This window comes from Miscanthus floridulus, chromosome 11, assembly GCF_019320115.1.
Source record: "Miscanthus floridulus cultivar M001 chromosome 11, ASM1932011v1, whole genome shotgun sequence".
Lineage (NCBI taxonomy): Eukaryota > Viridiplantae > Streptophyta > Magnoliopsida > Poales > Poaceae > Miscanthus > Miscanthus floridulus.
This window is the reverse complement of record NC_089590.1, coordinates 61,749,179-61,871,507: the sequence shown is the minus strand read 5'-3', so window position 1 is coordinate 61,871,507 and position 122,329 is coordinate 61,749,179. Positions and strand designations below refer to the sequence as shown.

The 122,329-nt window shown below is 44.6% G+C and overlaps 7 protein-coding genes and 2 pseudogenes across 8 annotated transcripts; 7 read left to right on the top strand and 2 right to left on the bottom strand.

Annotated features, from left to right (window-relative positions):
* The first annotated feature begins 17,816 nt into the window (after window positions 1-17,816).
* On the top strand, window positions 17,817-20,314 carry LOC136493777 (uncharacterized). Its single transcript, XM_066489926.1, has 6 exons — window positions 17,817-18,075; window positions 18,819-18,951; window positions 19,195-19,320; window positions 19,399-19,463; window positions 19,827-19,914; window positions 19,987-20,314. The coding sequence occupies exons 1-6, from the start codon at window positions 17,884-17,886 to the stop codon at window positions 20,058-20,060; spliced, it is 678 nt and encodes a 225-aa protein (XP_066346023.1). The 5' UTR covers window positions 17,817-17,883; the 3' UTR covers window positions 20,061-20,314.
* A 1,072-nt stretch (window positions 20,315-21,386) lies between these two features.
* Window positions 21,387-23,903, top strand: LOC136492056 (uncharacterized). The gene is made up of 5 exons (XM_066488206.1): window positions 21,387-21,530; window positions 21,622-21,952; window positions 22,069-23,295; window positions 23,404-23,522; window positions 23,622-23,903. Exons 1-5 carry the CDS (start codon window positions 21,387-21,389, stop codon window positions 23,901-23,903), a joined length of 2,103 nt encoding a protein of 700 aa, XP_066344303.1.
* A 9,564-nt stretch (window positions 23,904-33,467) lies between these two features.
* LOC136493583 (uncharacterized) lies at window positions 33,468-35,965 on the top strand. The gene is made up of 6 exons (XM_066489683.1): window positions 33,468-33,726; window positions 34,470-34,602; window positions 34,846-34,971; window positions 35,050-35,114; window positions 35,478-35,565; window positions 35,638-35,965. The coding sequence occupies exons 1-6, from the start codon at window positions 33,535-33,537 to the stop codon at window positions 35,709-35,711; spliced, it is 678 nt and encodes a 225-aa protein (XP_066345780.1). The 5' UTR covers window positions 33,468-33,534; the 3' UTR covers window positions 35,712-35,965.
* Window positions 35,966-37,037: 1,072 nt separating this feature from the next.
* Window positions 37,038-39,554, top strand: LOC136492054 (uncharacterized). Its single transcript, XM_066488205.1, has 5 exons — window positions 37,038-37,181; window positions 37,273-37,603; window positions 37,720-38,946; window positions 39,055-39,173; window positions 39,273-39,554. Exons 1-5 carry the CDS (start codon window positions 37,038-37,040, stop codon window positions 39,552-39,554), a joined length of 2,103 nt encoding a protein of 700 aa, XP_066344302.1.
* A 19,999-nt stretch (window positions 39,555-59,553) lies between these two features.
* Window positions 59,554-69,367, bottom strand: LOC136490928 (uncharacterized; annotated as a pseudogene).
* A 116-nt stretch (window positions 69,368-69,483) lies between these two features.
* LOC136490929 (receptor-like serine/threonine-protein kinase ALE2) lies at window positions 69,484-74,428 on the bottom strand (annotated as a pseudogene).
* A 9,642-nt stretch (window positions 74,429-84,070) lies between these two features.
* Window positions 84,071-85,911, top strand: LOC136494503 (pentatricopeptide repeat-containing protein At5g66500, mitochondrial-like). Its single transcript, XM_066490663.1, has one exon. The coding sequence runs from the start codon at window positions 84,295-84,297 to the stop codon at window positions 85,669-85,671; it is 1,377 nt and encodes a 458-aa protein (XP_066346760.1). The 5' UTR covers window positions 84,071-84,294; the 3' UTR covers window positions 85,672-85,911.
* Window positions 85,912-96,192: 10,281 nt separating this feature from the next.
* LOC136493226 (general transcription factor IIH subunit 2-like) lies at window positions 96,193-100,855 on the top strand. The gene is made up of 4 exons (XM_066489291.1): window positions 96,193-96,631; window positions 98,900-99,361; window positions 99,442-99,814; window positions 100,417-100,855. Exons 1-4 carry the CDS (start codon window positions 96,302-96,304, stop codon window positions 100,545-100,547), a joined length of 1,296 nt encoding a protein of 431 aa, XP_066345388.1. The 5' UTR covers window positions 96,193-96,301; the 3' UTR covers window positions 100,548-100,855.
* An 8,959-nt stretch (window positions 100,856-109,814) lies between these two features.
* Window positions 109,815-114,329, top strand: LOC136493500 (E3 ubiquitin-protein ligase WAV3-like). 2 transcript variants are annotated; one of them, XM_066489593.1, is made up of 2 exons: window positions 109,815-110,256; window positions 112,257-114,329. In XM_066489593.1, the coding sequence occupies exons 1-2, from the start codon at window positions 110,017-110,019 to the stop codon at window positions 114,102-114,104; spliced, it is 2,088 nt and encodes a 695-aa protein (XP_066345690.1). In that variant the 5' UTR covers window positions 109,815-110,016; the 3' UTR covers window positions 114,105-114,329. The 2 variants fall into 2 exon arrangements, with proteins under 2 accessions (XP_066345690.1, XP_066345689.1); XM_066489592.1 differs by having other exon boundaries at window positions 112,254-114,329.
* The last annotated feature ends 8,000 nt before the right edge of the window (window positions 114,330-122,329 follow it).

Here is a 122,329-nt window from a genome sequence, read left to right as displayed (position 1 = left end):
ATGTAGAGGCCACACGTAGAGGCCACATGTAGAGGCCACACGTAGAGGCCACACGTAGAGGCCACATGTAGAGGCCACATGTAGAGGCCACACGTAGAGGCCACATGTAGAGGCCACTGAGACTCCGTCTCGCTCGCCGAGACCACATGCAGAGGCCACTGAGACTCCGTCTCGCTCGCCTAGACCACATGTAGAGGCCACTGAGACAACGTCTCGCTCGCCGAGACCACATGTAGAGGCCACTGAGACTCCGTCTCGCTCGCCGAGACCACATGACGAGACCACCGAGACTCCGTCTCGCTTGCCGAGACCACCGTGGACTAGTCACAGTGTGACACGTGTCAGCCCAGGATTAATTTAGCCTTTTTCCATTTTCGGAAATAGATTTAAACTTCGGAAATTCATAACTAATTCATACGACCTCGGAAAAATACGAAACCAGGACCTATTACACTGAAGGTGCCACATCCCACCCAACTTCGTAGCACCTATTACGCATGGCTAATATAGAACTGCTAGTGCTTTACTATGTTGTTATATTCACACTGTGATAGGACTTGCATGGTAGTATGCCTTCTTGATGGCCTTTACCTTGACGCAACCTTGCCCCTGCTCACCCAGCTGTTAGGCTAGTCACACGCTTGCTACTATATTTCATTGCTTATTACTTCTACTACGCTTGCACTACATTGATGCGTGGTGGAAACTAGTATTATCTGGACTATGGGGAGAGTGCTGCGTATGTGACTTGGGTGCGTGGAGGGTGAGGGTTGTGTCGACCAAGTTAGAGTATACGATGAGCCTGGGGCAAGTCTTGCCGTGGGGTGCTACCTGGGCACTTGGATATGGAATACCTGTGGCGGGTAAATGGTAATTGGAGGTGGCCTTGGGTGTGAACCTCGGAGAGGTGGAGCCCAGGGTAGAGGTGCTATGGTGGCACGTAAAAGGAAACCCTGATGAAGACATTCTGGCTTGGTCATCCCTAAGGACTTACTAGTACTCAGATTCATCGGGAATCCTTTACATCCCACTCGCCCTATATGGTGCGGGACGGTCGGACTACTTGGTAGAGCGATGCCACTACTGCTAGGCGAAAGTGTGCAAGGAGGTACGGGGTGCGCGGTTTTCCCCCCCCACCCTTCCGAGACTTCAGGAGGCCTCGTGGATCTGGCTCTTGACATCCGGTGGGCCCCGGCTCTGTCTACGACTCACAGTATCAGCCATCCCAGACTAGACTTGGGATGTTCCAGGGCTGAGAGGTAGGGTGGCATCGTTCTAGGCTAGCAAGCGGCCGGAATCTGCCTAGACGGGGCACCGTCGAGGATGGCTATCTTGTGGGTATGTGAAACCTCTACAGAGTGTATGGTTGATCGATCGATACATTTGCCGACTTGTCGGCTATGGACCTTTCCTGGGTTTCGCTTAAACTAGATATGAGATGAGTCCTTCTCTTCTTCCCCCAGGGAGTGAGTGTCGGTCGTAGCCAGGGGCTACGGGCCTTGAGACAGTGCCGAGAGGGAGTTGGCCTGTCGACTGATTGATGGTATGGGTGTGGTATGGTGAAGGTGTGGAGATGGTGGTACATCAGTCCTAGGATCGAAATCTGGCTTTGGAATGGGAATGGGGTGGAATGGGTGTGGTAATGGTGTTAAAACCTGACTATGCTGTTATATACTTGACATGCTAATACATAGGAAACCCCAGCCTTATAGGTTCCTTTTGAATATATCCGACTTGCATCCAATTACCATAAAGCAATGCTCATAGGGTTGGGAGTGGCCAGTACAAATCGTACTGATAAATTTTGGCATACAGGTTCTGCTGAGGAGTATAGCTCCGAAGAGTTTGACGGTTGAGGGATTCGTTCCTACGCTCGAGTTTGGTGATCTTATCTTCAAGCTGTTCTGAATGAATGCTACTTTTGATTCCGCCAATGCGGCGATGTAATAATTTATGTAATTCCGCACTATTTGTACTATGATATTATCGATGTATGGATGTGATCATCGACTGGAAATTAGGTAATATGATCTACCACGGTCTTATTACACTTCGACTCTGTGGATTTCCCATCGCGGAAATCGGGGTTGTTTCAGTTGGTATCAGAGACATACTTGACCTTAGGACGAAACCCTTAGAAATGGACGATAGAATAGGACATGAACAGCCCCTCTTTCGGTTATATACCGACCCTGCATTTACTTTTATGCAAGGCTTATCTATTATTGACCTGCTAACACATGTTCCTTAAAACATGCAGATGGCAACGAGCATTGACTGGCCACCTCTAGGACCGCTACCTCTAGACCACGCCAAGCTTACCTTCGACCTACGTGAGCTCAGGGGTTTTGCACAAACCCTCTGCAGAGTTCTCGTCACGTTAGGAGTTCCCGACGAGCTTATCAAGGTCACCTGCACCGGGAAGCCAGCTTAGGATGGAGGAATCGAAGGACTGGTTGTCACCTCAGTCGAGTTTCCAGCTAGCACTACCTTACCTTCTGTCCTAGCTTTCACCGAGTTGACTATAGAGGACACAGTCGAGGAGGGACTACAGGCTATCTCACACAAGGCACTTCATAGAGTGATGAGGGACCACTACGAGCACCTGATGATGACAGAGTTTCGTCTACTTCCCCAGGCCCTCGACCTCAGCCGTACCCCCAGTGAGCAGAGTTTCGCAGCCGGCAGGGTTATCTTTGCAGAGGAGGACAGATGTCTTCGCGTCTCAGCTATCCACCTTCTAGAGCAGGACAGGTACGTGACCCAGCTGGAGCAGAAGAGACGTCAGAACTAGGCCCTTCTGTGGGAGTACCAGGAGCGAGACTCGCAGGGAGCACAGGAGCGAGCTAGTCTACTCGAGGCAGTTGCTAAGCTACAGGATGAGCTCAACCATCATGAAGAAGTTCATAGGGCCGAGGTCGCTGACCTACAGGACAAAGCCGTCGACCTAGGCAACAGGAACTGCTACCTCGACAGCAAGGTCTTGGAGTTGCAGAGGGAGTTGGATGACAAGAAGGCCGAGTTCAGCCGTAGAGGAGACCGAGAGAGGTCCAAGGGGATTGATATGCTGAAGATCCAATCCCAGAACAAGACCCTGACTCAGGAGCAAGAGGAGTTCAGGAAGAAGGCCATTCGCAACTAGGGTCACCTGATCGAGGCACTCAGGCAGACCGAGTACCTATAGGACAAGTGTGAGAGGACATGGCAGGCATGGCAGAAGTCTGATAGGAAGCGCCTCAGGGAGATGAAGGGTATGTGGGATCAGCTACCCAAGGAGATTCGCAGCAAGACGAAGCCTAGGATAGAGGAGTTTGAGTTAGCCCCGACTCGCCTCAACCTAGACGCCTGCCCTACCCTACCTGGAGCCAAGCCTACTGAGGAGCTCGCTGAGGCTTTGAAGTACGTGTCCCGACTTCACAAGTCTGACGAGGAGATCGAGATTGAGAATAGTCGTATCCCAGCTGCAGTGTACAAGTTAGAGTAGATGACCCTGCGTGGTCATGAGTCATGTCAGTAGCTTCCATAGGTGTACCCCATAGATGTATCCCTTATGAGATGTATTATGAGACTCTATGCGTAGTACGATTCTCGCACGTCTTCAAGTGTAGCCACTGGAGATGATGCTATGTAATAAAACCCATGTAATGAATGTTTTGGATCTTATTGCATCTTATGGATCTTAATGCTTCTTTGTAATGAGTGTTGGATAGTATAAATGTTTTTCTTTAAATCGTCAAAGTTATATAATCATATTGAATTATAAGCACTTATGGCACAAGTACTAAAATTCCTATGATCCGTATTACAGATGCCGAACCGCTGATCTAATCGCCTAATGAACCGTGGACGTGCACCCATCCCCGAACCAGCCGAACCCAATGGGGGATGTGGTGGCAACAACCGTGGCCGTGGCCGCGGACGTGGACGTGGAGGAATACCCTTCAACTTGGAGAATACCCCGCCGCCTGTTGAGGAGAACATTCCACCACCACCACCGAACCTGGCAGAAGTGATGGCACAACAGACCCAGCTTCTTGCAGCTCTTGTTGAAGGAGCAAACCGTCGCCAGGGAGGACAGCAGAATGACTTCCAAAGGAAGCTAGAAGGATTCCTGAAGCTAAGGCCACCTTCCTATGATGGCACCGATCCTGACCCACTGGTAGCCGATGACTGGCTCAAGGAAATGGAGAAGAAGCTTGACCTCACTACTTTCACCGATGATGAGTGTGTTGGAGCTGCCACACATCAGCTCACGGGTGCAGCACGTGCCTGGTGGGACAGTTTCAGTGACTCCCATGAGGACCCTGCCCACATCTCGTGGGATGAGTTCGCTGAAGCATTCACTAAGTATCACATTCCCAAGGGTATCATGGAGGCCAAGGCTGAGGAGTTCCGCAACATCAAGATGGGAAAGGACAAGGTGACTGAGTACACTACTCGTTTCACCAACCTTCTGCGCTATGCACCATCCTATGTTGTGAACTCTGAGAAGGAGAAGCTGTACTATTACCGCAAGGGACTTAACCCGCACATCAAGCTAAAGTTTGGCGGTATTGAGAGTAACACGTTACGTGCTCTGGTGGATCGCTGCATCCAGATTGAGAAGTACCGTGCTGAAGCTGGAGAGGAGTACAAGGAAAGGAAGCGTAAGCCTGAGGAGTCCTTCCGTGGTCGTGACCGCAAGAGGTTCCGCAGAGATGCACCAACCAGGGAACGCTATCGCCACAACAGGGAGGACAATCCTGGATCGAGTAGAGGTAGTGGATGCTACACCACCAAATACTCCCGCCCTGCTCAGGATCGTTATACCCGGTACCGTTATGCTCAAGACCGCAACACTCAGGATTGTTCCAACCGTCCCTGCTCAGCAAATGAACGCCTAGCACAGAACTGCTTCACACCAAACACTGGAAACTAGAAGGCACCCGCGCCAACCCCTACAGGCGGTACGCCTTTCACCTGCTTTGCATGTGGACAACCAGGTCACAAAGCCACTGAGTGCCCTCAGAACTCAGCTGCACAGAAGTCTCAGTTCAAGGGATCTGCTACTCGTGGATGTCTCAACCATCTAGACGCCGAGGAAGCACAAGCTACCCCTGACGTGGTGTACGGTATGTTTTTAGTTAATGGCAATACTGCATCAGTTCTATTTGATTCTGGAGCAACTTGTTCATACATATCATCCAAGTTTGCACAAGATCATGACCTACCTGTAACCCCACGTAGAAATCCTATCATCACCAGCTCACCCTTAGGAGATCTAAAGTGCACCCACATATGTAAGGGAGTGAGTCTTACCATAGAGGGTCTTACCTTCGAAGCCGACCTAACCCTATTACCTTCCACTAACCTAGATGTCATCTTAGGCATGGATTGGTTAACTATTCACCGAGGTATCATATCATGTTCACCTAGATACATCCAAGTGACCCATCCATCAGGCCAAGTTGTTAGATGTGAACCCCAGTCTGGAAAATCCACCTCTATCCTATGTGCCCTGAAAGCAAGTTCAGAATCTCAAAAAGAGGAGAAGACAGTTCATGATGTGCCTGTGGTCAGAGACTACCCCGATGTATTCCCTGAAGAATTACCGGGTATGCCACCAGACCATGATGTAGAGTTTATTATTGATCTTTTGCCGGGAACAGGACCCATTGCCAAAAGACCTTATCGCATGTCAGTTGATGAACTGGCCGAGCTCAAGAAACAACTTGATGAGCTCATCTCAAAGGGATATATTAGACCCAGTGCTTCACCCTAGGGATCCCTTGTTCTATTTGTCAAGAAGAAATTCTGTCAGAAGCTCGTGATTCTAAGTACTGTATTCACCCTGGAGGTTCAAAGATGTATCAAGACTTGAAGAAACATTTTTGGTGGAAAGGTATGAAGACAGACATTGCAGGGCATGTGGCACGATGTGACACCTGTAATAGAGCCAAGGCTGAACATCAAAGGCCTGTAGGATTATTAAAGCCTCTCGATGTTCCCAAGTGGAAATGGGAGAGCATATCCATGGATTTTATAGTTGGATTGCCCTATTCACAAAGAGGCAATGATTCTATTTGGGTGATTGTAGATCGTTTGACCAAAGTGGCTCACTTTGTACCCGTTAAGACCAAGACTAATGCCGAGAAGTTAGCAGATCTATATGTTGAGCATATCCTCAGACTGCACGGAGCTCCCGCTAGCATTGTATCTGATCGTGGATCTCAGTTTGTGTCCCGATTCTGGGAAGCTCTGCACAAGTCCATTGGAACCAAACTTGATTTCAGTACCGCTTATCACCCACAAATAGATAGACAGATAGAACGAGTAAATCAGATCGTAGAAGACATGTTTCGCGCTAGTGTACTAAATTATGGCTCTGACTGGGAGAAATGCTTACCCTATGCAGAGTTCTCTTACAACAACAGCTACCAAGCCAGCATCTAGATGTCACCGTTTGAAGCTCTGTATGGCAGACCTTGTAAGACCCCTTTGATGTGGTCTCAACTGGGAGAAAGATCGTTCTTTGACTCCGCTAAGATTCAAGATGCCGAAGAAGGAGTTGCTCAAGTGAAGGAGAATTTGAGAATTGCACAAAGTCGATACAAGAGCTATGCTGACAAAAGAAGAAGAGAACTAGAGTATAGTGTGGGAGATTTCGTCTATCTCAAGGTATCCCCACTACGTGGAACTGTCAGATTCCATGTGAAAGGAAAGCTTGCCCCTAGATTTGTTGGCCCATACAAGATTTGCAAGAGGATTGGAAAACTCGCTTACAAACTCAAGCTACCCGAGGAATTGGCGGGTGTGCATCCCGTATTCCATGTGTCACAGCTACGCAAGTGTTTGAGAGTACCCGATGAAGCAGTTCCAACTGATGCACTTGACATTTAAGATACACTTGAGTATAAAGAACATCCTATCAGAATTCTGGACAGAGATATCAAAGAGACCCGAACCAAAACTATTCCTATGTGCAAGATCCAATGGAGCAACCACACTGAGAGAGAAGCAACATGGGAGAAAGAGTCTGACCTCCGGCTACAATATCCTTACCTCTTTGAAGAGTACGTTATGCTTTAATCTCGAGGACGAGATTCGGTTAAGGGGGTAGGACTGTAACAACCCAAAAATCCACACACCAAAAATTCCAACTACAAAATTTTTCTTTCTTTAAAACCCTTGAGTGATGATGTGGCATGTAGGAAACCCCTAACCTTGCACTAACTAAACCTATATGACTGGCACGAGTATCTCACCTCATCACCTAGAATTTATTTTACCACATAGCATACATCAAGTTGCATTATATTCAACATGGTGATTTGGATTTTATTTGATTTATGTGTTGATTAAATAAAAGCTAACAAATATGTGTTTATAAATAAATGAACTAATATGGAATTAATATCCCAATAAATACTTTGACCAATGTTTATCACCATGGAACATTTTATCAAAGGAGAAATAGGCCACTTTGATTTATATACATGAAAGAAGTGTAACATTTTACGAAGGGAAAGAAGAGGGAGGCAGCAACTCGACCCAGCCTGCCTCGACCGACCCAGCCTGCCAGCCCAGCATCACCGCCCGTACGTGCACGCCGCTGATGAGCCGGACCCTCCCGTCAGCCCTCACGCACCACACGCCGCCGCATCAGGACAAGTTGACAGATGGGCCCCCTCTGTCAGCCACCCAGCTACAGGATCATCTTCTTCCCCATGCCAGCCTCATCTCTCGACCGAGCCCCGACCAAAGCAGCAGACGCGGGCCCATGTTCACGCACATCGCATGACCCGGTCCCCCACCTTAGCGCCGCGCCCACGCAACCGCCCCCGCGCACGAGAGCCGTCCGATGCGCTCGGCACATCACCAGCCGTTCCGTCATCCGCCATGGGAGCTTAGAGCTCCGGCTATAAAAGCCACGACCCTCTGTTGCCCTAGCGTTCACCCCATCGCCTCACCGCCACTTGGTGGCCAACCACTTCACCGAGCCAGAGAAAGGAGAAAAAGAAGGAAGAGAGAGGGAGAGGCGCGGAGAAGGACACCGCTGCCGGAGCAAGAAAGGAGAAGCGGAACCACGCCTCGCCGGAACCAGGAGCGTCGCCCCGATCAGCTACATCGACGTAGCTACTCAGCACGGCACTGCATCGCCTCTACACAGCCACGACTCTCCACTGCACCGCCATCCTATCTCCCATGACACCTACGGTGAGCGCCCGATTTTTCCCTGCTCACCGCCGGACTCTGCTATTCCGGCCATGGCGCTCCACACCGTGAGCGCGTAGGCCGAGGCCATCTCCGGCCTCTGGATACACAAGCACAGCATCCACGACCACACCGTAGACCCCTCCTAGCCCCATGGACGCTGTAGCCGAGCACCCTCATGCCGCGCTCACGACGCCACCGCCATGGCGTAGCCACCACCGGCTCACTCGACCACCTCGCTAGACTGGAACGTAGCCGTAAAGCATCATCGTGATGACTGGAGGATAGCTGCGTAGACCGAGACTCCGTTAGTAGGCCACAGCGCCCTGGCCAAGAGCACCGGACCTCGGCCGGAGCTCCGCCGTGCACCACCACCGCTCGTGGACTCCACCACGCCTTTTGGTCACCGTCGTTACTTCACCATGTCGTCTGCTAGCCGTCTGAACAAGGAACGAGGCACCAGGACCACTAGAACAGACCACCGAGACTCCGCTTCGCTTGCTGAGGCCACACACAGAGGCCACACGTAGAGACCGCATGTAGAGGCCACATGAAGAGGCCACATGTAGAGGCCACACGTAGAGGCCACATGTAGATGCCACATGTAGAGGCCACACGCAGAGGCCACACGTAGAGGCCACATGTAGAGGCCACATGTAGAGGCCACACGCAGAGACCACACGTAGAGGCCACACGTAGAGGCCACATGTAGAGGCCACACGTAGAGGCCACATGTAGAGGCCACATGTAGAGGCCACACGTAGAGGCCACATATAGAGGCCACATGTAGAGGCCACACGTAGAGGTCACATGTAGAGGCCACATGTAGGGGCCACATGTAGAGGCCACACGCAGAGACCACACGTAGAGGCCACACGTAGAGGCCACATGTAGAGGCCACACGTAGAGGCCACATGTAGAGGCCACACGTAGAGGCCACACGTAGAGGCCACATGTAGAGGCCACATGTAGAGGCCACATGTAGAGGCCACACGTAGAGGCCACATGTAGAGGCCACATGTAGAGGCCACATGTAGAGGTCACATGTAGAGGCCACACGTAGAGGCCACATGTAGAGGCCACACGTAGAGGCCACACGTAGAGGCCACACATAGAGGCCACATGTAGAGGCCACACATAGAGGCCACATGTAGAGGCCACTGAGACTCCGTCTCGCTCGCCGAGACCACATGCAGAGGCCACTGAGACTCCGTCTCGCTCGTCGAGACCACATGTAGAGGCCACTGAGACTCCGTCTCGCTCGCCGAGACCACATGTAGAGGCCACTGAGACTCCGTCTCGCTCGCCGAGACCACATGACGAGACCACCGAGACTCCGTCTCGCTTGCCGAGACCACCGTGGACTAGTCACAGTGTGACACGTGTCAGCCCAGGATTAATTTAGCCTTTTTCCATTTTCGGAAATAGATTTAAACTTCGGAAATTCATAACTAATTCATACGACCTCGGAAAAATACGAAACTAGGACCAAAATTCATCTAAAATCAAGCTCTATGCAATGAACCCATGTTTGAGTGCATTTGGCTCTTTTGAATTTTCATTGCTTCTTTTTGCTATTCTATAGACGTCGCTAACGCGACTATAATGCGATCGTTTGCAGACTCAGAGGAAAACCGGACGGACGAGGATCGTGAGTACCGAGAGGAGTACGGAGACGACTACACTAAAGGTGCCACATCCCACCCAACTTCGTAGCACCTATTACGCATGGCTAATATAGAACTGCTAGTGCTTTACTATGTTGTTATATTCACACTGTGATAGGACTTGCATGGTAGTATGCCTTCTTGATGGCCTTTACCTTGACGCAACCTTGCCCCTACTCACCCAGCTGTTAGGCTAGTCACACGCTTGCTACTATATTTCATTACTTATTACTTCTACTACGCTTGCACTACATTGATGCGTGGTGGAAACTAGTATTATCTGGACTATGGGGAGAGTGCTGCGTGTGTGACTTGGGTGCGTGGAGGGTGAGGGTTGTGTCGACCAAGTTAGAGTATACGATGAGCCTGGGGCAAGTCTTGCCGTGGGGTGCTACCTGGGCACTTGGATATGGAATACCTGTGGCGGGTAAATGGTAATTGGAGGTGGCCTTGGGTGTGAACCTCGGAGAGGTGGAGCCCAGGGTAGAGGTGCTATGGTGGCACGTAAAAAGGAAACCCTGATGAAGACATTCTAGCTTGGTCATCCCTAAGGACTTACTAGTACTCAGATTCACCGGGAATCCTTTACATCCCACTCGCCCTATATGGTGCGGGACGGTCGGACTACTTGGTAGAGCGATGCCACTACTGCTAGGCAAAAGTGTGCAAGGAGGTACGGGGTGCGCGGTTTTCCCCCCACACCCTTCCGAGACTTCAGGAGGCCTCGTGGATCTAGCTCTTGACATCCGGTGGGCCCCGGCTCTGTCTACGACTCACAGTATCAGCCATCCCAGACTAGACTTGGGATGTTCCAGGGCTGAGAGGTAGGGTGGCATCGTTCTAGGCTAGCAAGCAGCCGGAATCTGCCTAGACGGGGCACCGTCGAGGATGGCTATCTTGTGGGTATGTGAAACCTCTGCAGAGTGTATGGTTGATCGATCGATACATTTGCCGACTTGTCGGCTATGGACCTTTCCTGGGTTTCGCTTAAACTAGATATGAGATGAGTCCTTCTCTTCTTCCTCCAGGGAGTGAGTGTCGGTCGTAGCCAGGGGCTACAGGCCTTGAGACAGTGCCGAGAGGGAGTTGGCCTGTCGACTGAGCGATGGTATGGGTGTGGTATGGTGAAGGTGTGGAGATGGTGGTACATCAGTCCCAGGATCGAAATCTGGCTTTGGAATGGGAATGGGGTGGAATGGGTGTGGTAATGGTGTTAAAACATGACTATGCTGTTATATACTTGACATGCTAATACATAGGAAACCCCAGCCTTATAGGTTCCTTTTGAATATATCCGACTTGCATCCAATTACCATAAAGCAATGCTCATAGGGTTGGGAGTGGCCAGTACAAATCGTACTGATAAATTTTGGCGTACAGGTTCTGCTGAGGAGTATAGCTCCGAAGAGTTTGACGGTTGAGGGATTCGTTCCTACGCTCGAGTTTGGTGATCTTATCTTCAAGCTGTTCTGAATGAATGCTACTTTTGATTCCGCCAATGCGGCGATGTAATAATTTATGTAATTCCGCACTATTTGTACTCTGATATTATCGATGTATGGATGTGATCATCGACTGGAAATTGGGTAATATGATCTACCACGGTCTTATTACACTTCGACTCTGTGGATTTCCCATCGCGGAAATCGGGGTTGTTTCAGATAGAGTTTCCCCTTTAAATGACCCATAAATGCAATAGAGGAATCCTCCCTTCTATAGACTTCCACACCCTTATCCGTAAAGAGACAATTGTAACCCATCTCACAAAGTTGTGAAACCGACAACAAATTGTATCTCAACGAATTCACAAGTAAGACATTGGAAATGGAATTATCATTTGATATTGCAATTTTACCCAAACCGAGTACCTCACCTTTTCCATTGTCACCAAACACAATATTTCCACTTTGATCATGACTTGGTTGGAATGATGTGAACATGTCCTTCTCTCCGGTCATATGATTGGTGCATCCACTATCCAACACCCAACTTGTTCCACCGGAGGAATATTCCTACAAAAACAAATTAAGCTTTTGTTTTAGGTACCCAAAAAGATTTGGGTCCTAGAGGGTTAGTCACATAAAACTTGGGCACCCAAACACTCCTCATAATTTCCTTTCTCTTTTGGGCACCAACATACTTAACCACAATCTTGCCATCCTTGCCCCAACAACACATGTAGTCACTAGCATAGCACCGTGGAAGTGGTGCTTGTGGCTTGAGGACATCGGATTGCTTTATCTTGATATTTGTAGGTTGGGTCTTTGGAATGTATACCTTGTTGTTTGCCTTGCATATAAGCTCATCAAGAGCAACGCCCTTGTTGAACTTCACACAAGGCACACCATTTATTATACTCCTTCCATTTGCCCTTCCATCATACCTATTGTAGCCAATGCCTTCCTTGATTGATGGGTGCCTTGATGACTTGTATATAGTCTTGTTAGATTGCTCTTGACACTTACACCCATTCTTCAATATCATCTCCAACCTATGAATCTCCTTGTTTTTCTTCTCTAACTCAACAAGGTTAGTTGCATATGCGTTTACATCAATTTTATAGCATCTTTTACAACCATCACTAGTGGAGACATTAGAGACTTCGGTTGCCTTAGGAGAAGTTGAAGTGCTAGCCCAAAGAGTACTATAGTTTAGCTCAAGATTTTGATATTTTTCTTTCAAGCTTGTGAGGCTTTCTTGAGCTATACTCTTTTCATTCTTAAGGCTAGCTATTTGATCATTAACCGAGGAATGTTCCTTAGTCAATTTCCCAATTGAGTCATTGGCTAAAGACAATTCAATGGTTAATTTCTCAACCTTCATCTTTTCCTCGGCGATAGATGCTTCAAGTGTAAGGTTTTTCTCTCTCTCTTGAGTAATTATATCTCCTTGCAACTCTAAGCATCTATCCCTCTTCTCTAGTTTCTTCATTAGCATTTTTATTTTAGTGAAGGCCTTTTTACCAAATTTCTTTATCATGGTTGCTTCAATTTCTTCTATGTTATCATCACAACTATCATACTCATCACTAGAGGAAACGGGTGTAGTATGTACCTTCTCCCCTTTTGCCATGAGACAAGTTGGGGTGTAGTAGTCATTGTCGATGAGGTTGGAGAAGAACCTCGGTGATGAAGATAGGTTGGAGAAGAGCTTTGGTGGTGAAGTTGAGTCGGAGAAGATCATGGTCGGTGAAGAAGAGTGGTGGATGGCGATGTTTGCGGCTCCCTTCTTCTTCTTCTCATCATCACTTGAGTTACTATCACTTGACTCCCATTCTTCCCCAAGATGAGCTTCACCTCTCTTCTTGCCTTTGTTCTTCTTATCTTCATCCTTGTCATGCTTGTGCTTCTTTTTCTCATTAGGACAATCGGCTATGAAGTGACCAACTTGACCACATCCATAGCAAAATCTCTTTTTGAACCTTCTCTTACCATCACCATAGGTCTTGCGGCTGCTTTTCTTCTTCATAAACTTTCTAAGATTTCTAATCACAAATGCAACCTTCGTATCGGAATCTTCTTCTCCACTTGAGGAATCATCCTTCACTTTCTTCTTCTTTTCTTGACTTAAAACTTGACCTTCATGTTGTTGAGTTGCTTTAAGGGCGGCACTCTTGTTGAATCCCATTGCATTAGGATTTTGATTGTGAGCATTGATTGCATCTTTATCTAGACACTCATGATGCTTGAGCTTTGAAAGAACTTCTTGAGGTGTCATCTCATCATAACCGGGCCTTTCCATGATCACGGACGCTAGCATGTTGTTCTTGGCTCTATAGGTTCTCAACATCTTTCTAGCAACTTTGTTGTCATCCCATTCGTTGCTACCAAGAGCTCTTATGCGGTTGACCAATGCCATGAGCCTATCAAATATGGATTGTGTTGTTTCATTTTGCAAGAATACAAATCTTTCCAATTCACCATGAAGTAACTCTATGTTGTCTTTTCTCACACTTTTATCTCCTTCAAATGATACTTTCAAAGTATCCCAAATTTGCTTTGCACTTTCCATTCCATTCACTTTTCTAAACTCATCCAGAGCTAGGCTTGACACAAGCAATGCTACGGCTTGTGCATTTTGATGGAGGTTGTGCACTTCTTCCGGAGTTATCTCTCTATCTTCATCGGTAGGAATCATCACACCAACATCCACAACTTCTCAAAGTCTTGCGGCTATTAGATGCATCTTCATCTTGTAAGACCAATCGGTGTATCTTGTTCCATCAAAGTGAGGTGGCTTGCCAATATTGACGGACGGAGTATGTAGTGTTGAACCTTTCATGATTTGTCCATAGTCAAAACTCATGTGTGAATATATTCCTTTTCCATGAGCATGCTCACCGGCTCCAATATCACTAGCGGCATCTTTGTTTACTTCATTCTTGTCACTAATATCATTCTTGCCACTTATTGCATCATCAACCTTCTTGCTCAATTCTTCCTTCAACTTGCTCATCTCATCTTGCATCTTTTTCATTTCATCTTGAAAAAGCTTGACTTGAGTACTCATCAACTCTTCAGCTATTTTCTTGGCCATTTCGACGGCAACGGCTTGTATCTTGTCGGTCTCCGACATTGTTTCTTCTCACGTGGTGAAACGCAAAGAGAAGACCTTGCTCTGATACCAATTGAAAGGATCTAACAATGCCTAGAGGGGGGGTGAATAGGCATATCTAAAGATTTACTGCAAATGCTAAGTTCAGATCTGTCAGCCACTGTCGGAAGTCTCGATGTTTGGGTCGGAACTCCTGACGTTGTCAGAAGTTCCGACGCAAACGTCAGCAGTTCCGACGCCTATGTGAACTATAAAAGCAGTGCCAAATTTAACTTTGCAGATAAATAAACTTACAACCTCACTTCCTAGTGGTTTGGTGAAGATGTTGGGTCACTCCCTTGACGCCGTAATGCCTCCAAACCGTAGATCGAGTCCAAACCCTAAAATGGAGATTTTGGAGACAAAGAGACAAACACATACAAGTAATCTCAAGCAATCACACCAACAACAAGCACGCGGGACACAAGGATTTATCCTGAGGTTTGGTAACCCCACAAAGGAGCTCCTACGTCATCGTTGTTGAGGTGACCACTAAGGTCGGAGTCTTTTCCACCTCCTTGCCTCTCTCAAAGCGACCACAAAGGTCACTTGAGCTTTCCACTAAGAAATCGAAGGGTGATACAAACTTCCCAAGGCTCTTCCACAAGATGGAAGCTCTTGGGCAATGCCTAGCCGGCTAGGGGCAAAGCCCCAAGAGTAAAAGACGCAAACACAACCGGCTTGACGAAGAAATCAAGTGCTCAAGCTTTCCAAAGTGATGCTCTCACTTAATCCACTCTCCTTTTACTCAAAAACTAAGGGAATCGAATATTGGAGCAAAGGGGAAGGAGAGGGGTGCTTTAGTTGCTTGGGAGCTGTTCAGCACGAAGTGAGTCAACTGTGAAATGAGTCCATAACGGTTAGAAGAGAAGAGAGGAGTATTTATACACCAAGTGAAAATCCAACCGTTCAGATCTACGTCGGAAGTCCCGACACAGATCCCGGGACTTCCGACGAAAGCAGAAAATATTGTTCCCAAAGGGTCAGAAGTCCACGGGTGAAAGTCAGTGTCGGAACTCCCGGCAAACGTCGGGACTTCCGACGGTCGGAACTCCCGACGATCGTCGGGACTTCCGACGAGCACAGTTAATCAAACAGCCAGCACTGCTGAGGCCGGGACTCCCGGCTTGGGTGAGGTCAGTGTCGGAACTCCCGGCGAACGTCGGGACTTCTGACGGTCGGAACTCCCGACGATCGTCAGGACTTCCGACGTGCACAGACAGCGAGCAGTCAGAAGCACAGGTGCCAGGACTCCTGGCTTAGGTCGGGACTTCCGACTATCGGGAGTTCTGACTTACGTCGGGACTTCCGACACCGAAAGTCACAGAAAATTATTCTATGTGCTCGTGAAGTGCTAGAGTGATACTCTTTTGATTTTATTTAAATGCTTGAGCACTCTATCTTCCTCAGACCAACTAAACTTGCATCCCTCTTTATAGTGCGGCGGATCCTAAACTCAAAAATAAAATTAAAACCTTTGGAGGTCGTTTTGAAGTCGTCCGCCTTTACAACTTCAAGAATTGAGGGATACCATTTCATCTTTATCAACTCTTTGAATCTTTCATGGGACTAATAGCTGCAACATATCTCATTAAGATCACATTAGTCCCTAATTTGGATGTCATCAATACACCAAAACCCACATAGGGGGCAAATGCACTTTCAATGATCCACATAACTACTATCCATCGGAGTTCCTTAACAGTTTGACCCCCAACGGGCTGCCTCCCCATGTCTTGAAGCTCAAGCTCGGGTGTCCTATCATATCTTAGGAATATTGACCCTACCAATGGGCTATGCAACGGTACAAGGCTGGTGGTGCGGGGGTTCCGAAGAAATACAATCGACGCTGAAATCGTGGTGGGGCAGCATGCTGGAAAGCGGGTATTCCTTCCTCGAATACCGCTATGGCCGTCTGATGACGAGATGTCCCCGTTCCAGTTTAAGAGGAAGCAGTTTCCTATCAGGCTGAGCTTTGCCATGATGGTCAACAAGTCACAGGGCCAAACTATCCCGAACGTGGGTGTGTACCTACCCGCACCGGTGTTCTCTCACGGTCAGTTGTACGTTGTGATGTCTAGAGCCACGTCAAGAACCAATATTAAGATCCTTGCCCTTCCGCCTGATGCGGAGGCACAAGAGGAGGAGGCCAAAAAGATAGAGAAGAAAAATGCTAAAAAGAATGCCGAGGGAAAAAAATAAGAATGCGTCAAATAAAAAAGATAAGGATAAGAAAACCCCAATAGCGAATAGAACTTTCACGAAGAATATTGTATTTAAGGAGGTTCTAATGCCATAGGCGAGGTAACAGAACATTACTAACGCATACAATGTATTTTTCCATTCAATTTATATTGTACAAATAATATCTCACTAATGTCATATTTGTTGCTGTTCCTAGATATTTTTAAATGGTTTATTAGACTCTACACGGAGATGTTGTATATACACTTGTGTGATGGCATAATGAAATTGAACATGTGATATTATTGTTAGAAAAATGACACTTTAAGTGTTTTGTTCATAATATTTCGTTTTGTAACCATTCATAACTATTACACGTGTATGTTCTCAAAACCATGAGTTTTGTCGACTGTCCCCGCTTTTCTCATGTGTCAATGTGGGATCAACCGAATTAGCACCTGCATAATTACAAACATAAATTACTTAAATAAAACTAACGAAGCAAGTTAGCGATAATAGTGAACAATAGTGCTAAACAACACCATACCGGTGGTCGTGGGATGGCACGATCGTAGTGGCGTTGGTTCCGCGCATTCACGAGGATAGCTCATTTGTATTTTTTATTGTTGCACCAGGGTCATTAGTTTGTGAGCACGAAAAAAATAGATATCGGAGATTTCTTTCTGTCAATATAAAACATTATCTTAGCCGCATCACGGAAAGGTCTATAAAGTTAAATTCATAAACTTTGCTTTTTGGATTAAATGTCACTTTAACGTTGATATTTAATTTTTACAGCATCGTTATCTTATCGTACGATCCGTATGTTTTTAGTATAAAATATTAATTATTCCGTAGCAACGTACGGACAAGCTACCTAGTCAGCCTTAAAGGTGAGAACAGAGAATCTATAGGAAAAAATCAGGACTGCCAAATGCTCAGATTCTTTCGGCCGCAGATTCTGACTTATCAGAAAATCTTATTAGATTAGAATTGATTATCAGAGAAGGGTATGCAAATAGGGCCAAAGAAACCAAACAAGTAACCAGGACTTGCTTTTGCTCGGCAAAGGGTGGCAGGCTACGTCAGCGAGACAAGGGACCGCAGATTCTTCCAAAGCGTGCCCGGAGACACCACTCCCTTCCCTTCCCTTCCACACCACCTGACACAGCAACCGTTCTGACACGGCGGGGCGGGGCGGGGCGGGGCGGGGCGGAGCGGAGCGGCCGGGCGGGGCAGGATCCAGATGGCGGCGGCGACGGAGGAATTGCAGTTCCTGGGATCCATCCCTGGGCCGGAAGGCGCGGGGGAGGTCGACGGCGCTGTGGCGGAGGAAGGGCGACCGCGAGGCGGCGGCGACGAGGAGATCCTGCGATTCATGGACTCGGTGGACGGCTACCTCCTCCTCATGAACTCGCTATCCTCTGCTCTTCGTCAGGTATATGCGACCTGCCAGTATTGGTATCTATTCCAACATGCCATGGTCTGTGGTCTCTTCACTCTTGATTCAGCGGAACACATGCAGTGAAGTACTAGTCAGTCGTTTTAACAAGAAATACTGTCCTTCGCTTTAGTAATTTGCACAATGTTACAAACCCTTTGAGCAGAACCGTGTTTCTGACCCAGTTCCTGTTGTAACATAACCTAAGGAGTGAGGAGGAGAATGCACTCCTCGAGGTTTGGGAGAGATGTACCATCATAAATCTTGTACATGGATCTTGCCAAATCCTTGGATAGAACATGTCTCTGACCCTACCATGGAACGATAGGTTCATTGATGTTTTGTTAAGACCTTTATAGCTGCACCTGTGGGAACTCGAGGACATAGGATTCAGAGTTAGGGAGAGATGCTCTATCAAAGCATTGTGAATGGTGTGAATTTATAGTGCTCTATCCTTCTTTTCCCACATTTACCTCACACTGTATGTTATGTTGCACCACCCACTGCATTTTCTAGTCTGTACTTAATTGCAGTGCTCTGGAACTAATTCTGATCCAGACTCTTGCATCAATTTTCACAAAAGTCTGTCCCTTCTCTGCTATGTTCAAATTGTAGTGACCATGTGATGCTTGGACATGATGCTCCAACATAATGTTGGCTTTTGATTTTTAGATTGAGATGCAGTGAATGTCATATTTTCCTGTTTCCGCACTGTATCATACAAGTAAACATGAATACAGGGCTGGCTTGATCTGGCAAGTGCTCGCCATTCTATGGGCCCATCACGTGTTTCGAGTACACTGTTTGATCACAAAGAGCAGTCTGCTGCCACTAAGCTTCAAGTTGTTGATCATGATGGCCTGAAACCATCAGGTAAATTACTTCTCTACTATTTGAGTCAACGGATGCTATCTATCTATCTATCAGCATTGCAGAACTACTTCTAGATTTTAGGAATGCCTTTGTTTTCTCTTGAATCTGGTTCCTTGGTTCAAGGTTTGTTTTATTGAAGCACATTTTAAAATAAAACTAGAAAGGCAATTCTATACACAAATCACGAGCTATTTGCAGCAATTGTTCAGTTCATAATTATAAATATTATCCATTATATTTCAGAGCCAAAACCACACTTTGCTCTATCAAAGTGGTCTTTGCAAGAAGAATGTCACTCCACCTATGATGTCAGTGAGAGAGCTTTTACTGAGCCAAAGATGAGGCATCGAGGATCAGTTACTACCCCAGGTATTAAAATGTGGCCTTTTTCTACTCCCTGTTAAGTAACAAACGTGCGCTGATCTGATCTCTTTCCTTGACTTGAAGAAAATGGAAACCATGAAAGTGCAAACACCACAGCATCGTCTACTGGTGCTGATGCTAGCAATCATGTAAGTTTGGTACAGAAGTTTCTTTCTTCAAAGGCATTGGAATGCCAGATAGTGAAATACTGCTTAGAGGGAGCAAAGATATATCGCTAGCTATACACAATGCCAAAAACATAGGTTTTATGTGCTAGAGTTACCAGTGTGGCTGAAATTTGCCCCTTGATATGCTTGATCCAAGATATGCCAATGTTTAACCTAAATGCCACAAGAATAATATATTGCAGTATACTAAGCCAATTTCAGTTAGGTTTCTATCCACAGCTGGGGTATCAAAGAGCTGTATTTTGGTACAGTGAATAAGAAAGCTGCTATACTTCTGGGATGCCCAGATTTATTGATTCACCTTTTGGCAATTTTGCACACTAGGTTCAAAGAGCGAGATCAAAAGCATTATCAGTCTTTGGAGGATTGGTGTCTCCAAAACTAAGAACCGCCCAACTTTCATTTGAAACAGGTTTTGATTCTTCATGACAAGTTTTTCCAGTTTAAACTATTTTTTATCTAACTGTACATGTATTTGTTGCAGCACTTGACTTGATTGTGGAGCTAGCAAATTCAAGGTCAAATATGTTAGCTAGTTTCTCCCAGTTAAAAGAGTGAAGCTTGACATTCAATTTTGAGGTTTTGTACCCTGGGCACCATCTATTCAGCACTCATGGAATCGCAGAAACTGTAAATAAGTCTTGAAATCCAGTATATTTAAAGGAACGACTAAATAGCATATAATGCTTGCTATGCTGATTGGGAAGGCGGAGCTCACATGCCTGTGAATGCAAGAACACATGCTGGAAGCAGTCAGAAATTTCTTGAGGCAACCAGAAATAAACCAACCATCAAAATGAGCCCTTTCGATATGCGATTCAAGTCAGGTATGAATATGGTACTAATATCCTCGCCTAAATGGCCATTTAGTCTGATTAAACAGTGTTTAAATGGTAAACGGAGGCCACCATGTCGTTTAGGCCCAAAAAAGTGAATTAAACGTTGGACCGTTTAAAACCGTCTAAACAGAATTAAGTTAAACGTGTTTAAATGAACTAAATGACCATTTAATTCATAATTTAGTCAATAGGAGGATTATAATAACTACCACAGTAAACACTGAACTAATTAGCATCGTAAGCAAGGTTCAAAAAAACGTTATTAATCGCCGTTTAATCGAGTTTAGTCGCTGAACGGTGGCCCAACGTCTCGTTTAGGGGGTAGGCGTTCAATTAGACGCTGGGCGGTCCTAGGCGCTCGTCTACACGCGTTGCAGCGAGTAAACGTCGCGGAATCGGAGAAAGTCGCGGAATCGGAGAAAAAATGTCGCTGGGCGGTGGAAATCGCGCGCAGAAGCGCGCGCGGGGGGCGGGAAGTCGCGCGCGCAAGGAAAGGAACGGGGGTGGGAAATCGCGCCTTGCGCGCGGAAAAGAAGAGCGGCGGGCGCGAAATCACCTGGCTAGCGGGCGCGGAAAGGAACAGAGAGAGGCATCGGGGCTTCTGTCGTCGTCGCCCGCATCTCGGCTCTCGCGTGCCTCCTCCCGCAGCCCCGCCTCCTGCTGGCGAGCTGCTGCCTCATCGCCAGTCCCGAGATTCGACGCAGAGGCCGACGGACGCCCAGTCGCCAGTCCCGACACAGAGGCCATAGTTGCTGCATTCCGCTTCTCCACTGCAGGAGCAGCCACGCAGGGGTCTCCACCGCCGGCACAGCCCCTGCTCCTTCTCTTCAGGGCTCCATCGGTCTCTCCCATCTTCCCTTGCTATGTAGTCTACAATTTTGATTTGTGCATGTCAATCACTCAATTGATGAATTGGATTGGGGATTTAGGGTTAAGATTGAATGTGTATTAGTACCTGTCTGCTCAGTAGCTCCTTAGTCCTTATGATGGGTTCATCTTTGGTCCTTATTATGCCTTCTAATCCTGTTCTTGGATTGGGATTAACATGGCAACGTCCGAAGCTGCAGCTGCTGCTAGTACTGAGGCAGCGGCTCCAGAAGTCAATGAGGTTGACAACCACCTAAAGAGGAAATCATCTGATATAGGCTGGGAGTGGGGGTGTCTCTGTGATCCCAATGACAAGAACAGAGTCAAGTGTTTTTTTTTGTGGCCAAGAGAGCACAGCAGGAATTTATCGCCTTAAGCAGCATCTTGCTCATGTTGGCACATCTATTGTGAAGTGCTCAAAAGTGAGTGAGGAAGTGAAGCAAAAGTGCAAGAGGAATCTTGATGAAACAACAAAGAAGAAAAGAGATAAGCAGCAGCATGACAAAGAGGTTAGGGAGAATGTGCAGCTTTCAACAGCTGAACAGGAAGTGGTAGAAGTTGAGTCACTTGTTGGAAGCTCAAATACGCCTCGCAAGCTAGGACCCTTGGACAAATTTGCAAGACCGATTGATCCCAACTTAAGCAATCCCGAAGCTAAGAGGCAACAAAACATAAATGATGCACTTTGGAAAGAGAGAACACCCAAAGTGCAGCAATATGTTGCTAGATGGGTGTATACACATGGTATGTTTTGTACTTCACACTAATTGATCATTCCTTATTGTTGCAGCCTTCATAATTATTGTAATCCATTCATGATTAGTTGCTGGAATTTAATTTTGTACCAATCTATTCTGCAGTTATTCCATTCAATGCCTGTGATAATGATGAGTTTAGGGAAATGGTTGAAGCTATTGGGCAATTTGGTCCTGGTTTCCACCCTCCAACTCAGTATGATCTTCGGGGGAAATTATTGGAAGAGGAGCATGCAAGAACCAAGAGCTTGCTACAAGACCGTGAAGATGAGAAGATTAAGCATGGCTGCTCCATCATGACTGATGCTTGGACAGATATGAAGAGAAGAAGTATTATGAACCTGTGCACAAATACTAGTGAGGGAATAACTTTTATCAAGTCAAAGGAGATGTCAGATGTGTCACACACTAGTGAAGTTATATATGAGCTAGTTGATAAGGCAATTAAGGATGTTGGTGCTGAAAATGTGGTGCAAATTGTGATAGATAATGCTTCTAACAACATGGGAGCAAAGGCATTGCTGAGCCTTAAGAGACCAAACATATTTTGGACTTCTTGTGCAACTCATACTGTCAATTTGATGCTGCAAGGTATTGGCAACCTTCCAAAGTTCAAGAAAACAATTGATCTTGCGAAATCATTCACTATCTTTGTCTATGGTCACCACCGAACTTTGGCATGCTTAAGGTCCTTCACCTTGAAGAGAGAAATCATTAGGCCAGGGGTAACTAGATTTGCTACAGCCTATCTTACATTGCAAAGTATGATGGAAAAGAAAGATTGTCTGAGAAAGATGGTGGTTGATTCAAAGTGGTATGACTTACCTGATGTGAAGTCCAAGAAGGGCAAGGATGCTACAGCTACGGTGTTGAACATTAATTTTTGGAGAGATGTGTCCCTTTGTTTGAAGGTCTTTGAGCCCTTGGTGAAAGTGCTACGCTTAGTTGATGGGGATGTGAAGCCATCTATGGGTTATGTGTACAGAGAACTTCTCAAGGCAAAGAGGGAGATAAAGGAGGCATTTGGAAATGTGGAAAAGAACTACAAAGAAGTCATGGCTAGTGTTGACAAGAAAATGAAGGGTAGGCTTGATTCTCCAACTCATGTGGCTGCATATATGCTGAATCCCTACTACAGTTATAGCAATGTAGCAATATTCTCTGATCCAATTGTGGTTGAAAAATTCATGCAATGTGTGGAAACCTTTTATTATGGTGATGATGATAAGGAATATAGGACTGTTAATGAGGACTTGGAGAAATTCCAAAAGAGACAAGGAAACTTCTCAAAAAAGATGGCAAAGAGCTGTGAACGCTTTGAGTTCAATCCGGGTAAGCTTTTGCATCAATTCTGTCCATATATTTCCTTCAATCAAATCTGTCCAGATTTTGTTGCAATCAATTCTGCACATATTTGATATATTTCACTTCATTTTGTAGCATCTTGGTGGAGGCTTTATGGAGGTGGAACACCAGATTTGCAAAGAATGGCTATTAGAATCCTCTCACTGACTTCTAGCGCTTCTGGATGTGAAAGGAATTGGAGCACTTTTGAACAGGTCAGTTTGTAGTCTACCAATTGCTCTTTATTCCCAATTTGGTGTACAAGTGCTGATCAACTGATGTGAATTCCATGATTTTTGGTTTGTAATGTACAGCATCATACAAAGAGAAGGAATAGGTTGACAACAGAGCGTCTCAACTCTCTAGTATTCATCCAATTCAATAATAAATTGATGTCCAAGAAGGAGAAGATCGCTAGAAAGAGTAACTATGAAGTGCTTCTAAGTAATGATGCTTCTGAAGCTCAAGGATTCTTCTTTGACGGCGGGGATGATCATGCATTGGTTGTGTTTAGAGATGAGGAAGATGAGGGAGAAATGCCGGGTACCGGGATACCATGGAGTGTCCTTGGAGAAGCAATGGGAACTAATGAATAGCTCCAACCTCGTAGGAGTGCAAGAGTGGCTAGAGAGGTGGATGAAGAAGAGTGGGAATCTGAATTGGATGATCCTGATTATCAAGATGACATTGACTATGAAGATGAGGAGGATGAAGAAGCAATTCTAAACTCCACCACATTTGCGGAGTAAGGCGATTGCATTATGGCAGCATGCTGCCAAGTTATCTAGATATTAATATCTAACTATTTATCTTGAATTTGTGTGTGGACCATAAGACCATTATTATGTGCTGTACTTCTATTTAATTTGTGGACCATTAAGGCAAGTGATGATCTGTTAGTGTTGTCTATATATTTTCCTGTGATCTTGTGACCTGTGCTGCTAATTGGCTGCTGCTCTGTTGTCTAGAAGCTTGGTTGTGCATGTACAATATTGAGCTGCCCCTCATAGATGAGTTTCTACTCTTTGCCTATCATTTGATTGTCTGGTTTTCAGATTATTAACTTGTCTCTCTTTCATGGTTAGCTGCTGTTGGATGCAAGAAGCCAAGGAGGAGAGGAAATTATGTCAACAACAAGTGTGCAGAAAAAGCAAGATGTATGTTCATTACTCCAAGTTATTACTGAGTACTATTTAGTATTTACTACTCATCTTGGTCTCAGCAGCACAAAAATATTAAAATAATTAAAACACACACAAACGATTAATCACGTTTAATCTACGTTTAATCTTCCTAGGCGCTAGTCAGTAGGCTAGCGTCTGCCTAGCGCCTAGTGTTTTTTTGAACATTGATCGTAAGTATATGAAGTGTTATGGGATTTAGATATCTTCCAAAAGGATTATTTGGTAGAATATTTACTTTTTATGTGTTAATATGTAGACTTTTATGTATATAAATATGTATATTTTAGTGTTACTATACAAAACCGTTTAGGCCGTTTAACTCCATTTAAACACCGTTTAAACGGTCTAACGCTAAACAAAAGGTGACTGACTTTTTACTATTTACCGTTTAGGATAACATAGTATTCTTTGGAGTATACATTTGGCATGGTTGCAGGAAAAAAAAAGGTATATGTTTGGCACCCTAGTGGGCTCTGCTTATCTACACCGTTCGATTGAATTCTCAAAAGATGCTCGGACCTGCGTTGGACCGTGTAATTCTAAAAAAAACCTGTAAGTTCCTTCTGAAAATATATCTTCGGAGGTAATTTATAATTCCTCAAAAAGAGGTTTGTAATATAGATAGCATGCAGCATGATGGCTATAAAGCACATATAATGTCATAACTACATTGAGGATAGGATCGGACCTGTTTTTATAGGTTGGGAACTAGCGATATTTGTAACGGTAATGTTACAGACGTTCTGAATCTTAAAGAAATTAGACATTTCGCTCCGCGCTCGCTCTAGCACAGTGATTGGTTCAACAGACCCATCTACGCTCTCTTCTCTATCTATACTGCGATAGTCGACAGAAATCCCCAACTCCTTGCTTCGCTCATTGCGGCTCACCGCACCATCTGCCTGCCCTAAGCCGCCTCGCGGCGGCGCCCCCATCCCACGTCGAGCCGCGGCACGTTTGCCGTCGCACCGTGCTCCATCCCCCGCCGCGTCCAATCTGCCTCGTTGCACCGTGTCTGGTCCCCACCCCTGCGCGTCGTGCCCCATCCCTCACCGCGCCGAGGTGCGTTGACGCCGTCGTTGAAAGCCCTAGTTTGGTTTTGGATAATTAATGAAACCTAGCACTAACCTGTGTCATGAGCGATGATATGAGCTAGGTTGGTGCAATCCAAGTGATTGAGCAAAATGAGGTCCATGGTGATGGAGCTGGACATGAGATGATGATGATCAAGCTCAACTTGGAAAAGAAGAAAGAGAAAAATAAAAACCAAGAAGATCAAGACAAATGTACAATATATGTTTTTGTTTTGCACTCAAGACATCATAGAGGGTGTGAGTGACTTAGGATCGATAGCCGTACTATAAAGAGGGGAAATCTTCGGCTAAACGGCTTATCGAGTGCCACTAGGTGACATGACTTTTGCATATGCATTTAGGAACCTAGTGTGCTAACTTTGACCCTTGTAAAATGCTTTGAAAAATGCTAACACACGTGTACACAAGTTCTACACTTTGTGGTTAGCAAGTTGAAAGCAAGGGTGAAGTGGTTGTGGACTGAGAAAAAGAAAAGGAGGAAGAAGTCCACGACCGGACGTTGGCCGTGGGGTGACCGGACTCACCCTGGGTGCGTCCGGTCATTTATAGCCGCGCAGTGCAGCTGGCCGAGGGGGCTGAGGAGCGACCGGACGTCCGATCACCTGTTGGATACCGGCATTTGGAGGCGATCGGACGCGACGCTGCTGCGTCAGGTGGCGAGTGGCGTATGGTGACGTCATCATCGAGAGAGCGCACGTAGGACTCACAGTTTCAGCCACCCTAGACCGGACTTGGGGTGAACCAGGGCTGAATGGTAGAGTGGCATTATCCTAGGCTAGCAAGCGGCCAGAATCAGCCCAGTTGACGACGGTCAGCGAGGAAGGTGGATCTTGTGGTTATGTAAAACCTCTGCAGAGTGTATGGTTGATCGATCGATACATGTGCCGACTTGTCGGTTATGGACCTTTCCTGGGTTTCGCTTAAACTAGATATGAGATGAGTCCTTCTCTTCTTCCCCTAGGGAGTGAGTGTTCGGTTGTAGCCAGGGGCTACGGGCCTTAAGACAGTGCCGAGAGGGAGTTGGCCTGTCGACTGAGCGATGGTATGGGTGTGGTATGGTGAAGGTGTGGAGATGGTGGTATATCGGTCCCAGGGTCGAAACCTGGCTTTGGAATGGGAATGGGTGTGGTAACGGTGTTAAAACCTGACTATACTACTATATACTTGATATGCTAATACATAGGAAACCCTAGCCTTATAGGTTCCTTTTGAATATATCCGACTTGCATCCAATTACCACAAAGCAATGCTCATAGGGTTGGGAGTGGCCAGTACAAATCGTACTGATAAATTTTGGCATACAGGTTCTGCTGAGGAGTATAGCTCCGAGGAGTTTGACGGTTGAGGGATTCGTTCCTACCCTCGAGTTTGGCGATCTTATCTTCAAGCTGTTCTGAATGAATGCTACTTTTGAATTCCGCCAATGCGGCGATGTAATAATTTATGTAATTTCGCACTATTTGTACTCTGATATTATCGATGTATGGATGTGATCATCGACTGGAATTTGGGTAATATGATCTACCACGGTCTTATTACAGCTTCGACTCTGTGGATTTCCCATCGCGGAAATCGGGGTTGTTTCAGATAGAGTTTCCCCTTTAAATGACCCATAAATGCAATAGAGGAATCCTCCCTTCTATAGACTTCCACACCCTTATCCGTAAAGAGACAATTGTAACCCATCTCACAAAGTTGTGAAACCGACAACAAATTGTATCTCAACGAATTCACAAGTAAGACATTGGAAATGGAATTATCATTTGATATTGCAATTTTACCCAAACCGAGTACCTCACCTTTTCCATTGTCACCAAACACAATATTTCCACTTTGATCATGACTTGGTTGGAATGATGTGAACATGTCCTTCTCTCCGGTCATATGATTGGTGCATCCACTATCCAACACCCAACTTGTTCCACCGGAGGAATATTCCTACAAAAACAAATTAAGCTTTTGTTTTAGGTACCCAAAAAGATTTGGGTCCTAGAGGGTTAGTCACATAAAACTTGGGCACCCAAACACTCCTCATAATTTCCTTTCTCTTTTGGGCACCAACATACTTAACCACAATCTTGCCATCCTTGCCCCAACAACACATGTAGTCACTAGCATAGCACCGTGGAAGTGGTGCTTGTGGCTTGAGGACATCGGATTGCTTTATCTTGATATTTGTAGGTTGGGTCTTTGGAATGTATACCTTGTTGTTTGCCTTGCATATAAGCTCATCAAGAGCAACGCCCTTGTTGAACTTCACACAAGGCACACCATTTATTATACTCCTTCCATTTGCCCTTCCATCATACCTATTGTAGCCAATGCCTTCCTTGATTGATGGGTGCCTTGATGACTTGTATATAGTCTTGTTAGATTGCTCTTGACACTTACACCCATTCTTCAATATCATCTCCAACCTATGAATCTCCTTGTTTTTCTTCTCTAACTCAACAAGGTTAGTTGCATATGCGTTTACATCAATTTTATAGCATCTTTTACAACCATCACTAGTGGAGACATTAGAGACTTCGGTTGCCTTAGGAGAAGTTGAAGTGCTAGCCCAAAGAGTACTATAGTTTAGCTCAAGATTTTGATATTTTTCTTTCAAGCTTGTGAGGCTTTCTTGAGCTATACTCTTTTCATTCTTAAGGCTAGCTATTTGATCATTAACCGAGGAATGTTCCTTAGTCAATTTCCCAATTGAGTCATTGGCTAAAGACAATTCAATGGTTAATTTCTCAACCTTCATCTTTTCCTCGGCGATAGATGCTTCAAGTGTAAGGTTTTTCTCTCTCTCTTGAGTAATTATATCTCCTTGCAACTCTAAGCATCTATCCCTCTTCTCTAGTTTCTTCATTAGCATTTTTATTTTAGTGAAGGCCTTTTTACCAAATTTCTTTATCATGGTTGCTTCAATTTCTTCTATGTTATCATCACAACTATCATACTCATCACTAGAGGAAACGGGTGTAGTATGTACCTTCTCCCCTTTTGCCATGAGACAAGTTGGGGTGTAGTAGTCATTGTCGATGAGGTTGGAGAAGAACCTCGGTGATGAAGATAGGTTGGAGAAGAGCTTTGGTGGTGAAGTTGAGTCGGAGAAGATCATGGTCGGTGAAGAAGAGTGGTGGATGGCGATGTTTGCGGCTCCCTTCTTCTTCTTCTCATCATCACTTGAGTTACTATCACTTGACTCCCATTCTTCCCCAAGATGAGCTTCACCTCTCTTCTTGCCTTTGTTCTTCTTATCTTCATCCTTGTCATGCTTGTGCTTCTTTTTCTCATTAGGACAATCGGCTATGAAGTGACCAACTTGACCACATCCATAGCAAAATCTCTTTTTGAACCTTCTCTTACCATCACCATAGGTCTTGCGGCTGCTTTTCTTCTTCATAAACTTTCTAAGATTTCTAATCACAAATGCAACCTTCGTATCGGAATCTTCTTCTCCACTTGAGGAATCATCCTTCACTTTCTTCTTCTTTTCTTGACTTAAAACTTGACCTTCATGTTGTTGAGTTGCTTTAAGGGCGGCACTCTTGTTGAATCCCATTGCATTAGGATTTTGATTGTGAGCATTGATTGCATCTTTATCTAGACACTCATGATGCTTGAGCTTTGAAAGAACTTCTTGAGGTGTCATCTCATCATAACCGGGCCTTTCCATGATCACGGACGCTAGCATGTTGTTCTTGGCTCTATAGGTTCTCAACATCTTTCTAGCAACTTTGTTGTCATCCCATTCGTTGCTACCAAGAGCTCTTATGCGGTTGACCAATGCCATGAGCCTATCAAATATGGATTGTGTTGTTTCATTTTGCAAGAATACAAATCTTTCCAATTCACCATGAAGTAACTCTATGTTGTCTTTTCTCACACTTTTATCTCCTTCAAATGATACTTTCAAAGTATCCCAAATTTGCTTTGCACTTTCCATTCCATTCACTTTTCTAAACTCATCCAGAGCTAGGCTTGACACAAGCAATGCTACGGCTTGTGCATTTTGATGGAGGTTGTGCACTTCTTCCGGAGTTATCTCTCTATCTTCATCGGTAGGAATCATCACACCAACATCCACAACTTCTCAAAGTCTTGCGGCTATTAGATGCATCTTCATCTTGTAAGACCAATCGGTGTATCTTGTTCCATCAAAGTGAGGTGGCTTGCCAATATTGACGGACGGAGTATGTAGTGTTGAACCTTTCATGATTTGTCCATAGTCAAAACTCATGTGTGAATATATTCCTTTTCCATGAGCATGCTCACCGGCTCCAATATCACTAGCGGCATCTTTGTTTACTTCATTCTTGTCACTAATATCATTCTTGCCACTTATTGCATCATCAACCTTCTTGCTCAATTCTTCCTTCAACTTGCTCATCTCATCTTGCATCTTTTTCATTTCATCTTGAAAAAGCTTGACTTGAGTACTCATCAACTCTTCAGCTATTTTCTTGGCCATTTCGACGGCAACGGCTTGTATCTTGTCGGTCTCCGACATTGTTTCTTCTCACGTGGTGAAACGCAAAGAGAAGACCTTGCTCTGATACCAATTGAAAGGATCTAACAATGCCTAGAGGGGGGGTGAATAGGCATATCTAAAGATTTACTGCAAATGCTAAGTTCAGATCTGTCAGCCACTGTCGGAAGTCTCGATGTTTGGGTCGGAACTCCTGACGTTGTCAGAAGTTCCGACGCAAACGTCAGCAGTTCCGACGCCTATGTGAACTATAAAAGCAGTGCCAAATTTAACTTTGCAGATAAATAAACTTACAACCTCACTTCCTAGTGGTTTGGTGAAGATGTTGGGTCACTCCCTTGACGCCGTAATGCCTCCAAACCGTAGATCGAGTCCAAACCCTAAAATGGAGATTTTGGAGACAAAGAGACAAACACATACAAGTAATCTCAAGCAATCACACCAACAACAAGCACGCGGGACACAAGGATTTATCCTGAGGTTTGGTAACCCCACAAAGGAGCTCCTACGTCATCGTTGTTGAGGTGACCACTAAGGTCGGAGTCTTTTCCACCTCCTTGCCTCTCTCAAAGCGACCACAAAGGTCACTTGAGCTTTCCACTAAGAAATCGAAGGGTGATACAAACTTCCCAAGGCTCTTCCACAAGATGGAAGCTCTTGGGCAATGCCTAGCCGGCTAGGGGCAAAGCCCCAAGAGTAAAAGACGCAAACACAACCGGCTTGACGAAGAAATCAAGTGCTCAAGCTTTCCAAAGTGATGCTCTCACTTAATCCACTCTCCTTTTACTCAAAAACTAAGGGAATCGAATATTGGAGCAAAGGGGAAGGAGAGGGGTGCTTTAGTTGCTTGGGAGCTGTTCAGCACGAAGTGAGTCAACTGTGAAATGAGTCCATAACGGTTAGAAGAGAAGAGAGGAGTATTTATACACCAAGTGAAAATCCAACCGTTCAGATCTACGTCGGAAGTCCCGACACAGATCCCGGGACTTCCGACGAAAGCAGAAAATATTGTTCCCAAAGGGTCAGAAGTCCACGGGTGAAAGTCAGTGTCGGAACTCCCGGCAAACGTCGGGACTTCCGACGGTCGGAACTCCCGACGATCGTCGGGACTTCCGACGAGCACAGTTAATCAAACAGCCAGCACTGCTGAGGCCGGGACTCCCGGCTTGGGTGAGGTCAGTGTCGGAACTCCCGGCGAACGTCGGGACTTCTGACGGTCGGAACTCCCGACGATCGTCAGGACTTCCGACGTGCACAGACAGCGAGCAGTCAGAAGCACAGGTGCCAGGACTCCTGGCTTAGGTCGGGACTTCCGACTATCGGGAGTTCTGACTTACGTCGGGACTTCCGACACCGAAAGTCACAGAAAATTATTCTATGTGCTCGTGAAGTGCTAGAGTGATACTCTTTTGATTTTATTTAAATGCTTGAGCACTCTATCTTCCTCAGACCAACTAAACTTGCATCCCTCTTTATAGTGCGGCGGATCCTAAACTCAAAAATAAAATTAAAACCTTTGGAGGTCGTTTTGAAGTCGTCCGCCTTTACAACTTCAAGAATTGAGGGATACCATTTCATCTTTATCAACTCTTTGAATCTTTCATGGGACTAATAGCTGCAACATATCTCATTAAGATCACATTAGTCCCTAATTTGGATGTCATCAATACACCAAAACCCACATAGGGGGCAAATGCACTTTCAATGATCCACATAACTACTATCCATCGGAGTTCCTTAACAGTTTGACCCCCAACGGGCTGCCTCCCCATGTCTTGAAGCTCAAGCTCGGGTGTCCTATCATATCTTAGGAATATTGACCCTACCAATGGGCTATGCAACGGTACAAGGCTGGTGGTGCGGGGGTTCCGAAGAAATACAATCGACGCTGAAATCGTGGTGGGGCAGCATGCTGGAAAGCGGGTATTCCTTCCTCGAATACCGCTATGGCCGTCTGATGACGAGATGTCCCCGTTCCAGTTTAAGAGGAAGCAGTTTCCTATCAGGCTGAGCTTTGCCATGATGGTCAACAAGTCACAGGGCCAAACTATCCCGAACGTGGGTGTGTACCTACCCGCACCGGTGTTCTCTCACGGTCAGTTGTACGTTGTGATGTCTAGAGCCACGTCAAGAACCAATATTAAGATCCTTGCCCTTCCGCCTGATGCGGAGGCACAAGAGGAGGAGGCCAAAAAGATAGAGAAGAAAAATGCTAAAAAGAATGCCGAGGGAAAAAAATAAGAATGCGTCAAATAAAAAAGATAAGGATAAGAAAACCCCAATAGCGAATAGAACTTTCACGAAGAATATTGTATTTAAGGAGGTTCTAATGCCATAGGCGAGGTAACAGAACATTACTAACGCATACAATGTATTTTTCCATTCAATTTATATTGTACAAATAATATCTCACTAATGTCATATTTGTTGCTGTTCCTAGATATTTTTAAATGGTTTATTAGACTCTACACGGAGATGTTGTATATACACTTGTGTGATGGCATAATGAAATTGAACATGTGATATTATTGTTAGAAAAATGACACTTTAAGTGTTTTGTTCATAATATTTCGTTTTGTAACCATTCATAACTATTACACGTGTATGTTCTCAAAACCATGAGTTTTGTCGACTGTCCCCGCTTTTCTCATGTGTCAATGTGGGATCAACCGAATTAGCACCTGCATAATTACAAACATAAATTACTTAAATAAAACTAACGAAGCAAGTTAGCGATAATAGTGAACAATAGTGCTAAACAACACCATACCGGTGGTCGTGGGATGGCACGATCGTAGTGGCGTTGGTTCCGCGCATTCACGAGGATAGCTCATTTGTATTTTTTATTGTTGCACCAGGGTCATTAGTTTGTGAGCACGAAAAAAATAGATATCGGAGATTTCTTTCTGTCAATATAAAACATTATCTTAGCCGCATCACGGAAAGGTCTATAAAGTTAAATTCATAAACTTTGCTTTTTGGATTAAATGTCACTTTAACGTTGATATTTAATTTTTACAGCATCGTTATCTTATCGTACGATCCGTATGTTTTTAGTATAAAATATTAATTATTCCGTAGCAACGTACGGACAAGCTACCTAGTCAGCCTTAAAGGTGAGAACAGAGAATCTATAGGAAAAAATCAGGACTGCCAAATGCTCAGATTCTTTCGGCCGCAGATTCTGACTTATCAGAAAATCTTATTAGATTAGAATTGATTATCAGAGAAGGGTATGCAAATAGGGCCAAAGAAACCAAACAAGTAACCAGGACTTGCTTTTGCTCGGCAAAGGGTGGCAGGCTACGTCAGCGAGACAAGGGACCGCAGATTCTTCCAAAGCGTGCCCGGAGACACCACTCCCTTCCCTTCCCTTCCACACCACCTGACACAGCAACCGTTCTGACACGGCGGGGCGGGGCGGGGCGGGGCGGGGCGGAGCGGAGCGGCCGGGCGGGGCAGGATCCAGATGGCGGCGGCGACGGAGGAATTGCAGTTCCTGGGATCCATCCCTGGGCCGGAAGGCGCGGGGGAGGTCGACGGCGCTGTGGCGGAGGAAGGGCGACCGCGAGGCGGCGGCGACGAGGAGATCCTGCGATTCATGGACTCGGTGGACGGCTACCTCCTCCTCATGAACTCGCTATCCTCTGCTCTTCGTCAGGTATATGCGACCTGCCAGTATTGGTATCTATTCCAACATGCCATGGTCTGTGGTCTCTTCACTCTTGATTCAGCGGAACACATGCAGTGAAGTACTAGTCAGTCGTTTTAACAAGAAATACTGTCCTTCGCTTTAGTAATTTGCACAATGTTACAAACCCTTTGAGCAGAACCGTGTTTCTGACCCAGTTCCTGTTGTAACATAACCTAAGGAGTGAGGAGGAGAATGCACTCCTCGAGGTTTGGGAGAGATGTACCATCATAAATCTTGTACATGGATCTTGCCAAATCCTTGGATAGAACATGTCTCTGACCCTACCATGGAACGATAGGTTCATTGATGTTTTGTTAAGACCTTTATAGCTGCACCTGTGGGAACTCGAGGACATAGGATTCAGAGTTAGGGAGAGATGCTCTATCAAAGCATTGTGAATGGTGTGAATTTATAGTGCTCTATCCTTCTTTTCCCACATTTACCTCACACTGTATGTTATGTTGCACCACCCACTGCATTTTCTAGTCTGTACTTAATTGCAGTGCTCTGGAACTAATTCTGATCCAGACTCTTGCATCAATTTTCACAAAAGTCTGTCCCTTCTCTGCTATGTTCAAATTGTAGTGACCATGTGATGCTTGGACATGATGCTCCAACATAATGTTGGCTTTTGATTTTTAGATTGAGATGCAGTGAATGTCATATTTTCCTGTTTCCGCACTGTATCATACAAGTAAACATGAATACAGGGCTGGCTTGATCTGGCAAGTGCTCGCCATTCTATGGGCCCATCACGTGTTTCGAGTACACTGTTTGATCACAAAGAGCAGTCTGCTGCCACTAAGCTTCAAGTTGTTGATCATGATGGCCTGAAACCATCAGGTAAATTACTTCTCTACTATTTGAGTCAACGGATGCTATCTATCTATCTATCAGCATTGCAGAACTACTTCTAGATTTTAGGAATGCCTTTGTTTTCTCTTGAATCTGGTTCCTTGGTTCAAGGTTTGTTTTATTGAAGCACATTTTAAAATAAAACTAGAAAGGCAATTCTATACACAAATCACGAGCTATTTGCAGCAATTGTTCAGTTCATAATTATAAATATTATCCATTATATTTCAGAGCCAAAACCACACTTTGCTCTATCAAAGTGGTCTTTGCAAGAAGAATGTCACTCCACCTATGATGTCAGTGAGAGAGCTTTTACTGAGCCAAAGATGAGGCATCGAGGATCAGTTACTACCCCAGGTATTAAAATGTGGCCTTTTTCTACTCCCTGTTAAGTAACAAACGTGCGCTGATCTGATCTCTTTCCTTGACTTGAAGAAAATGGAAACCATGAAAGTGCAAACACCACAGCATCGTCTACTGGTGCTGATGCTAGCAATCATGTAAGTTTGGTACAGAAGTTTCTTTCTTCAAAGGCATTGGAATGCCAGATAGTGAAATACTGCTTAGAGGGAGCAAAGATATATCGCTAGCTATACACAATGCCAAAAACATAGGTTTTATGTGCTAGAGTTACCAGTGTGGCTGAAATTTGCCCCTTGATATGCTTGATCCAAGATATGCCAATGTTTAACCTAAATGCCACAAGAATAATATATTGCAGTATACTAAGCCAATTTCAGTTAGGTTTCTATCCACAGCTGGGGTATCAAAGAGCTGTATTTTGGTACAGTGAATAAGAAAGCTGCTATACTTCTGGGATGCCCAGATTTATTGATTCACCTTTTGGCAATTTTGCACACTAGGTTCAAAGAGCGAGATCAAAAGCATTATCAGTCTTTGGAGGATTGGTGTCTCCAAAACTAAGAACCGCCCAACTTTCATTTGAAACAGGTTTTGATTCTTCATGACAAGTTTTTCCAGTTTAAACTATTTTTTATCTAACTGTACATGTATTTGTTGCAGCACTTGACTTGATTGTGGAGCTAGCAAATTCAAGGTCAAATATGTTAGCTAGTTTCTCCCAGTTAAAAGAGTGAAGCTTGACATTCAATTTTGAGGTTTTGTACCCTGGGCACCATCTATTCAGCACTCATGGAATCGCAGAAACTGTAAATAAGTCTTGAAATCCAGTATATTTAAAGGAACGACTAAATAGCATATAATGCTTGCTATGCTGATTGGGAAGGCGGAGCTCACATGCCTGTGAATGCAAGAACACATGCTGGAAGCAGTCAGAAATTTCTTGAGGCAACCAGAAATAAACCAACCATCAAAATGAGCCCTTTCGATATGCGATTCAAGTCAGGTATGAATATGGTACTAATATCCTCGCCTAAATGGCCGTTTAGTCTGATTAAACAGTGTTTAAATGGTAAACGGAGGCCACCGTGTCGTTTAGGCCCAAAAAAGTGAATTAAACGTTGGACCGTTTAAAACCGTCTAAACAGAATTAAGTTAAACGTGTTTAAATGAACTAAATGACCATTTAATTCATAATTTAGTCAATAGGAGGATTATAATAACTACCACAGTAAACACTGAACTAATTAGCATCGTAAGCAAGGTTCAAAAAAACGTTATTAATCGCCGTTTAATCGAGTTTAGTCGCTGAACGGTGGCCCAACGTCTCGTTTAGGGGGTAGGCGTTCAATTAGACGCTGGGCGGTCCTAGGCGCTCGTCTACACGCGTTGCAGCGAGTAAACGTCGCGGAATCGGAGAAAGTCGCGGAATCGGAGAAAAAATGTCGCTGGGCGGTGGAAATCGCGCGCAGAAGCGCGCGCGGGGGGCGGGAAGTCGCGCGCGCAAGGAAAGGAACGGGGGTGGGAAATCGCGCCTTGCGCGCGGAAAAGAAGAGCGGCGGGCGCGAAATCACCTGGCTAGCGGGCGCGGAAAGGAACAGAGAGAGGCATCGGGGCTTCTGTCGTCGTCGCCCGCATCTCGGCTCTCGCGTGCCTCCTCCCGCAGCCCCGCCTCCTGCTGGCGAGCTGCTGCCTCATCGCCAGTCCCGAGATTCGACGCAGAGGCCGACGGACGCCCAGTCGCCAGTCCCGACACAGAGGCCATAGTTGCTGCATTCCGCTTCTCCACTGCAGGAGCAGCCACGCAGGGGTCTCCACCGCCGGCACAGCCCCTGCTCCTTCTCTTCAGGGCTCCATCGGTCTCTCCCATCTTCCCTTGCTATGTAGTCTACAATTTTGATTTGTGCATGTCAATCACTCAATTGATGAATTGGATTGGGGATTTAGGGTTAAGATTGAATGTGTATTAGTACCTGTCTGCTCAGTAGCTCCTTAGTCCTTATGATGGGTTCATCTTTGGTCCTTATTATGCCTTCTAATCCTGTTCTTGGATTGGGATTAACATGGCAACGTCCGAAGCTGCAGCTGCTGCTAGTACTGAGGCAGCGGCTCCAGAAGTCAATGAGGTTGACAACCACCTAAAGAGGAAATCATCTGATATAGGCTGGGAGTGGGGGTGTCTCTGTGATCCCAATGACAAGAACAGAGTCAAGTGTTTTTTTTTGTGGCCAAGAGAGCACAGCAGGAATTTATCGCCTTAAGCAGCATCTTGCTCATGTTGGCACATCTATTGTGAAGTGCTCAAAAGTGAGTGAGGAAGTGAAGCAAAAGTGCAAGAGGAATCTTGATGAAACAACAAAGAAGAAAAGAGATAAGCAGCAGCATGACAAAGAGGTTAGGGAGAATGTGCAGCTTTCAACAGCTGAACAGGAAGTGGTAGAAGTTGAGTCACTTGTTGGAAGCTCAAATACGCCTCGCAAGCTAGGACCCTTGGACAAATTTGCAAGACCGATTGATCCCAACTTAAGCAATCCCGAAGCTAAGAGGCAACAAAACATAAATGATGCACTTTGGAAAGAGAGAACACCCAAAGTGCAGCAATATGTTGCTAGATGGGTGTATACACATGGTATGTTTTGTACTTCACACTAATTGATCATTCCTTATTGTTGCAGCCTTCATAATTATTGTAATCCATTCATGATTAGTTGCTGGAATTTAATTTTGTACCAATCTATTCTGCAGTTATTCCATTCAATGCCTGTGATAATGATGAGTTTAGGGAAATGGTTGAAGCTATTGGGCAATTTGGTCCTGGTTTCCACCCTCCAACTCAGTATGATCTTCGGGGGAAATTATTGGAAGAGGAGCATGCAAGAACCAAGAGCTTGCTACAAGACCGTGAAGATGAGAAGATTAAGCATGGCTGCTCCATCATGACTGATGCTTGGACAGATATGAAGAGAAGAAGTATTATGAACCTGTGCACAAATACTAGTGAGGGAATAACTTTTATCAAGTCAAAGGAGATGTCAGATGTGTCACACACTAGTGAAGTTATATATGAGCTAGTTGATAAGGCAATTAAGGATGTTGGTGCTGAAAATGTGGTGCAAATTGTGATAGATAATGCTTCTAACAACATGGGAGCAAAGGCATTGCTGAGCCTTAAGAGACCAAACATATTTTGGACTTCTTGTGCAACTCATACTGTCAATTTGATGCTGCAAGGTATTGGCAACCTTCCAAAGTTCAAGAAAACAATTGATCTTGCGAAATCATTCACTATCTTTGTCTATGGTCACCACCGAACTTTGGCATGCTTAAGGTCCTTCACCTTGAAGAGAGAAATCATTAGGCCAGGGGTAACTAGATTTGCTACAGCCTATCTTACATTGCAAAGTATGATGGAAAAGAAAGATTGTCTGAGAAAGATGGTGGTTGATTCAAAGTGGTATGACTTACCTGATGTGAAGTCCAAGAAGGGCAAGGATGCTACAGCTACGGTGTTGAACATTAATTTTTGGAGAGATGTGTCCCTTTGTTTGAAGGTCTTTGAGCCCTTGGTGAAAGTGCTACGCTTAGTTGATGGGGATGTGAAGCCATCTATGGGTTATGTGTACAGAGAACTTCTCAAGGCAAAGAGGGAGATAAAGGAGGCATTTGGAAATGTGGAAAAGAACTACAAAGAAGTCATGGCTAGTGTTGACAAGAAAATGAAGGGTAGGCTTGATTCTCCAACTCATGTGGCTGCATATATGCTGAATCCCTACTACAGTTATAGCAATGTAGCAATATTCTCTGATCCAATTGTGGTTGAAAAATTCATGCAATGTGTGGAAACCTTTTATTATGGTGATGATGATAAGGAATATAGGACTGTTAATGAGGACTTGGAGAAATTCCAAAAGAGACAAGGAAACTTCTCAAAAAAGATGGCAAAGAGCTGTGAACGCTTTGAGTTCAATCCGGGTAAGCTTTTGCATCAATTCTGTCCATATATTTCCTTCAATCAAATCTGTCCAGATTTTGTTGCAATCAATTCTGCACATATTTGATATATTTCACTTCATTTTGTAGCATCTTGGTGGAGGCTTTATGGAGGTGGAACACCAGATTTGCAAAGAATGGCTATTAGAATCCTCTCACTGACTTCTAGCGCTTCTGGATGTGAAAGGAATTGGAGCACTTTTGAACAGGTCAGTTTGTAGTCTACCAATTGCTCTTTATTCCCAATTTGGTGTACAAGTGCTGATCAACTGATGTGAATTCCATGATTTTTGGTTTGTAATGTACAGCATCATACAAAGAGAAGGAATAGGTTGACAACAGAGCGTCTCAACTCTCTAGTATTCATCCAATTCAATAATAAATTGATGTCCAAGAAGGAGAAGATCGCTAGAAAGAGTAACTATGAAGTGCTTCTAAGTAATGATGCTTCTGAAGCTCAAGGATTCTTCTTTGACGGCGGGGATGATCATGCATTGGTTGTGTTTAGAGATGAGGAAGATGAGGGAGAAATGCCGGGTACCGGGATACCATGGAGTGTCCTTGGAGAAGCAATGGGAACTAATGAATAGCTCCAACCTCGTAGGAGTGCAAGAGTGGCTAGAGAGGTGGATGAAGAAGAGTGGGAATCTGAATTGGATGATCCTGATTATCAAGATGACATTGACTATGAAGATGAGGAGGATGAAGAAGCAATTCTAAACTCCACCACATTTGCGGAGTAAGGCGATTGCATTATGGCAGCATGCTGCCAAGTTATCTAGATATTAATATCTAACTATTTATCTTGAATTTGTGTGTGGACCATAAGACCATTATTATGTGCTGTACTTCTATTTAATTTGTGGACCATTAAGGCAAGTGATGATCTGTTAGTGTTGTCTATATATTTTCCTGTGATCTTGTGACCTGTGCTGCTAATTGGCTGCTGCTCTGTTGTCTAGAAGCTTGGTTGTGCATGTACAATATTGAGCTGCCCCTCATAGATGAGTTTCTACTCTTTGCCTATCATTTGATTGTCTGGTTTTCAGATTATTAACTTGTCTCTCTTTCATGGTTAGCTGCTGTTGGATGCAAGAAGCCAAGGAGGAGAGGAAATTATGTCAACAACAAGTGTGCAGAAAAAGCAAGATGTATGTTCATTACTCCAAGTTATTACTGAGTACTATTTAGTATTTACTACTCATCTTGGTCTCAGCAGCACAAAAATATTAAAATAATTAAAACACACACAAACGATTAATCACGTTTAATCTACGTTTAATCTTCCTAGGCGCTAGTCAGTAGGCTAGCGTCTGCCTAGCGCCTAGTGTTTTTTTGAACATTGATCGTAAGTATATGAAGTGTTATGGGATTTAGATATCTTCCAAAAGGATTATTTGGTAGAATATTTACTTTTTATGTGTTAATATGTAGACTTTTATGTATATAAATATGTATATTTTAGTGTTACTATACAAAACCGTTTAGGCCGTTTAACTCCATTTAAACACCGTTTAAACGGTCTAACGCTAAACAAAAGGTGACTGACTTTTTACTATTTACCGTTTAGGATAACATAGTATTCTTTGGAGTATACATTTGGCATGGTTGCAGGAAAAAAAAAGGTATATGTTTGGCACCCTAGTGGGCTCTGCTTATCTACACCGTTCGATTGAATTCTCAAAAGATGCTCGGACCTGCGTTGGACCGTGTAATTCTAAAAAAAACCTGTAAGTTCCTTCTGAAAATATATCTTCGGAGGTAATTTATAATTCCTCAAAAAGAGGTTTGTAATATAGATAGCATGCAGCATGATGGCTATAAAGCACATATAATGTCATAACTACATTGAGGATAGGATCGGACCTGTTTTTATAGGTTGGGAACTAGCGATATTTGTAACGGTAATGTTACAGACGTTCTGAATCTTAAAGAAATTAGACATTTCGCTCCGCGCTCGCTCTAGCACAGTGATTGGTTCAACAGACCCATCTACGCTCTCTTCTCTATCTATACTGCGATAGTCGACAGAAATCCCCAACTCCTTGCTTCGCTCATTGCGGCTCACCGCACCATCTGCCTGCCCTAAGCCGCCTCGCGGCGGCGCCCCCATCCCACGTCGAGCCGCGGCACGTTTGCCGTCGCACCGTGCTCCATCCCCCGCCGCGTCCAATCTGCCTCGTTGCACCGTGTCTGGTCCCCACCCCTGCGCGTCGTGCCCCATCCCTCACCGCGCCGAGGTGCGTTGACGCCGTCGTTGAAAGCCCTAGTTTGGTTTTGGATAATTAATGAAACCTAGCACTAACCTGTGTCATGAGCGATGATATGAGCTAGGTTGGTGCAATCCAAGTGATTGAGCAAAATGAGGTCCATGGTGATGGAGCTGGACATGAGATGATGATGATCAAGCTCAACTTGGAAAAGAAGAAAGAGAAAAATAAAAACCAAGAAGATCAAGACAAATGTACAATATATGTTTTTGTTTTGCACTCAAGACATCATAGAGGGTGTGAGTGACTTAGGATCGATAGCCGTACTATAAAGAGGGGAAATCTTCGGCTAAACGGCTTATCGAGTGCCACTAGGTGACATGACTTTTGCATATGCATTTAGGAACCTAGTGTGCTAACTTTGACCCTTGTAAAATGCTTTGAAAAATGCTAACACACGTGTACACAAGTTCTACACTTTGTGGTTAGCAAGTTGAAAGCAAGGGTGAAGTGGTTGTGGACTGAGAAAAAGAAAAGGAGGAAGAAGTCCACGACCGGACGTTGGCCGTGGGGTGACCGGACTCACCCTGGGTGCGTCCGGTCATTTATAGCCGCGCAGTGCAGCTGGCCGAGGGGGCTGAGGAGCGACCGGACGTCCGATCACCTGTTGGATACCGGCATTTGGAGGCGATCGGACGCGACGCTGCTGCGTCAGGTGGCGAGTGGCGTATGGTGACGTCATCATCGAGAGAGCGCACGTAGGAATAGTGATAGGACCGGACGCTAGGGCCCATCAGGTCAGCGCTGACCTGACGCGTCCGGTCATGTTTTTAGCGCTCTAGATCGTCTCTGGAAATGACCTAACGCTGGAACGCCCTGAGTTCGGTTATCACAAAGGTGAGTCCGGTCATCACTTAGTGCACGAGCGATCAAAGTTTTGACCATTGAAGATCAACGAACGACATTCAAAAGCAGGACACATGTCGGCGATCTAGCGACCGGACGCAGGCGATCTAGCGATCAGACGCTGAGGAAGTTGCGTCCGGTCACACCCACCTGCACATCCGGTCAAGCCATGAAAGCAGGGAGCAGGGGGCCAATGGCTCTTTCGTGGTTGGCTCCCTATTTAAAGGTCTTGGCCGGCTCTTGGCTCACTCTCTTGGTACTTTGACATTTCTAACATCTTTGTGAGCCTAAGCCAACATCTTCCACTCATCTCCATCATTGATTCATCATCATAGTGAGATTGGGAGTGATTCCAAGTGTATTTGCTTGAGTGATTGCATCTAGTGGCACTTAGGGATCGTTGTGGCTGTGGAGTTCTTGTTACTCTTGGTGGTTGTCACCACCTAGACGGTTTGGAGCAGCGGAGGAGCTTCGGCACGAGTTGTTGATTATTCGTGGCCGGCTCCGGTGATTGTGAGGAGTCTTGAGCCTTCCCCGGTGGAGAGCCGAAAGGTAACTCTAGTGGATTGCTCGTGTCATTGAGTTACCTCACTTGTGGATAGGGTCTTACGGTGTCCAATTGTGTAGACGAGGTTCGTGCTATACCTCTTTGTCGCCGAACCACCAAGTGTTGGTCGATACAACGGGAACTAGCGTACCGGTAAGCACGTGAACTTTGGGAGAAAATTGGTTGTCTCTTGCCCTTTGATATTCTCCCGGTGATTGAATTGGTATTCATCTTATGATAGGTTCACTCCTCTACACGGCGGTATAATCACCTTACTCATTTACATTCCCACAAACTAGTTGTAGCAAGCTCTTTAGTGTAGCTAGAATTGAGAGCTTGCTTTATAGCTTAAGTTCATCTAGCGGAGCTCTTTAGTGTAGCAAGTTTGAGAGCTTTTAGTGAGTAACAACTTAGCTCTTGTGTGTGCCTAGTGATTATAGCAACTAGAATTGTTTGGATAGGTGGCTTGCAACCCTAGTAGAGCTAGAGCAAAATTACATTACACCGTTTGTCATACTAATCAAATTGCTCTATTGCTCTTGTATATTTTTAAATAGGCTATTAACCCCCCCTTTAGCCATATTAGGACTTTTTAGCCGTTCCTCACCAGGAGGTCGTGGCCGCTGTCAACGCCGGCGCCACCGCGACGCTCGACCTCAGCTCACGACATCACGAGATCCGGAGTGTCCAGACCTGAAACGGGCTTCTCCGGCTACACCTCGAGCTCCCTTCCTTGGACTTTGCAAGTGTATGTTTCAAGTGTTTCAGGTGTTTCATGTGGATGTTGCAAAAGTAGATTGAGATGTTGCATATGTTGCAATGGCTGCACACGTATGTTGCAAGCGTCTGTTCCAAATGTTTCAGCTGTTTTAGACGGATGTTGCACTTGTTTTATCTGGGTGTTGCATATGTTTCACACTTTATGTTGCAAGTGTTTCATATTGCATATGTTTTCACGCATATGTTGCAAGTGTTTAATTAAGATGTTGCATATGTTTTGCAATGGCTACACACATGTTTTCCTCGTGTTTCAGACGTATGTTGCAAGTGTTTCAACTATTTCGGATATATGTTGGAAATGTTTCCTCTAGATATTGCAAAAGTAGATCTGGTGTTGCACATGTTGTAGTGGACCCTATCTGCTGCAGCTGCTTGCTGCAGCTGCTGGGCCCGCCTGCATGCACGTGGGTGTGGAGGGCCACGAGTGACAGGTGCAGGAAACCATGCGTGTGCAGATTGAGACAGAGCGGTCGTGGGACACGGAGCGGCGTGGGACCCCACATGAAGCAGACGTACGGCGTGGGAGTCCGGACGCTAGCCCCCATCCAGACGTCCGAGCGCTAGCCTTTTCGTATTTGTAGATCAAATAATTTTAATCAAGTGGAGTTGAGGGAAAATAAACATTTTTATTTGATTGTAGCAGTTTTGAAAGCTGTTTTGAAAGTAGATTTTACTAGAGTAAGTTGAACTTGGTATTTGCCATGCTAGTCCTGCTCCATGATGAATGTTTAATTTTTGTTAAGTTTTTTTTTAGATAATAGTATAATACTATGCAAACACCAAGTTCAAGCCTTTGCTTCTACGGATGAACGCAACCTATCTTTAACTATCAGACGGTCTTTAGATCTTTGTTTCGTTCTTGATTTCTTTGAATCATGTAACCCAGGTTTCTACTCTGTAAAAATTTATTCGTTGATGTGCAGGACAGAAGGGAGTGGCGACGGCATGACGGATCCCAGAAATTGGTGGCATTGATATGTTCGTTTGGGGTGACAACGGGCCCAACTAAACACTGCCTTCTGGAATTCTTCACGTTGATCCTCCCGTTGTAGGCTGTAGAATTCTCCAGGATTGCAAGTTTGCAACTAGTAGGCAATAGTTCATTCTGGCCTCAGTGCACGCACGCGTATAACAGCCAATTGGCAGACAAGCTCAAAAAGAAAAGCCAATTGGCAGACAGCAGCCAACATAGACAAATACAAACAGCCCTGTTTCTCCTCTGTTGCTTCGGCCTCCATAATTCCGTATCACTGTGCACGACACTTGGCAGCCCAGGCTGGCACCCTACGCAAATAGCTTTGTTTTTTTTAACTGTCGGGGGGAGATAATCCTCACCTGAATATATATTGATATAAAATCAACAGCCTCATTTTTTTTTTGGGAAAAACAAGGTAAAACCCTTTCGTCCGATTAATTTTAGAAAACCGGACTAAAACCATACAACAACCCCAGCGCAAGGGCAAACTTGTGGCATATCCACTAATAAGAAAAAAAAATAACAAATAGCTTTGTTACTTTGTGGAAGACTACCTATACACCCTGGGATCTCAATCCAACAGTGCAAAAAAATCATAAAAAAGTGCAAAAATTAAAGACCCAAGCTGTTCGAGCAAACACTTTGACCTCCAGATTATCTCATTCCTTCAACTAAACACCGAAATTGCATGATCCCACTCCATTCCATACAAGATAGTTCCATCACATTCCACATTTCCATCTAGTTCGTACACCCACCCTAGCAGCTATGTCCTTGGGTAGCCTATTACCACGGCGTACAAGTTTCTCCACCATGAAAAATTATTGAAATAAGGCCAAAACCGGATTTGGATATTTCTTGAGTTATTCTCTCAGGTGTCTATGAACTTTTCTAGAATTTCAAACATCATAAAATATATTTGAAAGTGTACTAGCTACATCAACTGGCACAGGCAGAAAATAAATGCAAATTTTTTCACTTGGATACTAGTACAAGAGTAAATTCCCATGGCGGATAACTTGCAAAAAAGAGGGTGGCCGCATCAGGATCATTGCGCATTATGCAATGGGCCGTTGGAGACTTGCCTTCATCTATATCTACTTTGCCCGTTCGTCAAAGCGGTTTAGAATCAAATCCTAACCTGGGAACACTTTGATGTTCAGTTTACATAGCTCACTAGAGACCCCGTCCATTTTAGCACCTGGTGGGAAAAGACCGCTACTAAGGTCGCAAAGGATGAAAGAAGGTGCTTTAACGGTTCGGTGATCTACACATGCTGGAATCTTTGAAAGAAAAGAAACCGAAGAATTTTCAATAACGCTCAAGAATAGTCGTTGCAGGTGGCTTCAAGAATTAAAGAAGACATTGAGCAAAGGAAGAGGGTATTTCAAGGAGCATTTTGTTGACACAAAATGTGACACACTGTGCCTCACACACAGCAAGCCGGAAAGCGTGGCTTCAATCGGGTTCCCGGGTGCTTCGTGATCCGGAAGCGTGCCAGTCAGTTTGACCTGAAAAAACTAACAAGGGATAAAACAATTAAATGCCAAACTGGAACATGTCGGGTGAAACCAGACAGTTCCATATATACTGCCATGAAGCCACTTACAACGACATACAGCTATAGAAAGCTGTCTGCCAACAAGTTTATAAACCATTCAGCTAATCTTAAGATGAACGCACGTAAAGATCCGATTAGCGAATGCATGTGCATGGGAAAACATGTTTGAACAAGTGAAATTAATTATGAGTTAAATGCATAACCAAGCTTAGCAATTCAGCCGAGTTGGGGTCCATGAAGAAGGAACATGCAAATAAACACGATTAAACTAATCTAAAACCTACATCTGCCGCACGACACCTAGTTTCGTTAAAGCTTAAACGTAATTAACATGCACGAACCCACGACATGTGACAATCTAGATTAAAATAATTCAGTCATTATGAGCATGTTATCTATTTGCAAAGGTAATATGAAAAGCAATGATCGTTGAAGCACAAATAAAACCATAAGAGAGAGCCGAACAATATCAATCTAGATTGGGCAGAAGTGTGTTACAAATATATAAAATATTTAAAACATGCAACACTGGATAACTTAATGAATCTATTTAGATTTGCCGTATCTAATAGAGCCGATAACTATCTTGCTTTCACTAAGCATATTGAGTAAACGCCTGCCGCACGGTATCTACTCATAAACAAAGCATAAGCAAAGACTTCTTGATTGTCAAGAAAAGATCCACCGCACGACCATTGAAAACAAACAAGACTACTTGCATCACGTCTAAATCCACCGCATGATACTAAACATGATAACAAGGTTGTCGGAACTTACGGAGGCCGATGGATCGATGACTCCTCTCGAAGAACTCGATGACACGACAAAAGGACTCGAAAGTTGGTACGGGGCCGGTTGTATTGATTTGGTTGTGAACCCCTATTACAATGGTCGAGGGTCAATATTTATACCCTAGACAAAACACGAGTCCTAGAAGACTACGATTTACAAAGGAACTTTTGAACAAACTTGGAAACTTACGATTCCTTGCCCTAAACTCTCAGAGTCCTTTATTATTACAACTTTCATTTTTTCGATCGGCTTCGCCTGCCATCTTCTGCTTTCCCGAATGGAGTCACCGCCTTCTAGAGTAACCGACCGCACAAGCATTTAGCCGACCGCTCGTTTTGTTTGCCGAATATCCTTCTTCCCGCATGCGGGTCCACCTATCATCCTCCAGAGTCGACCAAAACCCAGTGTTAACACATGCCCCCTTAATTTCGGGATAAAAGTTGTTTTATTCTGAAATTGACCACAAGCTCCTTCTTCCTCCTAGGTCAGCATCGTTCAACATCGCAGCCGCTGTCCAAAAATTTAAGCCTTCAGCGCAACTTCGGACCTACTTCGAATCTTCAATGGCAACCCAGGATGAAATCTCAGAGGTAAACTTCACTTATATTCGGCAATTTCCATTTGATCTTTCCGTTCCTCTTTTGGCTTATTCCTCTTTGATTTCAATCACCTTCTAAAGGAATACAAGAATCAGATTTTGATCCCCTATGCTGCCAACCTCGATTCCTATTTTCTCGGCCCAATGGGAAATCCTGACCCTTCTGAAATTATCGAGAAGGAAACCCAAAGAATCCCTTTCAAATCTGGGATCACCTCGCCAAACCGATGGCCAAACACGTTCAAGAATTGGCCATTTCCCCCAATCGCCGGATGGCAGAATTGGTACAGGAGAATGCTGGAGAAAAGTAGCAGCCACTGGGAAAGTCAAGACATCAGTCATTATCTAGAATTATCCTTAGCAGAAACACCCAGAAACGACTCCCTTTTGATAGCAGCTTCCCATTTTTGGTCTGACACCATTAATGCCTTCATCTTCGGTCATGGTATAATGACCATCACTCTAGCCGATGTGTTCATGATGACTGGCTTGAACGTGTCACTACTAGTATATCCCTATAAGTACAAGAGCAAAAGTAATCAAAGAGCCGTCAGCTCTGGATGTGGATGGGTCAAACACATCCAGAACTATATGAATGCATATGGCACCGTCTCTGACAAAGAGTTGAAAGCCTTCATGAATATGTGGCTATGTAGATTCATCTTCTGTGGAAAATCCAATGAACCAACCCTAAATCACATGGTGATGGCTGAAGACTTAGCTGCAGGCACTCAGATCCCACTAGGCAAATATCTCTTAGGGTCTGTTTATCATATGATGCATCAGATTACTCTTCAGATGCGCCAAGGTGGAGAAATCTCTTGTGTAAATGGTCCCTGGTGGCTAATTCAAATGTGGCTCTAGCTATATATGCATCAGATAACCTCTGTGAGCCTCTTCAATCTAAGTTTTCCTTCAGTTAACTATACTGAAGGCAGTACAGCAAAGGTTAAGGCTTGTCAGACTTATGGGGAAGCAGCATCATCTATAAGCATTGACATAGACATCGGTCATTTCTTCAAGCTATTTTTCAAAGGATTCGGCAATGTGCTCTAGTTTCCTTACAGAGAAAATGAAAATCTGACTTTGCCCTGCAAGTTTAGCTATGAAATTGGTTGTTTAGGTCAAGAATCCACGGAGATTTTCAACTCCTTTATCAAACCTTGCACTCTGCCAGCCGAATTTCATCATGGGAGGTTAGTGCAGTCCACCTATGAATTCTACTATCCAAATATGGTGGCCAGACAATTAGGATGTGGCCAACTGCCTCCAAGATTCCTCTTCTCAACAATCATAAAGTCAAGGGAAGTAATAACAGAAAGAATGGAAGCCAAGAAAATCTTTGAATTAGGATGGGAATTGCCAACATACGAACCATCTCCATTTGGGCTAATAGATGTTGCTCATCCCTTCTTTGTCTCTTGGTGGTAAGAATGGCATGCTCATATCTTCAATATATCAGTTCATTCTTTATGCAAAAACTTGCAGCCCGATTTTGCTTCTGATAGTGAGGTAATTTCATTATGCTCATCATTTCTTGCTCTTGAATCCACTTCTTATTTTAACATCTGGTTATGCACAGGATCTTGAGTTTACTCTCCCAGCCAAAGCAATCCAGTACTATTCGGCTGGTCCCAAGCCTGCTCTGGGGTTTGATGCTCCAAACTTAAAGGAATTCATGAAAACTCCTGCAACTTTGGATTCAGTACCTTTAAAGGCACTCATGAGAACTCCTGCTTCTTCAGCTGTTGCATCTTCAAGAGGAAAAAGCAAAAGGAAAACACCTGAAAGTTTTCTCTTACCCAAGAAACCAAGGACCAAGAAAGCCAAATTATCTCTTAAGGTATGAACCTTTTATTCTCTATCAGGTTAACAACCTCACTTAGCAGTAAACCTGACCACCTCTACATTCATTACTTCTATTGCAGCCACAAGTCGAAATTCCCATACTAGGCAATACCTCAGCACCTGTAGAACCAACCCCTGAAGTTTCTACCGAAAATGAAGAAATCCATGATAGTGAAACTTTCAGAGACTCATGAAGCTGAAGGTTCAAAGGCTCATAAATTTGATGAGACTATAGGTAACATCGTTCAACCAATTCTCCTTTTTCTCTTTATTTTTTTTAAATAACATCTATCTCTTATGCTCATTATCATTTACTTTATTGAGAATAGATGAAATCTTAGATGAACTGGTAAGGGAAACTTCTCCTGATCAAGCTCCAAACCCATCCCTTCTGAACCTTCAGCCAAGTCCTCCAGCAAGCCAGGGTATAACCCATCCTGATGATCAATCAGTTCAGCAGGTAATGCCTTGTCTTACACTATATTTTAGCAAATTCACCCAATCGGCTAACACCTCCTTTCTTCTCTTTTCTTTAGAAGAGCATCACTAAACCGACCACCAGCTACTCCTTCTCAATTGAGGACTACATCATTGAGAAAGGTGAAGAGATTACTTCTCAACAATCCTTATCGCTGGAAAATCAGGCTCGGCTAAAAGAAGTGATCATTCTGCTGAACAAGGATATCATTAGTCTGGTCCAGGATGCAGACCAGATAAGAGACCTCCTTGAACTCATTGATCAAGATATCCCTTCTGCTCTCAAGGTCCCCCTAGAATCTGCAGCCCATCTTGATGACCACTTTACCATGGTGAGAAGGGCAACCAAGAATATATCTTCGAGGGCTGCTTTGCAGAAGGATAGATCTTTGAAGAAGCTGGAGATTAAAGATCTTCACTCTCATATCCAGACTACAAGAAATTCCCTGACAACCTTGGAGCCTGAACTGAAAGCCATGGAGGATGAAAAAAGCAGACTAGAAGCTCAACTAGCTGAACTGAATGCCACAATTCAGTCTCACAGGGCCCATATAGCTAATTTGCCAAAGAACATAGAAGCAACTTCACTAAAGATAACTTCGATCATCAAAGAAGATCAGCAAATCAAAACTAAGTTATCCAGCATCCAGAGCTCTGAAGATGAAGATCAGAAAGTGCTAAATAATGTTAGCCGAATCAGGACTGAAGCCATAGAGGCAATCAATCAGCTTCTGAACAAGTAGACATTGGGTTTGTAATAAACTCAAGTGTGATATCCTCTGTCCTTTGATCAATCAACTTTATGTTTACATATTTTTATTCGTTTGAAAAAGCAATCGGCCATTTCCCCTTAAATTACTCAATTAGAATGTAGCCAATTGTCTCCATTCTTCCGATAGCCGAACGAATCCAATTTAAATATTGTGAGGGTATAGCTGAACAATGCTGGTTCCAACAAATCAGGGAGATAGTCGCACGACGTCCGACTTAATCCATGCCTAGCCTAGCCCAGTAGCGGCCCAGCTGAAAAGAAAAAACCCTACTCCATCGTTCGGCATTCTCGCCCCACGACTCCGTGGAATTCGCCACGACTCTTCGCTTCGGCTTATAAATAGACCCTTCCGTTAGCCTTCATCGCTATCTCCGTTTTAGCGTTCTCACATCTGTCTCCTCCACTTCCTTCGTTCGATTCATTCCAGAAGAAAACCCTAACTTCCACCAAAGCAAATGGCGAACAGCGGCGACCGTGGCAAGCGTCCTGCCGACGAAGAGGCGGAAGGAAGCAGAGCGTCGCGCTGCCGGCGTCGTGGGTATGATTCGGCTTTTTGCCCCCTTGCAATTTTCTTGTTCATCTCTTAGTTTCGATTTTTTCTTCATCATTCATCAGGATAAGGGTCATCAGCTCCAGCCAATATCATCTCCTTCCTCCGGCGACAGCAACTCAACCGGGAACTCCATCATTCGGCTCTTCCGGATCCTCCAGCTCTTTAAGCTCCTATCATTCCAATGCTTGGGGCCCGGCGGAACCAGCAGATGCACACCATCCATACTCTCACGAGGAAGCGCTCAAGTTTCGCCAGGAGAGGGACGAGGCCCGGGAGGAGCTAGGCGACGTCTCCAAGAAATTCGACATCGAGCAAGCCGAATGGGAGGACCAGCGGAAGCAACTCTGCGACGCCATCACCGGTTTGATATCTTCATTTGGTTTTATCATTCTGGCTTCCCCTGCTTGCTGACCCATTTTTTTTTTCTTTTCTGCCTAGCTCTTTCTGCGGAGAATGACCGCCTGAAGGCGGCGGCGAACAAGATTGCCGACAAGGTGAATGCCCAGGGGGAGACATCCGAGGCACGCCTTGATGCTGTGGACGGCCGTATTGATCAGGCCGTCATCCAAGGTGTGCACCTTGGCGCTTCTCTCGGGCTAGCAGCAATGACCTCCCGAACCAACGAAGACTACTCCTTCCAGCCAGTCGGCTTCGCTAGAGGACGCCCGGACGAGATCGACGACATCGATGAGCGTCTAGAGGCCTACGATGATCATGCCGCTGCCCTTGCCGAATCCACAAACCCCCAGTCCGTCCTCAACAAGTTATTTGAGGAGTAGTTTGTATTAGGATGGACTTCTATGAATAATCTCGTCTTTTGGAAGAATACTTATTTCTTTGATTTTTTTCGGTAAAATTCTGCCTGCGACTGTCAGAAAAATGCTAAAAACAACCCGGTCTTGCATAAACATTCTTGTGCTAGAGGCGATGCAAACTGCATCGGCTATTTTGTGCTAAAGGCGATATGAACAATATCGGCTATTCTCAGTCTTATATTTGATTTTTAGGCTAAAGGCGATTTTCTCTTTATCGGCTTTTCTGATCTACATTCATGAACCAACCTCAACACTGGGGTAATATTTCTTAAGAAATCTTCCATTGATAGCTCTGGTAAACTCCTCCCCAAATAAAGTCCTCAATATGTATGCATTGCCAGGTACACATTCTACTATTCGGAAAGGACCTTCCCAATTTGGAGACCATTTGCCGAACGCCCTATCCTTTGTTCCAACTGGCAATATAGTTTTCCAAACCAAGTCTCCTTCTGCGAACTGCTTCAGCCTAACCCTTTTGTTATAATACTTGGCAGCACGTATTTTATTTTTCTCAATATTTTTCAATGCCTTGAGACGAATCAAATGTAAATCTTCCAATTCATCTATCATCAGATTCTTATAATCTTCTTCTACCAATTCTTTCTGTAACACAACTTGCCTTGAACCTGACCATAATTCCCATGGTAATACAGCATGATGCCCATAAACCAGTTCATAGGGAGACGTTTGAGTGGACCCATGACAAGCCATTCGGTAAGCCCACAATGCTTCATTAAGAACCAAGTGCCATCTCCTTGGTTTTTCATCAATCTTCTTCTGGATGATTTTAATCATAATCTTATTTGATGCTTCTGCCTGACCATTAGCTTGTGCATAATAAGGAGAAGAATTATACAACTTAATCCCCATATCTTTGGCAAAATCACAGAATTCTGAAGAAGTAAACTGAGTTCCTTGATCAGTTGTTATAGTTTGAGGAATCCCGAATCTGTGAATTATATGTTCCTTAACAAAACTGATCATATTCTCTGACGTTGCCTTCTTCAAAGGGATAGCTTCAACCCACTTGGTGAAATAATCCGTGGCCAAAAGTACAAATTTGTGTCCCTTACTAGAAGGAGGATTGATCTGACCAATTAAATCTATACCCCATCCTCTGAACGGCCAAGGCTTGATTATGGGATTCATAGCAGATGCTGGAACTTTTTGAATATTGCCGAATTTTTGACAATTGTGACACCCTTTGTAATATTCAAAACAATCCTCCAACATAGTCAGCCAAAAATAACCAGTTCTCCTAATTATCCACTTCATCCGATAAGCTGACTGGTGTGCACCACACAATCCTTCGTGAACCTCATACATCACTTTCTTGGCCTCTTCTTGACTTAAACATTTTAGCAATACTCCATCGACGGACTTGTAATATAACTGATCATCAAGGAACACAAATTTGAGAGCTTTGTACCTGAGTTTTCGGGAAACCTTTTGAGATGGACCTTTCAGATAATTGGTAATTTCGTATCTCCAATCACCATCTACTTGATCAGTATTTAAAACACCTTCTTCTATAGCAAAAACTTCCCGACTCTCTCGATATCCAGAAGCAGCTTGAGCTAACTTATTTGCTTCTTCATTGCACTCCCTAGGGATATGATGCAAGGTTACTACCAGAAAACTCTTCAAAAGTTCTCTACACTCCTCATAATATTCTCTTAACACATTGTTCTTGCATTCATACTGACCATTCAGTTGATTAATCACCAACTCAGAATCCCCAAAGATTTCAACAGCAACGGCCTTTACTTCTATAAGAAGCTGAAGCCCTCTAAGCAACGCTTCATACTCTGCCTGATTATTAGTAACATGAAATTCAATAGGAACCGCATACTCAAAAGTTTTTCCTTGTGGGGAAATCAAGAGAATACCAGCACCACCACCTTTGTTACAAGATGATCCATCGAAGAACAAGGCCCAAGGCACAATGCTCATTGCCTCAACAGAAAGATCCTGATGTTGGGTAATAAAATCGGCAATAATTTGACCCTTTACCGCCTTTGCCGATTCATACCTTAAATTAAATTCTGACAATGCTAAAATCCATTTGCCAATTCTTCCATTCAAAATCGGCATTGATAGCATATGTTTGATTACATCAAAACTAGAAACCACCACACATTCGGCATTCAGCAAATAGTGCCGAAATTTGGTACATGAGTAATACACACACAAGCAAAGTTTCTCTGTAGCCGAATACCTTGTTTCCGGGTCTAGCAGCTTTCGGCTAAGATAAACTATGACTCTTTCTTTTCCTTCAAACTCTTGCATAAGGGCCGATCCTATCGTTAGGCTATCGGCCGCCACATACAACTTAAAAGGCTTGTCAAGTTGTGGAGGTACCAGCACAGGTGGTGCCTTCATATATTGCTTGATCTCATCAAAAGCCTTTTGTTGTATGTCACCCCATACAAATTTTTGATCCTTCTTGAGCTTTAATAAAGGAGAAAAGGGTAAAACTCTCTCTGATAGATTGGATATGAATCTTCTTACAAAGTTGATTTTGCCTAACAATGATTGTAATTCTGTGAGATTGATTGGCGGCACAACTTTGTCTATTGCTTCCATGCTCTTTTTCCCAACTTCAATTCCTCCTTTATGAACTAAAAATCCCAAAAACTCACTGGCTGAAACTCCAAAGGCACATTTGTTTGGATTCATCTTCAAGTCATGCTTCCTTGTGCACTCCAGAGTCTTTCTTAAATCGGCTAAATGTCCTTCATGATTTCTAGACTTGACCACTACATCATCGATGTAGATCTCTATAATCTTGCCGATCAGCTCATGAAAAATATAATTCATAGCTCTTTGATAAGTTGCACCGGCATTCTTTAACCCAAATGTCATGACTATCCATTCAAACAAACCAATATGACCAGGACATCTGAAGGCTGTTTTTGAAATATCTTCCATTGCCATAAAAATTTGATTATAGCCAGCATTACCATCCATAAAACTAATGACTTCATAACCTGCTGCTGCATCTACTAGTAAATCGGCAACTGGCATTGGGTAACCATCCATGGGAGTGGCCTTATTAAGATTTCTGAAATCTATGCAAACTCTCATTTTTCCATTTTTCTTGTATACCGGTACTATATTTGAAATCCACTCTGCATACTTGCATGGCCGAATGAAGTTTACTTCTATTAATCTTTCAACCTCCTTCTTCACATCGGCCAATACCTCCTCTTTGTATATCTTCCGTGGAGGTTGTTTGTAAGGACGAAATCCAGGTTTAATGGGTAATCGATGCTCAACAATAGAACGATCCAATCCAGGCATTTCCGTGTAATCCCAAGCAAAACAATCTTTAAACTCTTTCAACAGATTTATCAACTTTGATTTATATTCTAGGTCTAACTTCGCACTAATATACATCGGCCTTGGCTTAGAACCATCACCAACATCAATTTCTTCCAACTTATCAGCCGACATAAAACCACGTCCCAACTTTCCTTTGTTGCCATCGACAGGATTTCCCATTAAAAATTGCTATGAGAGCCGACTGCTTGGATCGACTGTTGGCCCTCGCTGAAAACATTTACAGGACCTTCTTTCCACACTTTTCCAGAGAAACAATCGACGCCCTCATATTCCTAGTAGGTAGATTCTGTGGCAGCAACACTTACCGAATCATCAGCATGTACAACTTCAACGTCATCTCCAATCCATTGAATGAGAATTTGATGCATGGTTGAAGGAATACAGCAATTAGCATGGATCCAATCTCTGCCCAAGAGTAGACTATATGCCCCCTTGCCATCAATGACAAAAAAGGTAGTAATCAGAGTTTTTGACCCAATAGTCAGCTCGACATGGATAGCACCTCGAGTATCGGAAGGATCGCCAGCAAAGTCCCTAAGCACCATGTCAGTTTTCAACAATTCTTCATTAGTCATCCCAAGCTTTCTGAAGGTAGTATAAGGCATGATATTGATAGCAGCCCCTCCATCAACAAACATCTTGGCTAAAGGCTTGCCATTGACATATCCTTTTAAATAGAGTGGTCTCAAGTGACGATTCTTGATTGGTTTGTCAAAAACAGCCTGCCGTGTTAATACAAGCTGAGCCATCAAATCCTGACATTCACTTTCATCAAAATCAGAGTACACCTCTTCTTGGACATCTTGGCTTTCGGGAGCTATAAACTCTGATGGGAGGAAAAAAGCCATACAAGCATCAGCCGAAGGACCACATCCATCAGGCTTCTTCTTAGGACGCCATATTTGCTTTGTCTCAGTAACTTCCTGTTCCAACTCCCTATTCCTCAACCGTTGAACTCTTCTTTTCTGACTTTTCCTCAGGCCTGGAGGACACCACTGTTCTTTTTGCCATACGTACCTATAGGAATCAGCTTCTTCATCATGCACCCTATCATGAATCCAACATTGACCTACAAATCTTTTCCTTTGCTGATTCTCAAAATCATCTATTTTTAAGCGCCGATCATCTTCAGGAACCTTCGTTCCAAGTCTTTCATAGACGGGACGGCGGTTGACTCAAGATTGCCTATACTCGGAGTACTGAGCACTACACTCCGGACAATTATTTCTTGCAGGCAACCTCAAGCCTTCATTCCAACAATGCCTAAAGAACGAACAACCCCAATGAGACTGCTCCTGTTCTGTCATGTATTCTTCTTGCTCCCTTCGGTATACCTCTTCCTCATATCTCTGGCATTCTTCCATAAACCATTGCTTCTTATAGTATTCCTTCTCTTGCTCTCTCTGTCACTTGTTTAGCAAAATACGTGATGTAACTCTGGGTTTGGAAGTTTGACCTTTCTCGGTTCGGCTATTCTAAAACCGAACTCATTGCTGCAGCTCTCTACTGGTGACTTGCTGATCCGGGTCAACAACACCACTTTCCTTTGCTCTATCAGAAGTCAACACCTTCACCTTGCTTTTACCTTTGAGATCATTGGCAGAAACCATATTCACAGAGAAAGAAATCATATTTTGTGGAAAAGGCTGATCATCAATTTTCATCTTGCCATCAAACTTCAAATGTCCCTCTTGGATAGCTTTCTGGATTCGTATTCTGAACACTCGGCAATCATTGATAGAGTGAGAATTAGTGTTATGGAAGCCACAATACTTTTTGTCTTTCACTCCTTCAGGACGTAGCATAGGATGTCCTTCTAGCAGCTTGATGCGTCCTTCCTTTATCAACAATGCAAAAAGCCTGTCTGCCTTAGTAACATCAAAATCATAGGTTCCCTTTTGTTGTTTCAACCAGCGTTGACTAACTTGAGTGGGTTCCTTTGCCCAATTCAACTCAGCTACAGCTATCTCATCTTCATCAATATACTCAGTCGCTTCCTCCAGAAAACCTTGATACACCTCATTAGTGGCATTGTTCTTCTAAAAGCGATTATCTCTCCTGAATCCTTGGGCCTGATTACTCATAGCTGCTAAACGCTGCGCAAGTTGGCCAAGATCATCAAACTCCATGCCGAACAACTTTTCCCTGATATTCGGCAACATTCCTGCTATAGCTATTCCAGGTAGTTGATCATCTGGTAAATTTAGAGAATAACACATATTCTTGGTCTCCCTAAATCTGCGAAGATATTCCAATGGTGTCTCATTTGTTCTCATCCTCAGACTCATGAGATCAACCAACTTCTTCTCATTAGTACCCGTGTAGAAATATGAATGAAACTTCTGCTCTAGCTCCACCCACGTACCAATGGAATGAGCTGGTAAAGACGTGAACCACGTGAAAGCTGGTCCTGTAAGAGACAAAGGAAAATATCGAATCCTCCAAGCTTCATCTGAAGCGGTTTCTCCAAGCTGCATTAAGTACCGACTGACGTGCTCTATGGTACTAGTATCATCTTGACCAGAAAACTTAGTCAAATCTGTTGGAGGCTTCACCCTTGGAGGTAACGCCACTCTGTTGTACCATTCTGGATAAGGAGACTTGTATGAATAGAATTGATTTTTTGGCTTCAAGCCGAACTGATTCTGCATCATATCAGCCATTCTGTGCATCAAAACATCAATGCCTGAATCCTGATTTCCGTGTACTTGCATTCCAGAAGGCAATCCTGAAACACTCCTATACCCTGGATTTGGCACAGCATTGATAGCACTGTAATCAGTAAATTCTTGATATCCATCTCCATATATATTCTTCTGCAGTCTGTTTGATGCTGGAGAAACTCTATAAGCTGAAGGTGGCACTTCTCCTGTGGTACCAAATGTCACCTGGCCATAGGTGGGATGTGATTGCTTTTCAGTGTGAGTCAATCCACCTATATTTGAAGGCGACGCTACTTCTTTTCCAACAGGCTTCTCTTGATGCTTTGGAACATTGAAAAGCGTCGGTCCACTGAGTGGTCCAACATTTTCTTCAAAGTATTTATCAACCATTGGACCAAAAGTACTGATCATGATTGCCCGAAAGGTATTCAGAAAAGCTGTGTGATGGTTTGTCATGGTTTCTCCTATAGCTTTATAGACCAGGGCTGCCATCTTCTGAGCATCCTCCTCTTCAGTGTAATCAGTTTGATGCGGAAGAAGAACCCTTGGCATTGACTGCTTTTAAAATACTTTATTGCTCTTGTTTTTGGAAAAAGACATCAAGCACTTCCGTTGGTATTGCTCACATGCTTGTAGCACTAAATCCCTGTAATTATCTGGCAATTCTGCCATGCTCACATCCAGAACATGATCATTGTTGATCTCAGACGCCATCTTGAACTAGCAGATGGTCCCACCAAGCGTGCCAAAAAGTGTGTTGACACAAAATGTGACACACTGTGCCTCACACACAGCAAGCCGGAAAGCGTGGCTTCAATCGGGTTCCTGGGTGCTTCGTGATCCGGAAGCGTGCCAGTCAGTTTGACCTGAAAAAACTAACAAGGGATAAAACAATTAAATGCCAAACTGGAACATGTCGGGTGAAACCAGACAGTTCCATATATACGGCCCTGAAGCCACTTACAACGACATACAGCTATAGAAAGCTGTCTGCCAACAAGTTTATAAACCATTCAGCTAATCTTAAGATGAACGCACGTAAAGATCCGATTGCCGAATGCATGTGCATGGGAAAACATGTTTGAACAAGTGAAATTAATTATGAGTTAAATGCATAACCAAGCTTAGCAATTCAGCCGAGTTGGGGTCCATGAAGAAGGAACATGCAAATAAACACGATTAAACTAATCTAAAACCTGCATCTACCGCACGACACCTAGTTTCGTTAAAGCTTAAACGTAATTAACATGCACGAACCCACGACATGTGACAATCTAGATTAAAATAATTCAGCCATTATGAGCATGTTATCTATTTGCAAAGGTAATATGAAAAGCAATGATCGTTGAAGTACGAATAAAACCATAAGAGAGAGCCGAACAATATCAATCTAGATTGGGCAGAAGTGTGTTACAAATATATAAAATATTTAAAACATGCAACAATGGATAACTTAATGAATCTATTTAGATTTGTCGTATCTAATAGAGCCGATAACTATCTTGCTTTCACTAAGCATATTGAGTAAACGCCTGCCGCACGGTATCTACTCATAAACAAAGCATAAGCAAAGACTTCTTGATTGTCAAGCAAAGATCCGCCGCACGACCATTGAAAACAAACCAGACTACTTGCATCACGTCTAAATCCACCGCATGATACTAAACATGATAACAAGGTTGTCGGAACTTACGGAGGCCGACGGATCGATGACTCCTCTCGAAGAACTCGACGACACGACAAAAGGACTCGAAAGTTGGCACGGGGCCGGTTGTATTGATTTGGTTGTGAACCCCTATTACAATGGTCGAGGGTCAATATTTATACCCTAGACAAAACACGAGTCCTAGAAGATTACGATTTACAAAGGAACTTTTGAACAAACTTGGAAACTTACGATTCCTTGCCCTAAACTCTCAGAGTCCTTTATTATTACAACTTTCATCTTTTCGATCGGCTTCGCCTGCCATCTTCTGCTTTCCCGAATGGAGTCACCGCCTTCTGGAGTAACCGACCGCACAAGCATTTAGCCGACCGCTCGTTTTGTTTGCCGAATATCCTTTTTTCCGCATGCAGGTCCACCTATCATCCTCCAGAGTCGACCAAAACCCAGTGTTAACACATTCAAGGAGGGGGCTAGTAAGCCGGCCATTCTGGTTGTATACGTGCTTGGGGGCATTTTTGACCCCTGTTTGTTTGCGCAGCTTCTTGGGTTTTGACTGTACATAAACCTTCTATATTTCTCCCTTAATTGAGAGGCAGCGCTCTTGCCGTTTGTTTCAAAAAAAAACATATCTACCAATTGCCACTGTGCTACAAGTATCCGCCGGTGAAACCAGTTGAACATTTCCTCTATCCTGACTGATAACTCTAGATCAAGAATACAAAATGAGCATAAACTGCACAATCAAATGTTTAGATGACATCAGAGGTCAAAGGTTGTGCATGTTTCCACTAAGATTAAGGATTGTACACCTTCCTAGTCCCATTCAGTGTCCTTCAGAACTGAAGTTTTTGCAGGGAAACACGGTCCATGATGTTCAGCTGTGCAATTTTACTAGGATCACGCTGTCAATTGGCGGTATTCATCATTGGCATCATCTCCCACTTGATACCTTGATCTCACATTCTGCAATATTTAATTGTTATTTAGGTGCTGGCCTTGAGGAGCTTTTGACACAATTTGATCTGAGAAAAGTAGAAATAGTTGTGAAGAAACCTCAAGAAGGGTGACATAGTAGAAGTCTTCCATGTGCTGCATAAGAGCCGAACCATCCCTGATTGAGCTGAGTAGATTTATTTCTGTTTGCAGTAGTTTTTCCACAAGTTGCTTCTCGCCTTTCATCTGCAGGAAGTTATAAGTCCAATTAGTTAGAATATCATCCTAGTAAGTAGTAACGAACAGAGGCATACTCACAAATTCAGTAACAAGAACATCAGGTGTGTACTCCCCTATCACGTCACCTTGGTCTTCATCATCTAGAATGTTATTATTTACCTGCATCACATACAAATGCAATTTTATGTTTTTTGGTGACAACTGGGGGATCTGGTACACTAAAACATGGACACCTGGTTAACAACATTATTAGAGCACATTTTGATCGAGAAATGATTAAAAAAAACTACTTTACCGGTGCATCTTTTGCATCTCCAAATTTAAGATAAACTGGTGCTTCCACATGGCAATAGCCCATAAGACGTGGTACTGTTGGAATGATATCTTTGTGGTTGACAATTCTCCAGCTGTCCTTTACTTTCTGGAAATAGTCCAAAAAAGATATAAAAATTGTGGTTGCTTTATATTTTTTAGTTCATAGATCCTTGCAGTAAAATTACGATAGAAGATATAGGGGATTACAACTTAACTCATAATGATATCATTATTATTACACTGATTCTAATAGATAGGCTTCACCTATGGAAAAACCAGTAACATACACAAAAAGTTATTCCTGTTGTACGACTACATGTGACTCTTGAATTTGATCTGAGAATTGGTCCTTCCACAAGTTCATCCCTGCTCTCTCTCTACAATATTCATCTTTTGAATGCATTGTACCAAAAAAAAAAACTATTTCATTAATGTCTTCCATGGAGAATTGTAACTTGCCTATATCAAGTCACCATATAGTAGGGATCTCCTCTCTGATAAGATGCTATTTATGTGAGCATGGGTGTACACCACTATACTGCAGAAGAATGACAAAATGTCTGCTATCTGGTTTTCCAAATGCAAACGAAAGGTTGGATTATTCATGCTTCCATTCTTTCCTTTTATTTATATATTTTTTTTATTTGAAAGAAAGTGGCAAGACCGCTGCCTTTAAATTAAGATACAAAAGAGAGTGCGTGCAAAATACAAGCCCCAGCCATGCGGCCCTGCTATACAAAGGGTTGGCAGCATTTTGTATGTCTTTTGCAACAATACTTCTATGCAGCTGCCCAGACACTTATTTGAAATAAAACCGAAAAGGTACTAGATATACATATTTCATATGAACTTCCCCAACATTCCTTAGCCAACATATCAAGGACAGAAAGCAGATTGAACAAAAAGATTAAGTAGTTCAATATTCACATTCATTTCCACACTCCAAACTAAAATGACTGATATTTATTAAATGACCCTTCTGCCATGCCAGAAATTATTGTGAAGAACATAATGGTTTTTTTTTCTGGAATACGCAGGAGGGCTGCGTATCATTGCATTAAGATAGGGAAAAGGGAGGCTCAAATAGCCAATACAAAACTCACACCACACCACACACACCTTGAGATTTTTTACTGTTACACGTGCCTGTTCAAAACAAAGAGACGACCAAAACATAATGGTTTCATCAGGTATAAAAGAACATAATAATTCTCAGTTGTATTTTATCAAGTGCCCCAGTTCTAAATCAATCCATCCAAGTAGAAAATTAGCGTCTACAGAGTTAGTAAATAGTCTTCAAATTACCGAATTGTATACTTCAGCGAATCTTCTATTTCCCACTCTAGGAGAGCCAAAATTGTACATTGTCACAAATATGACACCATTCCTATAAAAGATGACATGAACAAATATGAAAATAAAAAATATAGAAAATCATGTACGAACATAGTTGAAAACCATTATAGAAATCGTCAACAGCTGCCAACTGCAGAAGTGTTAAAGATACATAAACTATTGGTGAGCTATTTTGACAGTTCTATAACAGCATAACAGAATGATATACAAATAGGAAGCTCAACATTAATATCTTCTTTAAAATTTATGAAGCTTCCAGTGCACCAGTACTTTTATTAGAATAATAGGCATCCTGACAAGTTCTTCTTCATTACTAAGGCAAACACTCTGTAGTGTAGGGGCAGAGCAGTTAATAAGTTGTCTCTTGTGTTCTTTCCAGGCAGGTTTGAGCGGTACATCTTCTGGAGGCTGGGTCTAATTGCTCGAGCACCTCGACCTTCTGTCTCTCGGTTCTCTAGTTGGTGGTGCAATGTCATCAAGGGCCTACCTAAAGATTTGACAAAAGGACTCAACACGTTGATCATTCTGGTAGCCTGGGAACTTTGGATACATAGGAACTCTTATTTGAAGGAGCTAGCCCCTGTTTTCAGGCAGTGCTGCACAAAGTGGGAGAGGAGTGTATCCTTTGGTGCTCTGCCGGAGCCTCGGCTCTCAGCAAACTCCTATCTAGGTTGTTCACCCCAGGCCTTCTGTCCTGAGGAGATGCTTTGGTCGAGGTCGTTTCTTGTTTCAGTCTTGTAATAGGTGCTAATGTAATGTAAGGGGTTGTGTTTTGGAGAGGCCTCTTGATCTCTACTTGTACTATATTTCTTCTTAATGAAATGACACGCAGCTCTCTTGCATTGTTCGAAAAAAGAGCAATTTTTTTTGTGAGACCCAGTTACAGACGCAGACGCTCACATATACGAGCGCACACTCACCCCTATGAGCAATTAATAAGGAGTCATCCAAGTTAATCTGATCTTGTTTGGGACTTTGGGTTTCCTACGTGTTAAATGTTTGACTTTTACATGTTTCCACAAACCCTGAATCAAATGATGTCATATGGTATCTGAAATGAGAAGATCACAGATTTAGATCAAGTGAAGGTTCAAACTTACTTGGACATTTGACTTGATGAAAGTTCAAGAGCAAGAAGGGTTGCTAGTGCTCCACCTAAACTGTGTCCAGTCACATAAACATGCCAACTAGGTATGGTTTCTGCATCTTCTTCATCCCTGCAGTGGAATAATTAGATGCTTTGTGAATAAAGTTTGAGATAGTTACTTGGTGAAGCTATATATACAATAAACACAAAAATCAAAATTTAAATCCAAATATTGTTCTTTTCAGCAATAGTTTTCTGAGATATATAGTCAAAATTCCATGTGGACAGCAATGAGAACATGCTATGGAACGTTGAAAGTTTCCTGCTTCATATTGAACCTATTTGTGGAAAGAAAGTCACCTATTTCACTGCAAAATACTTACTGGAATCCAACGGCATATTTGATGAGAGTCATGATCCTGTTCCTAACAGAGTCATATGCACCTAAGAATCCACTGTGAACCTAAAACATGGTGTGACAACATGTCAGGTAGCAGAATATGAGAACAGACACATAAAAGAGTGTAGACAACTAACTTGAACTTCTTGTTTGAAGTCACCACCCAGCCTCTCAGGGTTTAGTCTGTAATCAGGTTCAAGACATGGTGTGCCAAAGGAACATGAAATAACAAAAAAGAAAATTACGACTACAATAGCTACAATTTCTTTCTTCAATCTTACCCAGCAGGTACAAGCATTAAGTCAGTTCGCAAATCCTTCCACCTTGACTAGGTTGACATGTAGAAACCAATGCAAAGCGAAGTGAATAAGGTTGAATATGTGCCAAATTATAAAGTGAATTTGCCATTAATAGAACGTAAGATTTTCATGTTAATGCATACTTGTTCAGTTCCTCGAAAGGCAACAACCAACCTTCTTCGAGAAGAATCACGCCATATGGCAACCTACATGTTAATATAATCTATCAAAACAAAGGAGACAGGAAACTCATTGATATCGGCATATCGCAACAAAACTCACTTGTGTGTCTGTTGAAACATTGTCAAGAAAACATATCTTTTCAAAGTCCGATTTGATGAAACTGTTACGTCCCAGTGAAGTGGCAAGCATAGCCCATGCCTCCATGGCAGTCTCTGCACTTGCAAACAGGCTCCGCATATCCTCTGCTTTCTGTGCAGTCAATGGACAGTATGGTAGATGCGACAGCATCATCCTTTTGAACAGAATCTGCAGCTGAAGCACCTTGCTGCTCTCTAATCATATCATCTTTGCCATTTGTTTCAGTTGTCGTTACTGACTGATCATGTGGTGAGAAGTTTTTAGAAAGTATCATCAGAGCTCCGAGTATATTTTCTGTTTGAGACAATACATCCCGAGATACTTTATTTATGTCTGGAAAGGAAGATTGCACCTCCTCTTTGGTTGTCAATGTTCCATTTTCATTCTCAACACCAACTGTGTTTTCAGGAGTTGTTTCACTGCCATCACTTGTTGAAGTATCTGCCATTGCAAGTCCAGATTCTAAATATTCCCGTTCAGCAATTTCGCGTGATTTCAGACCAAGTGAACTTAATAGGTCAAATCCATCCAATTGCTTGACCTCGGGAAGAGAAAATCCAAAGTTCTGTAGTACATTTTGGTTGAGTACATTGTTCAGAGCTCTCCAAAAGTATTCATCCGATTCCTTCATATCGGATGATGCATCTCCTTCACTGTTAACAGTTGCAGCAGGAGATCGAGCTTCACTATGAGAATGAGAATCTGAAATGTCTTCAGAATCAATATTCTGCTGTTGAAGCTCATTTGAATTAGTTGGGCCATCTGAGGATTCTTCATCATTTTTAGAAATCTCAGCTCCACTTTCCAATGATGATGGCTTTGGAAGGTAGGTGTAAGTGAAAGAATTTAGTTGCCCAAATGCAGACTTCACAAACTGACTTGCATTTATACTTTCAGATCCAAGAACCATTCTAAGAGCAGATCCCAGGCTGCTCTTCACAAGAAAGTCAGACACAAAAGGTATTCTCCACCATTGTTTTTCACGCTCGATATCATCATAACTCTTGTATTTGACCTGGCATGTTATACTTAAAACTTAGTTCACTAATTAGAATGGAACAATTACAAGCCTTGGACATAGTGGAAACTAAAATATCACTATCGGAGAATCATGCAGCTAGAGTATTCATATACCTCTATACTTGTTTGTGCAACAAGAAAAAATGCAGTGCACAGTAAATACAGCCTATGCTTTACCAATGTGGCTTTAATACTAGATATTCTTATATGTGAGTCAAATTACCACTGTACTCATGGCTAGTTAAAAGGCCGGTCTGCTAGTTCATGTCCAAAAGGGTTCCTACTATGAAAATTATTCTACTGCTATTGCTTCTATAAGAATCTATGGAAGTAAGGATTTTGCTGATTTCACTCACCTGAAAGAAAAGGATCTGTTAGAGGATGCACCTTCGCATTCGATGATCAGGAAAATAATATGTTAAGGATCGTACCTCTATCTCAATAGTTCCACCACCACCAAGGCCTTCTAATTCAACAGTAACACCATGATTGTTACCTACAAAGAGCAATGGCGCTATAAGCTTTTGCCAAGAACAAGATACAAATGCATCCATATTAGATTCAAGGGGAAGATATTGCTTGATTGCTCTGTAATCAACTTTTCACGTGAATATTAAATGAAAAATGAAGCATGACACAAGAAAAAGACCAATGAACATATGTTTTCCGAAAGGGCAACAAAAAGTTTTGCCTGCAAGTTTTATTAGGAGGAGAAAAAATAAAAACAATTGCAGGCCCAGTTTTTTTTAGGTGGAAACCAGGCCCAAAACCCACACGACTAAGTACAAAACCATCATACATATTGCATTTTCAGTTTGGCCAAAATGCCATAACTGATCGCAGATTTACCAGTTTAAAAAATAGCCTCAGTTGTTTTTTACATATATATTGATCTTTTCAAACAACTATCACTAAGTAGTGATGAACTGATAAAAATGGTTTAGCTTATTACTGGTTGCAGATATCAATAGATAGTATTAGCTGTTAGCGTAATACATGTGAAGGTTACTTGAAGCAAAACTTGGTAGAGCATCTTCCAATACAACGTTGAGTGGGATGAATAAACTTGGAGAGCAATTTCAACAGCATAGTGCTTTATATCAGTGAGATTACATGCAGCTACAGCGGGGGTCTCCCCTGTTGTATTTTCGGGTCAAAAAGAGATTACATGCAGCTTAGAAACATGTGATTATGGAGTTTCAGTGTTTTACTATAAGTAAGAAAACAACAGTGGCTGTCAGATAGTATATAAAAAAAGCCCAATGCAAGTGGTGAGTGTGAGTTGCATCATTGAGATTCTCAAACTGGTGGAATTGGCAAGTTAGTCTAAATTGGGACTGAATCAAGCTTATCACAGGCCAATATAAAAAAAAATACTCAGATGGTGAGGAAAGACTGTCCCATGGTACTGCACTAAGAAGAAGCTCTTAGTCAAACTGATCGAGAAAACAACCGAACCACGGCTTCACCTTATAAGGTCGCACAGGTAACCTGGGCCGACCATAACCTTCTGGGCTGGTGATCACTGCAACTACCCCTTGATAGGATGGACCAAACCAATTATAGAAACTACAGGCCAGTGCCCTACCATTATTTTTTGGGTTGCCAACAAGAGGGATTTTTTATTTTATTTTTGGCACCAGGATTTGAACCCTGGCCGGTGTCTTCCTCAACTGGGGAGCTTACCACTACACTATAAGAATGTTCACCACAAACTTCTCGATAAGAACATTATATCCTGTTTCAACATGATTTTGACCATGACTCTGTACAGATCAGCACTGAGAATAAGGAAACCAGCACCCATGACACCGATCAGGAACAGGTTCTGAAAACCTGGTTATAACAAAAGGAACACCATGAGAGATTATTGTGATTTCTTTATTAATATAGAGAATTACCATCACAAAGTGATTCAAGGTATAATCCAGCATTTCCCATGCGTTTGTGTGGGGTAACAAGGTTTGCATCCCAAGCTGCAACCTATTGAGCAACATGGCAGCAGATGCCAAAAGGCACAGAAATCATTCATAGTAGAACCAAGATATAACAAAGTAGATGATTAAAACCAAAATTAAAAGATGCACACAATCTTATGTTTGATTACTATCACTTACTATTTCTTATCTATTACCCTCAAAAACTATTTATTATCTATTTCTTTCAATTATATACATATAAATATAAATATAAATAATCTTGACCATGTACTCTGCCATCCTGAAAGCTACAGACATGCATTTATGTTTGTTAAAATGGTAAATATTGCCGGTTCAGTTTAAGCTTCACTGGAGTTGATCCACCCAACTTCCAAAACAATTTTATAACACCTGGAGCGAGTCCAATATCACTACATGCCCTCGGTACTTATAGCATGCAGCAGTTTCTTTGCCAAGACAGAGGAAGATTAATGGGCCTTCCCTTAAATGAAAAAAAGAAAGTGTTTAACAAGACAGACAATGTAGAATAACCAGAACTTTCCTTAAACAAAAAAAGGGGCTAGAATAGGGGACCATGAAATTATAACATTCATACCTGAAGAAGATTTTCTCGAGATTTTTTAATGTTAAATGTGAAATCCTCATTCCATGTTGGCTCCTTTGTCCTACAGTGAACAATTAATGAAATCACACTTCGAATCAACAATGCAAAGGACTAGAAATATTCAAGCTTTCTCAAGAAAATTGTCCACTAGTTGACACAGTATCCCGAATGAAATAAAGCGCTCAGTATATACTGCATACATCATTTTAATTTCATATAGAAAGGAACATCTTATTTATAATAGCACTCCCAGCCCCAGCATACACAAAAAGGAATAAGTAACTCACGCCCATTTAATTTGGCTTTTTGCAGTTTGGCCATTCAGTTGTAAAATTACATAAGGATCACTTGTACCCTGAAAACAAAAGAATTAGCTAAGGGAATTGTTAAAGAGTAGAAAAGCAGGACTTTGATTAATAACTGCAAACATAAAAACGTTGTACTGACCCACTAGAGAATGAGGCTTAATACAAATAATGACTATTCAGCAGCATACACAATTACGCATCATCGTACCCATGGATCCATTGCAGGAAGGTTTATGCCTTTCTTCAGCCTGACGACTAGCTGTCCATCGTATACTTCACGGAGAAACACACTGCAATAGTTGTGGCATCGATGCATCATTCACAACATTTACAGTAACGGCTTAGCAATTAGCACCATAGCTACAACAAATGGTCCAAGCTCTGTAAGGAAGGGTAGGCCTAGGACTTACTCGGACAGGAACACTGTCTGACAGTCAGCCGCATCAGTTTCGCGCCAGCCCACATCTGCCTGTCAAATACGACGACCAATCGTGCCACGTAAGCTAATCCACTAATCCATGGAGGTTGCCTCCACCACCAGCTTGGACTAAACCAGTTCAATGATGGGGACGAGTAGCTCATGACGGGAGCAAGGTGCTCACCGGCGGACTGGTGTAGGCTTCAAACGCGAACCCGGCGAGCACGACGGCGAGGTTGATGTCGAACGGCGGCCGCCGCGGCCCGTCCTCCTCCGCCACCAATCCCTCCGCAGAGCTCTCGGAATCTGGCTGCACGGCTGACGGCTGGCTGCCGTCGCAGCTTATGCGGCACCTTGCCCGCAGCCCCGCCCACCGCCTCCGTCTCCCCCTCCTCGCGACCCAGCACCGCCACACCACCGCAGCCCTGCAGCCCGGCAGCGAGTGCGCGGGAAGAACCGAGGTCGTTGCGCGCGCCGGCGCGACGCGGCATGCGACTGCGGGAGCACTGGTCGAGGCCATGAGGACTCGGCGATTGCCGTCGTGTTGCCTGTGTTCACTTCGCCTTCGCTTCGGTCGTGAAAAAAAAGGGAAGAAGCGAGGAAGCAATTCTAGCCTTCTAGTGAGAGAAGCGCTAGTCTGTTCGAGTGGTGGGGAAGAGAGAAGGCGCGCGACGATTGCGCTGGCCTGCTCGAGGACTCGGTGTCTGCTTGAGGGCCCCACTGCGCTGTCAATTGGGCCCAGTTAGCACTGGGCGATCGTGTCATTTCGTTAGTTGTCTAAGCTAATCAGAATGGTAGTGCTCACGGCAATTGTCTGTGTTTGTCAGCAGTATAGGATCGCAATTCTGACAACCTCGATTTTTCGCTCGTCCTATATATATATGTTAAAAAATCTGAGAATTTAACACCTCTGGGCCAAAATTCATCGAATAGACGAATAATACGTCAGATGTCCAGAACGATGTGTTCTTCGCAACCGGCACCAAAATCTCGTCAACTGCAGCAGCTATACAATTCTAGACCGAGACAAGAAACGCGAGGCATGCCTGCCGCGGCAATCTGCTGCGGACGGTCGCCGGGCCGTCGGCTAGCCGGCTACATCAAGTAAACCTTCGACGCTGCCGTCGTCCGAGGGGCGACCGTGCTCGCTCATGCTCCCCCTCAGCCTGTAGAAGCTGTGCCTCCCCTTGGTGCGCAGGGGGCCGGACCAGTCGTACATCGCCAAGGACTCGATCTTGTCCAGCACCGCGTTCGACGCCGACCGTGGCCTCCGCTCGTCGGCGCCGGCAGGGTCCGAGCCGTATCCCAGGGGGAGCGCAGGGCCCGGGGTGGCCGGTGGGTCGTCGTTCCACGAGCTCCTGCTGACGTCGTTCCACGGGGACTCCTCGGTCGCGCCACCCGCGAACTAGCCGCTGCAGGTCTCGTCACCGCCCCCCCGCCACTCGGCCAGTTTGGTACAACTTATAAGTTGCTTATGGCCAAAATAAGCTGAAATCAACAGTCAAACACTACGCTTTTCAGCAGCTTATTCTGGCCACGCTTATTCCCACAGCTTCTATTTGTACTAAAAAGCACAAGCGGTATCAGACCAGCTTATTTTAACCACCACTTTTACTCTATTTGTGCAGCTGGAAAGCGCCAATCAGGGTCACTGTGGATCAGCTTCAGCGCCTGCACGACCTCGCCCATGAACGGCCGGTGCGACGCCTCGACGTGCACGCACATGGACGCGATGGCCGCCGCCTTGGCCAGCTTCTCGAAGTCGTAACCGGCCGGGAGCGACGGGTCCACCAGCCGCTGCAGTCCTTCCCGGGTGGTGAGGAGCGGGCGCGCCCAGGTGACCAGGTTCTCGGACCCCGGTGGCTGTGTCCATGTCCACGGGTTTTCGGCCTGACAGCAGCTCGAGGAGCACCACACCGTAGCTGTAGACGTCGCTCTTGACAAGCAGATGCCCTGTCATCGCATACTCTGGGGCAACGTACCTGCAGAGCATGGAGAAAAATGAATCAAATGATCCATAATATAGCACTACATTAATTGTTTAAATTGTTCAAGCAATCTATATCAAGAGTAATACGCTCGCCATCATCAAAAGGGCATACAAGAGTTGTATGATGGCACTTGTTGATTAACACTAGTAGAGGTCTTACCCGAAAGTCCCCATGACCTGAGTAGAAATATGATCCATCCCGTCTGATGCTTCCTTTGCCAGCCCAAAATCAGCAACCTTGGGTGTGAAATCGTTTTCCAATAGAACATTGCTAGCCTTGAAATCCCGGTGAATGACATGAGGGTTGGCGTCCTCATGCAGATAGGCTAGTCCCCTTGCTGCGCCGAGGGCTATTTTCATTCTAGTGTCAAAATCAATCGAGCCATATATTTTATCTGAACCTGGAATATCAAAATAGAAGTGCAGGAATAAGTGATTATTACATGCCTACAAAAAACAGTTATGTTCAAGTTTCTTAAATTGTGTAAGTACTGTTAAGATGCTATGAAAATTAGCATGCTCAAATACCATGTAGATGAGATTCAACACTTCCGTTTGGAACAAGCTCAAATACCAAGCACCTCGTGCTCCGTTCAATGCATATACCAATCAGCTTGACAAGATTGCGGTGATGTAAACGACTTAGCATCTCAACCTCTGCAATGAACTCGCGATCTCTGTTGTGATGTTTCCTTGTGAGCAATTTGACAGCAACCTCAACGCCATCTTCAATTACACAGCGATAAACACGTCCATAACCCCCTTCACCTATTATTTTGCTGAAGCTGAAGTTTTCTGTGGCCTTCTCAAGCTCAGTTATTGTAAATGTCTTTACGGTGGATGGGCAGGTTCCTATTGTTGAAGCAAATGATGCTGCCGAGCTGCTTGTACCAGAGAACGATGACCTCATAGCTGAAACAGAAAAATAAATTCTATTACAAAAATTAAGGGGAGATTATATTCCATTAGGGTGTTCTATGCTTCTTTATGCATTGTTGTTCATGAATTAAATCAAGATCATAAGTAGTGCCCTTAGTGTTCAAGTCAGTGCTCTGTGCCTGCTGGTCTTTTGATGTGTAATTTTTTTTAGATAATGGATAAACATCCGGCTTCATCTACACAGGGTAGAATCATACCACTTATTACAAACTACTTGATGTGTAAATAGTAACAAGATCATTGTATATCACGACATACTTCGATACATGACAAACCAAAGTATTGATAGCGCCTCCATTGGACCAGATAGAGGAACAGAAATGAAGCAACAAGAAATTTAAAAACCAAAGTCAAGAACCATCAAGGACCAGGTGAGTTCCTGGCAACGGGAGGCAGGAACACAGGAGTGTGCATCACCTGACTCATATTCTAATTCAGGGTACAGGAGTAGAAAGTACCCCTGTCTAACAAGGTCAAGGGATACCATATAATTGCATCTTAATCAATCCAAATGCAAATGACTATAGTGCAATATACCAGAAGTATAGTATAATGTGCCAATTGTCACGAAAATTACCTCCTTTTCTAGTGATGGAAGAACTTGAAATAGGGCCCGTAGCATGAGAATGTTTTAGTCCATTGAATCTCCAAACGATGCCAATGGCCAAGCACGTCAAAACAAAAACCACAGCTGACAGAGCAATTATGGCAACCATTTTAGAGTTAATCTTGTGATGGCTTCTATTGTGTATATTTGCACTAAAAGGGTCCTCGTTACTGCTTACTGGACCCAAGGATCCAGGAATAGGTACTAAAGAAGGAAGGCCTGCGATATGTGTATGGTTAGATAAAGAAAAGAACAAGGATTAGATAAACAAAACAACAAAAATCACTACAGAAGGCTAGTGAAGTGAATACATCAACATCTATTCACCTGGATAATGAACATATGTAGCAACATAGTCACCAAAAACGGATGAGTTTATTGGAACCTTCTTTTGCAAAAATCTGTTGCTAATCAGTAAGGCTGAAGTCCTATCAAATTTCTGGCCTAATGGCACCAAATTGATGGTTACTGTTGTTTTTTCAGGATCTTGAAGACTACTCCCAGCACCCATTATCCGAACTTGACTCTGTTTCAGGAATGTACCTGCTGCAACCTCAATTTCTAACTCATCGAATCTGGGAAATAATTGATACGGTGCCACGCCAAGATCAAGCTGAATTTGCATAGGATATACACAACCACAGGGTGAACCAATTGGAGTCGACGTAAGTGGAGCAGAACAAGTTGTTCTGCTGCAATCTGTCAAAATTCAGGCATGAAAAGGTCTTAGTATTGTTGATTTCTTCATACTAACAATAAGATTTGTCATTTCTATTGGACAGTTGAGAAAGTAAACAAACCTTGTCTTACTGGCGAAAACGATGAAGGTGGTGGGGAAGCATGATGCCTTCTTCTGTGATGCCTATGCACTGGGTGAGCAATACTGGGGCCTGAGTATCAAAAGGAACAATGATTTGTATGAAGAATGCTAAATAGAACAAATAGCTAAAGTGGAAAGGTACACATTGAAAAATGTATTTTCGGTCATGGTGAGAAACTGAGAATTATATCTGCTTGCTACACCTATACTATTCATGTGTACAAATCTCAAGGGTTTTTGTACTTACCTTGAGGTTGAGGAGAAGGGGCTGGGCCAGGGGCTAGGGCAGGAAAGCGATGCTGATGGGTTCTACTCCAGAATCCGAATAAGTATGATGCAAGACATGTAGTTGTAGAGCTTGATGTTCCGAGTTGCACTGCTTTGGATATTCAAACAAGAAACAATGCATACAAGCATCAGAACTCAGAAATAAAGAGCGAGCGCTACATTGACGAAAATGTCTTTAATGCACTGAATATTGTTGGGTTTCCTTCTCTGCATTTGGAACTGTACAGTCTGTATCCAGTCAGGCAACGCAGAGTTTGATGACAATTGACAGCTCTAGCAAGAAAAAGACAGCACAAAATGAGCCCAAAACCCTCACCAAGCACTTGAACGAACTGCCAAAGCCTAAAAATTTCGAGCTCGATATGAGACAGAAAATGCTACCATCATGGCATCATATCTCCTGTCGTATCTACCGCACGCTGTTTTAACAACCCAGCAACTCCTACTCGGCCACTCAGGCACGCGGAAAAGCATGCCAGGAATCACCGCGCGCCAAAGCCGAAAAAAATCGAAGTGCAGATTTTTCAGAAGGAATTCCAACTTCCACATGCCAAAGCCTGAGGCATGATTCAGATGCGCTCGGACGAATCACGAGAGCAACAGCTCCATGGAGGAAAAGCCGAAACCTCTAACCATCTTCTGCCCCCCCACACGACCAGTGGAACTTGCCACGCACGCCATGCCCGCCGCTCCTCCCCGGCGATCCCACCGCAAGAACGCAATCCGCGCTAGAATTCTCCCCGGCATTGCAACCCGAACGCGAGAAAACGCGAAGCATGGGGAGGAAACGAGGAAAAATCTCAAGGACGCACCCCAGAGCACGAGGAGGAGTAGCGCCGCTTCCCGCGGCGGCATCTCGAGACGTCGCGGCCGCCGGCGTCGCTGGTGGGAGGGCCCGGCTCAACCGCTCAAGGCGCCGCCGCCATGTGGACCCCTGGCGGGGGATCCCAGCCGAGCAAGTCCGCCTCCTTCTTGCGCTCTGCTTCCCGCTGCGCTGCTGCTCTTTCTTTCTTTCTTTCTTTCTTCCCTTCTCCAGAGTCCAGACTGCGAGTCCTTTTTGGTTCTTCGCATTGAAGTGAGGCGCTGGTCCCGAAGGAGCATTAATTGGCGGATGGGGGATACACCGAGACGAGCGAGGAGGCCTCTGAAGGTTTTCGTTTTCCTTCCAAGCGTGTCTTGTTTTTTTAATATTTTTTTCTGTCCAGGGTGCAGACCGGTCAGTGGTTTCTTCTATTCTCTCAAGCTTCTGAACTCTTTTGGTACTTTTTTATGTTTTGAAACATTGTTTGTCCTACTTTTGGAATTATCTTATGTGATTTACTAGTACGCTCTTAGCCAGAAAATCGAATTCTAGGTAAATTTGTTAGGTTTTGAATCATATTCTCATAAACCTCTGTCTTTTTAGTGAAAAAAGGTAAAACCCGTATCATAAATAAACAGATTACATTTAGTAGAATCCAGGTACTGACTAGGCAACAAATGCCTTCTATGTTCCAAGTCTGCCATTTTTCCCGGAAACAATATGACAATTACAAATATAGTGTTATATTACTATATAGATATTCTAATTTAGTAGTACTACTCCATTCCGAAAAAGAAAATTTACTGTTATATGTTTCAACTAAATCAAACTTTTATAAGTTTGACTAAATTTATAAAAACTAGTATCCATAATTATATCTCCAAATAGATTTACAAATGTTTTAATTTTTTTATGTAGTAAATTTTAGTTAAATTTAAAACTAGTTGATTTCTTGAAAAACGGAAATTTAAAACTAGTTGATTTCCATGATTAATCCGACGGGAGGGAGTAGTCTACCTGTCTACTATAGCTTAGGTCATGGCGTTGCTCGAGCTAGTGTGGGCCTAGAGCAAACCAACAATTTTCACGGGAGGCTAAAGCTATCGGTGCTGCCCGTGCGGGCGTGCGGGACTGGCCTAGTCTTTGATGCCAGCCAGACAACGCCGCGCTAGACTTCAGAAGAGTGAACTTAAAGGAAGAGCATAAAGGCCTAGGCCCACCCCATCCAGTCTAAGTCCGCGTAAGGCCTTGTTTAGTGGTAGGATGTAACATTTGGGGTGTCACGTTAAATATCATATGGGATGTCGTATGAGATGTTTAGATACTAATAAAAAATAAATTAAAGAATACGTCAATAAACCGTGAGACGAATTTATTAAGCCTAATTAATTTGTCATTAGCGCATATGTTACTATAGCACTTTATTGTCAAATCATGGACTAATTAGGCTTAAAAGATTCGTCTCGCAAAAGTAGTCGTAATTTATACAATTAGTTATTTTTTTAGTTTATATTTAATACTACATGCATGTGTCCAAACGTTCGATGGGATATGGTGTAAATTTTGGGGATGAACTAAACAAGGCCTAAGAACATAAAGCTCACAAACTTTTAGTTGCACCAAAATGTAAGTAATAACAATGCCCGGCGTCGAAAAGAAAGCATAAGATACGCGTGTTCATGATAGTTTTTTTTTGTCATTTAGGAAGACAACGTAGTGGTACATCATTGCAAAAGAGTTTGTGTCTTGGACCTTGTGATATAATTTTTTAGAAAGGCGGTAAAAGCTTTACCGTATTTTTATTAGATAAATAAAAGAAAATAAAACACATTATGACAACTAGGAGTATGAAAACTCCCAACTACTGAAGACGAAAGAAAAAACCAAACTACTACGGCGCACAGGCCGCCAAACTAAGCCATGAAAACGATTTAAGCAAGTAAACAGAAGAGAGCTCCAACTCTTTAAGAACCGAAAACCAAGCAAAAGAAAACTACTCTCCACCAACGATGGGTCTCGTTGCCAACTGGAATTGTTGGATAACTTTGAAATATCCCTTGCACTCAAAGAACTTGCTCCCTCTCGTTGGCATAGGTATAGAGCCTAATGACCCAACAAAATCGTGATGATCACCATGTCCAAGAACACGGTGGACCTGCATGCTTGGAGGTGAGAATCCCCAATTGCTGTACGGTACGACCACCATGCTGTCGTCCGTGCATGCATGTGATAGACTGCGACAGTAGTATGCATGCTGGCTAACACATTGATGCATACTCCTATGGTCCAGAAGCCTACATACATGAAGAATTGAAGATCGTATTCCTATGCCTCTCCCGTCGTCGTCGTCGCCGCTCCTGAAATGAAAGAAAGAAACCGTAAAAAACTCAATATAATGGTCTCGTTCGCTGGTCTGAAGTTTGGCTGAAACTAGCTAAAAAATACCGTTTCGACTGAATTGTTGTGAAAGAAAAATATTGTTCCGACTAAAAAAAAAGCTGAACAAGCCGAATATAGGGTAAGCCGAACAAGACCATGTATCCTGGTGGAACGTCGATGGCCCGGCCGGTTAGTTAGCTAGTAGCTAGCCAATGCAAGTCAACCTTACAAGGCAGGCTTTCATGTCTGCTCCTTTTTTTGCTTGCTTTTTTTTTTTGTTCTACTAGTTAGCGTGTCCGTGCGTTTCTAAGCGACAACTAAACTTTTATACTAAAAATGTACGGATCGCATAATAAGATAACAATACTGTAAAAGTATATGGCCGACGTTAAAGTGACATTTAATCTAAAAAGCTAAGTTCGTGAAATTTACACAGTCACGGAGAGCATGGCGTCGTAGGCTCACAAACTCTACTGTGTAGATCTTTCCGTGATGCGGCTAAGATCATGTTTTATATCGGCAGTAAGAGATTTTCGATATCCATTTCTTTCGTGCGCCAACAAATCCACGAATAAGTTCCACCACATCTCCATACCATTCTGTACACGGCGCTGGCAAGCGAATTGGCCACAACTTATATAATTAGTTTTATAATTAGCTCATATTTAGTCCTCCTAATTGATATCTAAAAATTCAATATGACAAGGACTAAAGTTTAGTCCTGGGATCCAAACACCCCCTAACTCTCGAATTCTGCTGGCTGCTCACTTGCACCACCATGCATATGTGTCTGCACGTATATACTCTAATGCCAGAACGTCTAAGATGGTCTTTATTGTCCACCCTTTGAAAATATCATAACTTTAAGGTTGCCATTTATGTATGTTGTAGGATTGGGATGCTTTGCACTGATCCATGAGGATGTTCATGAGAGTCGAAATTTTTGATGCCATTATGATGTCTAAGCTTACCAATCAGACAGAGACGAACTTAATTGTTAAAATATTTTCAACACTGCTTTCATATACTCCCCATGTCCCAAAATAGAATTCATTCTCGCTTCCCGAGAAGTTAACTTTTTTTTAACTTCGACCAATTATATATAAAAGAATATTAATTTTTATAATACATAATTAGTGTCATTACATAGACCATTGAATATATTTTCATAATAAACTTATTTTGAGATATAAATGTTGCACGTATTTTTTACAAACCTAGTCAAAGTTGAGAAAGTTTGACCTGCACGTATCCCATAACGACTTATATTTTGGAGCAGAAGAAGCATATGCTAATGGGAGTAGTCAACTGAAAGTCATGATGAACACAACAATACTTTCATATTATATGATAATAGGAGCACGAAGAAACGTAGAGGAATGGACCTATATACTAATGGTGGGAATATTCGTTTAGAAAATTGCAGAAGGTTCACTAGTCTCACCATGTATAACCTGTAAATTTTTTATTTAGCACCACTGATGTTCTAAAGAAGCAGCCACTTTTTAATTTCAGGTCTGCATGCTGGAAACACTAAAATTAAAGGGCCAACCTTGTTGAGTCGTCTTGCTTGATCTTTACCAATTGTCTTGCTTTGGCTTTGCGAACAAATTATACTATTGGCAAAGACTAACACATAAAAAGGCAGAAGTTGTAAGAATAAAGCTAGGTGGCTTACTATGCATTCAGCCTAAATTTAATACCCTCTAAATTATGGACACCATATGAACTGTTGTAACTGACATGTTAACTCCATCAAGTAGTACACCTAAGTATTGAACATGCACATGCATAGTTTTTTATCATAGAATATATTTTTGTCCTATGAGACAACATAATTTTTTTTCTAAGTGACAGCAGAGAGCCACAAAATATTAGACAAAAACTCTCATTTTACTATCTCTGCATCTGCTAAAAATTTAACTAAAGTTTAGTTAATCCATGGAATAATTTGGATTGTGCCTTTTGTACTGCCCCAACAGTTCTTTTACCAAGCATATACAAAATCTAGTTAACAGCATTCGATCCATAATCAAAATTCATTACCTTGGTATCCGAGGATCATAATGCAGAAGGTTTGCCGAGTGTCGGAGATTTGACCTCGGCAAACGCGTCGTGATCATTTCCACTCCGTCACGTTACTTTTTTTCATCGAGTGTCAGTTTCAGCTCTCGGCAAAGAGCCGTTTACCAGCACTGTAGATGTCGTGTGCTGTTTATCGAGTGTTACACTCAGCAAATCCTTTGTCGAGTGTTTTTTTGGCTTTGCCGAGTACCTGTGGCACACGGCAAAGCGACTGTTTCCGGTAGTGGTAGTGACCTTGTAGCACAACTGGTAACCTGGCACGTCGACGATAATTGTGCAGGAAAAGTAAATTTGGTATTCTACATGCTATTGAGACATATTTTTGGCTTAACTGCAATTGCTTCAGCTTTCTCCCACACAAATTCTTCAACAAGCTAAGGTGCACCAGAAGCCACTGCATCATAATTTGAAAGGAGCTGCAACATTTACACACACACAAAAACAATTATCCTATTGAAACTAACAAATTGTAAAATCTTGTGTTGAATTCTGTTGAATTACTCCATAAAAATCTCACACTATGCTCTTGGATTGGTGCATATCAATGAAGATCTCTTCCCATGTCGCTTGGAAAGACTATCTACAGACTACACCAATAGACAAAAAATTCACAACTTAGAGATTATGTTTTTTTTATTCTCAAACAAGCATATTTAGTCCAATCATCTATGACTATTAGGACATGTGATGTTCCAAACTTTTCAACTACCACTACTGTTCTAGCTCCAGCCCTGCTTATTAGCTGTAAAAAGTTTTGAAGGTCTACCCTTCAGAAAACTACAAATATGATAGAAAATGCATATTACAACTCATATCTAGATGTGTCCACTCTTAGTGCCACAAATGTTGCTTAAGTTTCATCAACATGCTCTAATTTTCTTGTGTGAAGCTGACGATTTAGTTTTGCTATACTTCACTTTGCATAGCACTATGTTCTCTCCTCCCTCCCTCTCTATCTCGTGTTAGAAACTTAAACTGCAGTATGCGTAACTAAAGGTTTAGGTGCCTCTACTGGATCAATTATTGTTGGTTGAAAGGCTTTCATTGATGAGGCCTGATCAATTGTGTCTCAAGTATAAAGTTCAATGATTTCTTTTCTAAGAGGAAAAAGAACTGCACAGATCAAGTAGCAAAGGAAATCTGAATAATATATACCTCCAGGCAAGGAAGAGAATGTATAAGATGTAAGATTCTTTAAAGAACAATAGTATTTTAAAAATTTATATCGTGTTTTGAACATTTCTGTCAGGCCAACAATCTCATCCTCGGATGAGTTTTCTTCGATGCAAATAAAAGACATGAATTAAAGTCTCCGATATAGCTTGGAAATAAACCGTTGAATGTTTCCTGTATAGCTCTCTACCCTGCAAATAAAAGACAATATGCATAAGCTAGCAGTCAGTAGATCTCAAGGGGGCACACTGGCTAAAGGATGCAGCATTACGACCATTACCTAGCCATGTACTTGTTGATGAGAATTTATATAAATATAAAGAATGAAAAAGACGACAAGAAAGATTGATATTAGGCCAACTTCTTTTGATTCTTTACAAACACATCTGAAAGTTAACATGTGGGCTATGGGCATCAAATCAAAACAACAAAAAGAACATGGATTCGACCATAAGTAGCATTTGCCCTCTTTTTTGAAAAAAAGAAAGGTACTGCAGAGTTACATGATTATCAATCTTATCAGCATCATCAATTTTTGGCAATTGTAGAACTCAACCAAGACACCCATTGAAGTGCTACATCCCTAGCTCGCAATCCAATTAAGAGTAAATTCTCCCAAGCCTAGCTCCCCGGCCATTATTAAACTGCATGAAGGGCTCTGAAACGAAGACCACTATTTGAAAAAAGAGTAAATGATAATCCCAATCAACTAATTATCTTAACTTCATTTTCTTGGCAAAAAAAAAAACAGTTTATGCAATTCAATAATAGTAAAAAACAGTTGGCTGTCGGAGACCCTGCGCATGGACATCTTGACATACAGATTCTCCGGCCCATCCAGCTCACCCTAGCATCCGCGGGGAGCACCTGAGCTGGTGCCGCCACTTATTCCGCAACCGCCACTAGCTATGGAGTCCTTGATTGACGAGTATCAATGCTGAACAAAAATGTATTGCACACTGTTTTAAGTATACAGACTCCTAATACTATTTATATTCAGATTCAAATTATGAATATCTGATGACTGATGATAGTGAAAACTAAATTTATTGCACAACTGAACTGAATTTGCTGAACTCTAACAAACAACTATTAGTCTGAGAATTGAAACAAAAGGGCAATGGCGGCTACACTTACGTCAAGCAAGTTGGCGTCGATCCTAAACTTCCACGATGGCAGACCAATTCCGTCGCCTGAGTTGTCGTCACTCAGGCCTTCTTGTCCAGCAGGATCGAACAAGAATACATCCGGAGCCATCTGCAGCAACGCACGACTTAGTACAGTCCCTCGTAGCAGTGTATCGAGAAATAAATCAAATAATACACCAGAACCCTTGCTGATGGATCTCGCTACCACGTGACTCCCGCAACCTTGTTGCCGCTGGATCCTATGGACCTCGCCCCGGTGGAGAGGGCATCGCAGAGGAGGACGGCGCCGGAGGAGATCTTAATAGCAACGGTGAGGATAGGGAGAGATAGGATGCAGTCATATGAGCAGGTTCTAATAGCACCTCGTTCACATAGGAACATGATTAAATAAAATTTGCATAATCTCAAATATGCAGCGGTCATCTTATACTAGTGTTTCTCATGATTATCATGAAATCATTGGCTGAGTAAGGAAATTGAAGGAAAAAAAGTTATCATCTAGAATAAGATGAAATCATAAACGGCACCTGATAAAAGTAGTTGCAATCGCCTTCTGTTAGCGCGGCATCGTCAAGGGCCTCTTCGCAGTCGTCCGACGGCGGTCGGCGTCGACGGCATGGCTGTTGGACGAGGAGGGGGCGTTCCTGCGGCGTCTGAGGGCTAGATTAGCGTCGTGGCGTCCAGCCGACGAGTGCCTGGTGTGCGGCGGCGGCGGGGCGTTGTGGTGTCCGGCATCTTCTGCGGGGTGGCGTGGATTCGCGAGAGCGCACCACGAGAAGGACAGGAGGGGCGCGTCGATGTTGGTCTGGCGTCGATCGACGATCCGGTTTACGTGGAGATAAAAGATATCTGACCGAGTGAGAGAGGGGCACCGCATGATTGTTTTCTTTCGTGCATGATTATTGTTTCCTTCCATGCATGTGGCCTTAGGTGATCGATTTGTTTCTTTTAAAGCGAGCGGGGATCGCAGGGATGACAGTTTATTTTTCTATCGCGTGGGGTATCACACGACGAGAAGAGAGGAGCGACTAAAAAAAGTCGCACTAAAAAATTATTTTACTTTTGTTTTTTTAGTTGTAGGTGATACGCCGCCGTCGGTAGAATAAACTAAACGCGAGTGGGGTGGGGTACGAGTCGTACGACTGCCGTGTGCACTGGTGAATGGTCAGGAGTTACATGCTATATGCTTGGCTTGCGCCGGTGACAAAACTCGATGGCGCCTATGGAGTCGTCGGGTCGGGCGGTTGTTGCGACGGGGGAAAAAGGGTACGCGGTCTGCGCAGTAGTGCTCTGCTCTACCACCATGCATGTTGCCGATGGGTGCGATCGATCTGAGTTGACGCGTTTCACGTGCGATTGTTTAGTCCCGGCCCGTTCGGGACGCAACAGTCCTCACACCATAGCGTAAATTCTATTGCACTCATCTGTCATCTCATAAGGAAAATCCCATTGCACTCCTGGAAAACACGCTTCCAAAGGGCAAAGGGGTGACATGATGCAATGAGAGAAACTTGTGAACAGTCCTCACTCTCTGCTGTTTCTTAGCTCCGGTTCCTTAATTCAATGATAGACTGACTGATTATGGTGGAGGTTGCAGGGTGAAAATGATTTTGAAGTAATTCTGGTAGAGTGTGGGTTTTTTTTAGCTCGTTGTGTAAATAGAAAAGTTTTTTTTAGATTTCACCAAAATTTGTGAATTCTTCTGAGAAGCACCGCCAAATTGCCCCTCAGGATCAGGATCAGCCCATTAGGAACCTGAGCTCTGAAACTTTTGTTATGCACGTACATACTGCTCCATGAAAACTACTCCCTCCCAGTCAGTTAGCAGCCATCGGCCGGCTGGGTCCAATGCATGAATGCATCGGTCTTTTTTCGGAAATCATAAACACTATCGCCAAGGTAGATGAAACATTTTGGCATTATAGGCATTAACCAACCCCTGAGAGTACTTCAACTGCAACCACAGTTATAAAAAAAAATTATAAAAAAAAAAACGCGACCACCGAACCCGGCACGGCACGGTAGGTCTTCACTTTTTGATAGCCTGCTTGATTAGGCCGTTGCCGTCGAGATGCATGCTTATGATGGTCTTAGGCAGTAACGCAATGTCATGTGTGTGACAGTGTGAGGCATTTATGCTCCTACCATTGTGCAACTTACCACAACAAATATCAACCGTTAAGAAGACATAACTCTCGTATGGAGGACTAGCTAGTGATGTCTTTTTTGAGCATTAGGGCACCCACAATGTGATACCAACTTGGGAGTATATCTATCACTAGTCTCTCATCATACTATCACACGGAAGACATAACTCATAAGTATTGCAGGGACGAGCCATAGCTCGGACAGTCGGACGGCAAAGTGCTCCGGTGGAGGAGCGGCCGGTCGTGAGTTCGAGGTTCGCTCGTCTCACCTCTCCCACGCACGAATGGACTACAACTGTAATATCTCTCAACCGTGTTTTAGTAGATATAAATATAGCTATATAGGTACATATTACAACTTGTATTCAAACATTGAGGCAATAAAAAAACATAAGCACTACTCCTTTCATTTCAAAATAAATGCATTCGTACTTATGTACCCAGATAACCAAGTATCTAGGTCATACCTAAAAATATACTTATTTTTGGATAGTAGGAGTAGATAGTATTATTTAGCACATATAAGTAATAAAAAGTACTATATTAATTTTTCACATTTTTATTATTTTTAAACATAATTAGTATAATAGATATTCTAAGTCACTATACAATTGTAATAAACTTATCAAGTTCTAGTCTACATTTTTTTTTATCTATATCTATATTTTCTCCTTTGAAAACAGTGTTTGTGTATTTTGAATATACATAATTAGTTGAAATGTAGGTAAACTACGAAGTCGAATTAAATGCAACAAGATAGCTAGTTAATTATGGACCTTAGACCATATAACATATAGTATATCCTGTTGTAATGCTCGGGCATATTTGTTAGTCTCTAATAGTGCATAACTAGTATATTTTAAATTAGAAAAATATATTACAATACCAACATTACATTGCCAACCGGTATAGGCCCAGCCCACTGCCGCACTTGGGCTCAGGCGACGAGGAGCGGCGGGGCTGGGGGTATCGGGCGGAGGCGCGGAGCGGCGACATGGCGGAGCGGAGCGGGGCGTGGCCGGGTGATACAGGGAGGGCCGGGGGCTGGGGGACGGCGTGGAGGCCGGTCAAGCGGAGCGGAGGCAGCTGAGGGGAGACGGACGAGAAGGGGCGAGCGCGGGAGAGAGAGCGTGGGGCGTAAAAACCGAGGCTTCACCACGGCAAGACGCCGGAGGAGACTCTTGTTCGCTTCGCTCGACGAGATGGCGCGTGCTCCGCGGCCGTCTCCGGTGCCCACCCTGCTCCGCCTCCTCTCCTCCCACCCCTCCCTCTCCGCTGCCGCCCACGCCGCCCTACTCAAGTCCTGCTCGCTCTCCAGCCCCGTCCCGATCGCTGCCACCGCCCTCCTCACCGCCTACGCGAACGCCGGACTCCCGAGCGCCGCGTCCCGCCTGTTCGACGAAATGCCCGCGCGGGACGCCGTCGCGTGGAACGCGCTTCTCGCCTGCCTCGTCTGCCACGCGCGCCCCGGGGCGGCCGCCGCGGCCTTCCGGGGCATGGCCGCCTCCGGGCTCCCGCCCACGGCCGCCACGCTCTGCACCCTACTCAAGGCGTGCACCGCTTCGCGTGCCGCCCGCCCCGGCCGCCAGCTCCACGCGCGGGGCGTCGTCTCGTGCCACGCCGACGCCGACGTCATAATGGCCACCGCGCTCGTCGATCTCTACATGAGCTGTGGTCTCGTCGAGGACGCCATCAGGGTGTTTGTGCTCACGAAGTGCCCAAAGGATGCCGCCCTGCACAATGCTCTTCTCTCAGGTTGTGTGGAGAACGGCTGGTTCAGCGACGCCTTCTCGATGCTGAGGCGGCAGACAGAGCTCAATGGGACCTCGCTGACCTCTGCTCTCACGGCCTGCGCAGCGACAGCCAACTTGGCTTATGGTATGCAGGTGCATTGCAAGGCTCTCCGTGGTGGGTTTGATTCTGACACCATTATATGCAATGCGCTTATTGACATGTATGCAAAATGTGGGAGGGCAACGGCTGCAGGTATGGTATTCGACCGGATGGCTACCAGAAATGTGGTCTCCTGGTCAAGTATGATTGACGCTTACGGTCGCCATGGACATGGTGTGGATTCTTTGGATTTGTTTAAGCTAATGGAGAAAGCTGCACCAATGGTCTTGCCAAATGCTATCACATTTCTGGCGGTTCTGTCAGCCTGCGGACACTCTGGCCTGGTGGATGAAGCTCAGTCCATGCTGCATTTGATGAAGAGCAAGTACGGGATTGATCCACAACCAGAGCACTACGCATGTCTAATAGACATGCTAGGACGTACAGGCCGTATTGACGAGGCTTGGAATCTATATTGTAGTCTAACTGCAAGTCGAAATAAGTCTTCCAGTGCCGTCTGTGTCGCGATGCTGAATGCCTGCAGAGCAAACATGGATGCTGTAAGAGGAAAGAAGGTGGCTGTGCGCATGCTGGAGGTTGACCCACGAAATCCTGGGATTCAAGTGTTGATATCAAATTTTCATGCTGCTATGAGACAATGGTCTGAATCAATTGAATCGCGGAGGCTTATAGTGGACAAGGGTCTCAGGAAAGAAGCAGCTAGCAGTCATGTCTCTTTTGGCTAAAAACATTTGCCACAGCGTGGCAAAGGTTGGTTTGGGATACCAAACAGACCCTTACCCGAAGTACACACCACAACTGGTATAGCAAGAATTTTAGTGCTGATTTTGATTTCGTCACCATAGTTCACTTTTGTTTTGACAGATAAAAACATTGAAAGTTGTTGGTATATATATGCTTTATTAATGCCAAATGATGCAGCTTCATCTAGCTTACTTGTGTTTCCATATGATTACTTGTGTAACACTCTCTGGTGTCGAGTTAAAAAGGAGCTGTTGTTGTGCAGTTTGACGCGATTAGAGTGTGCCTGAATTTTTGTTCTCTTACATTTCTGTGTTTTATAAAAAGGATGAACTGAGGAAGCCATAAACAATCCATGAGAATGGATTCGAAGAACTGACGATACATCTCTTGGGAAACTATATAGCTTGATAGTACGTTTTATGGCTCCAGACTCTTGTATTGTTGGTTTTACTGCACCTACACCTTTTTTTTTATTGGTTCAGTATAATTGTGAAATTGTCATGATCTTTATATGAACTTACACACCAATACAATACTGTACAACAGAAGTATCAAACGAACAGACATAAATACTTTCTGAAGTTGGATGCGATGAAAAGCCTCTTCACGTGCAGCTCGTGTATATATGTGGGTGTGGTAGTGGATCAAGTTCAGCGCTGAGAAGATGATATTCATCTAGGTAAAGCAACACCCTTCGACCAACAGGTACATAAAAAGTGTTTCCTTGTACCATTGGGAAGAAAAGACAACTTTGTCAGTATTTTTCTCTCACAATAAATCAACGAACAGTACTTTTCGGTCTGACTTTTCAGCGAAGCGAACAGGACAAATCAGCAAAGCGAAGCCAAGCGAACACTACCATCTAGTATGAGAACAGGGACGATGACGGAACCTATAGCGGCGAGAATAGCATACTGAGATGAGAGGAGATTTTCACAGATCAGATAATAATTTAGCGATAATCCCGGAACAAATGCGGTGGCAAACGGAACAGGAGAATGGACCTGGGATGCACCATAAAGAATCACAGAAAGGACCCTACTCGATATCCACAGTACCCTAGGTAACAAACTCAACAGCCGACTGGTCGATTTCCTTTTCTTTTTTTCCCAGAAATCATAGAAAATCGTTTGGGGTTCATCATTCAGTTCAGATGGCAAGACGCCAGTTTTCAAACAAAACAGGAGTCAAATGACAGACTTGCTGCCATCTGAAATTGTTGCAGATTATCCTGTTGAGAAAAACTACTGCATTTTTGTTTTCAAAAACAGCACATACATGATGCAATAAATTAGTAGGAAGCATATGCAGAGGAGCATATACTATACCGACAGAAGCTAAATGTGTTGGTACAAGGATTGCACATTTGGACGAGTCATCAGACAAATCAAATTCCAAAAAAAAAAACTAACCAGCAAATGCATAAACGATATACTTGCCACAACGCATCGTGATGGTGTTGAGAACAGTGATTGAGGCACGAGCAAAATAAGAGGCTGACTTTGAAATCCAGCTAAGGGAATCACCAATAGTGTGCGGTGTGCCGCGCAAAATTCTAGGAGCAAGGAGCTTTACATTCCTTCCTTGTCTATGCAAGTGTGAACGTGTGCCACTAACATATAGATATAATAAATAAAACTTAAAAGAGAATTTCATTCTACTATAATGAAGCCTAGATTTCTTTCCGCGGCCATTGGCGATCCCATAGCTAGAAAATTGCAATATTGAGCCTGTCCAAGATGAATTGCCACAAAACAAGCAATCTCACAATGCGATCCATCATCTGACTCATTGGTTGTTGATTCCCCGTGGAGCCCAATCAATGGAAATCGAAAATTGGCAATCTGTAGCTTCTTGAAATTCAGTTCAGACGGCAGAAAAGGGTGCAAGAAACACCCTAGCTTTCAATCACGAGAGCACCCAAATTATGCTTCATGGCATCTGAACTGACTTTCAGATCTTCAAATCGCCTTGTTTAGCATCGATAAGCAGGCAATGGGTAAGTTTGCTACCTCCTATAGAATGTGGATGCATAAGGTGACACGAAAAAAAAAAGGCATCATAGAAGGAGCCCTCTCTGGCAGGCTTCCAGGTTGCATCACCTGTAGTGTCACTGTAGCGCCGGTCGGTGGCTCCAGCTCCACCCAAAATCAACTACGGTCTACGGACAAGAGATTCTTGGGCTTCACTGGCTCCTACAGTGTTCGAACAGTGCCAGGATCGGAGCACCCCTTAGCCTTGTCAAATAAGCCCTAGATATGTTGCTACATGTACCAATTGCATTAGTAGCAGGCAGAGTCACATAGCAAATCCCAAACCTCACCATTCCTCACTGGCAGAAGCACAACCTCTGTAGCAACATTCATTATTATCAGTTCATCGGGGCGGAAACAAACCACCCCCATCTTATTACATCACAGACAAGCATTACTACATCCTAGGACACCACCTGGGTTCCCTGTCTTCAGTGGAGTTCCCTTAGGAAGTCGGTGTTGTCAACCTGAACCTACAATGGCTCTGTTCGCTCTGCTGAAAAGCCAGATTAAAAGTACTGTACCATGGCCAATGTTAACGATAAAATGTCACATTTCTTAGGCACATACTTCAAAATTTTTGGGTTAGAGGGGTTGGGGGGTTAGGGGGGGGGGTAATGTCTTGACAAGTATAGGTATAGCAATCGTTGGATGTTACATGGTTCATTAGATTTGGGGGGCTGAATCACACCACAACACAATAGTCATGAGATGAGAAGATAGCGCAGATAAAGATATTGGAGCTATAGCTTTAGCTTCCTAGTGTACACCCATGAAACAGAATCCTGTCCTAACAGTGGCTTGGCTTCACAGGTGCATCAAGTTTAAGCTTTGAAACTATGGTAGTGCCAAAGTTTATGCAAAGCATTAATCATTTCATTGTCACTGGCTCTAGATTTGAAGAAAGCACTAGTCAATTTCACAGTTAACTTTGTGTTTATTTTACGCGAAAAATTAATAGTTAACTGTCTAGAATAGATGGAAGCGTACCATTTTCCAACCATCTGGGTCAACAAAAGAGACGATCTTAGTGTTGATCCCAGGTAGCGCCCCTGAGTGAGGGCCGTCAGAGCGGACGAGCGACTAAGGGAGGGGAAGGGGGCGGCATGATTGAGGACAGCGCGAGGAAGGAGACGGCTGTGCGGCACGTCTAACGCAAGCAAGCCGTGCGTTAGCCACGTCCTATATTTTTTCCTGGCAGTTGAAAACATAGAATGGCAGTGGTAGCGCCCCGACGTCCAGATGGACGCCCGCGTCTGCACCTGACCCCTAACACCCCCTCCCGCAGCTGTAGTAGGTGGGTCACATTGCAACATGTGCAACACTCCGATCTACTTTAAAACATTCATATGCAACACTTGCAACATACGTCTGTAGACAGATGAAACATTTAAAACATGAGTCTGAAACACTTTCAAAAACACCTAAAAACACTTGAAAACCATTGTACATGTACGCAACATCCAGATAGTACACTCGCAACATATGTGTGAAATGTATGCAACATCTAGATAAACACACTTGCAACATACGTCAGATGAAACATTGGGAATAGACGTTTGCAACATAAGTATACAACCTGTAACACCCTCGGTGTTACGCCCTAAACAAACTACTAAATCATGTCATGAGCATCGTGTTTATGTAATAATGCATGTGATAGAAGGTGTTGATAAATTTCTTGTAGCCTTAAATGACCAATAAAAATGTTAAATGGAAATTTATTCGATAACTCATGTTATGTCAAGTAGGGTGAAAGACCAATTTTTATTGAGCAAAAGTATTATAGAACATGTGTGTGACACCTAAATAAGGTTTGAAGTATAAACTTTGTAGATGACATTGCAACTCTTGCTTTAGAAAAATCATATGACTAGCTAGTATTTCTAATGGCTTGGAAATGGAACTTGAAGTCAAATTCCACTCAAGACTTGGAAGAAATTTTAAGTTCGAAAACAGTGTGACAATGCCATGTTGGTGAATTAATTCTGGAAAATCTAGCTAAAGGTTAATGTTGTGTTTTTGCTCCTTATGGTAGACTGATGTACCATTGTTAGCATGATCGAGGTAGTTTAACTTCAACTATGTTAGGTTAGTTTTTAGACATGCTTTAAAATTCGTGCATGACCTCACCTCAGGCTGGCTGGTCCGGTGTGTGCGGTCATCGTGCTTGGGAGTGCGCTGTCGCGTGGGGGGCTCGCACCGTTGCACGCGCACACCGCGTGTGACCTTGCCGGCGGTTGGCTCATCGCCGCCCGTGCTGTGCGTTGGGGCGGCCGAGCCGTGCCTTGGCTCATGTGCACACGAGCGCTGCGCTGTGCCGAAGTGCTGCCATTGCGCTACGCCAAAGTAGCCGCTGCGCGGCCGCGCTGTGAGGTGCCATCGCGGTGTGGTTATCACGTGCGCCCGCTGTCGCCGTGAGCGTGCGCCATCTTGACCGTTGAGCTGTGCGCGGGGCCAGGCCAAGGCCGCGACCATTGTTGCTGTGTCTATGTGGTAGTCGCCCTGCCCTACGATTCAACTACCACAAACCGTGCCGTCGCCGCCGCGTCTGGGTCAACCGACCCTAGTCACAGGGTGACAGTGACGCCTCTCTGCTCGCCCTGACTCGCTAGCTGCCATGGGAGATCCCTGCTCTAGTGGGTCCACTCCAATTCAAAAGCATCATGCCAAGTCTCTTGGTCTCGTCGTCCGCGCACGCATGCTCGTACTGCTACCATCAATCAGGGCCGCCTTGTCTTAATCCGCTCAAGCTCGCTCGTGTGACCTCCCCACAATCACGCTGAGCGTAGAGCTACCGTTCCTCCTTCCAATCACCAGCTCAAGGCCTCCCAGTTGAAAGGTTCTAATGGCTAGAGGGGGGTTGAATAGCCTAATAAAAATTTCTACAACAACACTTAGCAAACTAGTTAGACAATTATGAGGCGAAGCAAGTGTTGCGCTAGCCTACTAAAAATGCAAGCCACTTACCACAATTCTAGATGGTATAGTTTCTATCCACATAATAGTTATGTCACTACACTAAGTTAATGTGCTCTCAAAGGCTAACTAAAGAGCCACACTAACCATACTAACAAGCTCTCACAACTAGCTACACTAAAGAGCTTGTTAACTAGTTTGCGGTAATATAAAGAGAGTGAGCAAGAATGTTATACCGCCATATCGAGGAAGGAGCCAATCAATCACAAGAATGAATAACAATGAAGACCAATCACCTCGGAATCAAATGATGAACACAATGATTTTTACCGAGGTTCACTTGCTTGCCGGCAAGCTACTCCTCGTTGTGGCGATTCACTCACTTAGAGGTTCACGCGCTAATTGCCTCACACGTCCAACCCTCAATAGGGTGCCACACAACCAACACAAGATGAGGATCATACAAACCATAAGCAATCTACTAGAGTACCTTTTGGCTCTCCGCCGAGGAAAGGTCAAGAACCCCTCACAATCACCACGATCAGAGCCAGAGACAATCACCACCCTCCGCTCGATGAGCCTCGCTGCTCTAAGCCATCTAGGTGGCGACAACCACCAAGAGTAACAAGCGAATCCCACAGCGAAACACGAACACCAAGTGCCTCTAGATGCAAACACTCAAGCAATGCACTTGGATTATCTCCCAATCTCACAAAGATAATGAATCAATGATAGAGGTGAGTGGGAGGGCTTTGGCTAAGCTCACAAGGTTGCTATGTCAATGCAAATGGCCAAGAGTGTAAGCTTGAGTTGGCCATAGGGCTTAAATAGAAGCCCCCTCGAAATAGAGTCGTTGTACCCCTTCACTAGGCACAACACGGGGTGATCGAACGCTCCTATCAAATCAACCGAACGTTGGACCTCAGCGTCTGGTCACGTGATGCGTGCCACGTGTCCCTCTCTTCAAATATTGTGCGCCCGATCTCAATGGTCAGAAGATGACCGAACGCAGCACCTAATAGTGACCGGACGCTGAACCTTCAGCGTCCGGTCATTTCCAGTAAGCTTCTACAAATGATTTTTCCTGACCGGATGCGTCATGTCATGCTTGACCGGACACAGCCAGCATCTGGTCACATGGTGTCTTCCTCTGTGTTGCCACGTCAGCATGACCGGACGCAGCCTTCCAGCGTTCGGTCATGAGACCGAAACGCACGCCCTCTACTGCCATTGACCAGACGCGCTGGTCCAACCGAGACCAGCATTCGGTCACTTACAGTGACCTCCGTCTTTTCTATCTAGGGCGCCGGTGGCACCATCGGACTGTCCGCACTCTATGAGCGGACACTCCACTGGTGAAGTTCCTTACCCTTGCTCAAATATGTCAACCACCAAGTGTATCACCTTGTGCACATGTGTTAGCATACTTTCATAAACATTTTCAATGGTGTTAGCACTCCACTAGATTCTAAATGCATGTGCAATGAGTTAGAGCATCTAGTGGCACTTTGGTAACCGCATTCCGATACGAGTTTCACCCCTCTTAATAGTACGGCTATCAAACATAAATGTGATCACACTCTCTAAGTGTCTTGACCACTAACACAAAATAGCTCCTACCATTTGTACCTTTGCCTTGAGCCTTTTGTTTTTCTCCTTGTTCTTTTTAAGTCCAAGCACTTGATCATCACCGTGGTACCACCATTATCATGTCATGATCTTCATTTGCTTCACCACTTGGAATGTGCTACCTATCTCATGACCACTTGATAAACTAGGTTAGCACTTAGGGTTTCATCAATTCACCAAAATCAAACTAGAGCTTTCACCTATCCAATTCCTCGTACCGGTGAGTAGCTTAGGAAGTTAGCTAGGTGTCGCATTCTCATCGAGCCCAGCCTTGGTCTGTTAGTGGTCAATTTCGGTTTCTCCTCGCCGCTGGTCATGTGCGCCGTCGTGACCAGAGGGTTGGGGGTAAGGCCCGTAGGAGTGGTAACAGTTCAATTGGTCGCAACCCTTAACTCTCCTTAACTCCCTCTATCCAGTGCTCGCACTATTTTGGCTAGGGAACTCGTCGACGACGTGGTGACGCATCGGTGTCCGGCTCGGGGCGTCGCCGCCGTGCCCGGGCGCACGTGGCCAGACCACCACAGTGCTCCCCTACTTCAACCGTCAGTGGGGCGTGCACCATGGTGAGCCACTGATGCTTATCCGCCACTTCTACTTCGCCGAGCGTATGTAGGTTTGTCAAAACATCTGTGCCGCCGTCGTGGATAGGTGCTCGCCGCTGTAGCCTATGATAGTGCGTCTCCGAGTCCCTAACCGCCGCCCATCCATGCGCTGTTAGCTGTAGATAGTGGTCGGCCCCTTACTCCCATCATAGCACGCCTAGTTTGCCTGGCATAACCGCCTTGTGCCGTCGGTCGGCGCGCCGGCGTGCGTGGGGATCCCCAGGGACCTCCCCGTGGTAAAGGTGAAACATCCAAGGATTTAGTTACAAGATTACTGATGGTAGGAATAGTGTGCATAGTAGTCATGTTATTATCTAAAAGCACGGGGGCTTTTTTGCAAAGTCGCCGTCGCGCGTGGACGTCCTCAGCCTTGGGCCATGCTGGGCCGCCGCGCCGTGTGAGGTTGTCGGGCCTAAAGGGGTTGCTGCCAGCTCTTTTTTATTTTTCTAAGTATTTTCTAATTTAGTTTCTAAGGTAAACTTATAAATTCAATATAAATTTGTGCAGTTGGCCAAAAATTATGAAACTAATTTTACTAGGTTCCTAAAATCATGATCTATCTGCAAGTATATTTTGTTCACATAGTTTTATAATATTTTTAGAAGTGATCTAATTAGTTTGAGATGCTTAATATTGTTAAGATATAAACTTGAAGGAATTTTTATGATAAATTAGTGATAGTGTTGGCTCTAAAACTTTCACAGTAAATTTCTAACATTATTAGGTGCTCACTGTAATTTTTGCAGTTCCATAATAATTAGTTTGCTAAGGTAGCTAAATGAGCCCTAGTTTAAAAATATATGTTTAATCAATAAAATGCCGAAACACCTTGGAATTTTAGAACTAAAACATTTTTCTAGAGACAAAGCCTTACTTGACGACGTAGATAAGTAGAGTAGTATGTAGTCATTAAAGCTAGCTTGTTAGTTTGCGGAGCATAATCGTATTTTAGAGTTACAGTTGCCGTTGATTATTTACGCCTCTGCGTTGCATCTACGTATATCATAATAGAAACAATGATGGATCGTGGAGATGATTGAAGTAGCAGAGAAGATGGTGCCTTGATGATCGTGTCACCGTGATGGAATACTAACTTTTGGTTATATCTTACCTAGGCAAGCCCTGATGCATAACCCTTATTATTCTGCACTTTATTTTATGCTTGTGCATTAAGTTTTAAGGAGTTGAATGAAAACCACTTGCATATATATATATATATATATATATATATATATATATATATATATATATATATATATATATATATATATATATCCTTATCCTATGAGTCCTAATAGTATGTCAGAATCGTGTAGATTGCTATGCTATAGGATCCGATAGAAATCGAGTGATTGCGTGTCACTCGCGAGAGATATGAAAGATAATTTTGTTGTTATTACATTGCTATCATATGGAATATATATATGAATGATAATTGAAGACCGGGCGGAATGTTATTTTGGATCTAGACTTGGTTAGGCATTCGAGCGAGGCTCGGATTGCACTTGTTCTGTCTGTGTCGGTTGAGGACCGTCCGTTGCTGTGGATGGTAGTCAGGTCAGACTTATTATCCTAAGCACATACTTGCTTATGGAAGCGGGAAGGCTCGTTACGCTCTTATCATAGGTTTCGGCTCTTTCCGAACCTACTAAATGGAGGCGAAGAAAGGTGGAGGTCTAAGCACCATACTGAGACCGGGTCTCAAGTATGGGGGCTTGGAGTCTAAGTTTAGACGGGGATCTGGACCCCTCGACAGGAGTGAAATGGGTTGGTCTTGTTTATGCCTGGGGTACAAACAGGGCATGCGTTTTGAGGTACCCAGCTGGGATACATTGGTTCGTGAATCGTCGTTTTAATGACACAGTACGACTTGCCTATGGTCTAGCATCATAATAAGAATTGGAACTTGAAAGGTGATAAAATGGTTTTGATTGCTTACCACCTGCTTAAAAGTAGCATATGTGCTTATATAGAATGGTTAGTTAATGAACTAATGATGACTGCTATAAAATTGAATATAAGGACGCATGTTTAGTAATATTTCCAATGATGCAATAACCCACAAGCCAAATAAGGCTTGCATATTCTTGGAGTCTTTTATTTTCCTCCTGTCGGGTAAGTCTTGCTGAGTACAATCGAGTACTCAGGGTTTTATTCCTTCTATTGTAGGTGATCGGGGGATACTTAGAGTTGACTCTTGTGTGTGAAAATCTCCTGGTAGGCTCAAAGATGATTTCTTCACGCTACGACCATAGTGTTTATTTAAAACTCTCACTAAAGTTTTTTATAAGAAAAGATGTAAAAACTGCTAGCATCTCTTATATATAAATGACCACTATGTTAATACTCTACCTTGCCATTAAATTAATCTTTGTTTTTCTCTGTAACTTTGATAACATTGTTATATTCCGCTGTTATAATCAATTGAGATAATATTCTGTACTGTAATAAAGTGATGTAAGGAATGACTTAAGAATGCTGTAACCTTTATTCTCTCATTTATGATCCTGATGGAAAAAGTAGATTTTCGAGTTCTCTCTTAGGGTGTGCTCGACGGAATTGCATAGTTTAGTGTCCTCTCTTGAATACTTAGCGTCTAATGGAAGACAAGTACTCCTGGAAGGCATTAGATTAGGCGGTTCTGCCACACAACCATTGCAATATTGCGATCTACTTTTACAACATCCTTATAAAACACTTGCAACATACTTCTAAAACATCTGAAACACTTAAAACATACGCTTGCAAACATGTGTTTTCAGCGCAATATCTACTTGCTGCTTAGACGATTGGAGGCTCGTCGATGCGAAGTTCGACGCCGGCGTGGAGCTCGATGCCGCGGAGAGGCGTGCAACTCCGGTGGAGAAGGCCGCTCGGGTAGAGAAGGCGGCCGGCGCAATGGAGAACGCCGCGGCGGGCGGATGACCCGGTGGAGAGGAAGGATGGCGTGCGACGGTGTTGGAGCGTGGTGGAGAGAGGACGGTGGCCGGTAAAGTGCGGTAGAGAGTGCCACGGCGGCGTGGTTGCGCTGGAGCATGCGCGCGGTGGAGAGCGCCGCGGCGGTGTGGTCGCGCTGGAGCACATGCGGCTGTTCGGACGCAACGGTGGCACGGTGAATGGAGAGGAATGATGACGGGCTCACGAGCAGATAAAGTTAGGCGAGCGGATATGCAAGCGAAGAGTTGAGCTATTGAGCTGGTGTCGTGCCCTATCAACGGCGGCATCTGACGGATTTTCTTAGCACAACATTATCTAACATAGAAACTTAGAAAGGGCTTAAGGCTACTGTAAAGTATAAACCAAAACAAAAGCCCAGGAGCCCCAAACTGGAAGCACCAAGCACCCGCCTGGCCCATCTCCTGGTCTCCGACCTCGCCTCCAGTTCACTATCGCGGCGGCGGCCGCCGCCTCACCCCCACCCTCACACCATGTACGGCGTCGGCGGCGGTGGGGGCGGCTTCAACGCGCCCTCCACCACTGCCGGTCGGCGCCGCAACCCGGGTGACGAAGAGGAGGACGAGGAGGAGGAGGGCGGTGAGGGCCGCGTCCTGGAGGCGTGGGAGCGCGCGTACGCGGACGAACGGTCGTGGGAGTCACTGCAGGAGGATGAGTCGGGCCTCCTCCGTCCCATGGACACCAAGACCCTCGTCCACGCGCAGTACCGCCGGCGCCTCCTGCTCCGGTCCTCCGCGGCTGCCGCTGCCCGCATCCAAAAGGGGCTCATCCGCTACCTCTACATCGTCATAGACCTCTCCCGGGTTCGTTCCCTTTGCTTCATGTTCTTTGTCGTTCGGCTAGCCACACCATCAAGCACCTGACGAGCATATATCTGTTCGAAGTCAGTTTGGTTGTTTTGGACCCAACGGAGCTGTAGCAATGCCGATGGTGCTAACTTGACGCTGGCTTGTGATTGCGATACCTTGTTCCGAGAGAGATGTGGCAGTGCTTACGGACTTATGGGCTGCGCATTTGGTTCACTTAGCCACTTAGGTGTTCACTTACTTAAGGCATGAATGGAGTGGTGAGTACTAGGACTGTGCCTTTTGCCTGTTTCATATACCTGTAGTATTTATAATCTTGTGTGAGGGTGATGCTGTAATTGGAAGATGCGAGGCCAATTTTAGAATCTAATGCTGATTTAGCAACTTTAAGTTTGAGAGGTCAATCATTTTATGTGAGGAAACAGTTAATTAGATGGGTAACAGCTGGGTATTTTGGAAATTCTAAGATCTACCATGGTTCGTACCCATGGCCATGGGCCACGGCATAGGTATGGAGAACTCGAGATCTAAAGGGCGTACCCAGTGTAGAGAGCTCCCGCTCTGTGCGGGGTCTGGAGAACTCGAGACGTAAGTCTCCACTAAATCCAGAAACCAGTGCTACCTTAAGGATTTATGTACTACTGAGTAATAGACTAATGTACATGAATCATGAAGGGAAACATGGACCTAGGTTGTTGCAAATTGCAATTGTTAGTATTGCTGTTGACAGCAATATGTTATTTGGAGCTCAAGTCTACCACAGCCAAGCTCAATTTATATGTGTGCACTGCACACCAATTGGATTGCTGAAACAAAATGTAGATGACACAATATTTCTTCGGCATTTTATATATTGAGATTGGACTATCGGAATCCTCTTAAACATCAGACTCTTACCGGATGAATCCTGTTAAAATTTGAAACGTCGTAGCATATGTTCCTTATTTGGAGACATTAGGTATATTTGATATATGTCGAATAGAGTGAATGTTTTAAGTCTCCCTTATCAAAGGGACTATTTTTGTCAACAGTTTGAAGGTGTTCCTGGGGAGGGTTATTGGTATTGCATCCTGTATAGTTGTGTCTGAAGATGCCTTTTAATTGTTTCCCCACATTTGAGAAGTTAATTATCCCTGTCATTCCTTGTATGGATTTCTGTAGAGAAGCAAATCATGTGCTAGATGCTTTTGCTTTTATCATTGGCAAGGCTTGCTCCAACAAAACCCTGACATCACAAGAAGTGCAGGAAAATAAATTAGGTCTTTAACAATTACCACAAAATCGATCCTATGGAATGCTCCTATATGTGGGCACAAAATATAGACTAGTCCTGGAATTCAAAAACAGAAGGATGTTTCTTTTCTTTTTTTGTATTGACGCAGACCCTATGGATTGCACAAATGAATGGTTATTCTTGATTAATGGATTTGGTAGACATGGAATACATGCACACTTGAACTTATGGTAACAATATTCCAGGACTTACTGTAAAGAGTCATCTAGATGTGACAATTTGTTTTTGCTGTTAAGAGTATGCAAAGAATAATGTCTATTCAGCTGATTGTACCTTTTTTTATGTCAATTGAGATTTAAGGGTCCGTTTGGTTGGGCTTTTGGTTTTGGCTTTTGGCTCCAAAAGCCAAAAGCCCAACCAAAGGGGCTCCTTTCGGAGGCTGCTTTTTCAGAAGCAACTGCTTTTCCGTAGTACATTTTTGAAAGCTGGTTTGACCCTGCTTTTGGCTTTTGGCTTTCTGCTTTTCGAAATTGGTAGAATAAAAAGCTCTTCCATAGTTGTTTCAAGAGAGATAAAGATAGAAGGTATATTTTATACTTGTTTAACCAAACAACTTTCAGCTTTTCTACAGCTCACAGCCCACAGCAGCTTTCCCACAGCTCACAGCCCACAGCAGCTTTTTCCCACAGCCACAGCTCAACCAAACACACCCTAAGAATGGAACAAACAAACACTGCTTTAACTAGCATGGAATTTTTTTTTCCTGATATGACAAAGCGTATACATTTTGATTTTTGTATTCTTTTGAAACTGTGCATTTCTGGTAAAGAATATTTCTCTAACATCCTTGCCAATTGTTTTTTTTCTTTGGTAATGTTATAACCTTATCTTTGAGCATCCATAAATGTTTCAAGTTTATAAGATTGGCTTGCTTAGTTATTTTTGTGGTGGTGAAGAATGGTTCTACTGCAAATTATCATTAGACTCTCTTTGCACCTTTGCATTCTCAAAATTGTTATTTACTCATGTAGGCGGCTTCAGAGATGGATTATCGTCCTAGTCGAATGGCTGTTGTTGCAAAGCATGCTGAGGCTTTCATAAGAGAATTCTTTGACCAGAATCCGTTGAGCCATGTTGGTCTAGTGACAATTAAAGATGGTATTGCCCATCGACTTACAGAAATTGGAGGGAGCCCAGAGTCACAGATTAAGGCTTTGATGGGGAAGCTTGAGTGTTCTGGTGATTCATCCCTGCAGAATGCTCTAGAACTTGTGCATGGTTATTTAGATCAAGTACCATCATATGGTCACAAGGAAGTTCTAGTTTTATACTCTGCCCTGAATACATTTGATCCTGGTGATATCATGGAGACGATAACAAAATGTAAAAAGTCAAAAATTAGATGCTCTGTCATTGGTCTTGCTGCAGAGATCTTCATTTGCAAACATCTATGTGAAGAGACTGGTGGATCCTACACAGTTGCGCTGGATGAGGTGCTAAAATGTATTTTTGATTTTACCTTTGATTATTCAATCCTTGTGAAAGACTAACGGGATTTCCTTTCTTTTTGCAGTCTCATTTCAAAGAGTTGTTACTGGAACATGCTCCCCCACCTCCTGCAATAGCAGAATATACTGCAGCTAATTTGATTAAGATGGGCTTTCCACAGAGGGGTGCTGAGGATCTTATCTCTATTTGCTCTTGTCACAAGAAGATAAAGTCTGGGGCTGAAGGTTACATATGTCCTAGATGCAAAGTTAATGTGTGTGAGCTTCCAACTGAATGTCGAACTTGTGGTCTTACGCTAGTTAGTTCTCCACACTTGGCAAGGTCATATCATCATCTCTTCCCGGTAGCACCATTTGATGAGGTCACCCCTGTCCCAAATAGAATCCAAAGGGGAGGACAGATCTGTTTCAGCTGCCAGCAGAGCCTTTTTAACCCAGGTATGCTTAAGCATGTCAAAGCTCATGTCTGCTACTTCTTTAGACTACAAAATATATATTTCGCCTTGCCTGCATATGCTTCAATGGTACAAACCATGTAGTTGGTAGCAAGTATTCCATAAATACATGTCCTTTTTTTTGGCAAGGAATAGTGGTACCTGTCCTCTTTTTTGCGAGGAATAGTGATACCTATCCGTATTCTAACTATTCTTTCTTCTTAGTAAAGCATGTCCAACTAAAAACAAGATGGCATGGCAATATGGGGAGCTTAGTAAGCAATAGCCTTAAATTTTTTCTGCAATAAAATGAACAGCTGACATAATATAGTTAGCTTCTGCACTGATCATTAGGTCAAATAGGAATTACATGAACATTACAGTTATTTCTGTTATTACAGTTGTGGAAATGGGGGAGCTTCCTCGTTTCGATATTTTTAGAAGTTTACAGTTTGCCCATCCCAATTCTTGTATTTTGATCTTTCAAAGTATTTTTAAGATTCTTTTCCTTCGACTTTCTTGTACTAACTTTTTGGTGTTATGCTTCTTACATGATCTACTCCATGTTCGCTAATCATTTGATTTTTTTCTTAAAAATCCTTGTAGATGGCCAATCTAACCTCCATGTTCGCTGCCCAAAATGCAACCAGCACTTCTGCCTTGATTGTGATATTTACATCCACGAGAGCTTGCACAATTGCCCTGGTTGTGAGAGCCAACGCAGCATCGCTTCATAGAGACCTTGTCATTGCGTGCATTATTCAGGTCGTACCTTAAGCTTTCGCCTACACTGTAACCGGCAGCAATGTTGTTTCATGATCAGACAATGTACAGATAATATAATGCCCGGCATCCTTTTATTGATAGTTCCTGTTAGATTGAGTAGCTAGTTGAGCTATTGATACCCCATCAGAGGCCAATGAGTTGATAGTTTTAACATTGTGCCGAGAAGAGATGCTGAAAGTGTATAAACATGACTTGAGACTTGATTCTTGCTATTTTTTTTTCTGAAGCAAGACTGTATTTTTATTCAGTTTCATGACTTTTTTTTTTGTTTATGCTAAAACTGAGGTTGTCATCATAAACTGAGTTGGGGATTGGGGTTGGGGGTTTCATCAATCGATCTATAGAAGAAAAACGCTCTGGTTTTAATGCTTAGTTGATCGCGAGTTGGCGCGTGGTGATAGTTTATGTTCTGCGTTTAGTTATTTGGGAATTGAAGTGCTTGCTATTGGCAGCAGTTTATGTTCTGCGTTAAGTTATTTGGGAATTGAAGTGCATGCTATTGGCAGCAAATACACGCCTGCTATCTCCGTGTCCGGGACCAATACTAGGGTACCCGAAGAGGAGCTAATGATCATCAACATTGATTCATCCGAGCAGTCGAGAGCGCGACTACAGCTCCAATCGACCCTCGGGCACCTAAGCTTCGTCTCGCCTGACCTCTGGGGGAAGACTCCGCCTCGCCCGACCTCTGGGGGAGGGACCCACCTCGCCCGACCCCGAGGCCACGGGCTCTGCCTCGCCCGACCCCAAGGCCGCGAGCTCCGCCTCGTCCGACCCTTGGGTCCGCGCTCCGCCTCGAACGGCCTCTGGAGGAGGGCTCCGCCTCGTCCGACCCCGAGGCCGCGAGCTCTGCCTCGCCCGACTCCGAGGCCACGGGCTTCGCCTCGCCCAACCCCAAGGCCGCGAGCTCCGCCTCGCCCGACCCTTGGGTCCGCGCTCCACCTCGAACGGCCTCTGGAGGATGGCTCTGCCTCGTCCGACCCCGAGGCTGCGAGCTCCGCCTCGCCCGACCCTTGGGTTCGCGCTCCGCCTCGCCCGACCTCTGGGGGCGGACTCCGCCTCGCACGACCTCGAGGCCACGGGCTCCGCCTCGCTCGACTCCAAGGTCGCGAGCTCCGCCTCGCCCGACCCTTAGGTTTGCGCTCCGCCTGGCCTGACCCTAAGGTCGCGGGCTCTGCCTCGCCTGACCCTTGAGTTCACGCTCCGCCTCGCCCGATCCCAAGGCCGAGAGCTTCGCCTCGCCCGACCCTTGGGTTCGCGCTCCGCCTCACCCGACCCTTGGGTTCGCACTCTGCCTCGCCCGACCCCAAGGCCGCGGGCTCCGCCTCGTCCGACCCTTGGGTTCGCGCTCCGTCTCACTCGACCCCAAGGTTGCGGGCTCCGTCTCGTCCAACGGAGACCCATACCGCCGCCAACCACTCCAGGTCCAAGCGTATGGGCCTGGGTCAAAACTCTGACGCCAAGGAAGAGATCGGCACGCCCCGATGTAAACTGCGGCCACGACGGGCCATACCTGAGGATCCACATCAAGAACAGCGTCGGCCGTACCGGTACTGTTCTGCCTAACCCTCGTACGAACACTGACAGTCACGTCGGTTCACCACGACGTCTGCCAGGATGGAGTGGAGCGTCGTGACCGGCAGACGACACCTGCGCATGGCACCAGTGATGGACAAGACCATGACGTGGTGTTGTCCCTGTTGACATCTACTGTGTCGACGGGACCTGCATGAAGGAGAAGAAGGACCTAGTAACCCTGACGGCCTTCGACTCTCTCTCTGGTTCTTCTCTTTTCCCTCCGCTGTAACCCGTGCTTTCCCTAGACCTATAAAAGGGAAAGCAGGACGCCCCATTACGAGGCATCGGATTGATCTAGGCCAGACCTGATCTAACCACCACGAACCCATCGAACCTCGAACCGACTAGAACACAACACAAGCACACTGCTGAGCAGCAACCGAGCTCTCAGCACCCGTTCACTCTTTCCACCAGAGACTTAGGACCTGTCTCTCTCTCGCCCGTTTGTAACCCCTACTACAAACTTTCAGTGCTAGTAACACGAGCAGCCGAATTTTTTACATTTTGGCCCTTTTTTTAAAAGTTTATCACAAATAGACCCATGGCGGAAAGAATTCAGAAAAAGGACCCTTAGCTCGGCGCCATTGATGCTGGCGCCGAGCTGCTGGGCACGGTGAAAATGCCTGCCAGGGGGCTCGGCGCCGGTCACTCTGGCGCCAAGCCTCCTGCCATTTAAAAGTGCATGCAGTGCAGTGGCGAGTAGTACATGCTCACTTTTAAAAGTGCATGCAGTGGCGCAGACTGACACAGCGCATTCAATTGGACTTGAAGAGTCACATTAGAGTAGTACATTCAATGGGGACCGTGTAGCGCATGTAGGAGCTACACTCAGGTTTCATATAACTATACCACTTAGTTTCACCCACCCCAAGCAAGGACATAAACGACGGGCCTAGTGCTATATTTGCACAATGTTAAAAGATGACACATACATTGTACAGTGAGATTAATAAAATCACTCACTTGCTGTTCACTGTCCGCAACTGCTGCCTTTCAGCATCCATTGACCTTAAGGCCTCACTAGCCTGCTGACGAGCACGTTCCAGTTCCTGCTGTGCTGCTAATTGCAGAGAAGTAGCCTGCTCAGCCATCTGATTCGTTCCAGTTCCTGCTGTGCTGCTAATTGCAGAGAAGCAGCCTGCTCAGCTTTCTGATTAACTCCATTAAACCGAGCTTCCAGGTCATCTTTTTTCTGTAAATGTGTAGGAAAAAACACTAAAGATCAACTTCTTGTTTCAATAATTCAGTATATTCACGAAACATGAGAAACAGGCAGCAAAGAGTCGATTACACCACAACAATCGTTGAATCAAATTGTACTAGTTTATTCTCAAACTAATGTGCACATAGGACAGCTGAAAAATTCCATATTTAGGGAGAGACTGAGGCAGTGAAGTAAAAGATCTACTATTTTCAAGCTAAAGTGAAGATAGGACAGATCAAAAATTGGTTACTTCTTACCTTTTGTATATCTTGTATACGTTGTTTTGCACGCTTGTGAAGCCTCAGAAACTTGGTATCCAGATTAACATATTTGTCGTCGCGTTCTTTTAGTTCCTTTTCCATTTTTTGTTCAGCTACATGCATGGAACTAATGATGAATTAGACTCTGGAACCAAAAAAAAAGGGGGGCAGCAAGGACTAGGTTGTATTACATATTATAATGACATGTCATGACCTCATAAATCTATTCTAGCTTTCAATTTTAGTTCTTATTATCTACTAAATATTTTTCTCTATATTTTATGTTGAAACTCTAGTGAGTTGCCGTTGTTTTTATTCAAAAATCTCATTTCTATTTTGTTAAATAAGTATATTATAGGTCCTAAAATGCACTTTAGTTACTCAACAATATACAGCCTGTTCGGCTGGGGCTGAAACGATCGTTTACGACCAAGCGAACAGAGTGATAGACAACCATTTGGGGCTCTAGATATTGAATTTCTTCTATCAAATAACTTTGTGTGTATTAGTAATTTCTCCTTGGCACCTCTGTTATGTGTGCCATGTTTGCTTTCCATTTTGCTTTTAGAAATCATGGATTCTGTTGTTTCCTTAACTTTCAATCACATCCGGTCTTATTTTTAGTGAGAGCAGAGGAATAAGACTGAAATCACTGAGATACGGGCTTAAGACGGACCCTTGATGAAGTCCAATTTAAAACAGGGATGGTAGATCATATTAGCATATTTAATTTCTCGGTGATACAACTATCTTAGCCACCTACCTTTCCCTGTACTGAGATGTAATCTACCCGTACAAGAAACAAATATACACAAATAAATAGGGGCTAGCTGATGTGACTCTTCAAGTAATTGAATGCGCTGCACCATCTGCTCCTCTGCATGCACTGCACGGTCCCCATTGGATGTACTACTCTGGTGTGACTCTTCAAGTCCAATTGAATACGCTGTGTCAGTCTGCGCCACTGCATGCACTTTTAAAAGTGAGCATGTACTACTCGCCACTTTACTGCATGCACTTTTAAATGGCAGGAGGCTCGGCGCCAGAGTGACCGGCGCCGAGCCTCCTGGCAGGCATTTTCACCGTGCCCAGCAGCTCGGTGCCAGAGACGCTGGCGTCTAGCTCGGCGCCAGCATCAATGGCGCCGAGCTAAGGGTCCATTTTCTGAATTCTTTCCGTCAGGGGTCTATTTGTGAGAAACTTTCAAAAAAGGGCCAAAATGTAAAAAATTCGGCACGAGCAGCAGCGACGAACTGGACGTAGAGACATTCTGCCCGAACCAGTATAAACCTCGTGTCCTCTAAGCACACCATCCGAGCCAGACGCGCAATACTAAAAATTTACTCGTTGGTGGTAACTCGAAACACCGACACTCCGTGTTGGGAGTTATAGCGCGGATTGGATGATCTACTCCCGTGTAGTCATTGAACTTATTCGCCCTATTTTGCCGCAATACTTCTACAGTCCCTACAGCGAACGAACAGTGATTTCCTCACACATTTCAGTATAAGCCAAAATTTCAGCGAAACGAATAGGTCCATTGTTGGCGGTGACTACATAAGTGGCGGATGATAAAAATTTACGGAGCTCAAAATTGGGCCAAACAAGAATGAACGCGTCTTCCTCTTCTTGCCATTGTCTTCAACTTCCAACCCCTCCTAACCTTGCTCCCATGGCTAAAATTTCAGAGGCCCCCCGCCCCCAGCCCCGGTGGCAGATCCACCCCTGACTACCACAACAACAGGTTGGGACACGACAGCGATACATAGGTCTAGCTCGTTCGGAGCCATGCAAACGTGGCCGAAGATATGGACGAAGGGGGGCTCATTACCTTCTGGCAAGAACCCTGCTGTGCCTTGTATGGGTACATGCTCTTCAGGGCCAAGTTGCCAGAGTTGGTGTAGTCGAACGCGGTGATCACCGAGACTTAAGGGTGTTTTGGATTCAGGGACTAAGGTTTAGTTCCAGTAACATCGAATGTTTGATATTAATTGGAAGGACTAAATATAAGGTAATTATAAAACTAATTACATAAATTATGACTAATTTGATAGATGAATTTATTAAGTCTAATTAACCTATGATTAGCATATGTTTACTGTAGCATCACATTCGCTAATTATAGACTAATTAGACTTAATAGATTCGTCTTGAATTAGTCTATATTTAATACTTCTAATTATTATCAAACATTCGACGAGACAGGAAAAAATTTAGTCCGTGAGAAACAAACACCCGCTTAATGCCGCCGTGGCTCTAGGTCTTGGCATTGGAGTCCACCAACTGTTGCTCCGACGATAGGGAGAATAGTGCCTTGGTCCGGATGTCATGGATGCTTCCGACCGCTGCTGTGGTTGCGAATGCCTAGCTAATAGGACCCGCATTTCGGGCCCTAGCTAGTTCTTGACGTCGGCGACGATCCTCGGGCGGAGATCGTAGCCCATCTGCCGCCAGTACACTGCCTTGGGGAGATCTTCCGCGGCCATGCGTGCGCGGTGAACTGCTTCCCATCGTCGAACATGGCGCCATGTGGGGGAGCCAGCGACAGCAAGCAGCCGTAGACGGTGTTGGACTCTTCGGCTGACAAGTCCCCAAGATAGTTTATCGCCAGCTTGAAGGACGCTTCTTCGCTACCGCTGAGGCTGAGGCCTGCTTCGGTTGGCGGCGGCGTGTGCCATCGGGTGGCGATAGTGCTAGCACCACCGCCCGTAGAGCCCCCCTCATGGAGGCATCTGACTCCATCTCTTCTAGGGTGAACTCCATGCCGCCGCTTGCCGCAGATGGTTTGCTCTGAGTTCAAGCAGAGGGCTCGTCGCCATTGGTAGTCCTTGCTTGGTTGTTCTTTCTTGTGTCGATTTTTTTTCATGCAGTGGGTGCAGAGTGCTCTGTGCCTCGTACCATGACCTCGTCCTCTGTACTATCTCGGTCACGAAAAGAGTGGGGTTACGTGCTATGAAAAGTAGTTCATATTTAACCAACTTTTTAATGAATAATATTCACATTTATGATTTTTAAATTAGTTTATTATGAAAAATACATTTCTTAATTAATTTAATGATATTTATTTGGTATCATAAACATAAATATTTTTTTTATTTATAATTGGTTAAACTTAAGATATTAGAATGTGACATTATGCTAAAATTACATTCTTTTTAGGACAAAGACAATGCTTCGGAGTGTGTTTTTTTTAGCGTAGGATAGTTCTGGCGAAAATGGTGGGCGCCAACTGCTATGCCTGAACTACGGTTCGTGCACAACAGAGAATCGAGACAACACAAGCGAGATGGTGGCTCAGAGGGCAACAAGCGTGCATACAATTAACCGTGCTTTATTCTCAAACAAACCGTGCTTTATTCTCAAACATGCTCACTATTTATAGTGGCAAAGTTACAACATGATGATCCGAGGAGTGCCCCTAGGGCCTAGGCCACATCCGGAATATCCGCTCTATTACAGGGGCATGCATTTTGGCCCTTTGGCACCGAGGGACGAGACTTTGCTTCTTCTGAAGTGTGTTGGGCTTCAGCTGATGCTCCCTTCATCGCTAAGTCATGATTCCTTGGGCCGTTCTCAGCGGGCTGGACTTCGACCAAGGCACGCCCTAGGACCCCCTCGTACATGCAACATTTCGGCAATTACTCTCTCCGTCAGAAAGAATACAATTCTAGTATCATGGTTTAGTATCCTAAGTTTAATTAATTATAGATATAAAAGTATCAATATTTATGATATCAAATAAATATCATTAGATTTACTGCTTTTTCACAATAAATTATTTTGGAGCTGTAAATATGAATAGTATTTACTAGAAATTTGATAGTTGCATTCTTTCTAGACTGAGGGAATACGTACGTGTTAGCGTGAACCCCTCGGATTTCCTGTTCTGGAGACGCATCTCGGGGCATACCTCGCCCGCCTCGTGCTTTTGTGACTTGTGAGTGCGGATATCCCGAGAATCCCCTTGGCTAATCATTTTGGTGACCACCCGAAAATCACTGGGTATTCTGGTAGTGCGAAAGGGGCTGGCCGTTTACAGCGACACAAGACCTGTGGGGGGCCTCGGCGCCGGGTGTCCCCCAACATATACGACATCCTTGAATTTCATATATGATTCTTTCAAGGGGCTAACAAAACTGCAATATACTTTGTTAAACACATTAGTCCCTAGATTGCTTGTCAATAATACACCAAACCCACAACGGGGGCTGAATGTACTTTCACAGCCGCTCTCTCCTGCGTGCCGGCCATCTAGGCCACAGGACGTATGGACCTACTGTATCTTGATCCGCACAGCTGGCCGGATCAAGCTGAGCTCTCAGGTGATGCTTGACGGGCGGAAAAGACAAGAGCAAATGATCACCTGAAAGCACAAGCACATTTGAGTATCTGAGCAGCGCACGCCACCGCCTCGTGCGTCTATGGTCCTGTTTGCTTGAACTTAATAGGCTACGGATCAAGCCTAACGGTGAGCTGAATGGAAACCTAAGGAATTGCAAGAACTAAGAACAAGAACAAGAACTAAAGATAAGAACAATAGAGAGGAACTGGTAACTGTATTGATAACAAAATGTAGCGACAGAAACTGAATGGCAACAGAATACAGGTTCAGAGGATTCGATGCCTTTCCCGTTCTCACCGTGCGACCTTTATAGGAATCGCTTACAGGCCTGTTCGCCACACTTCGGCACGCAGGCCGGATTCTATACTAACGGCCCAAGGCCCACGACATCCTTGGCGCAGTCAGCCACTGATCTGCTTCTCTTCTGCCCTTGTCGTACGCGCTACAGTGCTACCCTTCTTCTTCCTGACACTCATTAGCTATGGTATAATGTTTTTCTCTTACAACAAATCAACCAACAGTATTTTTCAGCCTGACTTTTCAGCAAAACGAACAGAGCCTTTGCTCGTCGCGCTCAGGATCAGGCGATCAGGTCACCTCACCTGTGCTGTGCTGGCTGAACAAGCCTGAAGAAGACAGCCCAACGGCTCTTGGGTAGGAGTATTTTTTGCGGCGGTTGCACCGACCACCGATGGATATGCTCCGCTCACCTGCACGTACTGATGTACCCGTATAATATCGGCGACGAGGCAACTTGCAGGTGCGCAGCGCAGGGCATCCCAACCACCGGCGCGACGACAGGAAACATAAATCTCATCCACTTTCAGACTGACAGACACAGGTTGGCCTGGCCTGTTCTCTTCCCATTTTCCTTTCCTGCGTCGGCAGGGTGACAACTGACGAGCAGGGGAGCAGCCAGCCTGTGTCTGTCAGTCTCAAGTCTCGATACTATTCTTGTGAGGAGTATCAGATTACAAGAGATCGCGAGTGCCGACCTGCCGCGCTTATCTATTCGGCGTATATCATCAGCAACGGGACTAAGTTATCGGCATATTCTGACCAGAGATACACGTACATGTATCCTGCTGTTGCTTCCACGAGTGTACAATGCACTGGCCTGCTTAGTTTTCTATTTCCTCGGTCGTACAAACCTGGCAAGAAAATCGCCATTTGGCCATCAGAGCACAAGCAACCATGCCTGTAGGTTATATATATCACTCTGTTTGGCAGGGCTCTGGCTCCTCTGAAAATGGCTCCGGCTCTAGCTTCTCTAGAGGAGCTGAAGCCGTTCTGAAAAACGTTTGGCAAAACGGCTCCTTCGCACCAGACGACGTAAACCCACAGCAAGGAGCCACGTGAAGCTCATTTTTGAGGCTTCTCCTGTGCAGATAAAAAATGGCTCCGGCTCTTGACCGGCTCCCTTTCCAAAACAGGCGTTTAACACAGCTCCTGCAGGAGCCGAAGCTGAAGCCCCTGCAGGAGCCTTGCCAAAGAGGCTCTAACTGTACACTCAAGTTTGAAAATATATCCAAGATTTGGATTCTGATTGAAGCGAAGGGTTGTTAGGCCGGGGAGGGGAAAAAAATTCACCGGCCCAGCCAGGATGGCTAAAAGAGGCCCATAGTTTCCAGATAGGCGGGCCCATCACCGCCGCCGGCACCGCCAACCAACCAACCCACCCTTCTTCACGCTAACAACACGTCTCATAATTCAAACGCCCAGCTGGTTCCGTTACTACTCCTTGTACGCTTCCTCCCTCCCGCGGCCACGAGAGAGACGAGTCAAACCAATACACGAGCCGCAGCGCAGGCCGCACCCGCACCCGCACCCGAAACGCTCCACAGCTCCACTACCTCCCTTGTCGGTTCTGCTCCCCTCCAAAACCCTCCGCCGCTCCCTCTCCCTCCCCGCACTCCTATCGGCAGTCATCGCCGTATAACCCGTAGGCGGGGTGGCGGTGTAAGAGCCCCACGAAGTCTGCGAGCCGGTTGGCTGGGAGTGGGAGGAGGCGGGTTGGTGGTTTGTGCTTTGCAGCGATGGAGGGAGCGTGGAGGAAGGTCAGGAAGGCGCTGGGCCTCCGCCTCGACGTGCACGCGTCCGCGGCGGGAGGTGGAAACGTCCCGCGGGCGCCGTCGGGCGCGGGCGGTTGTCGGCGGGATGCCGCGGTGGCGGTGGTGGCGCCGGCGGCGGGCGAGTCGTCGGGGCCGAGCACGCCGGTGGGTGCGCACCGCCAGTCCAAGTCCGGGGGCAGGTCCTCCTCCACGCACTCCTCCAAGGTGAGATCGAGATATGAGCGTTTTTTAGGTTTTCGGGATTGGGATTGGGGGTTTCATCAATCGATAAAAGAAAAACGCCCCCGGTTTCAATGCTTGGTTTGATCGGGGATTTGGGCGTGGTGGTAATTTATGCCCTGCGTTTAGTTATTTGGGAAGTCAAATGCGCATGCTATTGGTAGTATGACGCACCCTCCGTGTTGGGTGTTTTTATTGGCGATCTCCGTGTTGGGTGTTAGCACGGATAGGATGCATTCTCAGTGCGAAAATTGTGTTTCACTAGCTGTTTTAGATTTTTTGCGTGGAGACTTTGTGCGCTTCTTCGGCACGGCATGAGTAGAATTTACGCTCGCTGGTTGTGCTTGTGCGCTTCTAAATTTCTAATAAGATTATCAATCATACTACATCATTGTGCATTACTGTTTTGCCCCCCATTTTATTCTCTCCCGTCAGAAAGACAATCACCCAATTACTGTCCAAAACGAAGAAGAAAAATTTGAATTCCTGTATTTTCTTAACATAAGTTCAATCCTAGAGATTCACAGGACCTTGCGTGCCAGCTGTTGTTCGTTCTGTAATGTCTCCGTTAGTCAATGCTTCATCGCTCAATAATGTCATTCATGTCGAGAGATTCATAGGAGATATTACGCCAGCTGTGGTCTGCTCGGTATCCTCTGACATCACTTTTTTAGTCAATGGCTTTCCTTAGATAACTGCTTAATGCAAGCCTCTTCTCTATCCCATCCATCGTATCTGTACTTCACTTGCTCTCCTTCTTGATAAGGAAAGGAAAAAGCTTGCTTGTCGCTCATCACCAGCCCGCGGTGGTCACGTGTAGCAAACCCCACTCTTTCCTCCTACCACCAGCTTTCTTTCTTTACGGCAGATGTTCCAACTTGACAGCTGCTATCCATTATAGTGGATGCAAATTGCCCAACTGATTGCTGACTGCTACTTTCTATTTTTATGTGGCCTTTTTGTCTCAATGGTACCAATTTGACAAGTAACTTCACATGGATTGCCTCACTACCTTTACATTCATGGGTTCCATGCATGCACCAACTTGGTACAAAAGAGTAAAAACAGTAAAGAGGAAGTATTAGGTATTAAGTTGAATTTTTGAAGGATAAACCTTCTAATTGACTTTCCTTCACAGGACTAAGTAGCTCTGACCAAATTCAACAAATAAAATCAGGATTTATTGTGTTCAAACATGTTGTGATGATAACTTGACGAGTACAGTATCCATAAAATAAAATCAGTATTACAACACGTGTATGGTTATTTGTGCTCCTTTGCTGGCTTGATGTTGATGGCAAGTGTTTAACTACTGGTCAAAGGGTGTGCTTGGTATGGGAATATCAATTTATCTCAATTCAAGGTTTCTGGGTATAATAGCTCATCCTTACTTTTTGTGCTGACCAATAGACAATGACTGATGCATTACCTCAAATCCTCAATTGATTTCGGTGGACACATGCCAAAAGGAAGTGCTAGTTTCAATGTTCTGCTGCCCTGCCATTGCCACATCGTGATGTTGATTGTTTGCTATCTGCTTATCTTGAACGAATAAGATGATATTTGACTATTAGAGCTGCTATGGTGCTTGGACTAGTGTAATACCAAAGGTATTAGTAAAAAATGTATGTACATATTTGTTATTCAGCAAATAATTTATATTGGGGCAATGGTGCATATGCTATCTAAACGTGAACTCCAAAAATGACATTTAGGGCCACATAAATGAAGGTTTAAGGTACACGTGTTATTTCGGAGTTGAGGTTGGATGAATAAAATTTTATTAGAGGCTTATGCAGTGTAGTAAAGATCTGTACTGGCCTAGCTCTATGTTGTAACCAGGTCAGGCAGAGAATTAGGTAGTATAATTTAAAAGTATCCGTTCATGTAACGTGTCAATACATGCTATTCAAAGTAGTAGTAGTTCTTTTTGTATAATTCAAAGCAATTAAGCTTATTTTTTTCTTTGGTTTGTCCTTCAGCAGGGGAAATGTGCAATATGCTTTGCTAGCATGAGATCTGGCCATGGACAAGCCCTTTTCACTGCAGAGTGTTCTCACATGTTCCATTTTCAGTGTATCTCGTCTAATGTAAAACATGGGAACTATGTCTGCCCAGTTTGTCGAGCGAAATGGAAAGAGATACCCTGTCGCTCACTATCTTCTACTAGTCCTCATGGAAGAGTTGGAGGTGACCATATTCGATCACCCCAACAAGATCCCCATTTGGCTCTTCACCGGCAAGTTTCAAACCGGCGGCGAGAGGTCCGTCGGTTACATACTTCTGAGCCAGCAGACTACAATGATGATGAACCTTTGCAGCGCATAGAGGCTTTTGACAATCTTAATTCTGGATCTAGTAAAACTGCTGAGATCAGCTCATACCCAGAATTCCAAGCTGTTTCACAGGCATCATGTCTAGATGGATTTGATATTCTGATCCATGTGAACGCCCCCACTTCTAGCTCAGATGACATCACAGGCAGTTTGGTCAATGAAAGCTCTATGAGGTCGTCAAGACGAGTTCCTATTGATCTTGTTACTGTCCTCGATGTTAGTGGCAGTATGGCAGGCACAAAATTGGCACTCCTGAAGCAAGCAATGGGTTTTGTTATTCAGCACCTTCGGCCATCTGATCGCCTTTCAGTCATTGCCTTTTCATCTACTGCTCGAAGACTGTTCCCCCTCCAACGGATGTCACATCATGGTAGGCAGCAGGCCTTGCAGGCAATAAGCTCACTTGGCAGTGGTGGTGGTACGAACATTGCTGATGCACTAAAGAAAGCTGTGAAGGTAATTGAGGACCGCAACTATAAGAATTCTGTATGCAGTATCATTCTTCTGTCAGATGGTCAAGATACCTACAACATTTCCTCAAATTTCCAAGGCACATCAGCAGGTCGTAGGTCACTTGTTCCATCTTCTATTCTAAATGATCTCCATATGGTACCCCTGCACACTTTTGGATTTGGAGCAGACCATGATTCAGATACACTGCATTCGATTTCTGAAGCTTCTGGTGGCACCTTTTCTTTTATTGAGGATGAAGGTGTGATGCAAGATGCGTTTGCTCAATGTATTGGTGGGCTTCTTAGTGTTGCTGTTCAGGAGATGCGTCTCAGTATGGAGTGCGTTGATCCTGGTGTTCAACTTTGTTCCATCAAATGTGGCAGCTATCCAAGTAAGGTAGCAAGAGATGGACGAAATGGATCTGTTGATATTTCTCACTTATATGCTGATGAGGAGAAAGACATTTTGCTGTCAGTGACCATTCCAAAATCTTGTGAACAGACTTCACTGTTAGGAGTTGCTTGTGCTTACAAAGATCCTGTGACCAATGAGACTATCAAGATTCAAGGTGACGAGGTAAAGATCAACAGGCCAACATCTACTGTATCTGTACCGGTTTCTATTGAAGTTGACCGAGAGAGGAACCGTATACGAGCTGCCAATTCTATCGAGTCTGCACGGGCTGCTGCCGAGAGGGGTGCTCTCTCTGAGGCCGTCACTATTCTTGAGGACTGCCGGAGGGCACTGTCACAGTCTGTTGCAAGCCAGAATGGGGACCGTCTATGCATGGCCCTTGACGCAGAGCTAAGAGAGATTCAGGAGAGGATGGCGAACCGCCAACTTTATGAGGCTTCAGGGAGGGCATATATGCTGTCTGGATTGAGCTCTCATTCATGGCAGAGAGCAACAGCGCGCGGAGACTCTACAGATAGCACCACTCTTGTTCACTCATATCAAACGCCATCCATGGTTCAGATGCTGGAGCATTCCCAGAATTTCAGCTCTCTGCCTCAGGGCCGAAGACCACAAGTCCAGGGAAGGTAAATCACCATCATCTCGGCAGTGTCATGTTCGGATGATGGCGAAAGTTTAATCTTAGCTTTCATTAGTCTTAGCATGATTGCTGGCGCTTTAGTAGTGCCTAGTTATTCTTTCGCTGATAAGTTTATTTGAGTCCTAATGAGGTAATACCGCGGAAATTGAGGTGCGGGAAGTACTTTATTGTGATAGCTAGAACTATATTCCCCCAATGTGATGATATGTGGGGGGAAAAAGGATGGAAATGTAAATAGTTTGGTTCCTAAAATCTGTCAACGGGCCCATTCCATTTAATTTCCTCGAATCATGGAATTTAAGTCATGAATAATTTCAATTGATCTTTGGTGATGCGTGCAAGCCTACAAGGGAGCATTGGACTGGTACGAAGAATGGAAACCCAAATGCGTACCCTCTGTTTCTCCTTCCCAGATTCGTGTCAGTGTGCTCTCAATATAATTAAGTTCTTGTATGTATGCTGCCTTAATCAGTTATGGTAATTTAAGGTAAATCACTATAATTTGCAGGCAGGAATTTCGCATGAATATGACATGAAAGCATGAGTAACCTCGCAAGTAAAATTTAGCCAAACTTTGCTTAGAATGGCACCAGCATGTAAACATGAACAGGAGAACTATGCGCGTACATCTGCGGCCAGCAGCTATACGTACTCTCGCTATAGACTCATGGGACTCCGGGTCCGCCAAGCGCGCGCCAACTTTCGCAAGAAGCAGTTGCTTACTCGCTTCCCAGACCGAGCAGGCGAGGGGGATGCGTCCGGTCGTGTAACAGCACTCGGCGTCGGCGTGGTCACCACTACTCACCAGAAGGTCGACCACAAGTACCGCGGTAGCTCCGCGGCAAGCCGGTCCCGCCCCTCAGGACGACACGCGCCCTCCTATACTGCACGGCTGCGTGCTGCCGTGCTCGCGTTCGAGTGCCTGCACATGCAGGCATCGTCGACCCCGAACCTCTCGTTCCGGGTCGCCGTTGTGGACGGTGGCATTGAGCACATGCCTAGGGGAGATCGGGGTGGCGCTTGGGGAGGCGTCGAGAGGCCGCTATTCTAGCCTCCGCCCACAGCGGCGAGAAGGTTATCCGCCACGACGGCGACCACCAAAGAGAGGAGGCAGAGCAGCACTGCACGAGTGCACGACCACGGCGTGCGCTCGTTGATCCCTGCCGAAGACCTGGACTACCTATACGCAGATACCTTCTCCAGACCTCGACTACCTATACGCAGATACCTTCTCCAGTTCTGGTTGCATTCGCTCGCCGGCCGCGGGCCGCCGCCTTGCATGCGAAGCGAGGGAGCGACGGGGCGCGTAGGTCAGGTCAGCAGCAGCCTCCCATGCCGGATGAGCGAACGGAAACAGATTGAAGTATATTGGAAACTTTTCGCGTGGGTACGAAGTCATATACAAAGACCAAAATTAAGAAAATATTTTTATCCAAAATACAGATTTTGTATTGATCATCATACTTGCTCATGTACGTTAATCTGACTAATAAACACAACACACAGGTCCGGAATGTATCCCTAGCTAGTCTGCACGGGACAGCTTTAACAAGTTAAAGTTATTAGAGACCAGAGAGTCCCGTGCCGATCAATAATCCGATGTGCACGGTGACAGATTATATGGTTCAGTCTATTGTCTAATTGTACTCGATTTGGATTAAAGTTTGATTTGGATTGGAGTTGGTTTGGAGAAAAATCCTGAAGAAAGGAGAAAAACCGCCGCACACCCGAGCACCGGTTCCCCGCCGCCTGGGCCTGACCCAGCGCGGGCGGCCTGCGGCAACATCGGTGATTTGGATCACGTGCTGTTTGAACTCAGATCTGTATACGATGATGATGCGAGCTCACGAAGATTCGATGAACTCGATCTGTCTATGATTCGATTCGAACCATAACACCCCAGTTCGGCACACGGCACAAGCCCACTCTAGGGTGGGTTCCACCTATGACAACCAGTGACGAAGCCAGAAAAAAATTTAGGAGGGGCTGAACAAAAGAACCCTAGCCCCACCGTTGGCTACGTCCCTGATGACAACACGTGCTTTCGTTCCCGCTTCGCGTAAAATGGTTAATCGAAGAATACTGCGTGTTCTTGGTCTGGCTATTTAAACTCTGACCGTTTAAACACGTTTGACCGTCCTCAGTTCCTAGGGTATTAAACGGCGGATGAACAGTGCTCCGCGATGCTACAATAGCTCACGTATACAGTATCCGAGCCGCACTAACCCGATTGTGGCCCTGTCTAACTCGGCGCAACGGTGCTCGCGACTACAGTACCCCCGTGACCTAGCACTATTTAATTCGGCCCACCTCGGCTCATTTAGGTGAGGATGTTACACTATTTGTGGTTGATCTGGTGTGGGTGTGCTTTGATTTTCTGATTTGGAAGTTGTATTTGATTTGTGGTTGGTCTGGTGTAGTATGCTACTTCCGGATCTGGAAAATCACCGATCAAACACCACAGCATGAAAATCAAAGGAGTATATGATTTCCTAATCTGGAAGTTGTATTTGATTTGTAGTTGAATCCACGTTTATCATGCCGTTTGGGACTTTGAAGTTGTACGAACGGAAGAGTTAGGAGACAGAGCACTTTAAAACAACATAGCAGCATTTTTAAACAGTAGAGCGTGGCCTCGGCGCAAAGGGGTAGAGTAGTGGGCTGGGTAGTTGGGCTAGAGTAGAATGGGCTGGACGAAAAAAAAACTAGAAATTTTGCCTTTTTATTTTTAAGGATAGATTTCGGCTTTTGGCAGAGATTTATCCTGACTTCAAGTCATAGAACTGTCCATTTCTAATCCTTATATACGTACATATATGTGTCCTCGCAGAGGTGACGATGACACGTACTGCTTGATATTTTTTCTAACACAAATGACATATATATATAAACCAAAAACGGGAAAATTGATTTCATAGCATCGAAAGACTACGAGATCCAGAAAATACCACAAAAGAACTCCGTTATGTAAAATACCACTAAAAGATAAAACAGCTACCTGAAAGTAACATTCCGTCGTATTTGAAGGTAACAACGTCAGCACCGTCAATTCCTGTCCATCTAAACTTCTAAAGGCACCAAAAAAAAAATCCAACTCCCACCTACATGAGCCGGACATGGATAGAGCTCACACGCGAGCGCCTCCTCCTCCTCAGCTTAGCTCACATGTGCGCTGCCGCCACCACGACAGAGTTTGCACGTGTGCCTCCGCCGCCCCGGGCGAACTCCCTCGTGCGCTGCCGCCTCCCTGGCAGAGTTTATGTGTGCGCCACCATTGCCTTCAGGCTAGTCAAGTTTGCGCGCGTGCCGCACGCCGCTACCTCTGCAGAGCTCGCGCGCACGCGTGACTCCGCCGCCCCAGCCGAGCTCCCCAGTACGCCGTCGCCTCCCTGGCAAAGTTTGCGCGTGCACCACCATCGCCTCCCGGTTGGTCGAGTTTGTGCACGTGCCGCCGCCGCCTCTGCAGAGCTCACACGGTGCCGCAGGAAGTTGTAGAGTTCTTCCTGGAGGAAGAAGGCTAAGAAGCACGCCACCGGCCCGACCATGTGTGCAGCTGCAAAGTCACGCAGAACTTAGGGCGGAGCACGGACTGCTACGTACGGCGTCGGCTTGCCACCCCGGGTACGACCAGGAGGACATCACAGTGTCCTTGACCTTGATGCCGGGCGCGCGAAGAGGCGCGGGTGCCCGCCGATGAGGGCTGCAGCGAGTCCATAGCCAAGGCACGTCAGCTTTACCGCCTAAGCTACGAGACATTGAAGCTCTCCCCCAGCCAGAGGCTGTGCTGATCCGCCAGGACTCCATCCTACAGTGGATCCACCTACGCCGAAGCTGAGAAAGACGAAGGGGATGGGACTTCCACCGGTGCTCACGTGGAAAGAAGGGAGAAGCAACGGTGGACTCACGTCATTTTACCAAACCGTGACAGGATGATAGTTTCAGATAACAGATCATTCTTTCGGTGGTATTTCACGTGGCCGTAATTTCTCGTGATTTTTGGATGCTATGAAGCCAATTTTTCTTTTTCTTAATTATTTTCTACCTGGGTAACGTCTAGGCCCGGTTAGTCCGAACCCAGCCCATGTCCAGCGCAAATCCAGTGTGTACCGGAACATCCGATTCTTGCACATGTGAGGCGGGAGTCGAAAATCCCAACCCGTTGCTTAGCACGAAGGCGTTCCAACCTCCGTACACACTAATCTTTGTAGTTTGTACATACAATACCTATATCTATGCATTCACTCCCAAGGAACAAGTATTGAACCTCTTTATATTTATGTAGTGTATGTACATCCTCGCAAAAAAAAAATAGTGTATGTACAAGGTAAACTATTCATGTATACATATAAATGGGCGGCCACATGAATATAACCGGCGGTGGATACTCCTCCTCCCTCTTCCTCTGGTCGTCGTCGCTTGTTTTGACGTAATCCAGCCGACAGGGCGGCGACGGCGCCGCTCCGACTCCGATCTTGGCCTTGCAGGAGAGCACCGCGTCGCCGCGCGTCCCCAGTGCAGAGTACCTCGGCATGGTCACCTTGACGTCCACCGACGCCTCCCCCACGGCCAGCTCGCCGGCCATCTGGTCCCGCAGGAACCGCGGCACCGCCACGGCGTCGCCCCACGCCCTGGCCGCCACGCGCTCGCTCTCGCGCTTCTCCTTGCCGCACAGGGGCGGCACGTTGCCGTTGGCCAGGACCGCGTCCCCGTACGACACCGCCGCGGTCGAGAGCTCCGGGACGCACGCGCGGTACTGGGAGTTGCGCGTGTTGTCGATGTGGAGCGTGAGGTTGAACGCCGGGGAGAGCGTGTCGCCCGCCGCCGAGAGGTCCCGCGCCGGGTCCAGGCCCGCGACGCCCGTGATGGCCACCGAGAACACGGGGTCCCCCGTTGGGAACTCACGACTGAGGAAAACACCCAGGAGAACGCAGCCGGTTACCACGACCGCGGCGACAGAAAGCAGACAAACCAGCCCGCATATTTTTCGGTGGACGGGGTTCCGCTCTCGACGACGCTGGCTGCTGCTGACATGTCTTGAGGGGGGACAAACGACGGCGTAGCGGCCATCTCCAGAATTGTTGTGTCGGGGACTCCATGGCTACTGCTTGCTGCTGGATATACGAGGGATCGCGTTGCCCGTCCCGCTCGTGTGCCCTTCACCGACACGGGATCGCGTACCCCAAACGTGTCCGACACTCCGACGCAGCAACGCTGCCGCCTGACTGAGATGGGCCGGGTCAGCATACAACCATGGTTGCAACTAATACGCACGGAATAACTATCCGGTAACTAAATTATTATAACGGTGAAAATAGAGGTAATCCAGGTTCTCAAGCCGAAGCCCGCGTCTCGAGCTGCAGCTCGCCTAGTTCACGATTACAACCAAATCTACATCGCTCCACTCCGTCTCCTAATTTGATTCGTTGCTTCAGATTTAATGACAAATAAAATAACAGTATTCACTTGTCTGCAAATTGAGACAGTGTGTTTGTTTGATCTGCGTAAATACAGCAACATTTGTCACTAGCGTTTGGATCTGCATTGGTTTGTATAAAGTCTGTTTGGATATGTGAATTCGGTTGGATTGATTTGAAGATAAAGGGTTGCTTGGTGTCGCGCCCTCGATGGAAAGTCCGGCTGCATGCATGTGTATATTCGCATCAAAACAATGTAAGATCTTAAATTTTTCATTAAAAAAAATAAACGAATGAAGAATATTTTGACCTCTTATCTGATAAGCAATCAAAGCATTTGAACTGCTCAATGAACAATAAATAAAGAGCTAAGGTCAAAAAGTATATGTGTTACTAATAGTATAGTAAACCAATTTTATTTTTAGTTTTGAGTATAGTTATTTAAAGAATAGATAGAAAAAAGATTGCGTCCAATAGGATTTGAACCTACGACATGAGCAGGGCATTTACTGGATGCATGAGCTGGAGAACAAGAGGCTTCCTTCTTCTTCTTCAGAAACCAGTGTCACTTCCAGTTCTAAAACTAGTAATACCAACCGTATGCTAACTCCCGGATCAAGGCAGTTTGGACCTAGTCGTAAAAGTAAAAAATCTCAAAGTAGGATTAATTTATATATTAATAAAGATTACAATTTCTAATCTCTTGTGAATCTCCTTTGAATTTGATCAATTCTTGTAAAAAAAAATCTAACATGCTCAAACACAATTAAGGGAAAACGAGGACGGCAAATCCTTGAATCCAGGAGGTTTAACATTGCTTGCAAGTTGTCTAATTATCTGATAGTACGAGTTGTCTAATGCTTGGCAACTATATTTCTCTTATTTATTTTAACCGTCACCTGAGCAGGGCTGAAACTAGCTGACAATTGAACCTATTGCAATGCTAAACTAAGGAACATATATAATGCTAAAAAAAAAGAAAAACTAAGGAACATATATGATATTCTGAAAATATGTGGAACATATATGGCTTTGTGAAAATATGTGATGAACATGAGCCTACTTAGTGATCCTGCACTGGAGACGTGAGAAGGGAGGTAGGCACGTCACTACGTCAAGGTGAGAGAGGAAGGTAGCGAAGTTCTCTGCCTGAGACTCTGAGGGTTGAAGATGAACAACATCAAGAAGATTTATGTGCATTGGATCCCCATCCAATGGCTTCTATGCCTCAACTGATTAAAACTAGAGAATTTAATCACCTGCTAAAATACCATTATATCCCTGATGTCTCTTTTCTTATTATAAATCAAAGCCGGGAAACCGAATCTTTCAAAAAAATCCCTAATATCAAAGCCGGGTATGTTTGGATCCATTGGCGCTAAAAATTAGCTAGCTAATACCTAACACTTAGCTGCTAATTTTTTAGCTAGCTAATTTTTAGCAGGGGATTTTTTGGAACCACATGCTAATAGATGATTAGATAATGAGTTAAAGGTGTATATGAACTATTAGCACCTATATATTAGCAACTTCAAACCTGCTAATGGAACTAATAGTCAACAGCCCTCCAACAAATAATTAGTAGGTTTGTTTGGATCCATTAGTACTAATTTTAGTTGCTAATTTTTAGTGCTAATAGATTCAAACAGGCTATTATACTAGAAATTGCTTACTAGCTGACAGCACAGGTTGAACTAAGTAATTTGTAACGTTAGGCAGCTCATAGATAGATAAGAAAGAATTAGGTAACAGTTCAGAACGGCAGATACTTGCTGGCACCACAAATCGAAGACAAGTCGTACTATCTAGGTAAACAATGAGCGTGGAGAGAATTTTTGGCTTTTTAATATTAGAAAGTACAAAGTACAATATATATAAATACTACGAATTTAGGTAAACAATTGCATCACAAATTGAAAAGTATATATATACTATATATATGTTTAACTACTGGTGGATTCTGCGGCGGCTGGCCCTGGCCGGGGCCGTGGATAGACTTCCTCCACGCGGCACGGAGACGGAGAACTCCCTCCGATCTTGACATTGTTGCAAACAAGCACCTCATCGGTGCACTGGGAACAGCCCGCCGGCATGGTCACCTGCACGTCCAGCGACGCCTCGCCCCGCTCCAGCTCGCCGCTCAGGCGTTCCCGCAGGAACCGCGGCAGCACCACGTCCTCTCCCCACGCGGTGGCCATGCGCTCCTGCACCTCGTTCTCCTCGGCGCAGAACGGCGGCACGGAGCCCCTGCCGAGGAACGCGTCCCCGTACGACACCACAACCGTGGATAGCCCCCAGACGCACGTGCTGTCCCACGGGTTGACGTTGCCGGGGTTGTCGATGCGAACCGTGAGGTTGAACACTGGCGACAGCGTCGTCGGCACGCCGCCGCTCGTCGCCCCCAGGTTCAGGCCGTCGACGCCGGTGATGGACACCATGTAATCTGGGTGTCTCAAGGGAGGTAAACGCGCGATATGCACCATGAGCCAAACAAAGCCGGCAACCATGAGCATGGCCACGGCGGCGCAAACCAGCATCGCGATCGTTTCCTCGTAGTCCCTGGGTTTTTCTTGTTGACCCATGGTAGAGAACTAGAGAGGACAAGAGCGGAGCACTGGCGGCGGCCGGCGTCAAGGTGCTGACTGCTGAGGGAGGATAAAAGAGACTACCACGTCAACGTGGTTTCAGATGGGAGCTATGCTTATGCGCGCTTGTCCTCGTAGCCTCTGCTACGTGCTACATATAAAAGGAAAAGGATCGGACGCCGCCGCCCGGCCGGTTCGTGCACATCATGGACTCTG

Coding starts and splice junctions, on each gene's coding strand:
- LOC136493777 (XM_066489926.1), top strand. CDS start 17,884: ATGGCGGCGGCGACGGAGGAATTGCAGTTCCTGGGATCCATCCCTGGG. Junction 19,464..19,826: donor GTGCTGATGCTAGCAATCAT/GTAAGTTTGGTA, acceptor TTTGCACACTAG/GTTCAAAGAGCGAGATCAAA. Junction 19,915..19,986: donor CCAACTTTCATTTGAAACAG/GTTTTGATTCTT, acceptor TATTTGTTGCAG/CACTTGACTTGATTGTGGAG.
- LOC136492056 (XM_066488206.1), top strand. CDS start 21,387: ATGGCAACGTCCGAAGCTGCAGCTGCTGCTAGTACTGAGGCAGCGGCT. Junction 21,531..21,621: donor ATCCCAATGACAAGAACAGA/GTCAAGTGTTTT, acceptor TCTATTGTGAAG/TGCTCAAAAGTGAGTGAGGA. Junction 23,523..23,621: donor ATTGGAGCACTTTTGAACAG/GTCAGTTTGTAG, acceptor TGTAATGTACAG/CATCATACAAAGAGAAGGAA.
- LOC136493583 (XM_066489683.1), top strand. CDS start 33,535: ATGGCGGCGGCGACGGAGGAATTGCAGTTCCTGGGATCCATCCCTGGG. Junction 34,972..35,049: donor AGGATCAGTTACTACCCCAG/GTATTAAAATGT, acceptor CTTGACTTGAAG/AAAATGGAAACCATGAAAGT. Junction 35,115..35,477: donor GTGCTGATGCTAGCAATCAT/GTAAGTTTGGTA, acceptor TTTGCACACTAG/GTTCAAAGAGCGAGATCAAA.
- LOC136492054 (XM_066488205.1), top strand. CDS start 37,038: ATGGCAACGTCCGAAGCTGCAGCTGCTGCTAGTACTGAGGCAGCGGCT. Junction 37,182..37,272: donor ATCCCAATGACAAGAACAGA/GTCAAGTGTTTT, acceptor TCTATTGTGAAG/TGCTCAAAAGTGAGTGAGGA. Junction 38,947..39,054: donor ACGCTTTGAGTTCAATCCGG/GTAAGCTTTTGC, acceptor TTCATTTTGTAG/CATCTTGGTGGAGGCTTTAT.
- LOC136494503 (XM_066490663.1), top strand. CDS start 84,295: ATGGCGCGTGCTCCGCGGCCGTCTCCGGTGCCCACCCTGCTCCGCCTC.
- LOC136493226 (XM_066489291.1), top strand. CDS start 96,302: ATGTACGGCGTCGGCGGCGGTGGGGGCGGCTTCAACGCGCCCTCCACC. Junction 96,632..98,899: donor TCGTCATAGACCTCTCCCGG/GTTCGTTCCCTT, acceptor TTACTCATGTAG/GCGGCTTCAGAGATGGATTA. Junction 99,362..99,441: donor ACACAGTTGCGCTGGATGAG/GTGCTAAAATGT, acceptor TTCTTTTTGCAG/TCTCATTTCAAAGAGTTGTT.
- LOC136493500 (XM_066489592.1), top strand. CDS start 110,017: ATGGAGGGAGCGTGGAGGAAGGTCAGGAAGGCGCTGGGCCTCCGCCTC. Junction 110,257..112,253: donor CCTCCACGCACTCCTCCAAG/GTGAGATCGAGA, acceptor TTTGTCCTTCAG/CAGGGGAAATGTGCAATATG.